Source organism: Equus caballus, chromosome 10 (genome assembly GCF_041296265.1).
Source record: "Equus caballus isolate H_3958 breed thoroughbred chromosome 10, TB-T2T, whole genome shotgun sequence".
NCBI classification, from domain to species: Eukaryota; Metazoa; Chordata; class Mammalia; order Perissodactyla; family Equidae; genus Equus; species Equus caballus.
In genome coordinates, this window is record NC_091693.1 from 27,775,922 (window position 1) to 27,920,100 (window position 144,179).

The 144,179-nt window shown below is 42.7% G+C and overlaps 2 protein-coding genes, 2 long non-coding RNA genes and 1 pseudogene across 9 annotated transcripts; 2 read left to right on the forward strand and 3 right to left on the reverse strand.

Annotated features, from left to right (window-relative positions):
• Positions 1–19,643: 19,643 nt before the first annotated feature.
• LOC100062745 (zinc finger protein 814) lies at positions 19,644–120,399 on the reverse strand. Of its 4 annotated transcripts, none has more exons than XM_023651517.2 (3): positions 120,109–120,392; positions 32,451–32,577; positions 19,644–23,694 (listed from the first exon to the last, which is right to left on the reverse strand). In XM_023651517.2, the coding sequence occupies exons 1-3, from the start codon at positions 120,139–120,141 to the stop codon at positions 20,867–20,869; spliced, it is 2,988 nt and encodes a 995-aa protein (XP_023507285.1). In that variant the 5' UTR covers positions 120,142–120,392; the 3' UTR covers positions 19,644–20,866. The 4 variants fall into 4 exon arrangements, with proteins under 4 accessions (XP_023507285.1, XP_023507284.1, XP_023507286.2 ...); XM_023651516.2 differs by lacking the exon at positions 120,109–120,392 and adding an exon at positions 33,526–33,791; XM_023651518.2 differs by lacking the exons at positions 19,644–23,694; positions 32,451–32,577 and adding exons at positions 103,076–109,570; positions 117,360–117,486 and having other exon boundaries at positions 120,109–120,399.
• LOC100062706 (zinc finger protein 420) lies at positions 61,229–75,984 on the reverse strand. 3 transcript variants are annotated; one of them, XM_070225037.1, is made up of 4 exons: positions 75,658–75,943; positions 72,530–72,656; positions 71,747–71,880; positions 61,229–65,013 (listed from the first exon to the last, which is right to left on the reverse strand). In XM_070225037.1, exons 3-4 carry the CDS (start codon positions 71,877–71,879, stop codon positions 62,735–62,737), a joined length of 2,412 nt encoding a protein of 803 aa, XP_070081138.1. In that variant the 5' UTR covers position 71,880; positions 72,530–72,656; positions 75,658–75,943; the 3' UTR covers positions 61,229–62,734. The 3 variants fall into 3 exon arrangements, with proteins under 3 accessions (XP_070081138.1, XP_070081137.1, XP_014586630.1); XM_070225036.1 differs by lacking the exon at positions 71,747–71,880 and having other exon boundaries at positions 75,658–75,984; XM_014731144.3 differs by lacking the exons at positions 71,747–71,880; positions 75,658–75,943 and adding an exon at positions 74,032–74,230.
• LOC138915971 (uncharacterized) lies at positions 75,959–81,885 on the forward strand. The gene is made up of 2 exons (XR_011422528.1): positions 75,959–76,248; positions 78,472–81,885. It is a non-coding gene; the product is annotated as an uncharacterized lncRNA (long non-coding RNA).
• Positions 120,400–133,551: 13,152 nt separating the features above from the next.
• Positions 133,552–133,762, forward strand: LOC138915970 (phosphatidylinositol N-acetylglucosaminyltransferase subunit Y-like; annotated as a pseudogene).
• Positions 133,763–134,101: 339 nt separating this feature from the next.
• LOC111775467 (uncharacterized) lies at positions 134,102–142,687 on the reverse strand. Its single transcript, XR_011422527.1, has 3 exons — positions 139,021–142,687; positions 137,619–137,821; positions 134,102–134,466 (listed from the first exon to the last, which is right to left on the reverse strand). It is a non-coding gene; the product is annotated as an uncharacterized lncRNA (long non-coding RNA).
• Between the last annotated feature and the right edge of the window lie 1,492 nt (positions 142,688–144,179).

Consider the following 144,179-nt stretch of genomic DNA (forward strand, 5'->3'; position numbering starts at 1 on the left):
ATCAAAGGGACACTTCATCAAGAAGAAATAACGCTTATAAATATCTATTCACCCAAGACAGGAGCACCAAGATTCATAAAGCAACTATTAACAGACCTAAAGGAAGATGTTAAAAACAACACAATAATAGTAGGGGACCTCAACACCCCACTCACATCAATGGACAGATCATCCAGACAGAAAATCAACAAGGAAATAGTGGAGCTGAATGAAAAACTAAAACAATTGGACTTAATAGACATATATAGATCACTCCACCCTGAAGGAGCTGAATACACATTCTTCTCAAGTGCACATGGAACATTCTCTAGGATAGACCATATGTTGGGAAACAAGACAAGCCTCTACAAATTTAAAAAAAATTGAAATAATAACAAGCATCTTCTCAGATCATAGTGCTATAAGGCTAGAAATTAATTATAAGAAAAAAGCTGAGAAAGGCACAAAGATGTGGAGACTAAACAACACACTACTGAACAAGCAATGGATCATTGAAGAAATTAAAGAAGAAATAAAAAAATACCTGGAAACAAATGAAAATGATAGCATGCCATACCAACTCATATGGGATACAGCAAAAGCTGTATTAAGAGGAAAATTCATTGCAATACAGGCACACCTTAACAAACAAGAAAAATCCCAAATAAGCAACCTTAAAGTACACCTAACTGAACTAGAGAAAAAAGAACAAATGAAGCCCAAAGTCAGCAGAAGGAGAGAAATAATAAAAATCAGAGCACAAATAAATACTATTGAAACGAAAAAGGCAGTAGAAAGGATCAATGAGAAAAAAGAGCTGGTTTTTGGAGAAGATAAATAAAATTGACAAACCACTAGCAAGACTTACAAAGAAAAAAAGGGAGAAAGATCAAATAAACAAAATCAGAAATGAGTGAGGAGAAATAACAACAGACTCTGCAGAAATACAACAGATTATAAGAGAATACTACAAAAAACTATATGCCAACAGAATGGATAACCTAGAGGAAATGGATAAATTCTTGGACTCCTACAATCTCCCAAACCTCACTCAAGAAGAGGCAGACAATTTGAACAGACCAATCACAAGGAAAGAGATTGAAACAGCAATCAAAAACATCCCAAAGAATAAAACCCCAGGACCAGATGGCTTTCCTGGGGAATTCTACCAAACTTTCAGAGAGGATTTAATACCTATCCTTTTCAAGCTATTCCAAAAAATTAGGGAAGATGGAACACTTCCTAACACATTCTATGAGGCCAACATCACGCTGACACCAAAACCTGACAAGAACACCACGAAAAAAGAGAACTACAGGCCAATATCACTGATGAACATAGATGCAAAAATTCTAAACAAAATTTTGGCAACCAGAATTCAGCAATTCATCAAAAGAATCATACATCAGGATCAGGTGGGATTCATACCAGGGACACAGGGATGGTTCAACATCCGCAAATCAATCAACGTGATACACCACATCAACAAACTGAGGAATAAAAACCACATGATCATCTCAATAGATGCAGAGAAAGCATTTGACAAGATCCAACAGCCATTTATGATAAAAACTCTGAACAAAATGGGCATAGAAGGAAACTACCTCAACATAATAAAGGCCATATACGACAAACCCATAGCCAACATCATACTCAATGGGCAAAAACTGAACCCCATCCCCCTGAAAACAGGAACGAGACAAGGATGCCCTCTATCACCACTCTTATTTAACATAGTACTGGAGGTCCTGGCCAGAGCAATCAGGCAAGAAAAAGGAATAAAAGGAATCCAAATAGGGAGGGAAGAAGTGAAACTCTCGCTGTTTGCAGACGACATGATCTTATATATAGAAAACCCCAAAGAATCCATTGGAAAACTTTTAGAAGTAATCAACAACTACAGCAAAGTTGCAGGGTATAAAATCAATTTGCATAAATCAGTAGCATTTCTATACTCCAGTAATGAACCAACAGAAAAAGAACTCAAGAATACAATACCATTCACAATCACAACAAAAAGAATAAAACACCTTGGGGTAAATTTAACTAAGGAAGTGAAGGACCTATATAATGAAAATTACAAGGCCTTTCTGAGAGAATTGGATGACGACATAAGGAGATGGAAAGACATTCCATGTACATGGATTGGAAGAATAAACATAGTTAAAATGTCCATTCTACCTAAAGCAATCTACAGATTCAACGCCATCCCAATCAGAATCCCAATGACATTCTTTACAGAATTAGAACAAAGAATCCTAAAATTCATATGGGGCAACAAAAGACCCCGAATTTCTAAAGCAATCCTGAGAAAAAAGAACAAAACGGGAGGCATCACAATCCCTGACTTCAAAACATACTACAAAGCTACAGTAATCAAAACAGCATGGTACTGGTGCAAAAACAGGTGCACAGATCAATGGAACAGAATTGAAAGCCCAGAAATAAAACCACACATCTATGGACAGCTTATCTTTGACAAAGGAGCTGAGGGCATACGATGGAGAAAAGAAAGTCTTTTCAACAAATGGTGCTGGGAAAACTGGAAAGCCACATGTAAAAGAATGAAAATCAACCATTCTTTTTCACCATTCACCACAATAAACTCAAAATGGATTAAAGACCTAAAGGTGAGACCTGAAACCATAAGGCTTCTGGAAGAAAACGTAAGCAGTACACTCTTTGACATCAGTATTAAAAGGATCTTTTCGGACACCATGCCTTCTCAGAGAAGGGAAACAATAGAAAGAATAAACAAATGGGACTTCATCAGATTAAAGAGCTTCTTCAAGGCAAATGAAAACAGGATTGAAACAAAAAAACAACCCACTAACTGGGAAAAAATATTTGCAAGTCATATATCTGACAAAGGCTTAATATCCTTAATATATAAAGAACTCTCGCAAGTCAACCACAAAACATCAAACAACCCAATCAAAAAATGGGCTGGAGACGTGAACAGACATTACTCCAAAGAAGATATACTGATGGCCAATAGGCACATGAAAAGATGCTCATCATCGCTGATCATCAGGGAAATGCAAATCAAAACTACACTAAGATATCACCTTACACCCGTTAGAATGACAAAAATATCTAAAACTAATAGCAACAAATGTTGGAGAGGTTGTGGAGAAAAAGGAACCCTCCTACACTGCTGGTGGGAATGCAAACTGGTGCAGCCACTATGGAAAACAGTATGGAGATTCCTCAAAAAACTAAAAATAGAACTACCATACGATCCAGCCATCCCACTACTGGGTATTTATCCAAAGAGCCTGAAGTCAGCAATCCCAAAAGTCCTGTGCACCCCAATGTTTATTGCAACACTGTTTACAATAGCCAAGACGTGGAAGCAACCTAAGTGCCCATCAACAGACGAATGGATAAAGAAGATGTGGTACATATATACAATGGAATGCTACTCAGCTGCAAAACAGAACAAAATCATTCCATTTGCAATAACATGGATGGACCTTGAGAGAATTATGTTAAGTGAAATAAGCCAGCGAGAGAAAGATAATCTGTGTATGACTCCACTCATATGAGGAATTTAAAATTATGGACCAAGAACAGTTTAGTGGATACCAGGGGAAAGGTGGGGTGGGGGGTGGGCACAAAGGGTGAAGTGGTGCACCTACAACATGACTGACAAACATTAATGTACAATTGAAATTTCACAAGATTGTAACCTATCAATAACTCAATAAAAAATAATAAAAAAAAGAAGTGAAACTCTTGCTGTTTGCAGATGATGTGATTCTATATATAGAAAACCCTCAAGAATCCATTAGAAAACTACTAGAAATAATAAACAACTACAGCAAAGTTGCATGGCACAAAATCAACTTACAAAATCAGTTGCATTTCTATACTCTAATAATGAACTAACAGAAAGAGTGCTCAAGAACACAAACCCAGCTATAATCACAACAAAAAGAATAAAATATCCAGGAATAAATTTAACCAAGTAGGTTAAAGACCTATACACTGAAAAGAATAAGACATTATTGAAAGAAATCAAAGATCACATAAAGAAATGGAAAGATATTCCATGCACATGGATTGGAAGAATAAACATAGTTAACATGTCCATATTACCTAAAGCAATCTACAAATTCAATGCAATCCCAATCAGAATCCCCATGACATTCTTCACAGAAATAAAACAAAGAATACTAAAACTTACATGGAACAAAAGACTCCAAATAGTGAAAGCAATCTCAAGAAAGAAGAACAAAGCCAGAGGCATCACAATCTATGACTTCAAAATATACTACAAAGCTAAAGTAATCAAAACAGCATAGTACTGTACAAAAACAGACACACAGATCAATGGAACAGAACTGAAAGCCCAGAAAGAAAACCACACATCTATGGACAGCTCATCTTCGACAAAGGTGCCAAGAACACACAATGGAGAAAAGACAATCTCTTCAATAAATGGTGTTGGGAAAACTGGTCAGCCACATGCAAAAGAATGAAAGTAGACCATTATCCTATACCATACACAAAAATTATCTCAAAATGGATTAAAGACTTGAAGGTAAGACGTGAAACCATAAAAGTCCTAGAAGAAAATAAGGGCAGTACACCCTTTGACATTGGTCTCAGCAGCGTCTTCTCAAATACTATGTCTACTTAGGCAAGGGAAACAAAAGAAAAAATAAACAAATGGGACTACATCAGACTAAAGAGCTCCTGTAAGGCAAAGGAAACCAGGAACAAAACAAAATGACAACCCAACAACTGGGAGAAATTATCTGCAAGTCATATATCTTACAGGGGGTTAATCTCCAAAATATATAAGGAACTCCTACAACTCAACAACAAAAATCCAAACAGCTCAATCAAAAAATGGGCAGAGGATGTGAACAGACATTTTCCCAAAGAAGATACACAGACAGCCAAGAGGCACAGGAAAAGATGTTCAACATGACCAATCATCAGGGAAATGCAAATCAAAACTACAGTGAGGGGGCGGCCCCATGGCCAAGTGGTTAAGTTCACTCGCTCCTCTTTGGCAGCCCAGGGTTTCGCTGGTTCGGATCCTGGGTGCGGAGATGGCACCACTCATCAGGTCATGCTGAGGCGGCATCCCACATGTCACAACTACAAGGACACACAACTAATAATATACAACTATATATCAGGGGGATTTGGGGAGAAAAAGCAGAAAAAGAGAAAAAAAAGAAGATTGGCAACAGTTATTAGCTCAGGTACCAATCTTTAAAAACAAAACAAAACTACAATGAGATTTCACCTTACACCTGTTAGAACAGCTACCATTACCAATACAAAAAAATAAGAAATGTTGGAGAGGATGTGAAGGAAAGGGAACCTTCATACATTGCTGGTGGGAATGCAAACTGGTGCAGCCCCTGTGGAAAGTAGTAGGGAGATTTCTCAAAAAATTAAGGAGAAATACCATACAACCCACCTATCCCACTACTGGGTGTGTATCCAAAGAATTTGAAATCAAAATTTCAAAGAGACTTATGCACCTCTGTGTTCTTTGTAGCATTATTCACAATAGCCAAGATGTGGAAGCTACCCAAGTGTCTATCAACTGATGAATGGATAATGAAGATGTGGTATGTGTGTGTGTGTGTGTGTGTATATATATATATATACATATATATATATATATATCTACAATGGAATACTACTCAGCCATAAAAAAGACAAAATCATCCCATTTGCAACAACATGGATGGACCTTGAGGGTACTATGTTAAGCAAAATAAGCCAGACAGAGAAAGACAACCACTGCATGATTTCACTCATATGTGGAAGACACACAAATACACGGACAAAGAGAACAGATTAGTGGTTACCAGAGAGGAAGGGGGTAGGAGGTGGGCAAAATGGGTAAAGGGGCACATATATCTGGTGATGGATAAAATTTAGACTATTGGTGGTGAGGACAATGCAGTCTATACAGAAACTGATAAATAATAATGTACACCTGAAATTTCACAATGTTATAAACCATTGTGACATCTATAAAATAATAATAATTTTTAAAAAATCATCGCCAAGACCAATTGCGAGGAGCTTATTCCCTATGTTCTCTTATAGGAGTTTTATGGCTTCCGGTATTATGTTCAAGTCTTTCATCCATTTCGCATGGATTTTTGTTTACAGTGTAAGATAGGGGCCCAGTTTCATTCTTTTGCATGTGGCTGTCCAGTTTTCCCAACACTATTTATTGAAGAGACTATCCTTTCCCCATTGTGTATTCTTGGATTTTTGTCATAAATAAATTGACCAGGGGCTGGCCTGGTGGCCGAGTGGTTAAGTTTGCACCCTCTGCTTCAGCAGCCCAGCGTTTGCTGGTTCGGATTCTGGGTGCGGACCTATGCATTGCTCATCAAACCACGCTGAGGTGGCGTCCCATATACAAAATAGAGGAAGATTGGCACAGATGTTAGCTCAGGGCCAATCTTCCTCACAAAAAAACCCTCATAAATAAAATGACCATACATGTATGGGTTTGTTTCTGGGGTTTCAATTCTGCTCCATTGATCTATGTATCTGTTTCTAGGCCAATGATGACATTTTAAAGCCTGTTTAATTCCATACTCTCATATTATTCTTGGAGTATGATTTCATATTTATTATCTTGCATATACTCTGTAAATGGTTATTGGGCTTAAGTTCATGCAATAGGCTGTGATGAGGCCCTACCCTTCCCATACCTCCATTCACAGATCCTTCACGATCAGGTAAACGGTGGGTTTTCTTAAACCAGAATGACTTGAACGCTTTTCAATTAGCTAAATACGTCACCAACTAACTTTTGCCCCCTGTAGTCCTAAGGTCATTTCTGACCTAGTCATATCTGGAAAATTTTAGGAGAAAACATCAATATAAAATTATACCTTTGGGACTTTGAGGAATTCCAAGATGGCGCCGTGAGTAGTCCTCTTTGTCTCTCGCCCTTCGAGTCTACAATTATTTGGACACTTATCGCTTGACAAAGGATATCCAGACAGCATCCCAGGACGTCTGAGACACCCACGCGACTATACATCGGAAGGCGGACGGACTTTCCTCCAGGAGGATGTGGAAATAGGTGAAAACTCTCCGACCCCGACGGGCAGCCTAGTACCCGCAAGCGGCTTTCTTCCAACGGACGCCCCCAGAGGATCCACACACATCTAGGGCAGGAGCGAGAACACAACAGAGGAGCGACGGTGGAAACAGGTGACCAGAACCCTACTTAAACCCCCCGCAATTACTCCTAAACGCAGAGGGAAACTTTGGAGTTGCACACCTGAGCCCGTGGGGAGAGTCTCTCCCCGCCATTGGCGGGGAGACCCGGCCTGGTGCTCGGGGCGCCCGGAGGGTCCCAGAGAGAGACACGGAGGGCACGGAGGTCTCCCAGCTGCCGTTGCCTGCCCCGTGGGACTAGGGATTGCCGGAGATCTCGGAGAGGACCGGGGCGGGGGAACTTTCAAAGGCGGGTCCGGCGACCCGGTGGGGAAGCGCCGGAGCTCCGCCAGGCAGCAGACAAAACTCTCTGTCTGCCGGTAGCAGAGGGGCCACGCTGAGCACTCAGGGCTCCCGGCAGAGGCCCGGAGAGAAGCCCAGAGGGCGGGGCGACCCCCAGCTGCCGTTGCCCGCCCCGTGGGACTAGGGGTTGCCGGAGATCTCGGAGAGGACCGGGGCGGGGGAACTTTCAAAGGCGGGTCCGGCGACCCGGTGGAGAAGCGCCGGAGCTCCGCCAGGCAGCAGACAAAACTCTCTGTCTGCCGGTAGCAGAGGGGCCACGCCCAGCATTCAGGGCTCCCGGCAGAGGCTCGGACAGAAGCCCAGAGGGCGGGGTGTCCCCCAGCTGCCGTTGCCCGCCCCGTGGGACTAGGGATTGCCGGAGATCTCGGAGAGGACCGGGGCGGGGGAACTTTCAAAGGCGGGTCCGGCGACCCGGAGGGGAAGCGCCGGAGCTCCGCCAGGCAGCAGACAAAACTCTCTGTCTGCCGGTAGCAGAGGGGCCACGCTGAGCACTCAGGGCTCCCGGCAGAGGCCCGGAGAGAAGCCCAGAGGGCGGGGCGACCCCCAGCTGCCGTTGCCCGCCCCGTGGGACTAGGGGTTGCCGGAGATCTCGGAGAGGACCGGGGCGGGGGAACTTTCAAAGGCGGGTCCGGCGACCCGGTGGGGAAGCGCCGGAGCTCCGCCAGGCAGCAGACAAAACTCTCTGTCTGCCGGTAGCAGAGGGGCCACGCTGAGCACTCAGGGCTCCCGGCAGAGGCCCGGAGAGAAGCCCAGAGGGCGGGGCGACCCCCAGCTGCCGTTGCCCGCCCCGTGGGACTAGGGGTTGCCGGAGATCTCGGAGAGGACCGGGGCGGGGGAACTTTCAAAGGCGGGTCCGGCGACCCGGTGGAGAAGCGCCGGAGCTCCGCCAGGCAGCAGACAAAACTCTCTGTCTGCCGGTAGCAGAGGGGCCACGCCCAGCATTCAGGGCTCCCGGCAGAGGCTCGGACAGAAGCCCAGAGGGCGGGGTGTCCCCCAGCTGCCGTTGCCCGCCCCGTGGGACTAGGGATTGCCGGAGATCTCGGAGAGGACCGGGGCGGGGGAACTTTCAAAGGCGGGTCCGGCGACCCGGAGGGGAAGCGCCGGAGCTCCGCCAGGCAGCAGACAAAACTCTCTGTCTGCCGGTAGCAGAGGGGCCACGCCCAGCATTCAGGGCTCCCGGCAGAGGCTCGGACAGAAGCCCAGAGGGCGGGGCGTCCCCCAGCTGCCGTTGCCCGCCCCGTGGGACTAGGGATTGCCGGAGATCTCGGAGAGGACCGGGGCGGGGGAACTTTCAAAGGCGGGTCCGGCGACCCGGAGGGGAAGCGCCGGAGCTCCGCCAGGCAGCAGACAAAACTCTCTGTCTGCCGGTAGCAGAGGGGCCACGCTGAGCATTCAGAGCTCCCGGCAGAGGCCCAGAGAGAAGCCCAGAGGGCGGGGCGACCCCCAGCTGCCGTTGCCCACCCGGTGAGGCTAGGGATTGCCGGAGATCTCGGAGAGGACTGGGGCTGGAGAGAGTTCCAGAGACCCAGCTTAGTAGCCTAGGGGGAAACCCTACAGGCTCACAGAAGCCTTAGGGAAAGCCTCTGCACAGCACCAGTAGAAGGCACCCAGCCACCAGCCACAAGGCTGGAAGACCCCAGGGCAAAAGCAGCATAGCTAGGTGTACTAACCACAGACTGTAGAAGATGCCAATAGCTCTCCTGCGACCCATAGAGGACAAGTGAGATTTGGTGGGTGCCGACAGCAACCGAGCGACAAATAAAAGTGATCCCACCCCTGGCCGCTGGAAAAGCCCATAACACCGTTGCAGACCCCAAGGAGAGAGCGCATCTAGGTGGGCAACAACAGTAGGCACCTGCAGCCTGAAGCCCCCCGTGACGGCCCCCACGGCAGAGGAGGGAATCCAAAGGGCCACTGTGGCTACGAAGAGGGGCCCAGGCCCAGTTAGCAACTACGGACAGGGTTCCTGGTTGGTGAAGTATAAACAGCTGCTCCCCCCACCGCAGCAGCTGAAACAAGTGAAAGGAGCAACTAAACTCTATCTCCATGCGGAGGCACAAATCAACATCATCAAGCAATATGAAAAAATACATTAAATCTCCAGAACAGAAAGAAAGTAACAAATACACAGAAAACAATCCCAAAGAAAATGAGATATATAACCTAAATGATGATGACTTCAAAACAGCCATCATTAAAATACTCACTGAGTTAAGAGAGAATTCTGACCGACAACTCAACGAGTTCAGGAGCTATGTCACAAAAGAGTTTGATACGATAAAGAAGAACCAAACAGAAATACTGGAAATGAAGAACACAATAGAGGAGATTAAGAAAAATCTAGATGCTCTGAACAGTAGGGCCGATAATATGGAGGAAAGAATTAGCAATTTGGAAGATGGCAATATAGAATTGTTGCAGGCAGAGGAGGAGAGAGAAGCAAGACTTAAAAGAAATGAAGAAACTCTCCGAGAATTATCAGACACAATTAGGAGATGCAACGTAAGGATTATAGGTATACCAGAGGGAGAAGAGAAGGAGAAAGGGGCAGAAAACCTATTCCAAGAAATAATGGCTGAGAACTTCCCAAATCTGGTGAGGGAGATGGATCTTCAGGTGACAGAAGCCAATAGATCTCCAAACTTTATCAATGCAAGAAGACCAACTCCACGGCATATAGTAGTGAAGCTAGCAAAAGTCAACGACAAGGAGAAAATATTAAGGACAGCCAGGCAAAAGAAACTAACCTACAAAGGAACCCCCATCAGGCTATCAGCAGATTTCTCAGCAGAAACTTTACAGGCTAGAAGAGAGTGGAATGATATATTCAAAAATCTGAAGGACAAAAACCTACAGCCGAGAATTCTCTACCCAGCGAAAATATCCTTCAAATACGATGGAGAAATAAAAACTTTCCCAGATAAACAAAAATTAAGGGAGTTCATTGCCACAAAACCTCCTCTTCAGGAAATCCTCAGGAAAACCCTCATTCCTGAAAAATCCAAAAAAGGAAAGGGGCTACAAAACCAAGAGCAGAGGAGATAAGTAGAAGGACAACAACAGAGAGTAGCAGCTCTACATCAGAACAGATTAAACCATGGGACGAGAAACAAAGGAAACTGAAGAAAACCGGAAAACAAGACACAAAATGGTAGTGGTAGGCCCCCACGTCTCAATAATCACTCTAAATGTAAACGGATTGAACTCCCCAATCAAAAGACACAGAGTGGCAGGATGGATCAAAGAACAAGATCCAACAATATGCTGCCTCCAGGAAACACACCTCAGCCCCAAAGACAAACACAGACTCAGAGTGAAGGGATGGAGAACAATACTCCAAGCTAATAATGAACAAAAGAAAGCAGGTGTCGCTATACTAATATCAGACAAGGTAGATTTCAAAGCAAAACAGATAAAGAAAGACAAAGAGGGACAGTATATAATGATAAAAGGGACTCTCCACCAAGAAGACATAACACTTATAAATATATACGCACCCAACACAGGAGCACCAAAATTTGTAAAGCAACTCTTAATAGAACTAAAAGAAGACATCAACAACAATACAATAATAGTAGGGGACCTCAACACACCATTAACACCAATGGACAGAACATCCAGACAGAAAATCAACAAGGAAATAATAGAATTAAATGAAAAATTAGACCAGATGGACTTAATAGATATATATAGAACACTTCATCCAAAAACAGCAGGTTACACATTCTTCTCAAGTGCACATGGAACATTCTCAAGGATTGACCATATTTTGGGAACCAAAGCAAACATCAATAAATACAAGAGAGTTGAAATACTATCAAGCATCTTTTCTGATCATAACGCTATTAAACTAGAAATCAACTACAAGAATAAAGCAGAGAAAGGTGCAAAAATGTGGAGACTAAACAACACGCTTCTCAACAAACAATGGATCATTGAAGAAATTAAAGAAGAAATCAAATATTATCTGGAGACAAATGAAAATGAGAACACGACATACCAAATCATTTGGGATGCAGCAAAAGCAGTCCTAAGAGGGAAATTCATCGCAATACAGGCTCACCTCACTAAACAAGAAAAAGCTCACGTAAGCAACCTCAAACGACACCTAACAGAACTAGAAAAAGAAGAACAAACAAGGCCCAGAGTCAGTAGAAGGAGGGAAATAATAAAAATAAGAGCAGAAATAAACGATATTGAAACAAAAAAGACAATAGAAAGGATCAATGAAACAAAGAGTTGGTTCTTCGAAAGAATTAACAAAATTGACAAACCCCTAGCCAGACTCACCAAGAAAAGAAGAGAGAAATCGCAAATTAATAAAATCAGGAATGACAGAGGAGAAATCACAACAGATACCAATGAAATACAAGAGATCATAAGAGAATACTATGAAAAACTATATGCCAACAAATTGAACAACCTGGAAGAAATGGACAAATTCCTAGACTCCTACAATCTCCCCAAACTGAATCAGGAAGAAATGGAGAATCTGAATAGACCAATCACAAGTAAGGAAATAGAAACGGTAATCAAAAACCTCCCCAAAAACAAGAGTCCAGGACCAGACGGCTTCTCTGGAGAATTCTACCAAACATTCAAAGAAGACTTAATACCTATTCTCCTCAAACTGTTCCAGAAAATTGAGAAAGATGGAGAACTCCCTAACACATTCTATGAAGCCAACATCACTCTGATCCCCAAACCTGACAAGGACAACACAAAGAAGGAGAACTACAGGCCGATATCACTGATGAACATAGATGCAAAAATCCTCAACAAAATTTTGGCAAACCGATTACAGCAATACATCAAAAAGATTATACACCATGATCAAGTGGGATTTATACCAGGGACACAGGGATGGTTCAACATCCGCAAGTCAATCAACGTGATACACTACATTAACAAAATGAAAACCAAAAACCACATGATCATCTCAATAGATGCAGAGAAAGCATTCGACAAGATCCAACACCCATTTATGATAAAAACCCTCAGTAAAATGGGTATAGAAGGAAAGTACCTCAACATAATAAAGGCCATATATGATAGACCCACAGCCAACATCATACTCAATGGACAAAAGCTGAAAGCCATCCCTCTGAGGACAGGAACAAGACAAGGGTGCCCACTTTCACCACTCTTATTCAACATAGTTCTGGAGGTGCTGGCCAGAGCAATTCGGCAGGAAAAAGAAATAAAAGGAATCCAAATAGGTAACGAAGAAGTAAAACTCTCGTTGTTTGCAGACGACATGATCTTATACATAGAAAACCCCAAAGAATCCACAGAAAAACTATTAGAAATAATCAACAACTACAGCAAAGTAGCAGGGTATAAAATTAACGTGCATAAATCAGTAGCATTTCTATACACTAACAATAAACTAACAGAAAAAGAACTCAAGAACTCTATCCCATTCACAATCGCAACGAAAAGAATAAAATACCTTGGGATAAACTTAACCAAGGAAGTGAAGGATCTATACAATGAAAACTACAAGACTCTCTTGAAAGAAATAGGCGATGACATAAAGAGATGGAAAGACATCCCTTGCACATGGATTGGAAGAATAAACATAGTTAAAATGTCCATACTACCTAAAGCAATATACAGATTCAATGCTATCCCAATCAGAATCCCAAGAACATTCTTCACAGAAATTGAACAAACAATCCTAAAATTCATATGGGGCAACAAAAGACCGCAAATTGCTAAAGCAATCCTGAGCAAGAAAAACAAAGCCGGCGGAATCACAATCCCCGATTTCAAAACATACTACAAAGCTACAGTGATCAAAACAGCATGGTACTGGTACAAAAACAGGTCCACAGATCAATGGAACAGAATTGAAAGCCCAGAGATAAAACCACACATCTATGGACAGCTAATCTTCGACAAAGGAGCAGAGGGCCTACAATGGAGAAAAGAAAGTCTCTTCAACAAATGGTGCTGGGAAAACTGGACAGCCACATGCAAAAGATTGAAAATTGACCATTCTTTTTCACCACACACCAAAATAAACTCAAAATGGATCAAAGACCTAAAGATTAGGCCTGAGACAATAAGTCTTTTGGAAGAGAATATAGGCAGTACACTCTTTGACATCAGTTTCAAAAGAATCTTTTTGGACACTGTAACTCCTCAGTTGAGGGAAACAATAGAAAGAATAAACAAATGGGACTTCATCAGACTAAAGAGCTTCTTCAAGGCAAGGGAAAACAGGATTGAAACAAAAAAACAGCTCACTAATTGGGAAAAAATATTTACAAGCCACTTATCCGACAAAGGGTTAATCTCCATAATATACAAAGAACTCACACTGCTTAACAACAAAAAAACAAACAACCCGATCAAAAAATGGGCAGAGGACATGAACAGACATTTCTCAAAAGAAGATATGAATATGGCCAATAGACACATGAAAAGATGTTCATCATCGCTAATCATCAGGGAAATGCAAATCAAAACTACACTAAGATATCACCTTACCCCCGTTAGATTGGCAAAAACATCCAAAACCAAGAACGACAAATGTTGGAGAGGTTGTGGAGAAAGAGGAACCCTCATACACTGTTGGTGGGAATGCAAACTGGTACAGCCACTATGGAAAACAGTATGGAGATTTCTCAAAAAGTTAAAAATAGAAATACCCTATGACCCAGCCATCCCATTACTGGGTATCTATCCTAAGAACCTGATATCAGATATCTCAAGAGTCCGTTGCACCCCTATGTTCATTGCAGCATTATTTACAATAGCCAAGACGTGGAACCAGCCTACATGCCCAGAAACTAATGATTGGATAAAGAAGATGTGGTATATATACACAATGGAATACTACTCAGCCATAAAAAAAGACGAAATTGGCCCATTCACAACAATGTGGATGGACCTCGAGGGTATTATGTTAAGCGAAATAAGTCAGTCAGAGAAAGACGAACTCTATATGACTCCACTCATAGGTGGAAATTAGTATATTGAGAAGGAGATCTGATTGGTGGTTACCAGGGAAAAGGGGGGGTGGGGGGAGGGTACGGAGGGGGAAGTGGTGTACCCACAACATGACTAACAAAAATGTACAACTGAAATCTCACAAGGTTGTAATCTATCATAACATTAATAAAAAAAAAAAAAAAAAAATTATACCTTTGGGCCCAGCCCGAGTTGCCTTGTGGTTAAGATCAGCATGCTCTGCTTTGGAGGCCCAGGTTTCGTTCCAGGCACTGACCTACACCACTCATCTGTCAGTGGCCATGCTGTGGTGGCAGCTCACATACAAAGGAGGAAGATTGGCAGCAGATGTTAGCTCATGGGAAACCTTCCTCAGGGAAAAATATATATATATATATATATATATATATATATCTGTGTGATGACAGCTAATGGATGCTGTTAAGCAATGAAGCCATGTAGATAAGGCAGTTTCCTATTTACACTGACCTGACGGGGTCACTCAGTCAGAACCTTCATAAAGAAGTGAGCACTCGCTGACATGCTCTAACTTTGTCTTTCTCAATTATTTCATTTCTCTCCATGTTTGTCCCTCTATTCATGATCTATTGCCCCTGAAACAAATCACTGCAAACTCAGAGGCTTCAAACACTGCAAATGTATCATCACAATTTCCCTAAACAACCTATAGCAGGATCTTGGTTTTTGACTCACTGTGAAAATCTCTTTGAATTGGTCTTTGAATTAGTCTTTTGCCATTCAAAGGGATTATAAATATAGTTGGAATAATACTTACCATGTTTGTTACTAATTTCTACTTTGTTTCAATTTTTGTCTTCCACTCTTTTTCTACTTTTTGCGTTTTTAATTGAGCATTTTATGTGATTCCATTTTCTCTCCTTTCTTAGCATATCAGTTATGCTTCTTTTTTTTTTAGTTGTCAACATTGACAACTAATCTAAGTCCACTTTCAAACAACACTATACCACCTCTTATGTAGTCTGAGTACCTTATAATAACAAAATGACCCCAATTCCTCCCTCCAGTCCCTTCTATCATTGATGTTATTCATTCCACTTACATAAAAGCATAATAAGCATATATCTATACACACATACAAATAAGATAGGCACATGTAATACATTGTTGGTATTAATATTTGGGGGGGGGGGTTGTCGTTTTTTGAGGAAGACTAGCCCTGAGCTAACATCTGGGGCCAATCCTCCTCTTTTTGCTGAGGAAGACTGGCCCTGAGCTAACATCCGTGCCCATCTTCCTCTATTGTATATGTGAGATGCCTGCCACAGCATAGCTTGCCAAGTGATGCCATGTCCGCATCCGGGATCCGAACAGGCGAACCCCAGGCCTCCGAAGCGGAACCGGCGCACTTAACCGCTGCTCCACTGATACTATTTTGAACAAATGGTTCTCTGTCAATCAATTCAGAATAAGAAAAAAAACCCACTTTTTATTTTACCTTAGCTCATTCCTTCTTCGACACTCTTATTTCTTTATCTAGATCCGAGTATCTGACCAAGATCATTCTCCTTGTCTCTAAAGAAGTGCTGTTACATTTCTTGGAAGGCAGGCGCTATGGTCTGAACGTTTGTGTCCCCGCAAATTCATGTTGAAATCCTAACCCCTGAAGATGATAGTGTTGGAGCCGGGCCTTTGGGAGGTGCTCAGGGCACCAGGTTGGGGCCCGCGTGAACGGGACCAGTGCCCTTAGGAAGAGCCTCAGAGACCCCCAGCTCCTCCCCGCACGTGAGGACGCAGCAAGAAGGGCTGACTCCGCACCGGGAAGAGGGTCCTCACCGCAGAACTCGCCCAGGCTGGCGCCTTGACCCGGGCTGCCCAGCTTCCAGCGCTGGGAGAAACCAACGCTGACTCTCACACGCCACCCCGCCTGGGGCATTTCGGCACAGCGCCCCGAACGGACCGAGCTGGCAGGTTTACGGGCCACCAAGGCCCTCACTTTTTGCTTGGCTGACGGAGGCTCCGTCTCCCTGCACCGATGGAGGGTAATTTTGTGGGCACGCAGCTCTAGGAAGGTCAGTTTGCTCTCAACACTGTCCGGGCTTCGTTCCTCTCCTCACTCGCGGCGTCTGAGGAGACGGCGGCGGTCGCTCTCGGTCCCCTAGAGGGGAGGGGTTTCCCCTCGGGCTTCTTTCACGAAGGTCCCCTGACTTCGATCTCCCGTCGTTTGCAAACGACATGCTACCCGGGGGTCTCGGCATCTTCCCTGCTGAGCGGTCTCTGGGCGTCTGCATCTGGGGCTCGCCGGCTGACGGCCGTCTCTCCCTCGACGACAGACCTCGGACGCCGAGTCGCCGAGTCGCCCGCCGACGTCCCCGCGCCGCCAGGGGGCGCCCGAGCGGCGGGACCGGAGGCTCCGCGCGTCCCGGGCCGCGGGGCGGAGGGCGGGGCGCTGCCGGGCGGGCGGGAGCGGGGTCGGCGCCGGGCCGCGGCCTCAGGGGCCTCCCGGGCAGCAGCGCAGGGAGCCGTGGGCGGGCGTCCCCTCGGGTCCCACGCGGCCCGGGTCTCGAAGCGGTGGCGCCGCGGAGGAAAGGCCTGCCCAGGGTCCCGGGGGCGCGGGGGCCGCCGCCCCAGCGGGAAGGCAGGAGTCCTCCCGGAGTCGGGGCGCCGGGAGGAGCGGCCCACAGCGCGGGGAACGCCCAGCAGGGAACCCCGCTGGGAGACCACCAGGCAGTGAGGACGGAGGGAAGGGGGTCAATGGCGAGACGGACAGCGGTCCGAGGGGACCCGCTCACAAGGTCCCGGGTGGGGTCGGAGGCGCCACCGGAACCGCACGTGTCAGCTCTGAGCCCTCGTCGCTAAGGCGAGGCCACTCGGGTCTCCAAGACGCCCGACGTTCGGGGAGGACCCTCGCCGCTGACCCGCGTGTGAGGCCTCTGCAGCCTCCCGCCTTCCCGCAGTCCCGCAGCTGCTGCCCCGCCTGGGGGAGTGTCCCGCAGACGCCAAGGCTGGTTTCCCGCCAAAGCCCGCGGACCCGAGTGGAATCTTCCACTCCTTCTCTGAGCACATCCCGCTTCCACGGTGGGAGCACTGACACTTTGGGAATTGGCAAACACTACGCACCGGGGCTAGATTTCCTGTATTACTGAATGCCGGGACTCAAGCGATGGACGTTAAGGTCACAATGCAGATGAAACTTAGCCATGTAGGGTGTTTCTGGCCATGACATTATGTGTGACACAAATTTTGTGAAAAACAATGAGGAAACATCCTTCCAGTATTTACAAACAATGACTCCATAGGGAAAAATATCACTCAGGCTTTTTAAGAGTAAAGTTCCAACACCTCTTTGTTGTTTCAGTGTCTTATGTGAAAATGAAAATAGCCCTAAATCATATGTAAGAAACTAGGCAAATGGGATGAACAGAAATTGTACAAAAGATAAACAGTTGGCAAATAAAGACATGACAAATGCTCAAAATCACGAATCCTTTGGGCAATGCAATTAAAACCACACTGAGATAGCACTACACACTTATTAAAGAATTTAATTGACATTGAAGAATGACCATATCAAGAATTGGAGGAAATGAACTTTCACACGCTTCTGGTGGGAGAGCAAAAGGGAGCAATCCTGTAGATCATGGTCTGGCAGTTTCTTCAAGAGTTAAACATTCAGGGGCCGGCTCTGTGGCCAAGTGGTTAAGTTCTCACACTCCACTGCGGCGAGCCAGGGTTCGGATCCTGGGTGCGGACATGGCACCACTCGTCAGGCCACATTGAGGCGGCATCCCACATCCCACAACTAGAAGGACCTGCAACTAAGATACACAACCATGTACTGGGGGGTTTGGGGAGATAAAGCAGAAAAAAAAAAAAAAAAAGATTGGCAACAGTTGTTAGCTCAGGTGCCAATCTTTAAAAAAAAAAAAAAAAAAGGAGGCCAGCCTGGTGGCACAGCAGTTAAGTTTGCACGTTCCACTTCTCGGCAGCCTGGGGTTCACCGGTTCAGATCCTGGGTGTGGACATGGTACCACTTGGCAAAAAGCCATGCTGCAGTGGGCATCCCATGTGTAAAGTAGAAAAAGATGGGCATGGATGTTAGCTCAGGGCAAGTCTTCCTCAGCAAAAAAGAGGAAGATTGGAAGTAGTTAGCTCAGGGCTAATGTTCCTCAAAAAAAAAAAAAAAAAATTCATCTACCCTGTGACTCAGACACTGTACTCTACATTACTGACAAAAGATAAACATTCATCATATAAAGAACTGACACAAATGTTTCTAACAGCTTTATTTTCAATAGCCAAAATAAAGAAATAACCTAAATGACCATAAAAAGATGAATGGATGAACAGTGGTATATCCAAAGATAATATTACTCAAAAAACGTGAATTACTAATCTATCATTGAAGAATCTCAAATTATGAAACACTTATGAAAAGCCAATCAGAAAAAAAAATAAAGTTTATGATTCCAGTCATATAAAATTCGAGAAAATGCAAAAGTATCTATTGTAAGGAAAGTAAATGGATGGGTAGCTGGAGAGGTGAGAAGGGCAAGGAGAAATTATGACAGGATGTGAGGGTAATATACCAAGACACATAGGTAATTATCATGACTATGATGATAGTTTCAGAGGTTTACACCTATGTCAAAACTTATGAAACTATACACTTTAAATACATGCAATTTAGTACAAGCAAATTATATCTGACTACTATTTTAAAAACTGGCTCAGGAGGGGCTGGCCCCATGGCATAGTAGTTAAGTCCTGCACACTCCACTTCAGTGGCCCGGGTTCATGGGTTCAGACCCTCGGCACAGACCTATACCACTCCTCAGCTGTGCTGTGGCAGTGACCCACATACAAAATAGAGGAAGACTGGAGCAGATGTTAGCTCAGGGCAAACCTTCCTCAGCACAGGAAAAAAAAAAAATCACTGAAGAGAAAGTCCTTATGTGCATCTTTTTGGAAAAAAGGTTTCACAACATTGTACTGAGTCCAATTGTCTCCTCATGCCCTCTGGGGGTCAGCTTTCCCTCAATGACAAATATGGGGAGCTATGAAGTACATTTCCACCTGAGTCAACAGGAATGCTGCCTCGGTCACAAGAGCCACATCTGTGGACTACAAATCCCCATTTTCTCTGTTTTCCCACCTGTCTAGTAATGACCTTGAGGTGAACATCGCTGAGAAGCTACAAAAATCCAAAAAACTTTTCAACAATTTTTATTACATTCTTGGACAGTGACTTCAGCTACACAAGATAAACTTGCCTGGAGCTTCCAAGATAGGTGTACAAACTGATGCCACATAGTCACCAACACAGAACCACTTCTGGATGCATTTTCAGAAGAGGCACATTCCATCCAGCTGGCTGCAGTCTCCTCCACTCCCTGTTAAGCCAGTGTTTCTCTACCAATTATAGTTTCTCCTGGACCCAATAGTCTTACAACCAGAGACTCTCACCCAACGAACTGTGGACATCAGGCCACACGGCTCTTTGTGGATGGGGAAGATATCCCCTCCACAGTGCTGACGTCTGGTGAGACCTCCTGTGAGGAAGGGAAAAAGTTCATGCTGCCCTCAGACTCACTTGAGGTTCTCACACCAACCCTTTCCTCAGGGTCATCACTGAGCCTCCTGAATCACAGCATTCAGGCCTCATATGAGAACCAGAAAACACTGCAGTCTTTTCTGGGAGCCTGTGGGAGCAATAGAAATTTGGTTAAAACTGACAAGTTATTTTCTGCCATCACATTGTCTCTCCTCAGGCACACTAAGTTTGAGACACCTAAAAAGTTGTTCACCCCTTCATGCTTGTAAAGGCAAAATCTGTTTACAAACTACCCCACAGTAAATAAAACATGTAAGATTAAGGAGGACTTAAACTATAAGGCCTTCGATATTGTACAAGACAAAGCAACATGCAGCAGGCAGTACTTGAGTTTGTGACTTGGAAGCTGGAAAAAAATCATCACAAGGATCATGTGAGACCACACGTCCCTGAAAAAGGTAGTCATTCTCTGCACCAACACTGACTCAGGTCCATGTGGAAGGCAGTCAAGGCAGAGGGAAAGCTGACCCCTGAGGGCTCAGACTATTCCTAACTTCCTCTAACACATGGGAGAACAGAGGTCAGCTTCCTTGAGCACACTGGGGTAGTAACTGACAAGACACACTGTGTGGACCTGCCAGGTGGTAGAAGTGAAATGGTTTCAACCACAGAAACCAGGAGTGACACAAACCTAGAAAGAGCCTTGGACAGGTTAGAAATGGCCATATATTTACACAAACTTCCCACACAACTGAAACTTAGAGGAAATCTCCCCAGTGTGCATGTTCAGATGTATGAGAATCAATTCCAACAGATGGTTCCTCAGAGTTTGCACTGGTGTCATTCCACTGAAAAGGAAACTGCACGTTCTCTGCCCATCTAAGGCCTTTCTCTAGTGTGAACTCTCCGATGTTGAGAAAGGGTAGATTTTCGCATAAAAAATTTCCCACATTCACTGCACTCATACGGCCTTTCTCCAGTGTGACCTCTCCGATGTTGACTGAATTGAGAACTATCCCTAAAGGATTTTCCACATTCACTACACTCGTAAGGTCTTTCTCCTGTGTGAACTCTCTGATGATAGCGGAGTTTGGAGCTAGAGATAAAAGATTTCCCACATTCAGTGCACTCATAAGGCCTATCTCCTGTGTGAACTCGCTGATGATAACGGAGGGTAGAACTAGAAGTAAAAGATTTCCCACACTCACTGCATTCATAAGGCCTTTTTCCTGCATGAACTCTCAGATGATAAGAGAGGGTGGCGCTACTTGTAAAAGATTTCCCACATTCACTGCACACATAAGGCCTTTCTCCTGTGTGAACTCTCTGGTGTCGAATCAGTATTGAGCTGTTAGTAAAAGATTTCCCACATTCACTGCACTCATAAGGCCTTTCTCCCGAGTGAACTCTCTGATGATAAGCAAGACCTGAGATAGAGGTAAAAGATTTCCCACATTCACCGCACTCATAAGATCTTTCTTTATTATGAATTTTCTGGTGTATTGAGAGGGAAGATTTTTGGCTAAAGGATTTCCCACATTCATTACACTCATAAGGCCTTTCTCCAGTGTGAGCTCTCTGGTGTTTATTGAATTGTGACCTGTCCTTAAAGGTTTTCCCACATTCGCTGCACTCATAGGGTCTTTCTCCAGTGTGAACTCTGTGATGATAACGGAGGCCTGAGCTAGAGGTAAAAGATTTCCCACATTCACTGCACTCATATGGCCTATCTCCTGTGTGAACTCTCTGATGATAACGAAGGGTGGAACTAGAAGTAAAAGATTTCCCACATTCACTGCATTTGTAAGGCCTTTTTCCCGCATGAGCTCTCTGATGATAACAGAGAGTAGAGCTACAGGTAAAAGATTTCCCACATTCACTGCACACATAAGGCTTTTCTCCTGTGTGAACTCTCTGGTGTTGCATGAGTGTCCATCTATTGTTAAAAGATTTTCCACAATCACTGCACGTAAAAGGCCTTTCTCCTGTGTGAACTCTCTGGTGTAAAGTGAGGTTATTTCTTCGGATAAAGGATTTCCCACATTCACTACACTCATAAGGCCTTTCTCCAGAATGAACTCTCTGATGATAATGGAGGTCAGACTTAGAGATAAAAGATTTCCCACATTCACTGCACTCATAAGGCCTTTCTCCTGTGTGGGCTCTCTGATGATAATGGAGGGCAGAGCTGGTGGTAAAAGATTTCCCACATTCAGTGCACCCATAAGGCCTTTCTCCAAGGTGACCACGCTGATGATACTGGAGGGTGGAGCTACAGGTAAAAGATTTCCCACACTGAGTGCACACATAAGGTTTTTCCCCAGTGTGAATTCTCCGGTGTCGAATGAGTGTCCACCTATCATTAAAAGATTTCCCACATTCACTGCACTCATAAGGTCTTTCTCCTGTGTGAACTCTGTGATGATAACGAAGGCTGGAGCTAAAGGTAAAAGATTTCCCACATTCAGTGCATTCATAAGGCCTTTCTCCTGAGTGAACTCTTAGGTGTATAATGAGGTTATTTCTTCGGGTAAAGGACTTCCCACATTCACTACACTCAAAAGGCCTTTCTCCAGTGTGAACTCTGTGATGATAACGGAGAGCAGTACGAGTAATAAAAGATTTCCCACATTCACTGCACTCGTGAGGCCTTTCTCCAGAATGAACTCTCTGATGATAACGGAGGTCAGACCTAGAGATAAAAGATTTCCCACATTCACTGCACTTATAAGGCCTTTCTCCTGTGTGAGATCTCTGATGATAACTGAGGGCAGAACTAGAGGTAAAAGATTTCGCACAGTCACTACATTTATAAGGCCTCTCTCCAATTCGAACTCCCGTGTGTTGAATGAACACCGAGCTATGGGTAAAAGATTTTGCGCACTCACTGCACATGTAACTGTTTTCTCCATTTTGACATCTTTGGGGATGAACAAGGACAGATTGGTGGCTTAAGGATTTCCCACATTTGCTACACTTGCATGGTCTTACCCCAGTATGAATTCTTTGATGTTGACTGAGGGTTGAGCTTCGCCTAAAAGATTTGCCACATTCTCCACACACATGAAGCCTTTCCCCAGTGTGGACTCTCTGGTGCACAACAAATGAGGATTTGTACCTGAATGTTTTCCCACATTCATGGCACTCAAAACACTGTCTTCCCATTTGGACACCTTGATCCTGAACAAACGTGTGTTTGGGGTTGAAGTCTTTCCTGCATTCTCCCCAGATGTAACGCCTTCTTCTGTTTGGTAAAGTGGCCACACACTGGGTGAGTTTCTTTGGCTTCTCCCTGGTGTGAGTGACCTCTTGTTGGAGATATCCCAAGATGGCCAGGAAGTCCTTCCCAACCTCCCCCCAGGGAAAGGGATTCCTTGACACATGGAATCTGCTGCTCTTCACAATTGAGGCCATGTCCACACTGCATCTGAATGGTTTCTCTCCCATATGCTGTGCCTGGTCATGTTGAAACTTTGCACTGATGTAAAACTGTTTCACACAAGCTCCACAATTCAATGGTTTCAGGTTGTGTTGTGTTCCCTGCTCCTCAGCCACGTGGAAAATGTCTCTCAAGACTGGACCACACATCTCACAGGGGTGGGTCTTCTGAGAAGATGGAGCTGCCTCGGGAGTCCTGGCAAGTGGAACTTCTACAGAAATGCTCTGTTCAAAGGGAGCCTCCAGACCCTCTGCTCCACAGCAGCAACCTGAAGGCAAAGAAACCCTGGTGAAGTACATGATGACCACAGGGAGGGGCAACCCCAGCACAAACGAGCATCTGTCTCATCTCACGGTGAATCTATGGGATGCTTTTCAAGACAAGGGAGTTGGAATCCAGATGAAGGGACAGCTGGTTGCTGTGCCTCACCAGGCCTCTAAGATCACAAAGTGATGGAGATCTCAGCAGGGGAAGGATACAAAGTTAGGGTATGACGTAAGAAAGAGAAGCAGCATCTACACCTTGTTCTCTGCCCAGTTTCCTGCAGGACCTTTTCTGCTGCTGACGTGAGGCTCAGCAGAAGGTGCAGCCAAGCCAATGAAAATCCAATCACAAGAGATTTGCAGCTACTCAAGGTCAATTTAAGGATATCTTCACACCTCACAGCTCAACACGTGAGGGCCACTGGTAGAGAGCACTGCAGAAGGAGAGTTGAGAGAAACGGGTCTGATGTGAAGTTCAGAGAGGTGAAGATTATCCCTGGGCTGGAAATCACCCAGGAAATGACATCTAGTAGACCTGACAAGTCAACAAAGTGTCAATATAGGGAAGGAAAGGTGGAAATGGGGTGTGGCCACTGGCAATGGCACCAAATCTGGATGAACAGGCTCCTGCTATGATGTGAAAATGGACCTGATGTCACATCCTCCTCAGTTGCCACTCACCAGGGCCAGGCCCCCTCTAAGCATACTCTGCCAAGCTGGACTCACATCCATCCTGTGATGCACAAAGAAGTCTTCTCCCCAAACCTTAGTTGGGCAACTACATGGGACATAGAGGATACAAGTTCTAAGCAAGTGACAGGAGAGGTGAACGGTCTGCACTGTTTAAGAGCAACTAAGCCTACAACAGACCACAGAAAAGAGATCTAAGTGAGTGATCTCAGTGAGCTGGAGGAGGAAACCAGCCTTTGCCATGAACAAGAAACAACTAGACAGCTATGTGTGGTTGAAACTGGCCCTTGGGGGCTCAAAAGCCCAATTAAGATACCACAGCAACACAGTGGAACCTAAAAAGGAGAATAACCATACAAAAAAGATCACTGGAGACAGTGACTTACTGAAGACACCTAGAAACGACCAGGAAATAAGAAGGGTAGGGGCTGTGTGTATCAGTCAAAAGACCGATAACATCATGATCCCCAATAGCCTGCTCTGCAGAGGACCCCAGCAGCCTCTGCTGCAGAGAACCTCAACAGTCCCCGCTACAGCTGTGACCACCACAGAGTGCAGAGCAGAGGCGGCCAAGTGTTTACAGATGTGGACCCCAGCTGCCTGCTCTGCAGAGGACACTGGCAGCTTTCACACTAAGGTAACCAATAGCTATCGCCATGGGAGACTTGCCAGAGAATAATTTGCTGAGTTGTCCCCTTGTGAAAGGAGGAGCTATTGCTTCATTCCAGGACCAAGACTGCCACCCCTCTCAACAGTGCACATATCCCAGACACCACAGAGCCACAAGTGCTCCATGGTTGCCCAGACTCCATAAACTGACTCCATGGTTGTCACCCGAGTGCTGCACCTCAGGCATCAGGGCCATGGCTGCTGTGCGCGAGCCAGCTTCTCAGACCCCAGAGACACTGTTTCTCTGTGTTCACCAGCTCCCTCACTGCTCAGTGTGTGACTGTATCTTACACAGTGACGTCATTGCCACTCAGGGCTATTCAGCATCTGGGACCCTAGAACTGCTATTGTTCCATGTCTGTTCACATCCTAGAACCCAGATTCATATCTGCACCACAGGTGCCTGCACATCAGAGACCAATGCCACCACCACCATGAAGGCATCCAAGAGCCAGACGTGGCATCAACAGGGAACTCCTCAGTCAAATTATTTTCTATGGGAGAAAGAGATCAGGAGGTCCCCAGCAGCATTCGCCACTGCTGTGGACACCCAGAGCCTTAGCTGTTGAGGACCCTGCAATCTTTGCTGATGCTGACCTCAGGTGACCTCAGCTGTGCAGACACTAAGCTGCTGGGCCATCTTGTAGTAGGAACTACCACACCCCCGCAAGATGGCACACATGTGAAGAGCTTCCCCACCAAAACCTTTCCGTAAAGTCTGGAAGAAGGGACTGCCCCATGAAATGTACAGACATCAAAATGAGGCTACAAGAAATACAGAAATCCAGAAAACATGACACCCCAAAGGTACACAATAATTTATCACTCACTTAAAAATGCAAAAATGCTTAAAAATGCTTAAAACTTAAAAACCCACTTAAAAAATGCAGATTTATGAACTGTCAAAGAGTTCAAAATAATTTTAAGGAAGCTCAGTGAGCTACAAGAAAACAGAAATATATAACTCAACGATATAAAGAAAACAACATGCAAACAAAATAAGATTTTCAATAGAAAATGTATAAAAGAACCAAACAGAAATGATGGTGCTGAAGACTATAATGAATGAAAAAATGCAATAGAAGGGCCAGCCCTATGGCCAAGTGGTTAAGTTGGTGCACTCCACTTCAGTGGCCCAGGGTTTCACCAGTTTGGATCCTGGGCACAGACATGGCACCGTTCATCAAGCCACGCTGAGGCCGCATCCTACAGAGCACAACCAGAAGGACCTGCAACTAGAATATACAGCTACGTACTGGGGGGCTTTAGGGGAAAGAAAAGGGTGGAAAAAAAGATTGGCAACAGATGTTAGCTCAGGTGCCAATCTTTAAAAAATTAAAAAACATGCAAGAGAGAGCAGCAACAGTCAACTTGATCAATCAAAAGCATGAATCTGAAACTGAAGACAGGTCTTGTGAAATTTCCAGTGATTTCAAGAAGAAAAAAGATCAAAGAACTAAAGAGGGAAGAAACCCTACATGAATTACGGGACATCATAAAACAAAACAGTATTTGCATTATGGGAGCCTGAGAAGAAGAGAGGGAGGAAGCAAATCTGGGGTGAGAAATGGACATTCAGGCATATGATGCTCTGAAGTGCCCCCAAAAATTCAATCCAAAGATGACTTCACCAAGTGAAGTACACTTTTGAAAAGTCTAAGAGAAAAGAAACTCATCTTATACAAGGAAATCCTCAGAAGGATATGAAGGGTTTTCTTAGTTGAAATACTGCATACTGGGAGAGAGTGGGATGATGTTCTAAATGCTGAAAGAAAAAAACTGCAAACTAAGAACACTTTACCAGCAAAGCTGCCCTTCAGAAATGAAGGAGAGAAAAAGACTTTCCCAAACCAAGAGAAGCCAAGCAAATCCATCACCACCTGATCTACCCTCCAAGACATGCTAAACGGAGTTCTTCAAGGTGAAATGAAAGTACAGTAATTAGTAACATGAAAATACAAAATACAGTGGTAAAAGTAAGTATATAGTCACATTCAGAATATTCTAATGGTCTAACAGTGTGTTAATCACTCAACTCTAATATTGAGGATACAAGACAAAGAGTATGAAAAACAACTATACTCACAGTAATTTGTTAATCGTTCCACAATATAAAAAGATGTAAATTATGACATGAAAAACATAAAATTTGTCTGGAGGGGAGTTAAAGAGTAGAGTTTTTGCATGTGATCAAAGTTAAGTTTTTATCAGTTTAAGATACAACGCTATGAGATGTATTATATAAGCCTCACAGTAACCACAAAGCAAAAACCTCTATCACACACACAAAAGACAAAGAGAAATGAACAAAAGCATACGACCATGGGAATCACAAAGGAAAACAGCAGGAGTGGAAGAAAGGAACTACAAAACAGCCAGACAATATTTAACAAAATGGCAATAGTAGGTCCTAATAAAATTCTCCAATCCAAAAACATACAGTGGCTCAACAGAAAAACAAAAAACCAAGATCCAACTATATCCTGCCTAAGATAGAGTAATCTGAACTTTCAGGACACACACAGGCTGAAAGTGAAGGGACTGAAAGAGATACTCCACAAAAATGGAAACCAGAGAGCAGGGGTAGCTATACTTACAAGATAAAACACTTTATGTCAGAAAATGTCACAAGAGACAAAGAAGGTCATCACATAATGATAAAGGAGTCAAATTATCAAGAGGATGTAACAATTGTATGTACATATGCACCACACATCAGAGCATCTAAATTAAGCATGAAACAAATACAACCAGATCTGAAGGCAGAAAAGATAGCAATGGTATATTAAGAGGGAATTTCAATATCCTGCGTTCAACAATGGGTGGATATCCAGATAGAAAATCAATAAGGATATATTTGAATTGAAAAACACTTTACTCCAAATGGATCTAACAGACATCCAGAGAACATTCCATCCTACTACAGCAGAATACACGCTTTTCTCAAGTCCACACAGAATATTCTCCAGGACAGATGATATATGTCAAACAAGTCTTAACAAATTTCAAAGACTGAAATCATATCAAATATCTTTTCCTAACACAATAGATAAAACTAGAAATCAGTAACAGATGAAAGCTGAAAAATTCAAAAATATGTGGACATTAAACAACACACTCCTGACCAATCAACTGGTCAAAGGAAAAATCACAAGGAAAATAAAAAATGCCTTTAGACAAACGAAAATTAAAACAAAATATACAAAATCAGCAAAATCAGTTCTAAGAGCAATTTAAAGTGATAAATGATGGCGTTAAGAAAAAAGAAAGATCTGAAATAAATAACCTCATTTTACACTTTGAGGAAGTAGCAAAAGAACAAACTAAGACCAAAGTTAGCAGAACAAAGAACAAAACAAAGATCAGAGCAGAAATAAATAAAAAGAAACAATAAAAACAATGGAGGGGCTGGTGCCGTGGCCAAGTGGTTAAGTTTGTGCGCTCCACTTTGGGTGGCCCAGAGTTTCATCAGTTCGGATCCTGGGCGCGGATGTGGCACCACCCATCAGGCCATGCTGAGGTGGCATCCCACATGCAAGAACTAGAAGGACCCACAACTAAAATATGCAACTATGTTCTGGGAGATTTGGGGAGAAAGAGCAGAGGAAACAAAAAAAAGAAGATTGGCAACAGTTGTTAGCTCAGGTGCCAATCTTTAAAAAAAAATAAAGATGAACAATACTAAGAGCCAGTTTTTCTTTTCTTTCTTTTTTTTTTGAGGAAGATTAGCCTGAGCTAACATCTGCCACCACTCCTTCTCTTTTTGCTGAGGAAGACTGGCCTTGGGGTAACATCCGTGCCGATCTTCCTCTACTTTATATATGGGATGTCTACCACAGCATGGCTTGCCAAGTGGTGCCATGCCTGCACCAGGGATCCAAACCGGTGAACCCTGGGCCGCCAAAGCAGAACGTGCGAACTTAACCGCTACACCACTGGGCTGGCCCAATAAGAGCCAGTTTTTTGAAAAGATAAGCAAAATTGAGAAACCTCTAGCTAGACTAACTCAGAACAGAGAGAAAACTCAAATAAATTAACTCAGAAATAAAGGAGCAATTATAACTGACAGCACAAAAACAGAAAGGATCATAAGAATACTGTCAACTGTTATAAGCCAACAAACTAGATAACCCAGAAAAAACAGAGAACACATAAGCTATCAACTCAATCATGAAGAAATAGAAAATCTGAATAGACCAATAATATGGAAGGAAATTGAATCAGTAATCAAAAATTTCCCAACAAAGAAAAGGCCACCAACAATAGATTCACAGATGAATTCTATCAACATTAACATTAATTTTTCTCAGACTCTCGCAAAAATTTGAAGATGAAGGAACATTTCCAAACTCATTTTAGGAGCCCAGCACTAACCTGATACCAAAGCCAGACAAGGAAACTACAAGAAAAGAAAATTAGAAGCCAACATCCTTGATGAACATAGATGTAGAAAAACTCAACAAAATACTAGGAAACCCGATTCAACAGGATATGAAAAGAATGATAAACTGTGACCAAGTGGGATTTATCCTTGGGATGCAAAAGGATGTTCATCACAAGCAAATCATAAATGTGCTATATGACATTAACAGAATGCGGCAAAACATTCGATCACATCAATAAATGCAGAAAAAGCATTTGACAAAATTCAGAATCCTTCCATGATAAAACTTCTCAAAATATTAGGAGTAGAAGGAATGTACCTCAATATCAAAAAGGCCATATGTAATAAGACAACAGGTACCAACATATTCAACAGTGAAAAGGTAAAAGCTTTTCCTCTAAGATTAGGAACAAGACAAGGATACTCGCCTTCACCACTGCTATTTAAACTAGTGCTGGAAGTCCTAGCCAGACCAACACGGCAAGAAAAACAAATGAAAGGTATCCAAATCAGAAAAAAGAAAGCAAATCTGTTTTTGCAGATCATATGATTTTATATAAAGAAAACCATAAAAACTCCACTAAAAAACTGTCAGAATGAATAAATGAACTCAGTAAATTTGCAGATCATAAAATCAATATACAAAAATCAGTTGTGTCTATACACTAACAATAAAATATCAATAAGAAATTAAGAAATCAATCCCACTTACAACAGCATTACAAACAATACAATACTTGGGAATAAATATAACCAAGAGGTAAAAGATCTGTACACTGAAAACTATAACACACTGATGAAAGAAACTAAAAACACAAATAAATAGAAGGATATTCTATGTTCTTGGATTGGAAGAATTATCATCGTTAAAATATCTCTGCTACCCAAAGCAACCTAGAAAGTCAATGCAATCTCTACCAAAATTCCAATGGCATTTTTATCAGAAATAGAAAAAGAATCCTAAAATTCTACCACAAGTGACCTCGAATAGCCAAAGCAATCTTGATCAAGAAGATCAAAGTTAAAGGAATCACACTTCAAGATTTTAAACTATATTACAAAAGAACAGTAATCAAAACAGTCTGGCACTGAAATAAAAACAGACACAGATCTATGAAATAGAACACAGAGCCCAGAAATAAACCCATGCATACATGATCAACTACTCTTTGACAAGGGTGCCAAGAATACACAATGGGGAAAGGAAAGTCTCTCCAATAAATGCTGTTGAGAAAACTGGATATGCACACGCACAAAACCTGAAACCAGGGCCCTACCTTACACCACTCACAAAAGTTAACTCAGAATGGATTGAAGACTTAAATGTAAAACATGAAAACATAAAACTCCTTGAAACAAACACAGAAAAAGATGCTTAATACTGATTTTGGCAACAAGTTTTTGGATATGACATCAAAAGCACAGGCAGCAAAGGCAAAGATAAAGAAGTCCAGTTACATCAAACTAAAAGGCTTCTGCATAGCAAAGGAAGCAATCAACACAATAAAAAGGGAGAAAACATTTGTAAACATATCTCATAAGGGGTTACTATCTAAAATATAAAAAGTACTCACAGAGCTCAACAGCAAAAGAACAATCTGATTAAAAAATGTGCAAAGGACCTGAATAGACACTGAATGAAAGAAGACCTACGAATGGCCAGCAGGTATATGAAAAAATGCTCTTCCTCACTAATCACCAGGAAAATACAAATCAAAACCACAATGAGATGTTACCCCACACCTGATAAAACGGATACTATCAAAAAGAGCAGAGATAACAAGTGTTATTGAGGATGAGAGGTAAGTAAAGGAACCCTTGTTCACTGTGGACGGAATGTAAAAAAAAATCAAAATCACAGAAACACAGAGTAGAAGGCCAAGAGCCAGGGCATGGGGGAAATGGGGAAGATGGTGGTCAAAAAGTACAAACATTCAGTTATAAGATGAACAAGTTCTGAGGCTGTAACGCACAGCATTGTGACTACAGTTAATAATACTGTATTGTACGCTTGAAATTTACTGAGAGTAAATCTTAAGCATTCTTAGCAAAAATACAATAATAATAATAAGGTAACTTTATGAGGTGATGGATGTTTAATTAACTTCATTGTAGCAATTATTTCACATTGCACACACATATCAAACCATCATTTTGTACATTTTAATATACAGGTCCCCTCCATACCTACAGGTTCTGCATCCATGGTTTCAACCAAAGACGGGTCAAAAAATTTGAAAAAAGAAAATTCCAGAAAGTTCCAAAAAGCAAACTTTGCATTTGCCATGCACCAAGCACTATGCTAAACAGACATGAATAAAGTGATGTGTAGGCAACTACTGACATAGCATTTACATTGTATTAGGCATTACAAGTAATCTAGAAATGATTTAAACTATACAGGAGGATGTACGTAGGTTATATGCAAAGAGTATGCCATTTCATATAAGGGACTTGAGCATGCTCACATATTGCTATCAACGGGGGCTCCTGGAATCAATCAATCCTCCCGAGAATGCCAAGGAATGAAGGTATACAATTTTACATCTACAAGGCTGAAAAAACAAAACAAAACAGATCTAAACACTACAAACCATGCAGGAGGACACTGAAAAGCATCCCATGGTTCAGATAAGTAGTGACCATGACAATGCCTACATGCCTGGCACAAGCAGCCATGAGGAAATGAAAGGGAAAAGAAGGAACAAAGCCTGGGATACAGAAGTGATATGGATCTGGGAACAATGACCCAGAGAGGGCAAGCTCGGTGGAATCCGTGAAGCTCACTGCAATACTCCCAGCCTGGATGCCTTTCCTAAGAGGGCTCCGTACAGCAGGTACTGGGGCTGCAGGAGAGAGAAGAAGGCGGTGCACACACCCAGCCCTAGCAACACGGCACCACCCAGAAAGCTGGGGAAGCAAGCGGTGTCCACGGTCCATGAGAAAAATGACTGAGAAGGGCTGTGGGGAGGGAATACAGCCTAGTGCAGCTCACTGGCGAGGCTGTGAGAGTCTTACCCAGAGAGGATAAAAGCGCAAAGTTCTCCAGCATCACATCCAGGTACAGGCGTCTCTGAGCCTCATCCAGGAGCCTCCATTCCCCCCGGGAGAAGTACACAGCAACATCGTGAAAGGTCACACTGTCCTGTAATGACGGGGACAGATGAAACCATCAACACTCTCTCTGAGATCCCACAATCCATCTCACCACACACTTACCACACACTCACCACACACTCATCCTCCCCCACGGCTCCCCACCTCAGAGGAATTCCAGGCCAGGTGCCACTGAGGCCCACCCTATCCTCAGGGTCCCTTTATTCACTGTGTTCAGCCCTCAGAAACATCAGGCAGCGGGGCACAGAGACCTCATCCAAGCTCTGGTCCTGGCCTGTAGGGTCTCATCCACCCTGTCAGTCAATTCCCCTGGAGACTCTAGACTTGGACTCCAAGACGCAGCCAAACGTGGGCTCGTGCTTCGCCCTTCAGTCTCCAATACCAGGGCCCGAGGGCCATCGGCTCACGCTTCCTGTCAATGTGCATGTCATTCCGTAGATTGTACCTCTCACGTCTTCAGTGCCCACAGTTGCACTCCCAGCTCTGCATTTAGGGAAATCCCCAAGTGCTGCTCTGAAGGCCTCCTCTACACCTCTGATCCTTCTCAACATCAGCCCCTCAGGAGCACCAGCTCTGCGCCCTCGGACCAGGACTCCGCTCCCTGCGCCTCCCCGGCCTCCTCACCCCTTCCCGTCCGTTCTCTCCGAGCAGCGCCTGGAGAACTTTTGAAACCCCAACACGCACCGCGTCCCTCTCTGGTCACAGCCCTCCCGGCTCCGGGGCCCTCGGACTGAAGGAGCAGCCCCTCCCCTGCCAGTCCAGGGGGGACCCCTCCTCACACTGTTCCCTGCGGACCCCGGGACCCTCGGCCCGGGACCCTCGCCCGCAGCCCGGCCCCCGCCCACAGCCACAGGCCCCACGAGGGCCTCCCCGGCCCGACCCCGGGGCCTGGGCTGCAGGCCCGGGAGCAGCGCCCGCCCTCGGGCTGGAGCTCGGGCTGCGCTGCGGACGGGGCGGGCCGGAGCCGAGCGCTCACCTGAGCCGGCTCCCTCCGCGCGTCCGCCGCCATCGGCCTTGGGGGCGGCCGGGATCGGGAGCGGCAGGAGACGAGGCGCCGGGCGCGGCGCTCCGTGGCCCGGGGCCCCAGGCGGCGTCACCGAGCCTCAGAGCCGCCTGGGCCACGGGGACTGCGCCTCCTCGTCCGCCCCGTCAGCCCCGACTCTCGCTCCAGACCCTCAGTTCAGGTGAATAGGCCCAAGAGCAACCAAAATGGCCGCCACGACGAGGAGGCCGGAAGTCCCTCCCTCACTCGTCGAATTGGCACGGAAATGCTTTCACCCTCATCTTTCATTGGCTCAACTCTGCGCAAGTTCCTTCGGGTAATGTAGTTCGCAGAGCTCTAGTGCCGCAGGGAAGAGTGTTTTCCATCCTGAGCAACCAGAGAGCATTGGCTGTGCAGCCCTCAGAGGGATGCTTAAAAGTGGTGTTCCTACCTGGAAGAAGAGACTTTGCTCCTTAAGTGCAGCGAAAAGACATAATTTCATTTTTCGTGAAACTCAGCCTGCTCCCAGAGCATAAAATTATTTGAGATGCTCTCAAATCTACTGGTCTGTATGGCCATATCATTCCGTAGAGTCACTCAGACATAAAATGAGTCCATGCATAGCTGGAGGCATTATGTTATTCCTCTTCAGATGCATATAGCCTGAGACATTAACCAGTTTGTGAGTTTCACTATGATTGACTAGGAACAAAAGAAGAGACTCTGAGTCCGTTGAAAGGGGAAGAAGAGGGATGTTAAGCTGCCCTGAAAAAGGTGGACAAGCAGGAGCTCTGCCCCTGGTTCTCACAGAAAACGTCTGCCTTGCCTGATAGTGATTGTGTTCTACTTATTGAGGAACTCTGTTGTACCCGTGTAATATTTCTTACTCCATATCCTAAGACATACTCAATTCCATTTAGCAAATTGACTTTTCTCAAATGGAGACCATCTTAACTCTCTTTTGGTTTGGGTCAGTGGTTGCAACTTTTGCTATCTCAGCACGTCCTCAAAAGGAACATCGGAACCCCATGATCTCTTTTCCTTGCTGATAAGTGGTTATCATTTTCCAGTGATTGCAGGTATAGTTCTGCGTGGGGAATTGAGATTATTTCAGAAAAACTGTTTTGAAATGCAAATTTCAGAAAACTAGTAGTAATGTTTATGCAGTTTGTTACTCCAAAAAATTGGGGTTCTCTGGCCCGATGTGCATAAACAGCCAATTAATTACAGCATCAGCTTTTGGGGAAGAAATCAACTTTATTTTGTGAGATTCATCCTTAGAGAGACCAAGCTGTGCCCTCAGGTCTGTCTCCCCAGTCAGGATTTGGGGCAAAATTTAAGAGGTTAGGAAAAACAGGCGGGCACGCAGAAATGCTGGCAGGACAGATTTTGATTGGTGGGCTCCAAACATTTATGGTAAGGCTTTAAACATTTACAACAGGGTTCTAAACATTTATGATGAGGTTCTAAACATTTATGATGACATGGGGAAGGAATTTTAACACCAGATCTTCCTGAATGAGGGACCCCTCACTTCTGATAAGAGTCCAGCTTTCAAGTTCTGGTCATGTCCTGGTCCTTGGGCTCCATGTGGAGGGGGATCTTTGGTTCCTTGGTCATTTCAGGTCATGATTTCTTCTGCAGATGCTCTGGCTATGTGACTCTGCCCGTTTTCTGAAAGACAATTCTTAATCACTCTGTTGATAAGAGATGGGGTCCATTGAACTAGTTCTGGAGGGCCTGCAGTTACAAGTTGTTCAAGGATAGATCAGAAATAGCTCTGGGGGAAATATCAGGGGATGCTGAGGAAAGTGAAAACATTAGATATTTTTACCAGGGCTATGATTTTTGAAAGCATTAAGCAAGGCCAGCTTGGAGGGAAGAGTTGAAGTGGACATTTATAGTAGCCAGATTAGTAAAAATGAACAAGAAACTGAGTGTGCTGTTTATTCACAGCTCTACAAATGTTCATTGAGCAAATACTCAGTTGCGGGCACTTTTTTAGGTGGGTGGAAATGAGCCAGGGAAAAGGCAGAACAAAAACTGTCTCTTGAGCAGCAGTAAGATGCAGCTGTCACCCACCATCTGGGATTAACCATTGACCCAAGACTCACAAGTTACAAGAACTCCATGCTCTGAGAACACCTCCCTCCCCTTGCCTGAAAATCCCTCTCCCTTTTCTTAAAAATCTCCCTCCCCTTGCCTAGCCAATCATTGGTCTGGTCACCAGCTTGCCACCTGGCCTGCAGAAGATGGCTGCCTAGCCTGGAGCTTGACCAGTCCCCAGCTGCCAATCCAACTCCCTGCTTCAAACTGACCATTCCCCACTTCAACAACTATAAATCAGCACCTCAGGCCCCCACTTAGGGCTGGCCAGTCAGTTTCCACTGGGTCAGCCTATAACTGCACAAAGGGCATGATCTGCTCACCAGGAGAAAAAGCCAGGTGTCAAGAGGCAAGATGGGGGTCCAGCCCCATGGCCAAGTGGTTAAGTTCATGCGCTCTGCTTCAGTGGCCCAGGGTTTCGCCAGTTCAGATCCTGGGCGCGGACATGGCACCACTCATCAAGCCATGCTGAGGTGGCATCCCACATGCCACAACTAGTAGGACCCACAACTAAAAATACAGAACTATGTACTGGGGGGCTTTGGGAAGAAAAAGGAAAAATAAAATCTTAAAAAAAAAAAAAGAAGCAAGATGGTGGCAGAGAGAGGGCATTTTATTACAGCTTGCTAGCAAGAGGGAAGATGGCTGACTAACGTCCAAAAGAAACATCTGAAGGGAGGCACAGATTCTTGAAGCAGTTATATAGGCCAGTGGGTTATAGGGGAGGGGGTTATCAATGTTGACCCAGGAGTCACCACACCAGATCCTTCAGTTTTCATTGATGATGGCTATCAGCATAGACTCTCTGTTCAGGGGTCATCACATTCCTAAGGAACTCAAAAGAATGAAGTTATTGTCTTATCACATCTGGGAGGTATAAGCACAAGCAGGGGTCATAAAATTTACAGAGTAGGTGAATCTCCTAGAGGATGCATATCCAGCTGGTTTAGTTAGTCAGAGGTCATTCAAAGTTACAATATGGGTTTTTTCCTACAATATGGCTTCCCATATGCCAACCTTGTGTTGAGCCAGAAACAATTCCCCCTTTTTGTTTTTCACTTCTAAAAGAAGAGAGACATCCTGTTGATGAGGGGCATAGGTTGTTCTCTTCCACTGAACCAGTCTCTTAGTAAGATGGTAATGCAGATGGGCTCCCAAATTTAGGTATATAGTGTGTAAGCAATTAACCAGGTATTTAATAAGAAGCATTTCTAGAGAGACAAAAAGAAAAACAAGATTAATGGTGGGAGTAAATTATAAACCAGTTCCTGAGCCCAGGGGGCAGCTGGTCAAGAAGATTTCTAGATGTCTGAGTTAAAGCATCTTTTTCACTTTGAAATGTCTCTGATGATGTCATTGCATATTCAGGTATCTTACACAGTAACAGACATGAATCTCTCTTATGTTTATATCAAGTCCTCCAGCTTCAGTATGCAAGGCTTCAGAAAAAAGGGCAAATTCAGTTCTCGGTGATTCCAAGTGAAAATGATGGGAAAAAGTTGAAAACGTTAGTTTGGAAATTTGTAGCCAGATATTTCAAGAGACTAGGAGAATTCAGGATCCAGTCTTGTTAATAGACATAAAACAAAAACCTTACAGACAATTAACAGAACTAGAATCTAATATCCATGAATGTGTACCATAGTTTCTACTGAAACATAATTTTTCTCTCTAAAATCACCCTCATTTTTACCAAAGATAGCCAATTAAGACTCATTGGTTTGCAAAATAACTCTGGTTTCAATAAAACTCAATTCAGTTAGTTACATAAGTTCAGCAAGAATAGCCATTCATCATATAGGCTCTTTAAAATCTGCTTTGCTGTAACTTTTAATAAAGACTCTCAGACTGAACTTAAAGGCCTCTTGAGGCCAGAGAAGCCAAGCCAAGGATTTGTCATCAGGCTTCACCTGCAAAACCTTAGATTTGGGTGAATAACTCTCTTCTCTTGAGGTTCCCCAAAATATTTCAAGGTTCCAGGCACCTGCCAGAGAAGTGACCTTCCTTACTTACCCAGTTGCTGGGAACGCTGTAAACAAGGTACCAGACCAGTATTTCCAAGTGGCTTTATCCCAGAAAGTCAATCTTTATTCCTCAAAAGCTGTCTTGTCGTACCTCAGTCTGTATGTTCCTCTCAAATATGACATTCCAGTCAAAGCCTTGGTAATATAACCAATGTTTCCAATTCTGTCCTGTTATAAGGAGAACAGATTCTTATTGAACTTATGCAAATAACTGTATTGCCATGAAAACAATATTCACTAAGTTTCCAAATTCTGGAAGGATCAGGTAGGGAGAAAAAGATAAATGTTTCAATCCTGCTTACAAAGGTATAATTTACCAAATTGCTATGAGTCATAGTTAGCTTGGGAGAAAAGAGAAAAAAATTTCCTTAAATCTGAAAAAAACACAAACATTTTAAAAATCAATATTTCAAACAAAAGCCATAAAAATTATAATCATTGTCATCAGTTCATTCAGTCATGTGTAATTGATTCTTGATCTTAATATTCCGTCAGCAGTTTCATGAAGTCATCAGTTTCTCTGAGTTCTATAATTTCTTACACAGTTCAGTTTTATGATCTGAAAGTTTATCAGAAACATGTATTCTAGTATCAGAATCCTTCCCATGAATTTCTGTGAAGATGAAATACATTTTGCAAAAACATCAGAGTAAAAGAGCAACTATCTGCAAATGACAGAATACTCAAAAGGGCAATTGACAAAGGAACTTGGCTATTTCTGTGACTTACAACACTTCAAGATAATAACCAGAATTATGCTGACAAGCAGAACAGGCAAGAATTTTAGGAATGTTATATAATTTTTAAAACATTTATATCATTTACCAACATTATACTACCTAAGATGGCTTATCGTCACTTGTTTCACAATGCTTCCCATGTAATTTAACATATCAAGTAAGTCTAATAAGTTTAGTAGCTTCCTCCTTGTAGGAGGAGAGCGAAAACAAATTTCTTTGAGAAGTCCCAGGGACCCTCCTAAAATTCTCAAAGAGAAAAAAAATTTTTCCTTCTTCCAGGTCAAAAGAAAGACTTCATTCAGGATTTGAATATATATATATATTTCAAATATATATATATTTCAAAACAAGAAAATCTCTATTCTTTGTATGTTCTCTATTGAAAACATCTATCTTACTTTCCTCGAACACAAAGATGTTTTCCTCACTAATTTTTAGTAGCTTTAATTTCATATATTAATTAGAATTTTTAACCCTTACAGACCCTAGTAAAAACTAAAAAGCAATTATGAACTGTCCTTTATACTAATATTCTGCAGCTTGGCAAGTTCATAAACACTTTTAAATAATTCTTAGAAACATGCTACTTCATAGAACAACCTTTAATAAAATATAAGACATGTTTACTAATAGACCCAAACATTATTAGTTTCTCTGTAATAAGAAGCCAAAAGTAGATAAACCAGACTTAATAATTAATGTCTAGTAGTCTATCTTATTTGGAAATGATCTAGATACTCAACGAATTTTTATCATTCAGTTTAACCTAACAAAATTTCAGTGTTTCAAGTTACCAAAGAGATTGTGGAAGCTATTTTAACTACTTATGTCATAAACTATAGTTATTGCTAAAAGTTTATCTGCAGGGAGTGACGTCAGCATCATGGTGGAGTCAGGTCTCGCAGAAATCTTCCCCCTCCAATAATCCGTACTCCAAGAGAGGACGTCCAAACTCAACACACAAAACGTCAGAGAGATCCATGCAGCCATACGACAGAGGGTGGAGAGGCTGGAGCTCCCCTCGGAGGTGGAGCAGGGTAAGAAAAATCTTCACTCTGTCCCTTAAAGACTGTGATTGGGACTGCAAGAGGCCTCCTAGAGGGAAGGCGTGGGGGGGCATTCATTCATGGGAACATCAAGGACTCCCTAGGGCCCACCTTGCAGCCTAGAGGGATGCCCTCTACCAGGGTAAAAGCTTTTGTGGGAGTTGGGGGGTGACCTCATCAAGCCAACACATCAGGAGAGCAGATAGCGAGAGCAGAAGGAGAAAACCCTGAGAGCATGCAGAATAAAGCACCCCTCCCCCGACTCCCTCAGCACAGCTCCAACCCCTAGGATTTTGGCTGAAGGAAGAGGGATCAGAATATGGGGCTCTTGAGCCCCACCCAATGGCAATAGGTGGTAACTGAAATATAATAACACCAGGATGCAAAAAAAACAGAGCCTCTTGCAATATCAAACACTATATTAGATCTCCAGACCAGAAAGAAAATGACAAGTACCCAGAAATCAGTCCTGAGGGTGCAGAAATATGTGATCTAAGTGACAAAGAATTCAAAACAGCTGTCATCAAAAAACTCAACAAGGTAAGACAGAATGTAGTGAAACAATTTAATGAGTTCAGGAGCTACTTCACAAAAGAGATTGAAACTATAAAGAAGAATCAATCAGAAATACTAGAGATGAAAGAGACAATGGAAGACATAAAACAAAATATGGATTCCCTGAATGCTCGAGCAGACACCATAAAGGAGTGTATCGGCATAATTGAAGATAGACATATTGAAATGCTCTATATAGAGGAGGAGAGAGAATTAGGACTGAAAAGAAATGAAGAAAGTCTCCGAGAAAAATCTGACTCAATTAGGAAATGCAACATAAGACTTATAGGTATTCAAGAAGGAGAAGAGAAGGAGAGTGGGGTAGAAAGCTTGTTCAAAGAAATAATGGCAGAGAACTTCCAAAACCTGGGGAAGGAAATCCATGTGGAAGAGGCTGCCAGACCTCCTAAATATGTCAATGTAAAAAGACCTACTGCAAGGCATATAGTAGTGAAACTGGCAAAACTGAATGACAAAGAAAGAATACTAAGGGCAGCAAGGGAGAAGAAAATAACCTACAAAGGAACCATCATCAGGCTTTCAGCGGATTTCTCTGCAGAAACCTTACAGGCTAGGAGAGACTGGAATGACATATTCAAATCATTGAAGGACAACAACTTTCAGCCAAGAATGCTCTATCCAGCGAAAATATCCTTCAGATATAATGGGGAAATAAAAACTTCCCCAGACAAACATAAATTAAGGGAGTTCATAGCCACAAGACTCCCCCCTACAAGAAATCCTCAAGAAGGCACTCATACAAAAGGGAAGAAAAAGGTTACAAAGATTGGAGTAAGGAGTTAAACAGGTAGACAGAATCAGAGCAGGATAGCAAATACTCAAATATAGCATTAAGGACAAAGGGAAGGAAAACTCTAAAAACAAAAATAATCTTGTCATTTTAACCACAAACTCATAACATAAGATGGAATAAGATGTGAGAAAACAACTTAGGAGGGGAAGAGGAAAGGGATTGAATCCGTTTAGTCTAAGGAAATTAGAGACCATCAGAAAAGGGACTATCTTGTCTACATGATCTTAAATACAAACCTCAGGGTAACCACTAAACAAAAAAGCAAAACAGAGGCACAAATAATAAATAATAAGAAAACAAAGAAACACAACATAAAAAACTACGTTACTTGATTGGTAGGCCAAAATACACAGGACAAGAAACAAAGGAAATGCAAGAGAACTGGAAAATGAGTGACAAAATGGCAGCATTAAGACCTCATATGTTGATAATCACCCTAAATATAAACGAATTGAATTCTCCAAAAAAAAAAAAAAGACACAGAGTGGTGCAATGGATTAAAGAACAAGACCTAACAATATGCTGCCTCCAGGAAACACATCTCAGCCCCAATGACAAACACAGGCTCAGAGTGAAGGGATGGAAGATGATACTCCAAGGTAATGGCAAAAAAAGAAAGCAAATGTTGCAATACTTATATCAGACAAAGTAGACTTCAAGATAAGACAGGTAAAGAGAGACAAAGAGGGGCAGTATATAATGATCAAAGGGACATTCCATCAAGAAGAAATAACACTTATAAATATCTATGCACCCAACACATGAGCACCAAAATACATAAAGCAACTATTGACAAACTTAAAAGAAGATTTAATAATAACACAAAAATAGTAGGGGACCTCAAAACTTCACTCACATCAATGGACAGATCATCCAGACAGAAAATCAACAAGGATGCAGTGGAATTAAATGAAAAGCTAGACCAGATGGACTTACACATATATAGAACACTCCATTCAAAAACAGCAGAATACACATTCTTCTCAAGTGTGCATGGAACATTCTCAAGAATAGACCACTTGCTGGGAAACAAGGCAAGCCTAATAAATTTAAGAAGATTGAAATAATAATAAGCATCTTTTCCAATCACAATGCTATAAAGCTAAAAATTAATTACAAGAAAATAGCTGAGAAAAGGACAAAGATGTGGAGACTAAACAACATGCTATTGAATGAGCAATGGATTGTTGAATAAATTAAAGGAGAAATAAAAAATATCTGGAGACAAATGAAAATGAAAACACACCACTCCAACTCGTATGGGATGCAGCAAAAGCCATATTAAGAGGGAAATTCATTGAAATACAGGCTCACCTTAACAAACAAGAAAAAACCCAAATAAGCAATCTCAAACTACACCTAAGTGAATTAGAAAAAGAAGAACAAACAAAGCCCAAAGTCAGTAGAAGGAGAGAAATAATAAAAATCAGAGTAGAAATTAATGCTATAGAAACAAAAAAGGCAATAGAAAGGATCAATGAAATAAAGAGCTGGTTCTTTGAGAAGATAAATAAAATCAACAAACATCTACCCAGTCTTACAAAGAAAGAGAGAGAGAAAGCTCAGATAAATAAAATTAGAAATGAAAGAGAGAAATAACAATGGATACCACAATGGATTATAAGAGAATACTATGAAAAACTATATGCCAACAAAATGGACAATCTAGAGAAAATGGATGAATTCTTAGACTCATACAATCTCCCAAAGCTGAATCAAGAAGAAATACAGAATCTGAATGACAAATCACAAGTAAAGAGATTGAAACAGTAATAAAAACCATCCCAAAGAATAAAAGCCCAGGACCAGATGGCTTCCCTGGGGAATTCTACCAAACTTCAGAGAGGATTTAACACCTATCCTTCTCAAGCTACTCCAAAAATTAGGGAAGATGGTACACATCCTAACACATTCTATGAGGCCAACATCACTCTGATATCAAAGCCTGACAAGGACAACATAAAACTGAAAACTACAGGCCAATATTGCTGATGAACATAGATGCAAAAATCCTCAACAAAATGATGGCAACCCAAATATACATCAATACGTCAAAATATACATTGGCAATACATCAAAAAGATCATACATCATGATCAAGTGGGATTTATTCCAGGGACACAGGGCTGGTTCAACGTGCACAAATCAATCGATGTGATACACCACATTAACAAAATGAGGAATAAAAACCATGTGATCACCTCAATAGATGCAAAGAAAGCATTTGACAAGATCCAGTAGCCACTCACGATAAAAACTCTTAACAAAATGGAGATGGAAGGAAATTATCTCAACACAATAAAGACCATATATGAGAAACCCACAGCCAACATCAGACTCAATGGGGAAAAACTGAACAACATCCCTCTGAGAACAGGAACAAGACAAGGATGCCCACCATCACCACTCTTATTCAACATAGTACTGGAGGTTTGGGCCGGAAAAATTAGGCAAGAGAAAGGAATAAAAGGAATCAAAATAGGGAGTGAAGAAGTGAAACTCTCATTGTTTGCAGAAGACGTGATCTTATATACAGAAAGCCCTAAAGAATCCATCAGAAAACTATTAGAAATAATTAACAACTACAATAAAGTTGTGGGGTACAAAATCGACTTACAAAAATAAGTTGCATTTCTGCACTCTAATAACGAACTTACAGAAAGAGAATTCAAGAATACAATTCCATTTACAGTTGCAAAAAAAGAATAAAGTACCTAGGAATAAATTTAACGAAGGAGGCGAAGGACTTAGACAATGAAAACTATAAGACATTATTCAAAGAAATAGATAATGATATAAAGAGATGGAAAGAGATTCCATGCACATGGATTTGAAGAATAAACATAGCTAAAATGTCCATACTACCCAAAGCAATCTACAGATTCAATGCAATCTCAATCAGAATCCCAATGACATTCTTCATGGAAATAGAGCAAAGAATCCTAAAATTCATATGGGGCAACCAAAGATCCCAAATTGCTAAAAGAATGCTGAGAAAAGAGAATAAAGCCGGAGGCATCACAATGCCTGACTTCAAAATGTACTACAAAGCCATAGTGATCAAAACAGCAGGGTAATGGCACAAAAACAGGCACACAGATCAATGGAACAGAACTGAAAGCCCAGAAATAAAACCACACATCTACAGACAGCTAATCTTCAGCAAAGGTGCCAAGAACACACAATGGAGAAAAGACAATCTCTTCAATAAATGGTGTTAGGAAAACTGGACAGCCACATGCAAAAGAATGAAAGTAGACCATTATCTCATGCCATACACAAAAATAAACTCAAAATGGATCAAAGACTTGAAGATAAGTCCTGAAATTATAAAACTCCTGGAAGATAACATAGGTAGTACACTCTTTGACATCAAACTTAAAAGGATCTTTACAAATACCACGTCTTCTCAGACAAAGGAAAGAAAAGAAAAAATAAACAAGTGGGAGTTCAACAGACTAATGAGCATCTGCAAGACAAGAGAAAGTAGGATCAAAACCGAAAGACAACCCACTAATTGGGACAAAATTTTTGCAAATTATATATCCAATAAGGGGTTAATCTCCATAATATACAAGGAACTCAACTGAACAACAAAAACACGAACAGCCTGATCAAAAAATGGGCAGAGGATCTGAACAGACATTTTTCCAAAGAAGATATGCAGATGGCCAATAAACACATGAAAAGATGTTCAACATCACTGATCATCAGCGAAATGCAACTCAAAACTACCCTAAGGTACCACCTTACACCTGTTAAAATGGCTATAATCACTAAGACTAAAAATAACAGATGTTGGAGAGGGTGTGGAGAAAAGGGAACTCTTATATACTGCTGGTGGGAATGCAAACTGGTGCAGCCACTATGGAAAACAGTATGAAGATTCCTCAAAAAACTGAAAATAGAACTACCATATGACCCAGCTATCCCACTACTGGGTATCTACCCAAACAACTTGAAATCAACAATCCAAAATAAAATATGCACCCCTATGTTCATTGCAGCACTGTTCACAATAGACAAGACATGGAAACAATCCAAGTGCCCATCGACTGATGATTGGATAAAGAAGATGTGGTATATACATACAATGGAATACTACTCAGCCAGAAAAAAAGACAAATTCATCCCATTTGCAACAACATGGAAAGACCTGGAGGGAATTATGCTAAGCAAAATAAGCCAGACTGAGAAAGACAAACACCAGATGATTTCACTCATATGTGGAATATAAACAAGCACATGGACAAAGAAAACAGTTCAGTGGTTACTAGTGGAAGGGGTGTGGGGGGTGGGCACAGGGGTTGAAGGGGAGCACCTATGTGGTGACAGAAAAGAAATAATGTACAATGGAAATTTCACAATGATGTAAACTATTATGAACTCAAATAAAAAAGAATTTTTTAAAAAGTTTGTCTATAAACTCTTATCTCACTTACATCTAGACAATTTATTTGTAACAATCATATTTAGGTTACTGACAAAAACTTCATGAGACACTAAAGCAGTTAGCCATAGTCTTAAGTTGTTTTAAGTACATACATCATAATGCATAATCATTGTTAAAAAGTTCCCCCCAAAATTTACCTTTTTTACATTTATTCAGTTTACTTGCTTCCAGCAATTACTTAGACTGCCTACACAACTTCATGAGACATTAGACAAATTAGCCATCATTTTAAGTTATTGTGTTTGCTAACCAGTTTTCAGTAGAGATAACCTCAGCTTATTTGACCAATAAAGGCTGCACGTCTGCATAATATCCAGTGCTGATGACTCTGAAAACATGTCCATTTTAATCAAACCAACAAACTAAAATAAGCTTTCCGTTACCAAAGATTAATTTATATCATGTAATTTAAAAGACATTTGGGTTAACTTCTCTTCCATTTAGAAATAATTTAGGTATGTGCTTAACTTAAGCCAATTAAACAGAGCTCTTAAATTTTGCCCATACCATCCAGAGGTAAAAATATCACGTACATGTGACATACACATATAGACACACATACACAGAGACTAAACAGCTGTTGTTTTAAAATTACTGCCATGAATTGGGTAAAATGCTCCCTAGTTATGAATCCAAATTTTGTTTTAAGACTTCTTTTCTAATATTTGTGGGGAGACACTCAAGATGCTAGATTATTGGCAAGGGCACTCTTCTGGCTGTTTTTCTTGTTTTTTCCTTTTTTTTCCCCTTCAGTCTTAGAAATTAATGGGCTAGATATTCCCTAGAGGATTTGCAAGCTCTTTCAGATAAGGGAAATGGGTTGAACTTGAACTGCCTCTAGAGCTGCATTTCCAGTCTTGCAAGGATATTTTTTAAGCATAATTGCTCTTAATTTCTCAGAAATTGGGTTGTAACTTAAATGACATTAGAATTTGATCTACCTGTCCAATACGTCACAACGGCACAGGGAAACCACTCAAGTTTGCTGCAAGATGGAGATTCTGGGTCATATTTGCCTTATCAGTTTTTTTTAAAAGATTTTATTTTTCCTTTTTCTCCCAAAGCCCCCCCGGTACATAGTTGTATATTTTTAGTTGTGGGTCCTTCTAGTTGTGGCATGTTGATGCCGCCTCAGCATGGCTTGATGAGTGGTGCCATGTCCACACCCAGGATCCAAACCGGCAAAACCCTGGGCTGCCGAAGCAGAGCATGTGAACTTAACCACTCAGCCATGGGGCCGGCCAGCCTTATCAGTTTTTAACGTTCCAATGTCTACAAGCATTTATGGCTTAACAATGGATGCAAGAGGCATCCCCACAAGACAGTGCAAAAGGAATAGCCCTCGCCAGATCCAGAGCATTCACTCCCAAAAACAGTCCAAGAAAGCAAAGGCTTCTGCTGCACAGGTGGTAGTGCACTGACAAGCAACAAAGGTTGAGAAGACAAAGGCCCCTGATGGACCAGTGTTAATGAACCAGGTTCATTTGTGCCCACCACCCAGAAAGCCAAACACCAAGATGACGAGATTGCAGCAGAGAGAGGGTTTAGTCACAAGGCAGCCATGCGAAGAAGTGAGAGCATGAGTCTCAATCTGCATCCCTGAAAACAGGGACTCAGGGATATTTATGGGATAGGGGAAAGGTGGTCTGAATTGCGGAGAGACGTGATTGGAGGTGAGGAGAAGTGAGGTAATTGATGATCTGCACAAGCATAGTCAGACTTCATACCTCTTCATAGGACCCATTTTCACAAAGTGGCGGCATTAGCAGGACCTGAGGGTGGAGTTTTTAGCCTCTTGACATCAAAAGGTCACTTATTGGACATCTCCTCGGGCCCAGTTGATGAGTTGGTGGTCTCAACCGGCCTGAAGTGGACAAGGAGTTCTAATTCCTGAAGAACAGCTCCCACACCCATTATCATAGTGACCCAGGCTCCAGGGAGGTGTTATCTATAGGAGGCTAGTGGGAGTCAGATAGCATATTGCCTAAACAGCACAATTAACAATGGGTGGGTTAAACAGCTAAAAGCTACAATCAGTAACTGCAAAAAGGAAAAAACACTTTAGTTCCTAGTTACTTAATCATCAATGGCTAACTTTCTGCAGGTTTCACTGGGACCCCTCAAGACCAGAGAGGTCACAAAGCCAAGCTCTCAAGACATAGCACCAGACCAAAAAAAAAAAAAAACAAAAAACAAAGCCTCATCTTATATACACATCAACAGTTTTAGCTACGCTTTGGGTCTCTCGGAGCCAGACTAATACCTAGGAAGGAGGTGCCACAGGGTTGGGGATTGCGTATGTTTTACAGAATACCTCATCATTGCACGGACATTTTCTTGAAGTTGGTGGGGGGACCTGTGTCATATACCCTGTTCTGTGACGAACTCATTCTTTCACAGGAGACTTCTTCAGGTGGCAAGTGCCCTAATGGCTCTTAACTGCTCAACCCACACCCACCAATATTGCAGTCCTTTGGCTTCCAAGACGCCCTTAGCAACAGCTTCCCCCTTCTGTGCATATTCCATAGGCAGGCCCTACAGCAAAGCCCACTGAGGCCCACCCAGACAACAGGCTGATGGAGTGTCTCATCTTGCTCTATGGTTTTCCCTTTTTATGACAGACAAAAAAGAGACACAAAACAAAAAAGAGACACACACAAAAAAGAGACAAGAAAAAATAACGACTGTCTCTGGGAGTAGAAGTGTCAATACAATGAGTACTCTGTAGCTCATACTACTTACTTATAGCTAAAAGTCATCCAATTCAGGAGAATGTAGCCTAACGGGCTACAGGTGGGCATGGAATGAGCGTTTCCCATTATTTCAGAATTTATACATCACTGGTCAAAAGTATATTTATGCTGCAGCTAGAATCAGATCGTGAAAATTTCAAGCATCCCTGAAATCAAGAGCCTTCCAATGAAGGCCCAACCAAGGCTTTCTTCTAATGGCCAATGTAATTCCCCTGAGGCTGACAGCAGTTTGGTAGGACTCAGCCACCAACAGGAGTGCCACCTACATTTCTGTCCAACTCTCTCTTACTGCAAAATGGGGTGCAACCATATTTTTGTCTGACCATTTTTGGGACCCCCCCCCCAACCTGAAAATTATCAAACCAAGCCCTCAGGACACAAAACAAGCTTGGTAAGATTCTGTGATTCTCTGTAAACATTTACAGCTTCTGGAAACTTTGAGTTGGAAGGTGGAGCCCTTGACTCTTTAAAGATTAAAGATTTTTGCTTGTTCCTTGGTTTGGAGGCTCAAAAAAGAGCCCAAAATGACCACTGTAATTTTAAATTACCCCAGGTTATCTTGCCAGCTGTTTACAGTTATCCTTGTTTCAAGGAGCTTCTCCCAAGGTGGCCACAACAAACAAGGTAATTTCTAAAGAGAGTTTATTATGGTCACTGAGAAATTCAGCCCCAAACAGCCAATTTTAAGAAATAGAACCATCAGGCATAGACAAGCATGAACAGACACTAAAATCCAATACATCTGGGACTCTAACCCAGAGCTCAGGACTCTAACCTGATTCTTTTGAGTGCCCCAGTGGCTATAACCCCTTTATACCATCTTCCACAATCCTAGCCTTGGAACTTTAACCCAGCAGCCAAATCTCACCAGTGGGGCCTCTAACCCACAATCCTGATGAGATGTTAGACAATTTTAGGCACAGGTGCATTTCAACAAGGTCACTTACCCAAAAGACGTCTGATCCTGGAGCTCTTTACAGACATAGACACAAGCACAGACATAGAAAACTCAGACACCAGTGAATCAGTTCCTAGGTTGTTATACCTCTTCTCACTCTGGTAGGGCACCCTATTAACAAGATGGTCCCTCCTTCTCACAGAGGGGACCCCAGATGGAGGGGGGAGAAAGTTCTCAGTGGTGCACTCACAAGGTGATTTACCATACTCCCGATGTGAGCCCATCAATCCACCAGAAGCAGCCATTTCTCTTTCCACATAGGGAGCGTTAGGAGGCAGCCAGCTTCGGCAAAGGAGAGCAGGAAGGGCAGATCCCAGAGATAAACAGAGCCTCAGCAGCCACCAGGGACTTACCTGAGAGGTCACCCATCCAAGGTCAATTGGCCACCAGCAAGACTTATAGTCCCTTCGTGGTCGCCAGATTTCTATTGCTGCACAAAGGGCACAATCTGCTCATCAGGAGACAAAAGCCAATTGTCAAGAGGCAAGATGGTGGCAGAGAAAGGGCATTTTATTATAGCTTGCTAGCAAGAGGGAAGATGGATGACTGATGTCCAAAGAACTATCATAAGGGGGCACAGAATCTTGAAGCGTTTATATAGGCCAGTGGGTTATAGGGGAGGAGGCTAAGAATGTTGACCCAGGAGTCACCATACCAGATCTTTCAGTTTTCATTGATGATGGCGATCAGCATAGACTCTCTGTTCTGGGGCCATCATATTCCTAAGGAACTCAAAAGAACGAAGTTATAGTCTTGTTGCAGCTGGGAAGTACGTGTACAAGCAGGGCTCATAAAATCTGCAGAGCAGGTGGATCTCCTGGAGGGTGGGTATCCAGCAGAGTTAGTTAGTCAGAAGTCATTCAAAGTTATAATATGGTTTTTTTCCTACAATATGGCTTCCCATATGTCAACCTTGTGTTGAGCCACTATCAAGCCCAGGCTGCTTTCCTTCCTCATTTTCTTTCTAACCAGCCTGGATTTGCCTCTCAGTAAACTTGCATAATCTCTCCTGACCTGCTCTTGAATTCTTTCCTGCATGAGGTTAAGAACCCACACTATGGGCCAGGTCTCACCCAGGACCCCGGTCCCACCTGGTCCGGGACCAGAAATATTAGGAAACTGGAGAGACAAAGACTCCAGTACTCATGCAGCTTAAATTCTTCAAAGAACACAGGCAGATAATAGGAAAGAAAATTACTAAATTATATAGGAAGTTAGAATGTGATAGTAAAATTCTGCACCCAATTCCAAGGAGTGGGGTTTTTTTCCTCCACACCAGCATTCTCTGACACCAGCTAGGCGTCCTCAACCTGGAGATAACGGCAGATCCCACAGGTTAAGGTTTCAGTCCCACAAGACTGCCCCCTAGTTCAGATGCCAACTGCAAGTCCAGGTTGTTACCTGTTCTTCTGTAACCACAGGACGAAGAACAGAATTTGCTACCCCAAAATATGCCTCTTTGGCATTAGGGCTATTTTGAGCTGATGATTATTAAAACAACAGCTGACATAAGAAAAGCTCTGAATACCTAGTAGAAGTTACCCATTTGTAAGGGAAATTTACATTTATAAGAGATATCTCCATTTGTAAGGGTGCCTCCTTCTCTGTGCCAGGAAGGTGAGGATGATGCTAAATCTCTAGAAACTCTTGTGACTTAAATTTACATACCAGCTTTACCCTGTCACCTGCTTTCCCTGCTAACCTCCCATAACTGACTGCATCTTAATAGCAGGATGTTAAAGCTATTTTTCAGGGGCCATGATCCAGTCAGGAGCATGCACAGACGAGAAAATTTTGATCTGCCAATTGAAACTCATCCTGCCAGTGCTTCTACACACCAGCCTATCTTCCCTGGTCCCTTAAACCTTACCGCAAACCTTGGATCAGGGAGACAGAGCTGAGAGCCTGTCCTTCTGTCTCCTTACCAATCGACTGCACAATAAACTGCTTCTTTTCTCAAAGATCCGTCTGCCATGGTTATGGGCTTCTGTATGCATCAGGTGGCGAGCCCTTGCTCAGTAACACTTCTGACCAACAGGCTATGATTCAGAGGTTCCCACAATCCCCTCCTTGGGCTGGATTAATTTGGTAGAACAGCTCACAGAACTCACAGAAACATTTTACTTGCTACAGTACCAGTTGATTAGTAAAGGCTATAACTCAAGAACATCCAGATGGAAGAGATGTATAGGGCAAGGCCTGTGGGAAAGGGCATAGAGCTTCCATGTTCTCTCTGAGCTCACCCTTCTCCCAGCATCTCCACCTGTTCACCAACTTGGAAGCTCTCCAAACCCCGTTCTTTTGGACTTTTATGGAGGCTTCATTACATGGGCGTGCTTGACCAGATCATTGGCCATTAGTAATTGATTCAACCTCCAGCCACCTGGAGGTCAGAGGGGTGGGACTGAAGGTTCCAACCTCCAATCATTTTGTTAGTTCCCCTGCAACCAGCACCTATTCTTAGGTGCTTTCCAAAATTCACCTTATTAACATAAACTCAGGTGTGGTTGAAATGGGTTTGTTATGAATATCAAGACACCTTTGTCACTCTTATCACTTAGGAAATTCTAAAGGTTTTACGAGCTCCATGCCAGAAATGGGGACAAGAACCGTACATATATATATACACATATATTTCTTATTATAAATCACAATATCACAGGTAGAAACCATGAAATGGAAGGAAGACAAGTGTGCCCAGAAGTGAGGAGGTAAAATATAGTATTGCACATCGTAGTAAAGCAGTCCTGCTTGATAAGCAGGCAGTTGAGCCATGGAGGTATATTTGGAATAAGTTTGGGGCAGAAGAAGCAGGTGACTAGCTGGCTTTGATAGGTGGAGTCCCTTAGGGTTCATGAGCATTGAGGGGCTTGGGACACAAGCATAGCTGGCCATTGAACTGCTCTTCTCACTGCAGAGATGCTCAGGGGATGTGGGTGAGAAAACCGGGATCTACTCCTTGCAGCCTGCAAATCTCCACCTTGGTGGACTTGGGCCTGGAACCAGGCAGCCAGGACATCACAGAACTGTGGTTTTCGTAGTCTGATCCTTGGACCTTTCACCATCAGTGTCACCTGGGGAATTCATTGGAAATGCTCATTCTCAGTCCTGAACTCAGACCTACTGAATCAGGCACTTGAGGTCAGGCCCTAGAATCTGTGTCTTGAAAGCCTTCAGGTGATTTTGATACATGTTCAAGAACATTCCATCTTTCTGTTGTGATTCCTGTGTACAGGGTACCTGCGTTTCTTGTGATTAAGTGATGTAAAAATTAATAAACAGGGGCTGGCCCCGTTGCCAAGTGGTTAAGTTCGCATACTCTGCTTCGGCAGCCCAGAGTTTTGCTGGTTCAGATCCTAGATGAGGACATGGCACCACTCATTAGGCCATGCTGAGGTGGTGTCCCACTAGCACAACCAGAAGGACCTACAACTAGAATATACAACTACATACTGGTAGGGTTTGGGGAGGAGAAGAAGAAGAAAAAGAAGATTGGCAACAGCTGTTAGCTCAGGTGCCAATCTTTTAAAAAAAATTCATAAACAGAAATCTTGTTTAAAATGCAGTTGGGAAACCAGAAGAGAGAGCTCTCACGCTCTGTGTCCATAGCAAAACCCAACGGGAAGAAGCAAGACTTCCTCTTCTTGCCCAACAACAGTTCAGCCAAAAGAGACTGTCACAACGAAAAGCCACCACCTTTCGAAATCTCAATTCCTCTGGTGGACTCTGTTTACAATAGCCATCCCGACTTCCTCTTTGCCTCTATAATAGAGTTTGTTTTTGTGTTTTTTTTTTTTAAGGAAGATTAGCCCTGAGCTAACTACTGCCCATCTTCCTCTTTTTGCTGAGGAAGACTGGCCCTGAGCTAACATCCATGCCATCTTCCTCTATTTTATACGTGGGACGCCTACCACAGCATGGCTTTTGCCAAGTGGTGCCATGTCCGCACCCGAGATCTGAACTGGCGAACCCCGGGCTGCCAAGAAGCGGAACGTGCGAACATAACCGCTGCGCGACCAGGCCGGGCCCTCGAGTTTGTTTTTATAGAGCCCTTGTTGCTGGGGACTTACACATGGCTTTCTGTGGTTGCAGATCTCAAACTGGAATTCTTCGTTGATCTCGAATAAACCCATTTTTGCTGGAGAAGTAACTGGCTATTTGTTTTTTTCTTGCTTTTTCTCCCTAAATCCCACCCAGTACATAGTTGTATATGTTTTCGTTGTGGGTTCTTCTAGTTGTGGCATGTGGGACGCTGCCTCAATGTGGCCTAATGAGCAGTGCTGTGTCCATGCCCAGGATCTGAACCAGCAAATCCCTGGGCCGTGGAATTGGAGCGTGAATTTAACCACTCGGCCATGGGGCTGGCCCCCTGTCTATTTGTTTAAGGTCAACATTTTGGTGGCCCATACAGGGATCCAGAGAAGACCCCCCCGATGACCCTGAGGCTGGTGAGCAAACAGGTGCGGTGCCCACAAGAGCCCATTCAGCTGACTGCTTTCCTCGCCAAACCTGCAGTTGGAGGGTAAGTCCTTTTGGATCCGAGCTGCCACTCTCTTTGCATTTTGAAGCTCTCCAGTCTCTGTTTGGCTTCTATTTTAAGGCTTCATCATCTCCTGGTTAAGGCCTTGATTCATCTGTGAGTGCTCAGGCTGCTCTTCAGCCTGACTCTTCCAAAGCAGGCCATTCCATTGGAACTGGTCCTGTTCCTCTGGAATCAAACTGTTTCATTGGAATTGATTTATGCAGTGCATTCTTTAGTATTCCAGTTGATAAAGCTAGCCAATGCCTTCTTGCCTTCATTTGGGAAGGAAAACAATTCACCTGGACAGTAATGCCTCTGGGTTTTACTAAGAGTTGTTCTTATTTCTCACAAGTCCTGAAGGCTGATCTGGACGATATAAAGCTCCCTAGGGGTTCTACTTTGTTGCAAAATGTGGACAATTTGCTTCTTTGCTCTCCCTCCCAAGTCTCCTCACAGGGAGACAGCATTCACTTGCTAGAGCTTTTAGCCTTAAAGGAATGTAAGGTCACCAAGGAGAAACTGCAGTTTGCCCAACCCCAGGTTCAATATTTAGGGCATCTGATATCAGAACAAGGGCTATACCTCGATCCAGATAGGCTGCATGGTGTCCTATTGTTCCCAAAACCCAAAAGGAAGTGCCAGCTGTGAGGTTTTCTCAGGCTAGTTGGTTATTGACAAAACTAGATTCCTCTTATGGCCAAACCTCTGTATGTTTTACTAAAGAACAACAACTCTGACCCAATTTTATGGGAAGAACCGGGTGACACAGAATTTAAGGCCTTAAAGGAGAGTTTGATGAAACTGCCTGCCCTTGGACATCCCAATTATCAGATTCTCTTCTTCTTTGCTGTATTTGAAAAGGAAGGAATGCCCTTGGGGTAGTCATTAAAAAACGCAGGGACCACCATCGGCCCATAGGGTATTATTGCCAGCAACTAGACCCTGTGGCACAGGGAGAACCCCCCCTTGTCTTAGAGCCATAACTACCACTTCCCTTTCGGTTAAGGCCACTGGGAAAATTATGAGATCCCCTTTAACTATCTTTGTTCCTCATGCAGTAGAAGCCCTCCTGAATTTTCACCACACTCAACTTATTTCAGTCAGACACCTGACCTTCTACAAAATCCTTTTATTAACTGCTCCTCACATAACTCTTTTATGTTGTAATGACCTTAACCCTGCTACTCTTCTCCCCTTTGTTACCAACGAGGTCACTCTGAACTGCTTAATGCTGACAGAACACCTCTTGATTTCTTGTGATGACCAGCAAGAAACTCCTTTGGGTAATGCTGACTTTTCACGGTTCCCTGAAGGTTCTGATTCAAAAGGTGACAACGGCAAACACTGTGCTGGGCGTGCTATTGCAACTCCTTTTGACATGGTTGAGGCAGCACCTTTACCTATGACTATTTTGGCCCAACAGGTTGAATTACATGCTCTTACATGGGCTGGTATTTCACCCAGGGGCAAAACTGCCAATATTTATACTTTCAGAGTAGCTCATGATTTTGGAATGTTGTGGAAGCAATGTAGCTTCCTTACTTCCAGCAGAAATAAAATTAAAAATGTCCCCTATGTTTGGGAATTATTAGATGCTATACATTTACATGATGCTTTAGCTATTGTATTAAGAGGACGGAAATTGTATCTGACTGGGGGATGCATCCCCTTCCTAGTACTGTAAACAGAAGGCAGGCAAATCAGCCCTTCAGGAATGTTAATTAGACATGCTAGATGGGATCCAGTAAGATTGCCAGAGCCCACACAGCGTGGAATAGAAGCGGGAGTGCTGGGAGAAAGAAATTCTCTGTGACATAGATCTGTGGAGCATATAGTGGGGTTTATGGCAAAAGCCTGTGAGTGCCTCCCAGTGAAGTCTACTGAGACTTTGGACTAGAGAACTGAAACACTCTAATCGGGATGGCAGTGCCCAGTAGAGTCTCGTCATAAAATGGAAATGGTTTATATAGGATCATGCTGCCTGGGAGATGCAAGGAGGAGATATGAGCAAGGAGCCTTGTCTCCTCTAGGATGGAACTGTGTGAGGACCTACTGGATTCACTATCACTTAGGCAGTGCTCTACAAAGAGCTGCTTGGTTTGTGGATGGCAGTTCCAAGATGAGTGGACAACATCCCATTTGGAAGGACACCAGTGTGACTGAAGAAGGTAAAAACAAATCAGCTTGGTGGGCTGACATGCATACTTTTCCCCCAGTAGTGACGGAAGAATTGAACAGTGGTAAAAGTCCCTACTTTTCAGTTGCTACTGACTCATAGGTGATGACCAATGGCCTGGCCATTTAGTCAGGCAAGAGGAAAATGGAGACCTGGCCTACTAAAGGAAAGTCCATATGGGGCACAGCCCTATGGAAATCACTATGGGAATTTGAGGATGCATTAAAGTAGGACATACCCACGCCCATCAGGAGAACTCCCTTCTGGGTTTGGAAGATGATTGGAATCAACAAGCAGATATCCCTGTGTGCCCCCTTGAGGTGCCCACCTGGGTTCATGACATGAGAGGACATGGGGGCACTGCAGCAATGCAGAGATGGGCTGAATCTAGACAGAGTCCTCTTGCACACTCCGAGGCACAAAATGCCAATAAGAGCTGCTGTGTCTGACAGCAAGAGAGACAGAGCCTGCAGATGGCTATGTGGCAGATTCCCTGGTGGGAAGGCCCTGATCACAGTTGCCAAAGTCAGACTGATGCCAGCAGCCCTGGGGTGGGGTGGCTACAAATGGGTCTTGACAGGAATGGACACTGACTCTGGACTGGGATTTGCTTACCCCATGGCAGATGCAAATGCTCAGAGTGCAATAAAAGGACTGGAACAGAAAATTTTTCACCATTACAGATGGCTGACCATCATCTCTTCAAACGAACACACTTAATAGCCCATAATGTCCAACAATGGGCAGAGAGAGATCCTCCTCAGAGTACTAGTTGGATAGAGAATTGAAAGAGGCAATTACAATATTGGTTGTCTAAAATGGGGGAAATAGAGGCATGAAGGGCTGGCTTACAGGCCTTCACGAGAGTGTGCTCACCTCACCATGAACAAGAGTGGGGCTAAAGGTGTCACCCCACGGGATAGATTTATTTTTCTGGTGAATCTGGGGAAGAGGGGTGGGGAAGGTGCTGGTATGACTCTTCAATTCTGGCCAAGGAAGGACACTGGTGTAAATGGCTATGCTCCTTTTCTTTCTCTTTCTTTCCTACATCACCTTAACTTCCCCCGCCACCCCCCCCCCCCCCCCGCCCTACTTGATGCAGTGGTCACAGGACCAGGGATGCAACTCTAAAGGCTGGAAACAGAGATGATTCCTAAGCTAGAAACTAATTGTGCTTTTAACCTTAATTTCAGAATTCCTAAGGGCCTGATGGGGCAGGATGTGCCTTCACTTCTCTGGCAAAATTGAGGCTAACAGTAAATGCAGCTCTATTGCCTGGTGGTACAGACAGCCTGCTAGTTCTGTACCTGTGTGATTTTAAAACAAATGAATAAATGAACTACATAATGAGGGAAGTCCAAGATTTCATTAACACCTTGAAAGAGGCTCAGAGCAAGAGATGAAGCACAGGTTGGTGAGAAGCACAAGGGACAACCTGCACTTGCAACTCGTGTCTAAAGTGGAGAGAAGGCAGTCTTGTAACACTGAGCCCTTAACCTGTGGGGTCTGATGCTATCTTCAGGTAGACAGTGTCAGAATCGAATTAAATTGTAGGACACACAGCTGGCATTGGAGAATTGCTTGGTGGTGTGTGGAAAACCCACCCCAACATTGGAACTCGGTTCAGTACCTTTAGGAGGTAAGCAGAGAACATTGTGTTCTAAGGTGTAAAAGAGTTAAGCTAAGCCCATAGCTAAGCTGGAAACTTGGCTAATGAGAAACTCTGGGTTCTACAAAGTGTAGATTTTTTTTTCACTCATGAGAACGCTGAGGAAAATTAAACTTAGAGAGAAAGAAACAATCAAGTGAGAGTAGAAAGAGGTGGAAGAGTGGAAGGAAGCTACAGCCTTGTGCTGTTTCATTGCTTCAAAAACATTAAACATCTCATCTGGTTCAGAGGCTCATCTAGATATGTGTTACACATCAGTGAAGAAAGAAATGTGTCCTCATGTAGCCTTTGTTCACAGCCTTTAGTGAGGGGAGTAGCCAATAAGTAACAAAATATAATATGGAATATAAAAGGTATTCTATGTGATAGTTAATTAGAAGGTGACAGGTGCTGTGGAGACATAAAGGAAGAGCAGCTCTGAGTTACGGCGGCGTGTGGAGTCAGGAGGATTTCACTAGGACACAGAGGGGTCATGGTTCTTGTAGAGAGATGATACCAGAGCACAATTAAAGGAGAGCAAGGAGAGATCTGGATACTAGGGAAAGATGCTCTAAGAGAAGAAACAGCCAGTACAACGTCCCAGCACCAGGAGTTTGCCTGGAGTGCCAGAAAATTGATGTCATCATTGTTTGACATGGATGTCATCATCATGGTTGGTGATATATTACAGTAAACTGCAACAAGCCAGACAGAAATCTTCCTACTGTGTGCACATTGCCACATCCACATGCCTTTACTTCAGACCTCCTTGTCAACCATCTTCTTGACTTTTCCTTCCTCACCAGGCTGTTATCCTGGAATCCATGTATATTGTCACCTTTGGATAATGATTTTCCCACACAAAATGGATGGCCCAATATAGCATAACCCGTTGGAAAAATGTTGCTTCTCCATTATCTTTCAGGGATACCCTGAACGTGACTGTGACGCAGCCTACACTCACTTCACCTTCACTCATAAACCAAAGTGACCCAAGCAGAACCCAAGCTCAGGCTTTCTCCTCCCCTTAGCTGGCTGTGCAGATCACCCAGGACACCCACTGCAGTGAGCTGTTCCTACCGTGCTGGGGTCTCCCCTACCTACTCATGCAGCCTGCTTGTGTTCTCTGGAGCTGATCTGGCTCGATCCTGCCTGTACATCTCTCCCTTACAATGGAATTCAGCAGTGCCCGTCTGACCTTATGACTTGGATGGTCCAAGAGAACTCTCCTCACAGTGGATCATTCTGGATGCATGGAGACTTGATGCCCCATATTCCAGTCTTCTGTTCTTATGTGGGCACAATGACACAACACGAGTTTCACTGTGATTTATAAATCTGTACTGCAAGTGGCATGGACTTCCTCCAGAGCCTCAGCAGCCTGCACTGTGATTCCCTGGATGGGACTTGCTAACACCCTACACTGCATATTTCCCAGCAGGTGGCCTGCTGAATCATAAGGCCCTGGTGGCAGGACTGCCTGCACCACAGCCCAGACTGGCTACAGAGCCCTTTTCCTGCTGCAGGACCCCCTCCATGACCTCCATGTCCTCTGGTATACAAGGAAGATCCTAGTTGAGGAAACGTTGCTTCTTAAAGACAAGACCACCAGACACTGTGCTCCATCTTTTTGCAAGGAACAAAATATTAAAATGGCTAAAATTAAAAAGATTGATGACACCAAGTATTGGCGAGCATCTAAAGAAATGCAAATTCTCATACACTCCTGGCAGAAAGGTGAAACTGATAACCACCACAGAAAACAGATTGGCAGTTTCTTTTCTTTTTCTTATACATTGATTTTAATTCTTATTCTGAATGTTCTGATTTTGTTTTAACTGGTACAAGATTCGGGAACTGAAGCAAACCAGTGACCTTCTTGCTACTCGACTGTTACATCCAAGCAGCATTATTTCACAACCATGAGGAACACGACCTCTCGGAACAGCTCCTGGAAGGTACTTTAGTGAACATTAACTTTGCAAAGTTTACTTCATTCTACCCCATTTAGACATACACCCCCTGCTGGGCAACTGAGAATTGCTCCTGGCTCTGAAGACCTCTCCTGGGTGTGTGGAAGCCACCAGCCTCACTGCCTCCTCCTCACATATCCTCAGTGCCCTACCTTAGTTCACATCTTCAGCTCTTTACTGCCATGCAGCGCTCCAGCCTCTCCTTACATTGATCATCCTCGAAACTATGTGCAGCAGAAGCATGCAGATACACTTCACGTCAAATCTCTAAGAATACCAATCTTGTCTCAGATTCCTCAAAAACATTCAATGGCTCCGTAGTGCTTATCGAATTGGTCCAAATTCTTTAGCCAGGCATCCAAGATCCTTCATAAACTAGCCCTGAACCATCTTTCTGAACTTACCCCTCACTGTTCCTCTGCCTCCCAAGCAGTTTCCACTCATTGCTTTTTTTTTTATTTCAAAATTTTATTTTTCCTTCTCCCCAAAACCCCCAGTACATAGTTGTATATTTTAGTTGTGGGTCCTTCTAGTTGTGGCATGTGGGATGCTGCCTCAGCGTGGCATGATGAGGAGTGCTAGATCTGTGCCCAGGATCTGAACTGCCGAAACCCTGAGCCACCAAAGCGAAGCCCAAGAACTTAACCACTCGGCCACAGGGCTGGCCCCTCCACTCATTCTTTAATATGCAGTTCGAGCTGCTTGTCCAGGAAGCTCACCCAGCTGGCCCAGATCACAACTGCTGGAGCATGTATTGTCCATGCCACTTCTCTGGCACTGAGTCTAGGCTGTCTTTTTCATTGCCGCATATGCCTTGTCCTTACAAGAAACAGCTTGTGAACTCCTTGAGGGCAGGCACTAGGTCTTAAAACAAAAGTTATAGCAACAATGATAACTAATACTGGTTTGACACTTTTGCAACTATTAACTTCCCTTTCTCATAATGCCCATGTGAGGTAAGCAGGGAACAGGTTATAATCTCCACCAGGGAGATGAGGAAACAAAGCTCAGAGGGGCTAAGTAACTCACTCGCAGTCACACAGCAAGCAAGTGGCAGAAAGGGAATGGGCCCGGGTCTTCTGACTCTTGACTCTGTCCTTGTTCCATTACCCCCTACAGTCTCCCATGTGAGTATTCCAATTTCCCAAACCTTATCTATGGCGATTGACAGCCAATATTTGTCGATTCTATAATCTCCAACATCACCCCTTGGATTTTGTCCTGCTGCCATAGTGACCTGGGGTCTCCCTAATGCATCCTCCAACTCTATCTCTGCTTTTCCCATAGGAGGCAGCACCAACTGCTGGAAAGAGCCAGGTGGCAAGTCACACATGCGCCTGGTCCCAATGAAGCCTCTGCTCCTCCATGCTGTGGATCCCTGCATGGAGAGGGGAGCCCTTACCCAGTGAGACCAGGAGCCCACAGGTCTACAGCATCACCTGCATATACAGAATACCTGAGCTCTGTGCTCAGCTTAAAGGGGAGGACAACGTAGCCTCTGGGCTTAACATAATTGTGGCTGAGAGAAAAGCCTCCTAAGGGTGAAGTGGCTGGAGAAACACAATCAACAGTGCTCCCTTGAGAACCTGGGGGTGGAGGTAAGTGCTCTGGGACATCACAGGAACAGGGGAAGATGATCATGACAACAATTCCAACAACAAAAACAGCAAAAACAGCTGCTGCACCTCCCTCGTCCTCACTGTGGGTCTGCCCTGGGCTGGGAGATCACATGCTGAGGTAAAGAGATTAAACCACCCAGCTCTGGAGATAAGACTCAGGGGTACAAACCCAGCCTTTTGAATCTGACACTTGTCCATGTGTGAACCTGGAGAACCCACTTCACATTTCTGACCCTAGATTTACCCAGCAATATGACACTTCCCACTTCCCCATTTTGTTGTGAGAATTAAAAGTAAAATACTCAAAATGTAAGAACTCAGCACGTTTGTTACTTTTATTGATCCGCAGGGAGACCAAGGTCAATGCAGTCACCACCTGCATCTCACAGTCACTGAACTGAGCCTCTAGGAGCTCCAGCAAGGTACTCAGACATTCCCTGGTGGGGAATCCACACTGAGACCTCAGTACCCCACAGCTCCCTCCCGCCTGAGGGGATAAAGGAGTGCCTTGCCCCGTGACTGTAAACTGCAAACAGGTAGAGAAGACAGGTGCAGCTGCTGCGCAGTGAATGGGAACCTTGGCTTTCACCTCTTCTGATAGCCCAGGGGCAGGGTCACCTCTACTCTCCATTTTATACAGGAGGAAACTGAGGCTTAGAAAGGGTTGACTGTAAGCTCCAGTGATAAATGGGGATCTGAGAGTCAAACTCTGGCACCTTGGGGTGTCTGACCACTGCCCTCTCATTTCCCTCCTCACAGGGCTTTGAACACCCAATCTATCCTGATGCTATCTGGGCCCCCATCTGCTCCAACCCACCAATGATAGACGAGGAAAATGCGCAAACACAACAAAACAAGACTTTATAGTATTATTGAAATCTGAATTTAAGAAACAGATCAAGGCGCTGGCCTGGTGGCATAGTAGGTAAATCTTCACGTTCCACTTCAGCCACCAGGGCTCACCAGTTCATACCTGGCGGGCAGACCTACGCACTGCTTGTGAAGCCATGCTGTAGCAGGCATGCCACCTATAAAGTAGTGGAAGATGGGCACAGATGTTAGCTCAGGGCCAGTCTTCCACAGCAAAAAAGAGGAGGAGTGGCAGCACATGTTAGCTCAAGGCTAATCTTCCTCAAAGCAAGAAAAAAAAGAGAAACAGATGGATAATATGTAACAATGCAGATTAATGTTAAGAATACAATGTATGTCTTCATTACATTGTTCATAACACAAAAATATTTTTAAGGGTTAAAATATATTCTTCTGCTATTGAAAACAATTATCACATTAAAAAAAGAAGTCATGCATGTATTTGAGAATGAGTGAAATTCCAACACATAGTTGTTGCTTCAGTGTGTCATTTGTTAAAGAAAGGGAAAATAACCAAAGTTCACAAAAGAATAAGCAAAAGATATTAGCATTTTACCAAAGACACACAAAGAGCAAATAAACATCTGAAAAGCTGCTCATCAGTAATCCTTAGGGAAATGCAACTAAAACAACAATGAAACAGCATGACAAAGTTGTTAAAAGGGCTAAATTAAAAGTGACTTACCACATTTGGTACAGCATAAAGACTTTGTGTATTGTGAATTCTGTGTTTAATGAGACTGGAATTTTTGGAAAGCATTTTCCACGTTCACTGCACTTAGTGCAGTGTGAACTATTGATATGAAAGGTACAGAGTACATCAGCTAAAGAATTTCCCAGATTTACTTCACTCATAAGGCCATGATCCAGTGTGCAACCTCTCATGTTGTGAGAGAGAAGAGAGTTGGGTAAAAGACTTCCCACATTCACTACACTCATAAGGCCTTTACCCGGTGTGGGCTCTCTGGTGTTTACTGAATTGGGAACTATACCTAAATGATTTCCCACATTCACTGCACTCAAAAGGCCCTTCTCCCGTGTGAACTCTCTGGTGTCGATTATAATGTGAACTACTCATGAAGGATTTCCCACATTCACTGCACTTATATGGCCTTTCTCCTGTGTGGATTCTCTGGTGTCGATTATAATGTGAACTACTCATGAAGGATTTCCCACATTCACTGCACTTATATGGCCTTTCTCCTGTGTGGATTCTCTGGTGTTGAGTAAGTGTTGAGCTATTAGTATAAGATTTCCCACATTCACTACACTCAAAAGGCCTTTCCCCAGTGTGAATTCTTTGGTGTTTTTTGAGTTGGGAAACATCCCTAAAAGATTTCCCACATTCAGTGCACTCATAATCCCTTTCTCCAGTGTGAACTCTCTGGTGTTCATTGAAATGTGAACTGCGACTGAAAGATTTCCCACACTCACTGCACTTATAAGGCCTTTCTCCTGTGTGAACTGTCCGGTGTCGGACAAGCGTTGAGCTATTGGCATACGATTTCCCACAGTCGATACACCCATAAGGCCTTGACCCAGTGTGAATACTCTGATGAAAACGAAGACTTGAAGAAGACGAGAAAGATTTCCCACATTCATTACACCTATAAGGCTTTTCTCCAGTGTGAAATCTCCAGTGTTGAATGAGATGAGAATTTACTCTAAATGATTTCCCACATTTGCTGCACTCATAAGGCCTTTCTCCAGTGTGAACTCTCTGATGATCACGAAGGGTGCTCCTAATGCTAAAAGATTTCCCACATTCATTGCATTCATATGGCCTCTCTCCCGTGTGAATTCTCTGGTGTACAAGAAGATTGAATCTTATGATGAAGGATTTCCCACATTCACTGCACTCATAAGGCCTTTCTCCACTGTGAACTCTCTGATGATCACAAAGGGTGCTCCTAAGGGTGAAAGATTTCCCACATTCATGGCACTCATAAGGCCTCTCTCCTGTGTGAATTCGCTGGTGACTAACAAGGTGGCATCGTCGGATAAAGGATTTCCCACACTCACTGCACTCATAAGGCCTTTCTCCTGTGTGAACTTGCTGGTGTCTAACAAGGTGACATCTTCGGATAAAGGATTTCCTACATTCACTGCACTCATAAGGCCGTTCTCCTGTGTGCACTCTTTGATGATTACTGAGGTTGGAACCAGATGAAAAAGATTTTCCACATTCACTGCAGCGATGAGGCCTTTCTCCAGTGTGAACTCTCTGATGAGAATGGAGTTGGGAGCTAGAGGTAAAACACTTACCACATTCACTGCACTTGTAAGGCCTTTTTCCAGCGTGAACTCTCTGATGATAATGAAGGCCAGGACAAGAGATAAAAGATTTCCCACATTCACAACACTCATAAGACCTTTTTTTACTATGAACACTCCGGTGTTGAGTGAGGTAAGATGGATGGCTAAAAGATTTCCAACATTCACTGCACTCATAAGGCCTTTTCCCTGTGTGAACTCTCTGGTGTAGAATGAGTCTTGAGCTGTTGGTAAAAGATTTCCCACATTTAATGCACTGAAAAGGCCTTTCTCTTGTATGCATTCTCTGGTGGAGAAGGAGTACCAATCTCTTGGTAAAAGACTTCCCACAATCATGGCATTCATAAGGCCTTTCTCCAGTGTGAACTCTCCAGTGTAAAATGAGGTAAAATATTCTTCTAAAAGATTTTCCACACTGAGTACACTCATAATGCCTTTCTCCAGTGTGAACTGTTCGTTGCTGAATAAGGATGGATCTACAGTGATAAGAGTGTGCACATTCACTGCACAAATAATTTTCCCCAGGGTGACTTCTCCAAGGATAAATGAGGACAGATTTTTGGTGAAAGGAGTGTCCACATTTGCTGCACTTGCACTGCCTTGCTCCAGAATGAATTCTTTGATGCTGCTTGAGCATTGAGCTTCTCCTAAAAGATTTGCCACATTCTCCACACACACGAAGCTTTCTTCCAGTGTGGACTCTCCGGTGAACAATAAACGAGGATTTGTACCTGAATGCTTTCCCACATTCATGGCACACAAAACACTGTCTCCCAACGTGGAATCCCTGGTACTGAACAAGTGTGTGCTTTGGGCTGGAGGCTTTCTTGCATTCTCCCCAGGTGTAATGACTTTTTCTCAGACCTGCCTTGGGAGTCGTGGCCTGTGACACATCTACAGAAACACAGTGTTCAAAGGGAGCCTCCGCATCCTCTGCTGCCCTCCAGCAACCTGAAGACAAAGAAACCCCGGTGAAGCACGTGTTGACTTTAAAGGGAAGGGGAAACTCCATCACAAATGTGTGTCCGTCACATATAGGAAGACGTATATGGAATGCTTTCCAGAAAGGGAGCTGAAATCTGGCTGGGGAAGTGGCTACTGGGCATTACTGGGCCCCTAAAGCAAAATAATAGTGGAGATCTCACCAAGGTTGAACACAAGGATAGGATGTGACACAAAAAAGAGAGGCATATTCTAAAACTTCTTCCTCTGCAAAAGGATTCCTGCAGGACCTTTTGATGGTGACACAAGGCTGTGTAAAAGCATGTGTCCAAATCTAGGAAAACACAACTGTAACAGACTAACTGCTCTTCAAGGCCAACGTAAGATATGCACACACCTCACAGAACATGTGGACCAATGTTTCAGAGCAACAGAGAAAGAGCTATGAGAGAAATGGGTGAGATATGAAGTAGGCAGAGGTCAAGAGTCTCCCTGGGTTAAAAGTCAGAGTAGAAAAGAGAAGTAGTAGAACTGATTAGAAGACAAAATATCAACCATGGGGAAGGAAAAGTAGAAATGATGTGTGGCACTGCAATGACAACAAAACACTGGTTAAATGGAAAACATTCCTGATACAATCTGAAAACAGTCCTGACGTCACACCCTCCACAGACTCACGAGGCCCAGGTACCTTGAGTTCCCCTTGCAGCCTTGGCTATTTTGAACCCCTAAAATCTTTGTCACCCCTGACCTCAGCTGATGGAGCTGCACAGTGATTACATGGCTGGTCCCTCTCTAGAGCCAAAATTGCCACATCCCACACAACTGCAACCTCACAACCAACCCAAGGTGACGGTCTTTCCCCACCAAAACCAGCCCCACACGTTTAGAAGAGGTAACTGATCCATCAAACGTCAAGATATCAAAAGGCTGTAAGGAACATGAAAAATTAAGGAAACATGACAACACCAATGAAGCACAATAGGTTTCCAGCAAGTGGCACCAAAGAAACGCAGATCTACAAACTGCTGGACAAAGAATTCAAAATGATTGTTTTAAGGAAAGTCAGCCAGATCCAAGAAAACACAGAGACATGTCAGTGAAATCAGGAAAACATATATGAAAAAATCAAGGAGTTCAGAGAGAGAGAAAATAAAAAGAAACAGAAATTCTGGAGATAAATACAATGAATGAAACGAAAAATAAATAGGGAGCATCAACAGCAAGCTTGATCAAACAGGCAAAACATGTGTGACCTCAATTCAGGTCATTTCAAGTCATCCAGTAAGAGGAGAAAAAAGACAGAAGAAAGACTGTGTAAATTATGGGATTTCACCAAGGGAAATAAAATTTGCATTACGGGAGTGCCACAAGGACAAGTGAGGGACAAAGGGGTAGAAAGCTTATTTAAAGAAATAATGGCTGAAAACTTTCCAAACCAGGAGAGGGATGTATGTGCACATTCAGGTACATGATGCTCATGGGTCCTTATACAGATTCAATCCAAAGGGATCTTCACCAAGACACATTAAAATAAAACTTTCAAAAGTAAAAGACAAAGAGAATTTTGAAAGCAGGAAGAGAAAAGAAATTTAATGCATACATGGGAACCGCCATAAGGCCATAAATGGATTTAACAGCAGAAATTGGGCTGACCAGGAGAGAGTGGAATAACAAATTCAAAATGCTGAAAGAAAAAATCTGCCAAATAAGAATGCTTCATCCACCAAAGCTGTCCTTCAAAAATGAAGGAAAGATAAAGTCTTTCCTAGACAAAGAAAAGCTGAGTGAGTCTATCACCACTCAACCTGCCTTACCAGAAAGGCCAAAGTCAGTTCTTCAAGCTGAAATGAAGACACTAATTAGAAATCTGAAAACATACAAAAATTCAAAGCACAGTTGTAAAGACAAGTATCTATTCAAACTCACAACACACCAATACTGTAATATGGTGGTGTGTAAATCACCTACCTCTGGTATAAAGAACATTAAAAATAACCATAGTCACAATAATTCATGATTAAACAATATAAAAAGATACAAACTGTGACATCATAAAATGGAGGGAGGATGGGCTACTAAAAGGGTAATTTTTATGAGATTTACATTAAGTTACAATCAGCTTAAAACAGACTGTTGTAAGATGTTCCATGTAAATCTCATGGTAACCATAAAGCAAAAACCCACAACAGATAAAGAGAAAGGAATCAGAGCATAGAATTATGGAAAATCATCAAATCACAAAGGAAGATAGGAGGAAAGGAAAAAAGGGACTACAAAAAAGCCAGAACAATTAACAAGATGGCAACTGACAAGTCCTTACAAAATTCTCCAATCAAAAGACACACAGTCACTGAACGGATAAACAAAACAAGACTCAATTACATGTTCCCTACAGAGATACACGTTAGTTCCAAGGACACAAGCTGAAAGTGAAGCAATCCAAAAAATTTTTCCATGCAAATGCAAATCAAAAAAGAGCAGCTTAAACTTACAGGACTTTAACTCAAAACCTGTCACAGAAGACAAAGAAAAGTCATTATATAATGATAAAGGAGTCGATTCATCTAGAAAATATAACAATTATAAGCATACATGCACCCAACATCAGAGCAGCTAAATATATTAAGCAAGTATTAACACATTGGAAGGTAGAAAAGACAACTACAAAATACTAATAGTTGACTTCAATATCCATCTTTCAAGAATGGGTAGATCATCCAGATAAATAATCAGAAAATATTTGACTTGAACTCAACTTCAGATCAAATGGATCTAACAAATACAGAACATTCTATGCAACTACAGCAGAATACACATTCTTCTCAAGTGGACACAGAACATTCTCTAGGACAGAGCACATCTTAGGTCGCAAAACAAGTCTAAACAGATATAGTAAGACTGAAATATCAAGAAGCTTATCCGACTACAAAGAGGTGAAACTAGAAATCAGTAACAGGATGAAAGCAGGAAAGTTTACAAACGTGTGCACATTAAAAAAAACAATCCTGGGGGCCGGCCCCATGGCCGAGTGGTTAAGTTTGCATGCTCTGCTTCTGCAGCCCAGGGTTTTGTCAGTTTGGATCCTGGGCGCAGACATGGCACCGCTCGTCAGGCTATGCTGAGGTGGCATCCCACATGCCACAGCTAGAAGGACCCACAACTAAAATATACAATTATATGCTGGAGGGATTCAGGGAGAAAAAAAGCAGGGGGGAAAAACACTCCTGAACAATCAGTGGGATAAAGAAAAAAATTAAAATGAAAAATAATCTTGAGACAAATGAAAATGGAAAAAGACCAGGCTAAAACTTATGAAAAGCAGCAAAAGAAGTTCTAAGAGTAAAGTTTATAGCAATCAATGCCTAAATTAAGGAAAAAGATCTCAAATAAACAACCTAACCTTATACCATAGGGAACTAGGAAAATAATAACAAACTAGGCCAAAATTTGGGGGAACAAAGAAAAATAACACAGATCAGAGCAGAAATAAATGAAATATAGACTAGATAAACAATAAAAAAGAGCAATAAAGCTAAGAGTTGGTTTTTGAAAAGAAACAAAGTCAACAAATCTTTAGCTAGACTAACTTAGAAAAGAGAGAAGATTCAAGTCAGAACTGAAACAGGAGACATTAAAACTCATACTGCAGGGGGCTGGCCCACTATTTAAAGAAATAATGGCTGAAAACTTTCCAAAGTTTTCAGTGGCCGAGCGGTTAAGTTCGCGAACTCCGCTGTGGTGGCCGAGGGTTTCGCTGATTCAGATCCTGGGCACAAACACGGCACCACTCATCAGGCCATGCTGAGGTGGCGTCCCACATGCCACAACTAGAAGGACCCACAACTAAAATATACAACTATGTTCTGGGGGGATTTGAGGATAAAAAGCAAAAAAAAAAACCAAAAAAGACTGGCAACTGCTGTTAGCTCAGGTGCCAATCTTAAAAAAAAAAAAAAAAAGACTGCAGAAACACAAACATCTTAAGAGACTACTATGAACTCAACTAACTAGAAGAAATGGATAAATTCCTATAAATATACACCCTGTCAAGACTGAATCATAAAGAATAGAAAATCTGAACAGACCAATAATGAGTAAGGAAATAGAGTCATTCACTGAAAATCTCCCAACAAAGAAAAGCCCAGGACTAGATAGATTCGCTGGTCAATTCTACCAGAGTTTAAGGAGAATTAAAATCAATCCTTCCTCAACTCTTCCAAAACACTGAAGAGAAAGGAAAATGTCCAAACTCAAATTTCAAGGCCAGCATTACCCTGATACCAAAGCAAGATAAGGAAATTACAAGAAAATTAAATTATAGGTCAATATCATTGAGAAACATAGAAGGAAAAAGTCCACAACAAAATAACTAGCAAACCAAATTCAGCATATTCAAAGAATCTGACAGTATAATCAAGTGGGACTTATCCCTGGGATGCAAGGATGGCCCGCCACAGGTAAATCAATAAATGGATACACCGTATTAACAGAATAAAGGATAAAAATCATATGATCATTTAATAGATGCAGAAAAAGTGCTTAATAAAACTGAGCATACTTTCATGTTAAAAACGCTAAAGAAATTAGACATAGAAAGACTGTACCTCAATATAATAAAGGCTATATACAATACACTCACAATAATATCACACTTAACAGTTAAAACCTAAAAGCTTTTCCTCTAAAAGCAGGAACAAGACAAGATGCCCACTCCCCTCACTTCTACTCAACAGAGTTCTGGAAAGTCTAGCAAGAGCACTTAGGCAAGAAAAAGAATCAAAAGGATTCAAAATCATAAAAGAGAACGTAAAACTCCGTGTTTGCACAAGACATAATCATATAGATAGAAAACCCTGAACTCCACCAAAAAACTCTTACAACTACAAAACAAATTTAGGAAAGTTGCAGGATACAGAAGCAACATACAAACATCAGTTGTGTTTCTAAACACTCACAGTGAAATATCTGAACAAGAAATAAAGAGAGCAATATACTTACATCATCATCAAAAACAATTAAATATATACAAATAAATTTAACTTAGAAGATGAAAGATCTGGACTCTGAAAACTATAAGACACTGATCAAAGAAAGAGAAGACACAAATAAAGAGAAAGATATCCCATGTCTTGGAGTGGAGGAATTAATATGGTTACAATGCCCATGGGGATGGCCCCATGACCAAGTGGTTATGTTCTCACACTCAGCTTCCAGCGGCCCAGGGTTTGCCAGTTTGGACCCTGGGCACAGACCTAGCAGTGCTCATCAGGACATGCTGAGGCAGCATCCCACATAAAAGAACTAGAAGGACCTACAACTAAACTAAAATATGGGCAAAGGAGCTGACATACAAATGGCAAACAGGAATATGAAAAATAGCTCTTCCTCAATACTCATCAGGAAAATGTAAATCCAAACTACAACGAGATATCACCTCATACCTTAGGATGGCTATCATCAAAAACAGGAGAGAGAAATGTTGGCAAGGGTGTGGAGAGAAGGGAGCCCTTACACACTGTTATAGAATGGAAATTGGTAGCACCATTATGAAAAAGAGTGTGGAACTGCCCTGAAAAATTCAAAATATGAATACGACATGATCCAGCAATCCCATTTCTTGGTACGTACCTGAAGGAAATGAAATCAGAATGTGGGAGAGATAACCTGCCCTCTCACGTTTGCTGCAGCATTATTCACAACGCACAAGATACAGAAACAATCTGACTGACCATAAATGAATAAATGGATTAAAAAAAGGGTGATGGGGGCCGGCCTGGTGGCGCAGCGGTTAAGTGTGCACATTGCACTTCAGCAGCCTGGGGTTCACCGGTTCAGATCCTGGGTGCGGACATGGCACTGCTTGGCAAGCCATGCTGTGGTAGGCATCCCACATATAAAGTTGAGGAAGATGGGCATAGATGTTAGCTCAGGGCCAGTCTTCCTCAGCAAAAAGAGGAGGATTGGCAGCAGTTAGCTCAGGGCTAATCTTCCTTTAAAAAAAAAGGGTGATGTACACATACACACCTGGAATATTACTCAGCCTTAAAAAAAAGAAATCTTCTGGGGCTGGCCCCGTGGCCGAGTGGTTAAGTTCGCGCGCTCCGCTGCAGGCGGCCCAGTGTTTCGTTGGTTCGAATCCTGGGCGCGGACATGGCACTGCTCGTCATACCACGCTGAGGCAGCGTCCCACATGCCACAACTAGAAGGACCCACAACGAAGAATATACAACCATGTACGGGGGGGCTTTGGGGAGAAAAAGGAAATAAAATAAAAAAATCTTTAAAAAAAAAAAAAAAAAGAAATCTTCTTATATGTGACAATATGGATGAATCTGGAGGGCAGTGTGCTGAGTGAAATAAGCCAGTCTGAGAAAGACAACTACGGTATGATATCACTTATATGTGGAATCTAAAACAAACAAACAAACAAAATATAGAACTCATACACAGTAGAATGCCAGGGCCTGGGGAGTGGGCAAGGTGGGGAACTGTTGTTCAAAAGGTACAAACCTTCAGTAAAGACGAATAACTTGAGAGGATCTAAATTACAACATGGTGATTACAGTTAATAATATTGCATTTTACACTTGAAATTTACCAGGAGAGTATACATTAAGTGTCCTTATAAAAAAAAAAGTAACCATATGAGGCGACAGAAATATTTACTAATTGGATTATGGAATTACTTCATAATGTATACATATATGAAATCATGACACTGTACACTTTAAATACACACCATTTAATAGTATGACAACAATAGGGGCTGGCCTGGTGGCACAGCGGTTAAGTGCGCATGTTCTGCTTCTCCGCAGCCTGGGGTTCACCGGTTCGGATCCTGGGTGCGGACATGGTGCCGCTTGGCACGCCATGCTGTGGTAGGTGTCCCACATATAAAGAGTAGAGGAAGATGGTTACAGATGTTAGCTCAGGGCCAGTCTTCCTCAGCAAAAAGAGGAGGACTGGCAGCAGTTGGCTCAGGGCTAATCTTCCTCAAAAAAAAAGAAAAAGAAAGAAAGAAAGAAAGAATGACAACAACAGAAGGAAAAAAAGAGAGATCTAAACTAAACAATAGAAACCCTGCAAGAGGGTCTTGAAAACTGGCCATAATCCAGGTAAGCAGTGACCATGACAACACCTGCAACTCCACACACAGACAGGCACGAGGAAACGTCAGCTAAAAGAAGCCATCAAACCCTGGGATACAGAAGTGCCATGGAGTTGGACATGTTCACCCACCCACGGAGAGGGCAAGCAAGGCGCCATCCACTAGCCTCACTGCAAGACTACTGACCTGGAATCCTTCCCTGTGAGGGCTCAGTACAGAGGGTACTGGGACTGCACGGGCGAGAAGAGAGCGGTGCACACACCCAGCCCTAACATCACAGCACCACCCAGAAAGCTGGGGAAGAAAGCAGCGCCCACACTACTCTGTCAGAAGAACAAAGCAGCCCCTGGAGAAAGGGGGGGTGAGACAGGATACAAAGCCTAGTCCAGGTCACGGGGAAGGAGAGGGCCTTACCCAGTGAGGATATGAGTGTAAAGTTCTCCAGCATCACATCGTGGTACAAGTCCCTCTGAGCTTCATCAAGGAGCCTCCACTCCTCCCAAGAGAAGTACACGGCAACGTCTCCAAAGGTCAAACTCTCCTGTCAAGATGGGGACAGATGAAACCATGAACTTTCTCCCTCTCAGAACCCACAGGCCCTCACCTTACACAACTACTCCACATTCCTCCCTCCAGAGCTCAGCTCCCCACTTCACAGGGGATACCAGGCCGTTGCCACTGACACCTGTTCTCTCCTCAGGGTCCCAATCATCACTGTGTTCAGCCCTCAGAAATAACAGGCAGGGGGACACAGATGCCACCCAAGCCCTGGGCCAGGCTGGCAGGGCCCCATCCCTCCTGCCAAGCAATTTCCCTGCATCTTCCAGAGTGTAGCTACAAGACACAGCTAAACGTGGGCTCATGCTTCACCCCTAAGTCCCCACTACACGGGCCTTGGGGCCCTCAGCTCACAATACCTATGTAAATGCAAACCATGATGGAGACACCACATTCTCATGTCTTCAGTCCCCACAGCTCTGCCACCTCCCTGCCCTACAACACGGGCATCTCCCTGCACTCACCCATGGACGAGACACATGGCACCCAGAGAGCGCTTCACAAACTCAAACACAATCCAGTACCTTCCCAGTCCTCGGATGGATCCCACAGCCAGGGAAAGCCCCAGATGCTGCTTTGAAGGCCTCCCCACCTGCCTCTGATCCTTGCTTCAAGATCAGCCACCCAGAACCACATGTGAATTTCAGATACCCATGACCCTTTTCCACTTCTGTCATGCACTTTCTGTCCCCTCAGCAGCCACAATCTGCCTCTCCCCACTCAATCTTCCTTAAAACCCCAGCCCATACGGTCTCCCTGCCAGGCACAGTGACTCTCACAACTGACTACATTCACCCCAGATCTTACCCACCAGCAAGACTCGAACACCCCAGATCCCATCAGGGCTCAACACACAATTCTGGTGAATGTGAACAGTAGAGAATTCGCAGGAGCCCCAGTCTCACTGTCAACTTGTCTCATTTACTCCTCTGCCTCTGAAGGCATCTCCCACCAACTCATCCCATGGAAGCCTTGGCCACCTGCCAGATCATGATCTCTCCCACACCCTTCCATGGCCATGGCCCTCCCTCATCTGTGTTTCTCATACTCAGGAACCTCAACCAGGTGCTAAGCAACAAAACCATTCCTCAGCATGCACCCTCATCTTTCTGATTTGCTAAAGCATTACCACTATATCCTGGATTCTCCTTCCTAAATGTGATCCAGAGCTCCACCCTGGTCCTCACAAGAGCCACAACAGCCATTTGAAAGTCTCCATCCTGAACCCCTCCCCAGATTTCCAGACCTGTGTCTCCAGATGCCCACTTGACGCCTCCACTCACTGTTCTCTGAAACATGTGAGACTCTTAACAGGGCCCGAATAAAACTTCTGACATTCCCAAGGAAAATAAACCTACCGACAAATTCCAGATCCCACTTGATGGAGCTTCCATCCCTTCAGCGGCTACAACCCAAAACCCTGGAGTCATCCCTAACCTCTCCTTCAATTTTGTAGCTGTTAGTGCCATCAGGTCAATTCAGCCTCCTGGTGATGCTGTGTACAGCAGAGCGGAACCCTGTCCAGTGTTGTTTGCGCCATCTTCTCATCTCCCAGTGCTCCCAACACCAGATGTTGTTCTGCTGTTATTCATAGGGTTTTCACGGCCAATTTTTTGGAAATGGGTGGCCAAGTCCTTCTTAGTCTTTCTTAATTTGGAAGCTCCACAGAAACCTGTCCACCTTGGGTAACTCCGCTGGTATTTGAAGTACTGGTGGCACAGCTTTCAGCATCACAACAAGCAGCTGCCACAGTATGACATGTGACAAAAACAGGCTGTGGCTCACTGTCAAGGAAACAAACCCAGGCTGCAGCAGTGAGAACATCAAATCTTAACCACTGAACTTGGCCCTTCTTCAATAACAGAGCTAGAATCCAGACTTTTCTCCCACCTCCATGGCCACAACTCGGTTCATCAACACAGGGAACACAGCAGTAGCCTCCTCCTGAGTTCTTGCCTCCTCCCTTAACCCACAGTCTGTGGTCTTCTCTGCAGGAGATGGAGCCTCCTAAGACCTGGGTAAGACCACCTACCTCCTCTTATCCAGACCTCTCACTATGTCCATAATAGACACCTAACTTCTCAGGCGGCCACATTACAGGACTGATTCCTGACTCCCTACTCTTTGTTTCTCACGGAAAGAATGGAGACCTGCTGTCCCCTGTCTCCAGCTCAGTCACACCTCCAAGCATTTGCACACGCTGGTATCCGTTCCCGGGATAACCTTCTACACCTGTTTATACTGGTTGTCAGAAATGGGAACACTTCCATGTTACCCTCGGCCTGCATTCAGGACACAGGGCTTGGGGGTATCCTCAGGGTCCCCGCACCCGAGAGCTGTGAATGCAGCAAGTCTCAGGACGCCACAATCACGGACACCACACGGCTGGTGTTAGTACCACTGAGGGGTTGGGACACCCTCTCCTTCCCTATGCAGGTTCCATAAGTGCTTTTTCCTGTCCCAGAACCTGTGGGGAGAGGCAGGCCACCACGGCTGGACCCCGCCCCGCCCTGCGACCCGGTGACCTCGGCTTCACTCACTGACCTCCGGGCCTCAGTCCTCAGAGCTGCCTCGGACCAGCTCTGCGCCCTCGGACCAGGACTCCGCTCCCCGCGCCTCCCCGGCCTCCTCACCCCTTCCCGTCTGTTCTCTCCGAGCAGCTCCTGGAGAACTTTTGAAACCCCAACACGCACCGCGTCCCTCTCTGGTCACAGCCCTCCCGGCTCCGGGCCCTCAGACTGAAGGAGCAGCCCCTCCCCTGCCGGTCCAGGGGGGAACCCTCCTCACGCCGTTCCCTGCGGACCCCGGGACCCTCTGCCCGGGACCCTCGCCCGCAGCCCGGCCCCCGCCCGCAGCCACAGGCCCCACGAGCGCCTCCCCGGCCCGGTCCCGGGGCCTGGGCTGCAGGCCCGGGAGCAGCGCCCGCCCGAGGGCTGGAGCTCGGGCTGCGCTGCGGGCGGGGCGGGCCGGAGCCGAGCGCTCACCTGAGCCGGCTCCCTCCGCGGGGAAGCCGCCATCGGCCTCGGGGGCGGAGCGGAGCCGGGAGCGGCGGGAGACGAGGCGCCGGGCGCGGCGCTCCCTGGCCCGCACCTGGCACGGGGCCCCGGGCGGCGTCGCCGAGCCTCAGGGCCGCCTGGGCCGCGGGGACGGCGCCTCCTCTCGCGCCTCCCCGTCCGTCCCCTCAGCTCCGACCAGGCGCTCCTGAGCTTGTGTTCGGGTGAAGGATCTCTGACCCAGCACTCCGGAGCAAGAAGAAACCTACAGCCGCCAAGATGGCTGCCGCTAGGAAAACACCGGAAGCCCCGCCTCAAATGTTGAATCGCATGGAACTGCTTCCACCCTGACGTTTCATTGGCTCAACTCGGCGCATGTCCTTCCGGCAAATATAGTTCCTCTGGGAGGAACTCAAGTGCTCAAGAGGCTACAGGGAAGGATGTTCTCCATGCTGACCGCCGAGAGAGTTGGCTACTCTGAATCCTGAGAAATGCTGCAAATCGGTGCTCCTACCCAGAGATGGGCTTTGCTCCTTGGTAAAGGTAGCGAATACATGTAATTTCAGACTTCAGCAGATGAAGGTCAGCCTGCTTGCTCCTATACAATAAAACTATTATTTGAGATGCTTGAAATCAACTGATCTAAATGGCCGTGTCATTCCATGGAGTCAGTATGACATAAAATTAGTCCACGCGTAGTTGGATACATTATGTTATTGCTCTTCAAATGAGTGTGGCCTGAGGCAATAGTCAGTTTTGTGAGTTCTATTAAGATTAGCTAGGTACAAGAGAGGACACTCCGTACAGGGCCATGACTGGCGAGAAAGAAGAGGGCTATTGTGAATTAGGTGAAGAAGCAGGAGTTGGACTTCTGGTTCCCATAGAAAACCTCTCTCATGCCTGTAGAGTCAGCAATTGTGTCCTACACATTGAGGAATATTTTTGTCTATATAACATTTCTGACTCCATATTCTAAGATATGCTCAATTCGTTTTAGTGAACAGAGATCCACCTCAAATGAAGAGCTCCTTAACTAACTGTGTTTTGGTAGGGGTCATTGGTAGCAACTCTCATAGTCACAGCACATTTGTAAATGGAGTATCTGAACGCCAAGATGAAGGGAGCATCTTAAGCCCATGATCTGATGTCCTTCCTGCTAAGTGATTATCATTTTCCTGTAATTGCAGGTACAGTTCTTCATGGGGAATTGAGATTATCTCAGAAAAATAGTTTCAAAATGCAAGTTTCAGAAAGTTATTCATAATGTTTATGTAGTTATTCAAAGATAGTGGCAGAAGTGGTTGTGGGGAAATATCAGAGGAGGTTGAAGAAAATTAACACTTCAGAGAAAATTTGGTAGGGCTTTAATGCTTGAAAACATTAAGCAATACCAGCTTGGAGAAAGAATTGAAATAGACAATGAGAGTAGCCAAATCAGTAAAAATGAATGAGGATTTGAGGTGTCAATGTTTATTCATGGCTTTAAGAAATGTCCATTGAGCAAATACTCAGAATCAGACACTGTTGTTGTAGGTGCATGAGAGACCTCACAAAGACTTCTGCACTCATGCAGCTTACATTTGATAAAAATAAGAAGAAGGAGCCAGCCCTGTGGCTGAGTGGTTAAGTTAGCACACTCCACTGTGGCGGCCCAGGGTTTCACTGGTCTGAATCCTGGGCCTGGACATGGCACTGTTCATCAGGCCATGCTGAGGTGGCCTGGTGCCACAACTAGAATAACCCACAACTTAGAATATACAACTATGTACCCGGGGGCTTTGGGGAGAAAAAGGAAAAAAATAAAATCTTTAAAAAAATAAAATAGTAATAAGAAGTTTTCACATATTGAGATATATGGGGAAGCCATTCTGGTTTAAATCTGATTTGGCCTAAAAGTTGTTTTTCAACCAAGACATGGAAGCAACCCAAGTGCCCATCAATAGATGAATAGATAAAGAGGATGTGTTATATATCTACAATGGAATACTACTTGGCCATAAAAAAGGCAATATTGTGCCATTTGCAACAATATGGGTGAAGTTTGAGGGTATTATTCCAAACAAAATAAGCCAGACAGAGAAAGACAAACACCATATGATTTCACTCGTATGATTTCACTCATGTGTAGGAGATAAACAAACACATGGATAAGGAGAACAGATTAGTGGTTACCAGAGGGGTGGGGGGTGGGAGGGAGGGTGAAAGGTGACATACCTATGGTGACAGATAAAAACTAGACTATTGGTAGTGAACACGATGCAGTCTATACAGAAACTGATATATAATAATGTACACCTGAAATTGCACAACATTGTAAGTCAATATGACCTCAATAAAATAAATCAAAGAAAGAAGTTAGCCAAAAGTCAAGTTGTAAAGATTATTTGAAATTTGAATGTATGAATTTTTCTTACCTTATATTTTATTTAGATGTGGAATCTAACAAAGCTAAACCCACAGAAGTAGAGTAGAATGGTGGGTGCCAGGGCTGGGGGGTAGGAGTAAGGGAGAGATGTTGGACAAGGGGTACAAACTTTCCATTAGAAGATAAAATAAATTTTGGGGACCCAATCTACAGCACGGTCACTATAGTTAACGATACTGTACAATATGGCTGAACGTTGCTAAGAGAGAAGATATGAAATGTTCTCACCACAAAAAAAACAAAAAGGTAAATATGTGAATGATGGAGATGTTAACTAACCTTATTGTGGTTATCATTTCACAATATATTCATGTATGAAAATATCACTTTGTAATCCTTAAACTTACACAATGTTCTATATCAATTATATCTCAATAAAGCTCAGGGAGAACCTAACTGAATTAGAGAAAGAAGAACAAACAAAGCTCAAAGTCTGCAGAAGGAGAGAAGTAATAAAAATCAGAGCAGAAATAAATGCTATTGAAACAAAAAAGACAGTAGAAAGGATCAATGAAACAAAGAGCTGGTTCTTTAAGAAGATAAATAAAATTGACAAACCACTAGCAAGACTTACAAAGAAAAAAAGGGAGAAAGCTCAAATAAACAAAATCAGAAATGAGTGAGGAGAAATAACAACAGACTCCACAGAAATACAGTGGATTATAAGAGAATACTACGAAAAACTATATGCCAACAAAATGGATAACCTAGAGGAAATGGATAAATTCTTGGACTCCTACAATCTGCCAAACCTCACTCAAGAAGAAGCAGACAATTTAAACAGAGCAATCACAAGGAAAGAGATTGAAACAGCCATCGAAAGCATCCCAAAGAATAAAACCCCAGGACCAGATGGCTTTCCTGGGGAATTCTACCAAACTTTCAGAGAGGATTTAATACTTATCCTTTTCAAGCTATTCCAAAAAATTAGGGAGGATGGAACACTTCCTAACACATTCTATGAGGCCAACATCACTCTGATACCAAAGCCTGACAAGGACAGCACGAAAAAAGAGAACTACAGGCCAATATTGCTGATGAACATAGATGCAAAAATTCTAAACAAAATTTTGGCAACCAGAATTTAGCAATTCATCAAAAGGATCATACATCATGATCAAGTGGGATTCATACAAGGGACACAGGGATGGTTCAACAACCGCAAATAAATCAACATGATACACCACATCAACAAACTGAGGAATAAAAACCACATGATCAGCTCAATAGATGCAGAGAAAGCATTTGACAAGATCCAACAGTCATTTATGATAAAAACTCTGAACAAAATGGGGATAGAAGGGAACTACCTCAACATAATAAAGGCCATATATGACAAACCCACAGCCAACATCATACTCAATGGGCAAAACCTGAGTGCCATCCTCCTGAGAACAGGAATGAGACAAGGATGCCCTCTATCACCACTCTTATTTAACATAGTACTAGAGGTCCTGGCCAGAGAAATTAGGCAAGAAAAAGGAATAAAAGGAATCCAAATAGGGAGGGAAGAAGTTAAACTCTCGCTGTTTGCAGACGACATGATCTTATATATAGAAAACCCCAAAGAATCCATTGGAAAACTTTTAGAAGTAATCAACAACTACAGCAAAGTTGCAGGGTATAAAATAAATTTGCATAAATCAGTAGCATTTCTATACTCTAATAACGAACTAACAGAAAAAGAAGTCAAGAACACAATACCATTCACAATTGCTACAAAAAGAATAAACTACCTCAGGGTGAATTTACCTAAGGAAGTGAAAGACCTATACAATGAAAATTACAAGGCTTTTCTAAAAGAAATAGATGACAACATAAAGAGATGGAAAGACATTCCATGTACATGGATTGGAAGAATAAACATAGTTAAAACGTCCGTTCTACCTAAAGCAACCTACAGATTCAACGCCATCCCAATCAGAATCCCAATGACATTCTTTACAGAATTAGAACAAAGAATCCTAAAATTCATATGGGGCAACAAAAGACCCCGAATTGCTAAAGCAATCCTGAGAAAAAAAGAACACAGCTGGAGGCATCACAATCCCTGACTTCAAAACATACTACAAAGCTACAGTAATCAAAACAGCATGGTACTGGTGCAAAAACAGGTGCACAGATCAATGGAACAGAATTGAAAGCCCAGAAATAAAACCACACATCTATGGACAGCTCATCTTCGACAAAGGAGCTGAGGGCCTACAATGGAGAAAAGAAAGTCTTTTCAACAAATGGTGCTCGGAAAACTGGAAAGCCATATGTAAAAGAATGAAAATTGACCATTCTTTCTCACCATTCACCAAAATAAACTCAAAATGGATCAAAGACCTAAAGCTGAGACCTGAAACCATAAGGCTTCTAGAAGAAAATATAGGAAGTACACTCTTTGACATCAGTATTAAAAGGATCTTTTCGGACACCATGTCTTCTCAGACAAGAGAAACAATAGAAGGAATAAACAAATGGGACTTCATCAGATTAAAGAGCTTCTTCAAGGCAAGGGAAAACAGGATTGAAACAAAAAAACAACCCACTAACTGCAAAAAAATATTTGCAAGTCATATATCTGACAAAGGCTTAATATGCATAATATATAAAGAACTCACACAACTCAACAACAAACAATCAAACAACCCGATCAAAAAATGGGCTGGAGACATGAACAGACATTACTCCAAAGAAGATATACGGATGGCCAATAGGCACATGAAAAGATGTTCATCAGCGCTGATCATCAGGGAAATGCAAATCAAAACTACACTAAGATATCACCTTACACCCATTAGAATGACAAAAATAACTAAAACAAATAGTAACAAAGGTTGGAGAGGTTGTGGAGAAAAAGGAACCCTCATACACTGCTGGTGGGAATGCAAACTGGTGCAGCCACTATGGAAAACAGTATGGAGATTCCTCAAAAAATTAAAAATAGAACTACCATATGATCCAGCTATTCCACTACTGGGTATCTATCCAGAGAGCTTGAAGTCAGCAATTCCAAAAGTCCTCTGCACCCCAATGTTTATTGCAGCATTATTTACAATCGCCAAGATGTAGAAGCAACCTAAGTGCCCATCAACAGATGATTGGATAAAGAAGATGTGGTGTATATATACAATGGAATACTACTCAGCCGTAAAAAAAAAGAACAAAATCATCCCATTTGCAACAACATGGATGGACCTTGAGGGAATTATGTTAAGTGAAATAAGCCAGATAGAGAAGGACAATCTCTGTATGACTCCACTCATATGAGGACTTTAAACCTGTGGACAAAGAGAACAGATTAGTGGCTACCAGGGGAAAGGGGGGGTGAGGGGTGGGCACAAAGGGTGAAGGGTTGCACCTACAACACGACTGACAGACAACAATATACAACTGAAATTTCACAAGATTGTAACTTATTAACTCAATAAAAATTATAAATAAATAAATAAAATAAAGCTCGGGGAGAAAATTTCAAGATGGAAAAAAAAGAAGTTGTTTTTCCCCGAGCAGCCTGACTTATGGCCCACCAAACATGCATTGTACACCTGCTTCAAACATTTTATAAAAGCAAAGAATGCAGTGTTTAAAAATAGGGATGAATGTCTCCCTTTCTCTGACACCAACGACAGAATTTCTTTGAAGATGAGTCTTTCTTCCCAGAGAACCAAGGTTCAGTTTTCCTGTGTATGTGCTAAACTGCAGCAAAACATCTTCTTGTGACTTTGGGGGAAAAAATTGTATTTCTGTCATGCTTGATGTACGTTCTCTGTTCTGAAACATTATATACCAGGTTGTAAACCACACTTCCCCAGCGTTCTTTTGTTACTGAACACAAATACAGGTTTGTTTACTTGGTGCACAGGAAGGCCAATAACCAAAATGTCAGGCTTGTGGCAAGGAAGAAGGTTTATTATTGAGAGGCAGCCTGACAAGGCGATGGGAGGTAAAACTCAAATCCACCTCCTTGAAGGAAAAAAGGTAGCAGTTTTTATTTGGGTTTTAGGTAGGGGAGAGGGAGCATGTGCTGGCGTTTTAGGTAGGGGAGGGAGAGCATGTGGTTTTGCTGCTGGCATCTCCAGCCTGTGTTTGGTCTTTAAGATTGAATCTCTTTTTTCCTTGACCATCTGGGCTTTTCTGGTTAGTTTTCATCCTTGGCCTGCGTTTGGGCTTGTGAGGCTAAACTTTTTTCTTGATCTCTGGACCTTGACTTCCTGGAAAAGACAGCTCACTCATATACTAAGGAGGGACAGAAAGACCTGGTTAGTTTTAAACAACAGTTGATTGTGCTGAGTGTGCACAGCAGCAGTTAGCAAAGCCCATCTCAAATTTTTGCTCTAGGGAAGATTTTAACTCTGTCATTCATGGTTTCACTTTCTTCCCTGGAGAAGATAACAAACACTTCTGGGCTAGTCCTCGGCATGGCTCAATAGATATCCACAAATATCACTGTGTCTTTTTTATCTATAGATTGGTTATTGATTATTTGCATTGACATTTCTTGTAGTAATCAGCAGGATTTTAGAGAAACTCACCTCAGACCACCTGGAATTTTCTTTGAACCAGTGCTTGGTATCAGCACAGGCCCAATGAGACCTTCAAAAGCTTTACTGGATTCTTCAGGTGCCTCAATGAGTTCTCCTGAAACCCTCCCCTCCTTGCTTAAGTTGATGGTCCTGATATTTATTTGAGCTGTTTCAGGTCTTAAGACCTAGTGTCTTAAGGGAATACTGGTGCATTTTCCTAGGTAAGAGGAACCTAGAGGGAAATTTCCTAGACAAGTGTGCCTAGGGAGAACTTTAGAGTGAACTGAGTTGGCTGTCCTTTTAATCTGGCTTTAATCTGGCTTTTAATTTTAAAAGGAATTGTGCTTATAAAGGCTGAGCAAACTGCTTGATAGTAAAATGAGAGACTGAACTCATTCAGCTCTGTAGAGAAGGGACACCAGCTCCTTCCAGCCATAAGGCACACTCAGGTGACTGAGAACCTAATGGAAGTGTCTGAGGTTGATCCTCGTGATGTACGGCAATCCCATAGGGAATTCTATTATGGCCATTCACTTTAAATAATTAAAGGCTCCTCTGGGGACGTGCACATAAGGACTGACCATCCAGCATTCTGAGCCCCCACAGTAGTTTTGGACAGCCAGTGGGAGAATCTGAGACACGTAAGAGAGTCTCCATGGCCTTTTAGGAAGTGGCACTCACAAGAAGCATGCTTGCGACCCACTACACTGTCCTTAGAAATTGTTCAGACTTTATAGTACAATCAAACTAAAAGAAAATGGGAAATCATGCTTCTAAAGCCAGCCAGCTCCCAGACAGACAGCCACCCACTGGAATTCTGGCTGGCTTCATGTATAGTATGTATGGAGCCAATACTTGCAAGCATTTAACAAAATGGGAAAGTTTAACTAAAGATAACTTGAGTCTTAAGCGGTCAAAATAGGAAACATTTGACCTATCAAAATTAGTTTATTTGCATGCACGATTAGAAAAAGCCAGCTATAAAATTAAACAAATAGAATGAGAGGCATATTATAATTGATATTTAGAAGCTTCAAAGCTTGGTAATGACAAAATGACGTCTTTACAGGAAACTAACTGAAAATTGGTAGACTGTGACTAAATTAGAGAAAGAGAAAAATTCAGAGGCTGTCTCACCTCCACCGACTCCACCACTACTTTTGGCACCTCAGATCTCATAACCTCCTCCCCTACCTTTTTCTTCTCCTTTGGCACCTCCTTCAGTAACTTTATATCCTCTCCTTTCTGAACTTCTGTGTCCTGATTTGTCTACTTTACCTCCTCCTCCTCCTCTACTCCTAGAGGAAACAATAAGTAAATCCCAGGGAACTGAAATACTGAAAAGTAAATCTCAGGAAAAAAATACTGGAAGTCCTAAGGTCATTGTGGCTCCCTTTAAATAGAAACCTAGTGGCAGAGGTGACTCTTCATTTGTGTATACCCCCTGGACTAGAATTGAACTTAGCAATTTAAGGATTTTCAAGACCCTTTATAAGATCCTTTAGGGTTTGCTCAGGACTTTGGCCTAACTGTTAAAACATATGATCCAGGATACGCAGATTTATATCTGCTTGTGCATTTGCTGGTATCTGAAAGTGAAGCTAAGGATTGGCTAAAGGAGATGAATTGGAAAGCACCAATGGAAGATTTTCATAAACATGAGTTTCCTGGCCTTCAGAAGTGCAGGGAAACTGCTCTTAACTTGTTCCAAAGCATTCCCAGGATTTTTCCTAAGAAAATAGATCGGACCAAGGTCCAGCAATGTAAACAGAGACTTGGAGAAACTATCTTTTATTATTTTGAAAGATTTGGAAATACCTTCAAACAATACTCTGAGAGGGCTCCTGAGATGGTGGGCATCATCAAATGATCCAATTTTAAATTCGATCTTTTTGGAAGGATTAGATGAGGAATTAGCAAGGCTAATCAAAAGACATGAATTGAATTGAGCTGCACTGCATACTAGTGAACTTGTCACTATTGCAGATAAGATCTCTCAAACTTTACAAAAGAAAGAAAAAGAAAAGAGATAGCCACTAAGGTTATGAATGTGCCACTCCAACAGTTTAATGGGCCAATTAAGACATCTTTTTCAAACCCTGACCACTCCTGTTTCAATTGCAAAAAGCCTGGTCATTTCAAACATGATTGCTGCAAGCTTAAATGGGATCTAGGACATGGTAAAGTTAAAAAGGAATAGGGATGCTCCAAGGATTATGAAAGGGTATTTCCCCTCCTCCTCACTAACACATTAGGGGAAACTGAAATAACAATTGGAGAGGAAACTTATCCTTTTCTTGTTCCTTGCCCTCTCCCTTGCAGTAAACAATTAATTCAAATGGTAGGGGTTTCTAATTTACCAATGCAAGTCTTTAAATCATTGCTGATGAATGTTGCAAATTACATATGAGCAAGCACAGCTTCATTAAACATTGGAGAGTTCACACTGGAGAAAGACCAAACTAGTGCAGTGAATGTGGGAAATTATTTGGTCAATCCTCCACATTCATTGAGCACCTGAAAGTTCATTTTGGATAAAGGCCTTACAAATGCACCAAATGTGGGAAATTCTTTTCTAAAACATTTCGTATACTTCAACATCACAGAGTTCACACTGGGGTAAGGCTTTCTAAGTGTATTGAATGTGGGAAATCCTTTACCTTCAACTCCAATCTAACATATCACAGTGTTCAAATGAGTGAAGGCCTTAACCACAGTTACTGCTGTGTCATGAACTGAATTATTCCCCCCACCTCATTTTTGTGGAAGCCCTACACCCCATTTGTCTGTATAAAGGAGGTAGTTAATGTTAAATATAGGCTGATCTAACAGGACTGCTGGTTTTATAAGAATAGGTAGAGACAGCAGAAGGCTCTCTCTTCTCATGCACACACACAGTGTGAAAAACATAGAAATGAAAAATTAAAGCCATCAGTAAAATAGTATTTAGTAAGAGTTCATTGTGAACAAAGAAACAGTTCGGGAACTTGGAGTCTTCAAATCCAAAACTGATATAAAGCTGAGAGGCATGATGTTATAGGATGGCTTGTAAAGTGAAAAGGAGGACATTGTGTAACGTTTACGACTGGTTATTACAATGAGGGTTTCCAAATGGCCTGGGATTGGTTAACAGTGATTATCTTACACCATTTTACAAAAATGACAAATTTCTTTTATGATTGTCAGAGGCATTTATAAGAAATAAGTTAAGTTTTGATTATGTTCATGAAATAAGCTAGATTTAGTTTTGCTTACATGGTTTAAATGGTTTTGTCAGCTTGGGGAATTTTCTAGCTTGGTCTCTACTTTGTTTATTTTAACAACAAGCAAAGCCGTCTACAAGCCAAGAAGAAAGTTCTCACTAGAAACCATTAATCCTGATGGCACCTTGATCTTAAACTTCTAGACTCCAGAACTTTGAGAAAATGAGTTTCTGTTCTTTAAGCCATTCAGTCTATGGTACTTTGTAATGATACCCTGAGCCAACTAATGCACATTATGGTAGCAGGAGTTTGGTGCTGCTGTAACAAATGCCTAAAAATGTGGAAGTGACTTTGGAACTGCGTAATCGATAGAGCCCGGAAAAGTTTTGAGGTTCATGCTATATAAAGAAGAGATTGCCTTCAAGGGACTGTTGGTAGAAATATTAACATTAATGGTGATTCTGCTGAGGTATCAGATGGAAACAGAAGAAATGTGACTAGAAACAGGAGCAAAGCCAATCCTAGTTATAAAGTGATAAAGAACACGGCCAAATTGTGTTAGAGAGTTTGGGCAAGTACAATTGGTTTGTGATACACGTGCATAGTTAGCAAAGGATACTTCTAAAGTTCAGTGTGGAAAGTGCAGCTTGGGTTTTCTTTACCGCTTATTGCAAAATGAAAGAGGTAGAAGATGAACCGAAGAAAGACTTTTTAATCATAGAGGAACCAGAACTTGAAGATTTGGAGAGTTTCCCACCATCCATATTGCAAAAAAATAAGAAGGCATGTTCTAGACAGAACACCAAGCTGTGGCTGGAAAATTATTTGATAAAGAGATTATGGATGTGAATCACAACTTTAATCAACCATCTCAGGAGGACCCAGGAATAGAGATGGCATTTTACCAGCAGAAACACTGCCAGCTGAGACTAGAAGGGACAGAAAAAAACAGGACAGGAAGAAGAAAGGCTGTCAGACTTGCGAGATTCCACAGAAAGTGACAGTAGAGCTATCTGACTCCAAACATGCGGTATCCTTCCAGAAAAGGGAAGAATGACCCAAAAGGCAATTAAGAGATCATCAGGGCTGCCACTCCCAACACAGACCAGGGGACAGGGGCTGTTTCCTCCTCTTGGGTTTCAATGAGCCAGGAAACCACTGTATAGACCTCAGGGGCAAAACTGCCCTGCAGAGCTGAGGGAGTGGGGTTGCCCTTGAAAAACTGAGGTGTTGTGGCCACCATGTGGGTCTGTGGGTGTGTTGCTTCGACTTCAGTGGCCCCAGAGGGCAGAGCATCCAGACAAAGAGAATTAATCTGCAGCCCAAGATTTAATGGGATTTGTCTTGCTAGATTTTGAAAGTGCTTGGGACCTGTCACTCCTTTTCTTTTTTTTTTCTGATTTCGCCCTTTTGGACTATGGATGTCTAGCCTATGCCTGTCCCACCATTGTATTTCAGAAGCACATAATTTGTCTGTTTTCACAGGGTTACATTTGGAGAGGATTTTTGCCTCAGGATTAACCGGACCTTGAATCTCACCCATATCTGATTTATACGTTTAGGTGAGACTTTGGACTTGGAATGGATGTTGGAATGGTCTGTGATTCTTGATGCCGTTGTGATTGGGTGAATGTGTTTTGCATGCAAGAATATATGACTTCAGGGCAACCAGAGAGCAGAATGTAATGGACATGAAGTTTATCATCAATGTCCATTGATTTAATTAATCATGCCTAGGTAATGAAGCCTTCATAAAAAATTAGAAGGATAGAGTTTGGAAAGTATCCATGTTAGTGAACATGTGGAGTTACTGAGAGACTGGCACACTCAGAGAGAGCATGGAAGGTCCACACCTCTGCCCACATTCCTTGACCTGTGCATCCCTTCCATCTGGCGGTTCCCAAGTTGTATCCCTTTATAAGAAACAAGTAATCTAGTAAGCAAACTTTTCCTCAGTTCAGGGAGTCATTCTAGCAAATTGTGATACCTGAGGAGGGGTCATCAGCACCTCCAATTTTTAGCCCCTTGGTCAGAAGCATGGTTGATAACCTGGACTTATGACTGACATCTGAAATGGGGACCGTCTTGTGGGACTGAGCCCTTAACCTGTGGGGTCTGTGCCAACTCCTGGTAGGTAATAGTCAGAATTCAGTTGAATTGTAGGACACTCAGCTGGCATCAATGGCGAGCTGGAGAATTGCTTGGTGTGGGAAGAAAATCACACATCTGGGGTCAGAAGTGAAGTACTGAGTGTTGGTGTGAGTACAGAGAAGGAAAAACAGTTTATTTTCCTTTTGAGGCAGTCTGTATTAGTCTTCCTGGGCTGCCACAACAAAATACCACAGATTGGGTGGCTTAAACAACAGAAATTTATTTTCTTACAGTTCTGGAAGTTGGAAGTCCAAGGTCAAGGTGCCAGCAAGGTTAATTTCTTCCAAAGCCTCTCTCCTTGGCTTGCAGATGGCCAACTTCTTGCTGTGTCCTCACATGGCCTTTTCTCTGTGTGCGTGTATCTCCCTGGTATCTTCCTTTTCTTACAGAAACAGCAGTAATATTGTAATAAGGCCACACCCTTATGAATTCATTTCACCATAATTATGTCTTTAGGCCCTGTCTCCAATTATAGTCACACTGGGGGTTAAGGCTTTCACATGTGAATTTGCGTGGGACACAATTTAGTCCATAACAATTGTTTTTGAGTACTGGAAAATATTTCCTGAATGTTTTGTGCTATTCATAATGTAACAGTCATAGACACTATACACTTTTTAGTATAATCTGCTTACTTAACACAGTGTTCATCACTTTCTAAAGTCTTGACATTCAGTAAAACAAGCCAGCCCTGGTTTGTAGTGATTGTCAGTCTCCCTGGTGTACATACTCCCTCCATGGCCAATTTCAAGCTTCCAAGGTGACGTCAGTGAAAGTGGAGTTGGGAAGAGATGTGCAGTAGCACAACACTGCATTCTGTTCCCACATACAGATTCAGCAGTCATAAATAACCTCAAGAACATACGCAATAGTAAAGCATGGTGAAATAATTAGGCAGTGACAAATGCTGAGATCGCCTTTGCTTTTTTAACAGCTTTATTGAAGTAAAATCAATTTTAATTGTTCATGGTAGTTATATTCTCTGAAGCCACTCTTATTCACAGTAGTTATGTTCTCTACATACAAGTTGGACTTCCTGAGAGCCTCTGGTTACAACATTTTCATCAACTCGTCAATTCTTAACACTGTTTCATGCTTTTTTCTGTTTAAAGGCACCTTATTTGTTATGTATTGTTGACTTATTAACAGTGAACTCATGGCTAACAGCACTGTAACTCATGTCTGAACAAAGCTTATCTAACACGCATGTGTTCTCTCTAAGGCACATCGAAGCCTTGCACTTAGGAATACTAGAGGCCATTTTAAACAGTGGAATCACCAAGAAAAAGCACACGTGGGGCAAGAAATAGACCATATAAGGACACTTTGTAGTATTAGAGCTGAAAGGAGAAAGCAGAGCACCGTCTTGTAGATCTTGTAGTTTCCTTGTAGGGAACATGCACGTGCGTGACTCAAATTTTTCACAGCTCTACGCAAGTTCAAGAATGAATGTAAAATTGTTTTTTTTGTTTTTTGTTTTTGTTTTTTAAGATTTTATTTTTTTCCTTTTCCTCCCCAAAGGCCCCCAGTGCATAGTTGTATATTCTTCGTTGTGGGTCCTTCTAGTTGTGGCATGTGGGACGCTGCCTCAGCGTGGTTTAGATGAGCAGTGCCATGTCCTCGCCCAGGATTCGAACCAACGAAACACTGGGCCCCCTGCAGCGGAGCGTGCGAACTTAACCACTCGGCCACGGGGCCAGCCCCTAAAATTGTTGTTAGTATATATTTTGGGGTTACAAAAAAATTTTAGCAAGTAGGTGCATTCTAAAAAGTAGGAATTTCGAAACATAGAGTTCACAAAAAACGGAGTATCCACAGAATAGTTGTCTTATGATAAATTGTATGTATTCAAAGTTTATAATTTGTCTTTTGATACATGCTTAAGCCTCTAGGACCAAAAGTTCCCTCCTGCCCTTTTCATCCACTCCTCTTCACATATAAAGTATTGATACCAGGACACATTCTACCTTCTGTCCTGGATATTTTCAAGTAGAGACACACATGGAAAGGACTGTGTTATGGGGGCTGGCCCCGTGGCCGAGTGGTTGAGTTCGCGCGCTCCGCTGCAGGCGGCCCAGTGTTTCGTCGGTTCGAATCCTGGGCGCGGACATGGCACTGCTCGTCAGACCATGCTGAGGCAGCGTCCCGCATGCCACAACTAGAGGAACCCACAACGAAGAATACACAACTATGTACCGGGGGGCTTTGGGGAAAAAAGGAAAAAATAAAATCTTTTAAAAAAAAAAAAAAGAAAGGACTGTGTTATGAAGCCCCATGAACCCTTTCCCAATTTTCCATCATTATTTATTATGTGATGGTAATTCTTTCTTCATCAACTCTTAAGCACAGTACTGGGCTATTTGCTAACAATCCTGACACCTGGTCTTTTAACACATAATCTCTTCAGAGGCATTTCGAAAGTCTAAGGGCTCTTTCATAACTCTAACAATGTAGTCAAATAAAAATACACAAAGTACAATAAAATATGTTATTAGTGCCCAATTTTCTCCATTGTCTCAAAAACATGTTTGTGGTTTAAAGCAGCTTCGTTGCAACCAGGTTCCAAAATATATACCTATGACTTATTTCTCATAAGTCTCCTTTTACCTATAGGTCTCACTTTTTTCTTTATTTTTATTTATTTAATTATTTTATTGGTATAATATTTGCTTATAACATGGTGTAAACTTAAGGTGTACATTATTATATTTTGATTTCTGTATAGACTGCATTGTGTTCACCACCAATTGTCTAGTTTTTATCCGACACTTACATATGTGCCTCTTTACATCTTTCACCATCCCCCTAGCACTTTCCCTTCTGGTAAGCACTAATCTGTCCTTTTACTCATGTGTTTATCTTTGACATATGAGTGATATCATACGGTGTTTATCTTTCTCCGTCTGGCTTATTTTGCTTGGCATAATACCCTCAAGGTCGATCCATGTTGTTGCAAATGGTATAATTTTGTCTTCTTTATGGCTGAGTAGTATTCCATTGTGTGTGTATGTATATATATATATACACACATCTTCTTTATCCATTCATCCGTTGATGAGCACTTGGGTTGCTTCCATGTCTTGGCTATTGTGAATAACACTACAATGAATACAGGAATGCATAAATCTCTTTGAATTGTTGATTTCATGTTCTTTGGATAAATACCCAGTAGTGTGATAGCTAGATCATATGCTATTTCTATTTTTAATCTTTTGAGAAATCTCCATATGTTTTCCATAGTGGCTGGACCAGTTTGCATTCTCACCAGCAGTGTATGAGGGTTCTCTCTTCTCCACATCCTCTCCAACATTTGTTATTTTTTGTCTTGTTAATTATAGCCATTCTGATGGATGTAAGGTGATATCTCATTGTAGTTTTGATTTGCATTTCCCTAATAATTAGAGATGTTGAATATCTTTTCATGTGCCTGTTGGCCATCCCTATGTCATCTTTGGAAAAACATCTGTTCAGATCCTCTGCCCATATTTTGATTGGGTTGTTCGTCTTTTGTTGTTGAGTTGTGTGAGTTCTTTATATATTTTGGAAATTAATCTCTTGTCAGATATATGATTTTCAAATATTTTCTCCCAGCTGGTGAGCTGTCTTTTCATTTTTTTCATTGTTTCCTTTGCCTTGCAGAAACTTTTTAGTCAGATGTAATCCCATTTATTTTTCCTTTTGTTTCCCTTGCCTGAGGAGACATGGCATTCGAAAAGATACTGCTAAGATTGATGTCAAAGAGTGTACTGCTTATGTTTTCTTCTAGGAGTTTTATGGTTTCAGGTCTTACATTCAAGTCTTTAATCCATTTTGCATTAATTTTTGTGTTTGGCATAAGATAATGGTCTACTTTCATTCTTTTGCATGTGGTTGTTCAGCTTTCCCAACACCATTTATTGAAGAGAATTTCCTTTCTCCGTTGTATATTCTTGGCTACTTTTTCAAAGATTATCTGTCAATAATGGCCAATAGGCACATGAAAAGATGCTCATCATCACTGATCATCAGGGAAATGCAAATCAAAACTACACTAAGGGGCTGGCTCCGTGGCTGAGTGGTTAAGTTTAGCGCACTCCGCTTTCATCAGTTCAGATCCTGGGCGCAGACATGGCACCACTCATCAAGCCATGCTGAGGCGGCATCCCACATGCCACAACTAGAAGGACCCACAACTAAAAACACACAACTATGTACTGGGGGACTTTGGGAAGAAAAAGGAAAAATAAAATCCTAAAAAAAAAAAACTACACTATCACCTTACACCTGTTAGAATGACAAAAATAACCAAAACAAAAAGTAACAAATATTGGAGAGGTGGTGGAGAAAAAGGAACCCTTTTACACTGCTGGAAGGAATGCAAACTGGTGTAGCCACTATGGAAAACAGTATAGAGATTTCTCAAAAAATTAAAAATAGAAATACTATACGATCCAGCCATCCCACTACTGGGTGTCTATCCAAAGAACTTGAAATCAGCAATTCCAAAAGTCCCATGCACCCCTATATTCATTGTAGCATTATTTACAATAGCCAAGATGTGGAAGCAACCTAAGTGCCCATCAATGGATGATTGGATAAAGAAGATGTGGCATATATATACTATGGAATACTACTCAGCCATAAAAAAGGATAAAATCATCCCATTGACAACAATATGGATGGACCTTGAGGGTATTATGTTAAGTGAAATAAGCCAGATAGAGAAAGACAATCTCTGTATGACTCCACTCATAGGTGGAAGTTAAACATGTAGACCAAGAGAACAGATTAGTGGTTACCAGGGGAAAGGGGGGGAGGGTGAGGGGGTGGGCACAAAGGGTGAAGTGGTGCACCTACCACACGAGTGACAAACAATAATGTACAACTGAAATTTCACAAGGTTGTAAACTATCATAATGTCAACAAAAAGTTAAAAAAAAAAGATTATCTGTCCATAGATGAGTGATTTTATTTCTGGACTTTCAATTCTGTTCTATTGATCTGTGTGTCTGCTTGTCTGCTATCACCATGCTCTTTTGATTACTATAGCTTTGTAGTATGTTTTGAAGCCGGGGGAGTTTGACAGCTCCAGCTTTGTTCTTTTTTCTCAGGATTGCTTTGGCGATTTGGGGTCTTTTGTTGTTCCATATAAATTTTAGGGTTCTTTGTTCTATATCTACGAAGAATATCATTGAGATTCTGATTGGGATTGCATTGAATCTGTAGATTGCTTTTGGTAATATAGACATTTAACTATATTCATTGTTCCAATCCATGAGCATGGAATATCTTTCCATATCTTTATGTCTTCTTCAATTTCTTTCAATCACGTCTTATACTTTTCAGTGTATAGGGCTTTCACTTCCTTGGTTAAATTTATTCCTAGATATTTTTTTCTTTTTGTTGCGATTGTAAATAGGGTTGTATTCTTGACTTCTCTTTCTGGTAGTTCATTTTTAGTGTATAAAAATACAACAGATTTTTTTATGTTGATTTTGTACCCTGTGACTTTGCTATGGTTGTTGATTATTTCTAGTAGTTTTCTAATGGATTCTTTGGGGTTTTCTATATATAGAATCATGTCATTTGCAAACAGAGCAAGTTTTACTTCTTCCTTTTCAATCTGGATACTTTTTATTTCTTTCGCTTGCCTAATTGTTCTTGCTAAAACTTCCAGCACTATGTTGAGTAAGAGTGGTGAGAGTGGGCATCCTTGTTTTATTCCTGTTCTCAGAGGGATGGCTTTCAGTTTTTTCTTGTTGAGTATGATGTTGGCTGTGGGTTTGTTGTATATAGCCTTTATTATGTTGAGGTACTTTCCTTCTATACCTATTTTATTGAGAGTTTTTACCATAAATGGATGTTGGATCTTGTCAAATGATTTATCTGCATCTATTGAGATGATCATGTGATTTTTATTCTTCATTTTGTTAATGTGGTGTATCACATTGACAGATTTGTGGATGTTGAACCATCCCTGCATTCTTGGAATAAATCCCAGTTGATTGTAGCATATGACCCTTTTAATGTATTGCTGAATTTGATTTGCTAATATTTTATTGAGGATTTTTGCATCTATATTCATCAGAGATATTGTCCTGAAATTTTCCTTTTTTGTGTTGTCCTTGTCTGGTTTTGGTATCAGGGTAATTGGTGGCCTCATAACCGAGTTAGGAAGCATTCTGCCTTCTTCAAATTTTTGAAATAGTTGAGAAGGATAGGTAGTAAGTCTTTGAATGTTTGGTAGAATTCTCCAGAGAAGCCATCTGGTCCTGGACTTTTGTTTTGTGGGATGTTTTTGGTTACTGTTTCAATTTCTTTACTTATGATTGGTCTATTCAGATTCTCTATTTCTTCTTGATTCAGTTTTGGGAGGTTGTATGAGTCTAAGAATTTATCCATTTCTTCTACATTATCCAATTTGTTGGCATATAGTTTTTCATAGTCTTCTCTTATAATGCCTTGTATTTCTGTCATATCCACTGTAATTTCTCATCTTTCATTTCTAATTTTATTTATCTGAGCCTTCTCTCTTTTTTTTCCTAGTGAGTCTGGCTAAGGGTTTGTCAATTTTGTTTACCTTCTCAAAGGACAATCTCTTAGTTTCATTGATCATTTCTATTGTTTTTTTTTTTCTCAGTCTCTATTTCATTTACTTCTGCTTTAATTTTTATTATTTCCCCCCTTCTGTGGACTTTGGCTTTATTTGTTATTTTTCTTCTAGTTCTTTTAGGTATTGTTTAAGATGACTTACTTGAGATTTTTCTTGTTTGCTGAGTTAGGCCCATATTGCTATAAATTTGCCTCTCAGGACCACTTTTGCTGCATCCCATAAGAGTTGGTATGTTGTGTTTTCATTTTCATTTGTCTTCAGGTATTTTTTTAATTTCTCCCCTGATTTCATCATTGATCGAATGGTTGTGCAGTAGCATACTGTGCAGTCTCCACCTATCTGTGACTTTCCCAGCGTTTTTCTTCTGGTTGATTTCTAGTTTTATAGTGTTGTGGTTGGATAAGGTGCTTTATCTGATTTCAATCTTCTTAAATTGATTGAGACTTGCCTTGTTTCCCAACATATGGTCTAATTTTGAGAATGTTCCATGTGTACTTGAGAAGAATATGTATTCTAATGTTTTGGGATGAAAAGTTCTGTATGTATCTACTAAGTGCTTCTGGTCTAGTATTTCATTTAAGATCACTGTTTTCTTGCTGACTTTCTGTCTGCATGATCTATCCATTGATGTATGTGGAGTGTTGAGGTCCCCTACTATTATTGTGTTTCTGTCAATTTCTCCCTTTACGTCTTTTAATCATTGTTTTATATACTTTGGAGCTCCTGTGTTAGGTGCATATATATTCATAAGTGTTACAGCCTCTTGGTGGAATGTCCTTTTTGTCATTATATACTGCCCCTCTTTGTCTTTCATTGTCTTTTTTATCTTGAAGTCTGCTTTGTCTGATATAAGTATGGTTACACCTGCTTTCTTTTGCTTGCCATTTGCTTAGAGTATCATCTTCCATCCCTTCACTCTGAGCCTATGTTTGTCTTTACAGCTGAGACTTGTTTCATGGAGGCAGCATATTGTTATGTCGTTTTTTAATCCATCCAGCTACTCTGTCTTTTGATTGGTGAATTCAGTCCATTTACATTTACAGTTATTATTGATATATAAGAGCTTAATGCTGCCATTTTACCTCGTTTTCTTGTTGTTCTTTATTTTCATTGTTTCTTTTTCCTTGTATTTCTTGGTGCCATTTCAGTTTGGTGGTTTTCTGTGATGGTTTTCTCAGTTTTCTCTGTATTTATGATTTGTGACTTTGACTTTGCTCTAATTTTTTTGTTTAGTGGTTACCATGAGGCTTGCATAAAAGATCTCACAGACGAACTGGTCCATTTTCTGATAGCCACCTATCTCCATTAGCCTAAGTAGGTTCCATCCCTTTCCTCTTCCCCTTCTGTGTTATTGTTATCATAAATTATTCTTTTTTGTGTTGAGTTTGTGACTAAATTGAAGTGTTTACAGTTATTTTTGATGCTCTCTTTCCCTTTATCTTTTATGTTATAATTGTTTACTAACCTATTCCGATAGCTGCAATTTTCTGATTTTGTCTTGTCTATTTATCACCTTCTCAAAGCTTTGTAAACCTTTGCCTTTTTGTTTCAGGTAGGAGGGTTCACATCATCATTTCTTGTAAGGCAGGTCTGGTGGCAATGAACACCCTCAGGTTTATTTGTTTGGGAAAGCTTTTATTTCTCCTCTATATTTGAAGGATAATTTCACTGGATAGAGTATTCTTGGCTGATAGTTTTTGTCTTTCAGTATTTTGAATAGATCATCCCATTCTCTCCAGCCTGTAAGGTTTCTGCTGAGAAATCCGTTGAAAGCCTGATAGTGTTTCCTTTGTAGGTTAATTTCTTCTGCCTTGCTGCCCTTAATATTATTCTTTGTCATTGACTTTGACAGTTTTAATAGTATATGCCTTGGAGAAGGTCTTTTTGCATTGATGTAATTAGGAGTCCTATTGGTTTTATGTACTTGTAATTCCAGTCCTTCCCCAGGTTTGGGAAGTTCTCAGCTATTATTTCTTTGAACAGACTCCCTGTTCCTTTCTTCCTCCCTTCTCCCTCTAGGATGCCTATAATCCTTATGCTACTTTACCTAATTGAGTCAGATATTTCTCATAGAATTTCTTCATTTTTAAAAAATCTTACTTCTCTCTTCCTATCCCTGAAGGATTTCTAGATAACTATATTCCAGGTCACTAATTATCTCCTCCATATGTTCTCTATTTGTTATGCTTTCTACATTATTTTTTATCTCATTGTGTTCTTCATAACCAGAATTTCAGCATTTTTTTTTAAGGGCTTCAATCTCTTGGTGAAGTATTCCTTCTGTTAATTAATTTTATTCCTGAGCTCATTGAACTTTCTGTGTTTCCCTGTAACTCCTTCAGTTTCTTTATGATAGCAATTTTGAATTCTCTGTAATTTAGCTTGTAATCTTCTGTGACTCATGTTGGTTTCTCGAGAGTTGTCATTTTCCTTCTGTTCTGCAGTGTTACTCTAGTTCTTCATGGTTTTGAGGAATTTATTCTCTGCCTGCACAATTATGGTAGTAATCACCTACTCTTATTTGGGTGAAGCTTTGGTTACTTTGTTTCTGGCCACCTGGGTCTCATGCTCCTACACTGGGTCTCCATGGGCTCAGATGTTTCTGTCTTGTGCACCATGTGCACTGCTATTCCTGGGTTGTCTCAGGGTGCTGGTTGCACCAATTTCAAGGGTGCTGGGTTCACAGATGTCACTGTAATTGATGGGCACATGGGGGCCCAAGGACTTGTATACCACCCCTGCTGTTGATGTAGCTGGTGCTGGGGTTGCCACCCCTTGGGGCTGGGCCACAGTTTCTACTGTGGTTTCTGTTGTTTCTGGTCCCAGATTCCATCTGCCACCATGGGGGGGACAGTGGCTGTTTTCTGTTCCTGCCCCATCTACTCATAGTGGTTCCAGTCTGGCCACTCTGCATTCATGGGAGCTGGCCACAGTTGCTTGGCAGGTCATGCTCACATGGCCAGTGCTGCTATACTCAGTGGGGAGTGTTGGCACAGTCGGGGCCACTGCAGTAGATGGGTGCATGCATGGGCCGGGCTACCACTTTGAAAGCATTTGTGTGTGCATGGGCTGCCCCTGCATCCACTCACAGTTGTGCTGGCCACTGGGTAATAATCAGCAACCTGGATCCCTGCCACCAGGGCAGGAGAGGGGTCTGCTCCCTCAGTTCTGCTGCTTCCTGGAGGACCAGTCCACCCACTTCAGATGTATATCTGCATGGATCTCTCAGGTGTCCTGTTGTGTAGGGAATCCTCTGTTGGTTAATGGATGTCTGTTTAGTTGTAACTTAGAGGGAAGAGTCAAAGGGAACAACTCACTGCCACGATACTGACATCACTGTTACTTTTCTCTTTCTAATTCTTTTTAAAAATGTCTTGAAGTTTCTCAGTTGTTTGTCCACTAGTACTCATCAGAACAAATTTCTATGTTTTACATTATTTCTGAGCTGTTTAAGGTACTCACAGTTCCCCCAAATATCCTGTAAACTAGATAGTAATGAGATGGGAGATTGAATCATCTCATTGGAGTGTGGACTGTGGTCCCAGATGAGTGTGTGATGGTGACACACCTAGAAACACATACAGTGTGATTGTGTTTTCCTGGCATATCATGGCATAGTGGGAAACACAGACATTTCAGAATCTGTAGGTCCAAGGTGTGTAACAATAGTCCTGGTTAAACTGCAGCACAGCCTAAAGACACACACAAATCTCTGTGACTGTGTGTAGTACTGACAAACCTCAGTCCAATTTGCAGGTGCTCTCTATCCTGAGGATGCTTTGTGATAGGTGTAGGACGCTGACACTCTCAACACAGCCTGGACCCACATACACATGTACCACACTGATCACAGGACACACGTGTGACAGACACAAGACACACAATCTGCACATGCAAAACACCAGAGACCTGTGGGATAGGATGTAGATGCTGACACATCACAGCAGGAGTGGCCACAGGAACACATACATACTGCACAGAGACTGATTTTTTTTTTTCCTTTTTCTCCCCAAAGCCCCCCAGTACATAGTTGTATATTCTTCATTGTGGGTCCTTCTAGTTGTGGCATGTGGGATGCTGCCTCAGCATGGTTTGATGAGCAGTGCCATGTCCATGTCCAGGATTCAAACCAATGAACCACTGGGCCGCTTGCAGCGGAGCGCACGAACGTAACCACTCGGCCACAGGGCCAGCCCTGCACAGAGACTTATAAGACAGGCACGTGATAGGAACACCCCAAAGCAGATGTGTGGGACACACACACATAAACATGCACATACAATCGCACAGTATCTGTGGATTAAATGTCACAAGGCACAGCCTGACATAGGGAACAACCCTCTCCTTCAACCCTGCAGGTTTGATGATGCCCTGATGGGAGTGAGAACAGGGAGCCAGGTGCACACCTTGGCCCAACCTGGAGACTCACATATTTGATGCATGAATGTTGGTGCATGAGGACACTTGGTGGGAGATAATCAGTCCAATCCCAGGAGGCAGATACCTTTACTCAGAACACCTTGAAACAGTGGTCTCAGTGGGCAGGAGTATGGGGTGGGATGGGGTGGGCTTTACAAGAGCAATCAGATCACTTCCAGTTAGCTTCAGGAATGGGCGGACTCTGGCCCTCTCTGTCCCTCACCCCTCTTTCAGCCCCTCTGTCCCTCAGGCCACCTCCTGTCCCTAAGTTCCCCACTGCCCCCAGCACTCTCTAGCTTCCAGCCCCTTCTGTTTCCCAGGGGCAAGGAGAGAACCACGGGGCTTCTCAGAACCTCTAACCCTGAGACGTCCTCATGGCCCATGATGCACTAGGGAGCTGCAGAGCCTGGAGACTTGAGTATAGGCTTCAACTGTGCCCATTCCCAGGACTGTGACCTTGACCAAGTCCCTCCCTGCTGTTTGGCCTCCATTTCCTTGTGTCCAAAATTGGAAAACTCAAAATTCCTCCCCTGCAGTGGGGGACATGGAGAGGTCACATTTGTGATGCATGTCCCTTAATTCCACCAGCTGGCCTCCTCGGTGAGTAGAGAAGACATGCCTCTTCTGGGACCTCCTCAAATATTCCCAAGAATATGGAGGTGCACCATGAGCATGTACAGAAATTCTCAGTACATCCAGTGCTGTGTCCCTCATGGCCCAGGTCCCTGGCTGTATGAGCAGTCTAAAGATTTTGTAGAAGCCTGTAGCTTTACCTGAATGGCATCGCTGCATAGGCAAGAAAAAAAGAATTGGCCAATTTTTCCTTCCACTTATACAAGGATGACAGTCCCAAGACATGGAGAGATAATAGGTGAGTATAGGAATTTCAAATCTTCCGGGTCTCCAAGAGCAGTGGAATTCCAAGAGAATTTTATGTAGAACCAATTCTCCAAATCTTCATTACTGTACAATTAGCATATAAAAAACTACATGTTTAACTTGTACAAATTATGTGTACTCATATAAGTGTGTATGTATTTATTTATAATCACACTCACACACACATACACACAGGTGAGTTCATCATCATGAACACAATACTGACCATAACTCTCTCTCCCAACATTACCTCCTGCCCCTAGAGAATCTCTCTCCCCCTGCCTTCCATGGTCTTCCTTCCCTAGACAACATTTGTCAACTGTATTTCTGTAGAGATTCATTTTCCTTTTCTCTAATTTTAAATAAATCAAATTTTCATAACATTTCTGTGATTTCCTTCCTACTGCATAACTACTTGAGTTTTATCATTGTTCTGTGTATGACTAGTTTATTCTCTTTATTGCTGAATAATGTTCTACTGTATGAATAGAACACAAAGTGTTTATCCATTCACCTCTTACTGGAAATCTGGATTGTTTCCAGGTTTTGGCTATTACAGATAAAATTTCCACAGATGTTTATATCACCTCTTTATATGGAAATATGTTTGGCTTTTTTTAGCTAGGAGTATATTGCTGGGGTCAGATGGTAAACATTTTTGTTGCTTAAGAAACTGCAAAACTGTGGTCTGAAGTAGTTCTTATAGAAGAAATGTCTGGATTCCCAAAAATTCATGTATTAAAACACTATCACACTCCCCAAGATTATGGCATCAAGAGGTGGTAGCGATGGAGAATAATAATTAGGACTGGATGAGGCCATAAGGGTGGAGCCCTCAGAAATGGGATTAGTAAACTTGCATGTGTCTTGAGAAACACAGCTTGCTTCCTCACTTTTTTCAGACATGTATATCCAACAATTGCTATAAAAATATTAAATATCCACACAAAAATTGCAAATAAAATACACTGTCTCCTTGCTCTTCATGTTACGTGGAGTGAAGCTCTTAGAATGGATGTTGTGAGGTTTAGTGTGTTTGCTCAACAAGAATAATCCAGACAGGTTGTAAGAAGAAACATAGTGGACATACTACGCAGTCTGAAGGCAAGCACATGAGATGACCCAGAGGGACAATGCCTCTGGGTCCTTTACAATATGGCCCTTCCACTTCTATGTCACTATTTGTGGCCTCAGAAAGTACAACTCTTTTTCTATGTAACATTTCTTACTGAATTTTCTGAGACATGGTGTATTCCTTCATAAGAACATAAGATTTATCTGGTAACAGTGGTTACTTCCCAAACTTACATCTGCTGCCAGGACAGTGGCTGCAGTGATGCATCTGTGCAAGCGTGGAAGTGGGCACCTGAACCTGACATGAAGGTTTGGGACACAAGCAGCTCATCTCCTTGCTGGGAAGTGATTATCATTTCACCAGGAAGTACGGCGGCAGTGTCTGCAAAGGGAGTGGAGAGTTTCTCTGGAAAACAAGGGAGGAGTGAGCAAATTACAGAGGGTTACTCAAACAGATTAATGGGGATGTCCATTGAGAAAGACTCAAGAGCTAGAGGAGAAAAGGATCCATGAATCCTGGGAACAGATGTGTTGACTAGGAGACACTGAGTTCTAAGATGTGAGAAAATTTAAGTAGAGCCCATGGCTATGCTGGAAACTTGGCTACCATGAAATTCTTGTTTCTTCAAAGTGGGAATCCTTTTCATTCATCACAACTCTGAGGAAAAACAAACCTGGAGGGAAAGGAATGGCAAGGTGAGAGTAGAACGATGTGGAAGAATGTGGAAGGAAAGCTTCAACAAACATTCACCGAGTATCTCATCTGACTCAGGTTCATCCAGACAGGTGTCATACATCAGGGAACAAAGAAATGTGTCCCCATACAGCCTTCATTCAAACTGAGGGGAGTAGCCAATAGTTACAAAGAAAACATATAATACAGTAAATTATAAGGTGACACGTGTGCAAATATAAAACAGAGCAGCAATGAAAATGACAAGCATGTGGAGTCAGGAGGATTTCAAGGAAATAGAGGGCTCAGCGTTGTTCTCATTGTGGAGACGGTATTGCAGCACACAACTAGAGGGCGGGAGAGAGTGACTTGTGAGGATATATGGGGAAGATGTTCCTTGGAGAAGAAATAGACGGTATAAGGTCCCAAGGGCAAGAGCGGGGCTGGAGTTCCAGACTATTCATGTGGCGATGGTGCCCATTCCAGGGTGGCTGGTAATGTTTTGGAGGGTGTTTTAATAAACCATACAGAACACTTCCCATATGTTCACATTCCCGTAAGTGCATCCACAGGCCTGTACACCAGACTTTCTCATCAACTACCTTCTCGACTCTTCCTTCTTTGCCAGGGCAGATCGGCTGCTGCCCTGGGATCTATATATGTTGCCACCTCGGGATACTTATTATTCCACACAAAATGGATGACCAGCTCACAGCTCCACCCATTGGGAAAGTTTGTCTTCTCCACTGTCTTTCCAGGACATCCTGATTGTAGCTGTGACGCAGCCTCCACTAATTTCTACTTCCCTCACAAATCAAAGCGACCCAAGCAGAACCCAAGCTCAGGCTTTCTCCTCCCCTTAGCTGGCTGTGCAGATCACCCAGGATACCCAGGATACTGCAGTGAGCTGTTCCTACCGTGCTGGGGTCTCCCCTACCTGCTCATGCAGCCTGCTTGTGTTCTCTGGAGTTGATCTGGCTCGATCCTGCCTGTACATCTCTCCTGTACAATGGAATTCAGCAGTGCCCGTCTGACTATGACTTAGATGGTCCAAGAGAACTCTCCTCACAGTGGGTCGTTCTGGATGCATGGAGATGATGCCCCGTATTTCAGTCTTCTGTTATTATGTGGGCACAATGACACAAGTTGTTTCATAGTGATTTATAAATCTGTACTGCAAGTGGCATGGACTTCCTCCAGAGCCTCAGCAGCCTGCACTACGATTCCCTGGATGGGACTTGTTAACACCCTACACTGCATCCTTCTCCACCACAGACACCATCCACACCAAGGAGTCTGCGGAATCATATTGCTGCAGTGGCAGGACTGCTTGTGCCACAGCCCAGACATGTGCCGACTTCTTCCTGCTCTAGGAAGCCATCAAGCTGGCCCATCTTCCATGCCCCCTGATGGATACATAGTATTCCTGTTGTGGAAATGTTGCCTCTTGATGTCAAAGCAGCCTACCAGACACTGTGCTTCATTTTATACCTTCATTTATTTATTTAGCAAGAAGAATCAAGTAACACACATTAGAATGGCTAGTATTAGAAAGACTGATTACAGAAAGTGTTGGTGAGGATCTTGAATACTCAAATTCTTACACACTACTGGTGGAAATGTGAAATTCTATGACCACTTTGGAATGGTTAGGCAGTCTCTTAGAGACAAAAATATTAACCTGCCATCTGACCCAGGCATTATACTCCTAGATATTAACTCAAAAGACTAAAACATATTTTTATATAAAGCCTTGATATAAATGTCTATGGTAGATTTATCCGTAATACCTCAAAACTGAAAACATAAAATTAATAAAATAGATTACTGGATAAAACATTGTATTCTATCCATACAACAGATTACTCAGTGATAAAAGAATAAACTAATCATACACACAACAATAAAACTCAAGATAATTATGCAGTAGGAAAGAAACCACAAAAAATGGAATAAAGATTTGCTTTATTCAACCTCACATCTACAGACAGCTAATATTTGACAAAGGTGCCAAGAAAATACAACTGAGAAAAGACAGTCTGTTCAATAAATGGTGTTGGGAAAACTGGACAGCCACATGCAAAAGAATGAAAGTAGCCCATTATCTCACACCGTACACAAAAATACACTCAAAATGGATCAAAGACTTGAAGCTAAGTCCTGAAATCATAAAACTCCTGGAAGATAACATAGGTAGTACACTCTTTGACATCAAGCTAAAAAGAATCTTTTCAAATATCACGTCTTCTCAGACAAGGGAAACAAAATAAAAAATAAACAAGTGGGAGTTCATCAGATTAAAGAGCTTTGGCAAGGCAAAAGAAACTAGAAATAAAACAGAGACAACCCACCAATGGGGAGAAAATATTTGCAAATCATATATCTGACAAGGGGTTAATCTTCCCAATATATAAGGAACTCACACAACTGAACAATAAAAAAACAAACAACCTGATCAAAAAGTGGGCAGAGGATACAAACAGACATTTTTCCAAAGAAGATATACAGATGGCCAATAAACACATGAAAAGATGTTCAACATCACTAATCATTAGGGAAATGTAAGTCAAAACTACACTAAGATACCGTCTTACTCCTCTTAAATAGCAAATGTTGGAGAGGGGGTGGAGAAAAGGGAACCCTCATACACTGCTGGTGGGAATGCAAACTGGTGGAGCCACTATGGAAAACAGTATATGGAGATTCCTCAAAAAACTAAAAACAGAACTACCGTACAGCCCAGCTATCCCACTTCTGGGTTTCTACCCAAGCAACTTGAAATCAACAATCCAAAGTAACACATGCACCCCTGTTTGTTGCAGCACTCTTCACAATACCCAAGACTTGGAAACAATCCAAGTGCTCATCCACTTATGATTGGATAAAGATGTGGTATATACATAAAATGGACTACTCCTCAGCCATAAAAAAGGACAATTTCATCCCATTTGCAACAACATGGAAGGACCCAGAGGGAATTATGCTGAGTGAAATAAGCCAGACTGAGAAAGACAAACACCAGATGATTCCACTCATTTGTGGAATATGAACAAACACATGGACAAAGAAAACAGTTCCATGGTTACCAGGGGAAGGGAAGTAGGGGGTGGGCACAGGCAGTGAGGGGAGCACTTATGTGGTGACAGTCAAGAAACAATGGAGAACTGAAATGTCATATTGACGTAAACTATTATGAACTCAACAAAAAAAAAATCACAGGAAAGGGGCTGGCCCTGTGGCCCAATGGTGAAGTTCACGCACTCTGCTTCAGTGGCCCAGGGATTAGCCAGTTCAAATCCTGGGTGTGGACATGGCATTGCTCATCAGGCCATGCTGAGGTGGCATCCCACATGCCACAACTAGAAAGACCCACAACTAAAAATACACAACTATGTACCATGGGTCTTTGGAAGAAAAATGAAAAATAAAATCATTTTTAAAAAAATCACACAAAAAAAGATTTGCTTTATTTAAAATTCTAGAAAAGGAAAGAATCTATATAGAAATAAAGTCAAACAAATGGTTGTCTAGGGAACAAAGACCACGGAAGGCAGGGAGGAGGAGATTCGCTGGGGGCAGGATGTAATGTGCGGAAAGACTGTTATGTTCATTTTATTCATGATGCTGGGTTTACCAGTGTGTGTTTGCATGTGCACTTGGATCTGTTTTTGTGGGCTGGGTGGGATGAGAATGTCCTATCCACATACACATACATAGTTTTTTACAAATATATTTCAAAGTTTATGGATTAAATATGTGCTATTTAATGTGTAAATCATACCTCATTAAGGTGTTGGAGAATTGTTTCTACATAAAATTCTGCATTTCCCACTTTGCTTGAAAGCCCAGGAGATTTGAAATCACTGTACAGTTTTCTTAAAGCTAAATTTATTCAATACCATAATGATTCCCACTTCTCCAAGTTATTGTGAGAATTAAAAAGAAAATACTCAAAAAGTAAGAACTCAGTGTGTTTTCTTACTTTTATTGATCCTCAGAGGCCAAGGGAAATGCTATCATGACCTGCACATCACAGTCGGTAAACTGAGCCTCGAGTAGCTCCAGCATGCCACCGAGACATTCCCTAGTGGGGAACCCAGTGAGACCTCAGTACGCTACAGCCACTCCTGCCTACAGGGACAAAGAGGTGCCTTGCCCCTGACTGTCACTGCACACAGGTGGAGAAGACAGGTGCAGCTGCTGCAGAGTGAATGGGCACCTCGGCTCTTCGCCTCTTCCAATGGCCCAGGCAAAAGGTCACCTCTAGTTCCCATTTTATACAGGAGGAAACGGTCATTTTCTGTAAGCTCCAGCAATGGATGGGGATCTGAGATTGAAACTCTGGCACCCTGGGGTGTTTGATCACTGCCCTCCTCTTCCCCTCCCCATGGGGCTTTGAGCATCCAATCCATCCTGATGCCACCAAGTCCCCCATCTGCTCCAACCTACCAATGACAGATGAGGAAAATGGGCAAACACCACAAGGCAAGACTTTATTGTATTACTGAATGTCTGGACTTAAGAAACAGATGGGGAATGTATTAACACAAATTAGTATTTAAAAAGTATGATGTATGTGTCCATTACATTGTGCAAAGCATAAAAAATTTTGAAGAAAATTAGGATATATTCTTCCAGTACTGAAAGTTATTCCATTATAAAAGGAAGTCACTCGTGTATTTGAGAATGAGTAAAATTCCAACACACATCTTTGTTGCTTCAGTCCTATTTGTCAAAGAAAAGGGAAACAGCCAAAGTTCATAGAGGAATAAGAAAAAGATATCAGCAGACATTTTATCACAAACATATAGGCAGCAAACGAACATCTGAAAAACTGCTCATCAGGAATCCTTAGGGAAATGCAATTAAAACAACAGTGAAATAGCACAAAAAGGTGGTAAAAAGGCCAAATTAGAAATGATTCACCGGGGCTGGCTCCGTGGCCCAGTGGTTAAGTTCACATGCTCTGCTTCAGCAGCCCAGGGTTTTGCCAGTTTGGATCCTGGGTGCAGACAAGGCACCGCTCATCAAGTCATGCTGAGGTGGCGTCCTGCATGCCACAACTAGAAGGACCCACAACTAAAAATACACAACTATGTAACGGGGAGTTTTGGGAGAAAAAAGGAAAAAAATAAAAATGATTCACCACATTTGGTACAGCATAAGGACTTTCTACATTGTGAATTCTCCAGTGGTAAATGAGAGCCGAGTTTTAGGAAATCATTTTTGACATTCCCTGCACTCATTAGGCTTGATGCAGCATCAACAATCGATGTGGAGTAAACATAGCTAAAGAATTTTCCACATTTGCTTGGCTCCTAAGAACTTGATCCAGTGTCAAGTCTCTCATGTTGACAGAGTGCAGAGCTTTGGGTTAAAGATTTCCCACATTGGGTGCGCTCACAAACCCTTACTCTAGTATGAACTCTCTGGTGTTGAGTCTCAAGCTAAAGGCAAAACATTTTCCACATTCACTATACTCATAAGGCCTTTACCCAGTGTGGACTCTCTGGTGTTTACTAAATTGGGAACTATCCCTAAATGACTTCCCACATTCAGTGCACTCATAAGGCCTTTCTCCAGTGTGAACTCTCTGGTGTTTATTGCAATGTGAACTACTCATGAAAGATTTCCCACATTCACTGCACTTATAAGGCCTTTCTCCAGTGTGAATTCTCCGGTGTTGAGTAAGTGTCGAGCTATTGGTATATGATTTCCCACATTCACTACACTCAAAAGGTCTTTCTCCAGTGTGAACTCTCCAATGCTTTTTGAGTTGGGAAGGATCCCTAAACAATTTCCCACATTCAGTGCACTCGTAATCCCTTTCTCCAGAGTGAACTCTCAGGTGGTCATTGAAATGTGAACTATTCCTGAAGGATTTCCCACAGTCACTGCACTTATAAGGCCTTTCTCCTGTGTGAATTCTCCAGTGTCGAATAAGTGTTGAGCTATTAGTATAAGATTTGCCACATTCACTACATCTATAAGGCTTTTCTCCAGTATGAACTCTCCAGTGTTGAATAAGATGAGAATATCCTCTAAAGGATTTTCCACATTCACTGCACTCATAAGGCCTTTCTCCAGTGTGAACTCTCTGATGATCACGAAGGGTGCTCCTAATGCTAAAAGATTTCCCACATTCACTGCACTCATATGGCCTCTCTCCTGTGTGAACTCGCTGGTGTACAACAAGACTGGATTTTTGGATAAAAGATTTTCCACAGTCACTGCACTCATAAGGCCTTTCTCCTTTGTGAACTCTCTGATGATTACTGAGGTTGGTATGAGATGGAAAAGATTTCCTAAATTCGCTGCACTCATAAGGCCTTTCTCCTGTGTGAACTTTCTTATGATGATAACTGAGGGTCCTCATGGTGGTGAAAGATTTCCCACATTCACTGCACTCATAAGGCCTCTCTCTTGTGTGAACTCGCTGGTGTCTAACAAGATGACATCTTTGGATAAAAGATTTCCCACATTGACTGCATTCATAAGGCCTTTCTCCTGTGTGAACTCTCTGATGATCACTGAGGTTGGAACCAGATGAAAAAGATTTCCCACATTCACTGCACCGATGAGGCCTTTCTCCAGTATGAACTCTCTGATGAGAATGGAGTTGGGAGACAGAGATAAAGCACTTCCCGCATTCATTGCACTCATAAGGCCTTTGTTTAGTGTGAATTCTCTGATGACAACGGAGGCCAGGAGGAGAGAGAAAAGACTTCCCACACTGACTACATTCATAAGACCTTTGTTCACTATGTACTCTCTGGTGTTGAGTGAGGTAAGATGGATGGCTAAAAGATTTCCAACATTCACTGCACTCATAAGGCCTTTTCCCTGTGTGTACTCTCTGGTGTAGAATCAGTATCGAGCTGTTGTTAAAAGATTTCCCACATTTACCACACTGAAAAGGCCTTTCCCCCATGTGTACTCTCTGATGGAGAATGAGTACCGAGCTGTTGGTAAAAGATTTCCCACAATCGCTGCATTCATAAGCGTTTTTTCCAGTGTGAACTCTCCAGTGTACAATGAGATAAAATTTCCGTTGAAAAGATTTCCCACACTGAGTGCACTCATAATGCCTTTTTCCTGTGTGAACTGTTCGTTGTCGAATAAGGATAGATCTATGGCAAAAAGACTGTGCACATTCACTGCACAAGTAATTTTCTCCAGAGTAGCTTCTCCAGGGATAAATGAGGACAGATTTTCGGTTAAAGGATTGTCCACATTTGCTGCACTTGCACTGCCTCGCTCCAGAATGAATTTTTTTATGCTGACTGAAGGTTGAGGTTCGCCTAAAAGATTTGCCACATTCTCCACACACATAAAGCCTTCTTCCAGTGTGGACTCTCTGGTGAACAACAAATGAGGATTTGTACCTGAATGCTTTCCCACATTCACGGCACACAAAACACTGTCTTCCACTGTGGACACCCTGGACCTGAACAAGTGTGTGTTTGGGACCAAAAGATTTCTTGCACTCTCCCCAGGTGAAATGACCTTTCCTGCTTTGTAAAGTGGCCCTACACTGGGTGATTTTGGTTGGCTTCTCAGTGTTGTGAGTGGCATATTGGTGGAGATATCCAGAGGTGGCCACAAAGTCCTTCTCAACTTCCTCGTGGGTAAAGGGATTCTCTGACAAATGGAATCTGCAGCTCTTCACAAGCAAGGCCATGTCCATACTGCTTCTGAAGGGCTTCTCTCTGATGTGCTGCTTCTGGTATTTTTGGAGGTTTGCACTGAAATAAAATAGTTTTGTACACACCTCACACGCAAACGTATTCTGACTGTGTTGTGTTCCCTGGTGGTCAGCCAATTGAAAAATATCTCTGAAGACCAGACTACATGACTCACAGGTGTGGGTATTCTGTGAAATCAGACCTGTCTTGGGAGTCGTGGCCTGTGACACACCTACAGAAATGCTGTGTTCAAAGGGAGCCTTCGCATCCTCTGTTGCACTCCAGCAATCTGAAAACAAAGAAACCCTGGTGAAGCACATGTTGACTTTAAAGGGAGGGAGAAATCCATCACAAATGTGCATCTGTCACATCTAGGAAGGGGTCTACGGAATGCTTTTCCATACAAGGGAGCTGGAATCCAATTGGGGAAGTGGCTACAGGGCATCACCGGGTCCCTAAGGCAAAAGAATGATGAAGACCTCACCAGGGAAGAAGATAAGGATAAGCTGTGACACAAACAAAAAGGTATATTTTAAAACTTGTTCCTTTGAAAAGGATTCCTGCAGGACCTTTACTGCTGGTGATATGAGGCTGTATAAAAGCATATGTCCTGGGGCTGGCCTGGTGGTGCAGCAGTTAAGTGTGCACACTCCGCCTCGGCAGCCCAGGGTTCGCCTGTTTGGATCCCAGATGCAGACATGGCACCGCCTGGCAAGCCATGCTGTGGTGGGTGTCCCACATATATAAAGTAGAGGAAGATAGGCATGGATGTTAGCTCAGGGCCAGTCTTCCTCAGCAAAAAGAGGAGGGGATTGGCAGCAGATATTAGCTCAGGGCTAATCTTCCTCAGAAAACAAAAATAAAAAAGCATGTGTCCAAACCCAGGGAAAAGCAATTGCAATAGAATAGCTGCTTTTCAAGACAATGTAAAAATGTGGCACATGTGACCCAATGTTGCAAAGCAATAGATGAAAAGTTATGAGAGAAATGGGTGAGGTATGAAGTACACAGAGGTCAAGATTCTCCCTGGGTTAAAAATCAGAGTGGAAAAGACAAGTAGGAGAACTGACTAGAAGACAAAGCACCAACCACGGGGAAGGAAAAAGTAGAAATGATGTGTGGCACTGCAATGACAACAAAACACTAGTTAAATGATCTGAACACAGTCCTGGGTCACACCCTCCCAAACCACAACAGGTCGAGGTACCTATGAATCCACCCTGGAACCTTGGCTATTGAGAATCCCTACAGTTTCTGTCACCATTGATCTCAGCTGATGGAGCTGCAGTGATTACATGGCTTATCCCTCCCCAGAGCCAAAATTGCCACACTGCACACAGTCACCTCACAACCAACACAAGGCGAAGGCCTTTCCCCACCAAAACCAACTGCTAAAGGTTGGAAGAGGTGACTGATTCATCAAATGGGGAAACATTAACAAAAGGCTATAAGGAACATGTAAATCAAGGAAACACGACATGACCAAAGGAGCACAAGAAGTTTCAAGCAACTGAACCCAAAGAAATGCTGATCTACAAACTGCTGGACAAAGAATTCAAAATAATTGTTTTAAGGAAGCTCAGCAAGAGCCAAGAAAACACACAGACAACTCAGTGAAATCAGGAAAACGTATATGAACAAATCAAAAAGGTGAGATTTAGAAATTATTAAAAAAAAAGATCAAACAAATTCTGAAGTAGTAAAATACAATGAACAAAATGAAAAATGCAATAAGGAGCATCAACAACCAATTCAATCAGGCAGGTAAAAAATGTGTGATCTTCATTCAGGTCATTTCAACTCATCCACTCAGAGGAGAAAAACGACTGAAGAGACTACATAAATTATGGGATGCCATCAAGGGAAATAATATGCGCATCATGGGAGTGCCACAGGGACACATGAGGGAGAAAAGGGCAGAAAGCTTATTTAAAGAAACAGTGGCTGAAAACTTCACAAATCAGAAGATGGATGTGGACATCCATGCACATGATGCTCAAAGGTCCCCATACAGAGCTCATTATCTAGACACATTATAACAAAACTTGCAAAAATCAAAGACAAAGAGAATTTCAAAAGCAGAAAGAGAAAAGAAACCCATCGTATACATGGAAACTCCCATAAGGATACAAGCAGATTTCTCAGCAGAAACTGGGCTGACTAGGAGATGGTGAAATGAGAAATTCAAAATGCTGAAGGAAAAAAAATGAGAAAAGAGAATGCTTTATCCATCAAAGCTGTCCTTGAAAATGAAGGAGAGATAAAGACTTCCCTAGGCAAACAAAAGCTGAGAGAATTCATCACCACTCTATCGGCCTTACCAGAAATGCTAAAGGGAGTTCTTGAAGCTAAAATGAAAAGACGCTAATTACTAATAGGAAAATACAAACCACACTGTTAACGGCAAGTATATAGTCAAATTCAGAACACACCAATACTGTAACATGGTGGTATGTAAATCACCTAACTCTAGTATAAAGGATAAAGACAAAAATATTAAAAACGACTGTAGTCAAAATAATTCTTTTTTTTCCCTTTTTGAGGAAGATTAGCCCTGAGCTAACACCGGTGCTCGTCTTCCTCTACTTTATATGTGGGAGGCCTCCCACAGCACAGCTTGACAAGCAGTGCATAGGTCTGCACCCAGGATCTGAACCAGCAAAACCCGGGCCACCGAAGCAGAACATGAGAACTTAACCTCTGCGCCACTGGGCCAACTCCCACAATAATTTCTTAATGGTTACACAATATAAAAACAAATAAACTGTGACATCAAGAAGATAAAATGCATGGGGGTGGGAAACTAAAAAGGTACTTTTTTGTGATTAAGTTGCTATCAGCTTAAAACAGACTGTTTTAAGAAAAGTGCCTGGTACCCACAAAGCAAAAACCTACAAAAGATAAAGAGAAAGGAATCAGAGCATACCACTATGGAAAATCATCAAACCACAAAGGAAGACAGGAAAAAAGAGACTATAAAAGAACCAGAAAACAATTAAAGAGATGGCAATTGACAAGTCCTTACAAAATTCTCCAAAGACACACAGTGGCTGACCAGATAAACAAAAAAAGATCCAAACACATGTTGCCTACAAAAGACACACTTTAGCTCTAAGGACACAAAGAAACTGAAACTGAAGCAATCCAAAACATTATTCCATGCAAATGGAAATGAAAAGAAAGTAGCTTATACTTATAGGTGGCTATATTTATAACAGACAAAATAGACTTGACCTCAAAACCTGTCATAGGAGACAAAGAAAGTCATTAGATAGTGATAAGTCAATTCACCAAGAGGATGTAACAATTATAAGTATACATGCACATAACATGAGAGCAGCTAAATATATTAAGCCAGTATTGACATATTGAAAGGTAAAAAACAGCAACAAAATACTAATAGCCGACTTCAATACCCATCTTTCAAGAACACGTGGATCATCCAGATAGAAAATCAATAGGGAAATATTTGATCTGAACTGCACTTTACACCAAATGGACTTAACAAACATATACAGAAAATTCCATCCAACTACAGCAGAATACACATTCATCTCAAGTAGACACAGAAGATGGTTTAGGACAAATTATATGTTAGGCCACAAAACAAGCCTTACCAGATATAATGAGACTGAAACTATATCAAGAATCTTACTCGGGGCCAGCCCCATGGCGGAGTGGTTAGGTTCGCGCACTCCACTTCGGCGGCCCAGGGTTTTGCTGGTTCAAATCCTGGGCGCAGACATGGCGCCGCTCATCAAGCCATGCTGAGGCAGCATCCCACATGCCACAACTGGAAAGACCCACAACTAAAAATATACAACTATGTACTGGAGCACTTTGGGGAGAAAAAGAAAAATTTTAAAAAATTTAAAAAAGAATCTTACTCGCCTACAAAGGTGTGAAACTCGAAATCAGTAACAAAATGAAAGCTAGATAGTTCATGAATATGTGGACATTAAAACACACTCCTGAACAATCAGTGGGTTAAAGAAAAAAATTGAAATGAAAAATAAAACTATCTTAAGAGAAACGAATTTATCAAAAGCAGTTCTGAGAGTCAAGTTTATAGCAATCAATGCCCACATTAAGGAAAAAGAAAAAATCTCAAATAAGGAGCCTAACTTTACCCCACAAGGAATCAGAAGAACAACAAACTAAGCCCACATTTAGGAGAAGGAAGGAAAAGAACAAAGATCAAAGCAGAAATAAATGAAATACAGACTGGAAAAACAATAGAAAACCAACAAAGCTCAGAGTTGGCTTTTGAAAAGAAATAAAATTCGACAAACCTTTACCTAGACGAACTTAGAAAAGACTCAAATAAATAAAATCAGAACTGAAACAAGAGACATTAAAGCTGATACTGCAGAAACACAAAGAACTTAGACTAGTGTGAACTGGATTGACTAGAAATGGATAAGTTCCTAGAAACATACAATCTATCAAGGCTGAATCATAAGAAACAGAAAATCTGAATAGACCAATAACAAGTAAGGACACCGAATCAATAAACAATATCCCAACAAAGAAAAGCCCAGGACCAGATAGATTCACTGGTCAATTTTACCAAAGATTTTAAGGAGAATTAACATCAATCCTTCCTCAACTCTTCCAAAACACTGAAGAGGACGAAAGATGTCCAAACTCAATTTACCAGGCCAGCATTACCCTCATATCAAAGTAAGATAAGGAAACTACAAGAAAATTAAATTACAGGCCAATATCTTTGATGAACATAGAAGGAAAAATTCTCAACAAAATATTACCAAGGCAAATTCAACAGCATATTCCAAGACTTTGACACTATGATCAAGTGGGATTTATCCCTGGGATGCAAGGATGGTCCATCATATCCAAATCAATAAAAGAGATACACCGTATTAACAGAATGAAGGATAAAAATCACACAACCATTCAGTAGATGCAGAAAAAGCACTTAACAAAAATTGAGCATACTTTCATGTTAAAAACTCAACCAATCAGGTATAGAAGGAACATATCTCAATATAATAAAGGCCATATACAATAAGCCCACACGACCATCATACTGAATGGTTAAAAGCTAAAAGCTTTTCCTCTAAAAGCAACAACAAGACAAAGATGCCCACTCTCCTCACTTCTACTTAACAAGTTCTGAAGACCTACCCAGAGCACTTAGGCAAGAAAAAGAAACAAAAGGCATCAAAATTACAAAACAGGAAGTAAAACTGTCTGTTTGCACAAGACACAATCTTATAGATAGGAAACCCTAGACTCCACCAAAAAAAAACTCTTAGAACTAAGAAACGAATTCAGAAAAATTGCAGGACACAAAATCAACATACAAAAATCAGTTGCGTTTCTACACACTCATGGTGAAATATCTGAATAAGAAATTAAGAGAGCAATCACATTAACAATATCATCAAAAACAATTAAATACGGGGCCGGCCCTGTGGCTGAGTGGTTAAGTTCACACGCTCCACTTAAGCAGTCCAGGGTTTTGCCAGATCAGATCCTGGGCGTGGACATGGCACCGCTCGTCAAGCCATGCTGAGGCGGCATCCCACAGGCCACAACTAGAAGGACCCACAGCTAAAAATATACAACTATGTACCAGTGGGCTTTGGGGAAAAAAAGGAAAACAATGAAATCTTAAAAAAAAAAAATTAAGTACAAATAAATTTAACCAAGGAAGTGAAAGATCTAGCATTGGAAACTGTGAGACACTGATGAAAGAAAGTGAAGACACAAATAAATAGAAAGATATCCCATGTTCTTGGATTGGAAGAATTAATACTGTGAAAATGCTCATATTCCCCAATGTGACATACAAAAATCAATGGAATTTCTATCAAAATTCCAATGGAACTTTTCACAGAAATAGAACAAGAATCTGAAAATGCATATGGAACCACAAACAATCTCAACTAGCCAAAGCCATTTTAAGCAAGAAGATCAAAGCTGGAGCTATCAACTTCCTGATTTCAAGCTACATTAGGAAGCCATAGTAATCAAAACAGCATGGTACTGTTTTGTGTTTGTGTGGTACTGTTTAAAAACACACACAGAGGAATGGAACAGAACAAAGAACCCAGAAAAAGTCCCAGGCATATATGGTGAACTAATCTTTGAGAGAGGTGCCAAGACCACACAATGGGGAAAGGATAGTCTCTTCAATAAATGGTGCTGTGAAAAATGTATATTTACATGCAAAAATATGAAATTGGACCCCTATCATCTACCACTAATAACAATGAACTCGAAATGGAATAAAGAGTTAAATGTGAAACATGAGAATATAAAATCTCTTGGGAAAACATATAGAATAGGCCACTGGACAGTGGTATTGGCAATGATTTTTTTGCATATGACACCGAAAGTCCAGAGGAAAAACATCAAAACTAAACAAGTGGAACTATATCAAACTAAAAAGCTTCTACACAGCAAAGAAACAACCAACAAAATGAAAAGCAACCTTCAGAACAGGAGGAAATATTTGCAAGCCATGGATCTCATAAGGGGAAACTATTTTGAAAGTATAAGGTACTCATACAACTCAACAGCAAAACAATAATCTGATTAAAATACGGGCAAAGGATCCGATTAGACATTTTTCCAAATTTGGTATACAAATGACTAACAGGTATATGAAAAATTGCTCTTCCTCACTACTCATCAGGAAAATGTAAATCAAAACCACAACAAGGTATTACCTCACACCTTAGGATGTCTATTATCACAAAAAGAAGAGACAAGTGATGGCAAGAACGTGGAGAGAGGGAGCCCTTGCATCCTGTTGGTGGGAATGGAAATTGCTAGAGCCATTATAAAAAAGAATATGGAAGTTCCTCGAAAATTTCAAAACAGAACTACCATGATTCAGCAATCCCATTTCTTGGTATATATCCAAAGGAAATGAAATCAGAATGTGGGAGAGATAATCTGTCCTCTCATTTTCACTGCAGCATTATTCACAATACACAAGATATGGAAACAACCTCAATGTCCATAAATGAATAAACAGAGACAAAAGGTGGTATATGCATATGCTAGGATGCACATGCAAATACACATGTACATGTACACACACACACACAAACCCCTCAGGTATTACAAAGCCTTAAAAAAGAAGGAAATCCTGCCATGTGTGACAATACAGATGAATCTGTAGGGCATTATGCTAAGTGAAATAAGCCAGTCAGAGAAAGACAAATACTGTATGATAGTACATGAGGAATCTAAAACAAACAAACAAAACAGGGTGAATTTATAGCAGGTACAATGCAAGGGGCTGAACAGCGAGACAAAGGGGAATTGTTGGTCAAGACGTATGCACCTTGAGTTATAAAATGAATAAGTTCTGAAGACCTAATGTACAACATGGTGATTATAGGTTATAGTACTGTATTTTAGACTTGAAATTTATTGGGAGAGAGTATCGTAAGTTTTCTTACCAAAAAAAGCCAGTAACCATATGAGGTGACAGAAATGTTACTTAACTTGATTATGGATGTGTCATTATTTCATATGGATATTCAATTATTTCATAATGTACACATATATGAAATCATCATATTGTACACCTTGAACACATACCATTTAATAGAACGACAACGCTGGAACAAAAAAAAGAGATCCAAACAATACAAACCCTGTAAGAGGGTCTTAAAAGTAGCCCACGATCCAGGTAAGTAGTGACCATGACAACACCTGCAATTCCACACACAGGCAGGCACGAGGACATGTCAGCTAAAAGAAGCCATCAAACCCTGGGATACAGAAGTGTCATGGATCTGGACACATTTACCCAGCCACAGAGAGGGCAAGCAAGGTGCCATCCACTAGCCTCACTGCAAGACTATTGACCTGGAATCCTTCCCTGTGAGGGCTCAGTACAGAGGGTACTGGGGCTGCAGGGGAGAGAAGAGGGCGGTGCACACACCCAGCCCTAGCAACACAGCACCACCCAGAAAGAAAGAGAAGGATGTAATTCCCACAGTTCACATGTGAGAAGGAAAGAGCACCTCCTAGGGAAAAGGAGTGGGAGGAAATACAGAGCCTAGTCCAGGTCACGGGGAGGGAGAGGGCCTTACCCAGTGAGGATATGAGCGCAAAGTTCTCCAGCATCACATCGTGGTACAAGTCCCTCTGAGCTTCACCAAGGAGCCTCCACTCCTCCCAGGAGAAGTACACAGCAACGTCTCCAAAAGTGACACTGTCCTGTCAGGATGGGGACAGAGGAAACCATGAACTTTCTCCCTCTCAGAACCCACAGGCCCTCACCTCGCACATCTACTCCGCACTCTTCCTCCTCCAGAGCTCCCCACCTCAGAGGGGTTACCAGGCCCTGCTGCCACTGACACCCGCTCTCTCCTCAGGGTCCCAATCATCACTGTGTTCAGCCCTCAGAAATAACAGGCAAGGGGACACACAGATGCCACCCAAGCTCTGGGCCTGGCCGGCAGCGCCCCATCCCTCCTGTCAAGCAATTCCCCTGCATCTTCCAGAGTGTAGCTACAAGACACAGCTAAACGTGGGCTCATGCTTCACCCCTAAGTCCCCACTACACGGGCCTTGGGGCCCTCAGCTCACAATACCTATGTAAATGCAAACCATGATGGAGACACCACATTCTCATGTCTTCAGTCCCCACAGCTCTGCCACCTCCCTGCCCTACAACACGGGCATCTCCCTGCACTCACCCATGGACGAGACACATGGCACCCAGAGAGCGCTTCACAAACTCAAACACAATCCAGTACCTTCCCAGTCCTCGGATGGATCCCACAGCCAGGGAAAGCCCCAGATGCTGCTTTGAAGGCCTCCCCACCTGCCTCTGATCCTTGCTTCAAGATCAGCCACCCAGAACCACATGTGAATTTCAGATACCCATGACCCTCCTCCACTTCTGTGATGCACTTTCTGTCCTCTCAGCAGCCACAATCTGCCTCTCCCCACTTAATCTCCCTTAAAACCCCACCCGTTACAATCTCCCTGCCAGGCACAGTGACTTTCACAACTGACTACATTCACCCCAGATCTTACCCAACAGCAAGACTCGAACACCCCAGACCCCTCACGGCTCAACACACAATTCTGGTGAATGTGAACAGTAGAGAATTCGCAGGAGCCCCAGTCTGTCAACTTGTCTCATTTACTCCTCTGCCTCTGAAGGCATCTTCCACCGACTCATCCCATGGAAGCCTTGGCCACCTGCCAGATCGTGCTCTCTCCCACACCTTTCCATGGGGACAGCCCTCCCTCACCTGTGTTTCTCATACTCAGGTACCTCAACCAGGTGCTAAGCAACAGAACCATTCCTCAGCATGCACCCCAGTCTTTCTGACTCGCTAACAGCATTATCACTATATCCCGAATTCCACTTCTCAAATGTGATCCACAGCTCCACCCGGGTCCACACAAGAGCCACAGTAGCCATTTGAAAGTCTCCATCCTGAACCCCTCCCCAGATTTCCAGACCTGCCCACTTGATGCCTCCGCTCACTGTTCTGAAACATGTCAGACTCTTTAACAGGGCCCGAATAAAACTTCTGACATTCCCAAGGAAAATAAACGTACCGACAACTTCCACATCCCACTTGATGGAGCTTCCATCCCTTCAGCGGCTACAACCCAAAACCCTGGAGTCACTCCAAACTTCTTCAACTTTGTAGCTGTTGGCACCATCAAGTCAATTCAGACTCCTGGAGATCCTGTGTACATCAGAGTAGAGCCCTGCCCAGTCTTTTTTGCTCCATCTTCTCAACTTCCTGAGCCATGACAGACAATACTCCACTGCTAATCATAGAGTTTTCATGCCCAATTATTTGGAAACGGGTGGCCAGGTCCTTCTTCCTATTCTGCCTTAACCTGGAAGCTCTGCTAAAATCTGTCCACCATGGGTGACCCTACTGGTATCTGCAGTGTTGGTGGCATAGCTTTCAGCATCACAATCATAAGCAGCCACCATATTATGACATGTGACAGAAACGTCATGTGGTTCCCTGACAGAAACAAACTCAGGCTGCGGCAGTGAGAGTGCAGAATCTCAATCACTGGACCACCATATGCTGGTTATCTATTCCTGGGATAACCTTCCACACCTGTTTATCCTGGTGGCCAGAAATCGGAACACCTCTACGACCCTGGGCCTGCACTCAGAACACAGGGTTTGGGGGTATCCTCAGGGTCCCCGCACCCGAGAGCTGTGAATGCAGCAAGTGAAGAGTCTCAAGACGCCACAATCACGGACATCACACGGCTGGTGTTAGTACCACTGAGGGGTTGGGACACCCTCTCCTTCCCTGTGCAAGTTCTGTAAATGCTTTTTCTGTCCCAAAACCTGTGGGGAGAGGCAGGCCACTACGGCTGGACCCCGCCCCGCCCTGCGACCCGGTGACCTCGGCTTCACTCACTGACCTCCGGGCCTCAGTCCTCAGAGCCGCCTCGGACCAGCTCTGCGCCCTCGGACCAGGACTCCGCTCCCTGCGCCTCCCCGGCCTCCTCACCCCTTCCCGTCCGTTCTCTCCGAGCAGCTCCTGGACAACTTTTTAAACCCCAACACGCACCGCGTCCCTCTCTGGTCACAGCCCTCCCTGCACCGGGGCCCTCGGACTGAAGGAGCAGCCCCTCCCCTGCCGGTGCAGGGGGCACCCCTCCTCACACCGTCCCCTCCGGCCCCTCGGCCCGGGAACCCCGCCCGCAGCCACATGTCCACATGTCCCACGAGCGCCTCCCCGGCCCGGCCCCGGGGCCTGGGCTGCAGGCCCGGGAGCAGCGCCCGCCCGAGGGCTGGAGCTCGGGCTGCGCTGCGGGCGGGGCGGGCCGGAGCCGAGCGCTCACCTGAGCCGGCTCCCTCCGCGCGGCCGCCGCCATCGGCCTCGGGGGCGGAGCGGGGCCGGGAGCGGCGGGAGACGAGGCGCCGGGTGCGGCGCTCCCTGGCCCGGGCCTGGCGCGGGGCTCCGGGCGGCGTCGCCGAGCCTCAGAGTCAAGCGGACGGCGCCGCCTCTCGCGCCTTCTTGGTCTCGTCACCTCGATATGTGACACAGCGGTGCGGAACCAGAACAAAGCCAGAACGGCCAAAATAGTCGCCTCCTCGAGGACACCGGAAGTGCCGCCCCGAGGAGGTCAATTCGCACGGAAATGCCTTCACCCTGATCTTTGATTGGCTCATCTGAGCACCGGTCCTTCCGGGTAATGTAGTTCCCAGCGTTCTCGAGACCGTAGGGAAGGGTGTTCTGCATCCGGACCCGCGAACAGTGAGGAATGCTGAGAATTGCTGCCCTCACTCAGAAAGAGGGGCTTTCCTCCTTGTTAGAGGGAGTGAACACACGTAATTTCAGACTCGCTGAAACTCACCCTGCTCCCACAGGATAAAACGATTATCTGAGATGCTCCCAAATCTACTGATCCACATTGTCATGTCATTCCAGAGTCGGTCTGACATAAAATGAGTCCCCGCGTAGCTGGGCACATTATGTTATTGCTTTTCAAATGCATGCAGCCTGAGGTAATAGTCAGTTTTGTAATTTCTATTAAATTAGCTAGGTTCGAGAGAAGAGACTCCGTACAGGGCCATGACTGGGAGGAAAGAAGAGGGCTATTGTGAATTAGGTGGACAAGCGGGAGTTCTACCTCTGGTTCCCACAGAAAAGCTCTCTCTTGCCTGTAGGGTCAGTGATTGTGTCCTAACCACTGAGGAACAATTTTCTCTATATAACACTTCCTACTCCATATCCTAAGATATGCTCAATTCCTTTTAGTGAAGAGACATCTATCTCAAACGGAGAGCTCCTTACCTAATACTGTTTTGGTATGGGTCATTGGTTGCAGCTCTCATAGTCACAGCACGCACGTGTGGCAAGAGATTATCACAACACCAATATAAACGGGGCATCTTAAGCGCGTGATCTAATGTCCTTGATGCTAATTATCATTTACCAGTGATTGCAGGTACAATTCTTCCTGAGGAACTGATATTATTCAGAAAATCAGCTATGAAATGCAAGTTTCAGAAAGTTACTCAGAATGTTTATGTAGTTATTCAAAGATAGTAGCAGAAGTGGCTCTGGGGACATATCAGAGGAGATTGAAGAAAATTAACACTTCAGAGAAGTTTTGGTAGGGCTTTTATTCTTGAAAACATTAAGCAATACCAGCTGGGAGAAAGAACTGAAATGGACATTAAGAGCAGCCAAATTAATAAAAATGAACAAGAATTTGAGGTGTCAATGTTTATTCACGGCTCTAACAAATGTCCATTGGGCAAATACTCAAAATCAGACAATGTTGTTGCAGATGAGAGACCTCACAAAGACCTCTGCGCTCATGCAGCTTACATTCTTCTATGAACACAGACAGGAAAACGGAAAGAAAAAGTATGCTAATATAAAGTGGGTTATTGTGATAGAAAAAAAGTTAAAAGACTTACCTAAATATCGTCTAAGTCAGATCTGAGTGAGACTCAAAGTACAATTCATCCTGAGGCAAAATTCCTCTCTAGCTATGAACCTGAGAACCCAAAAGCCAGGTGTTTTCAGAATACAACGGTGACACAGGCATGGGATACACATTTCCATTTGAAAAGGGAAAAAGAGGGAAAAAAGGAGTGTGGGGTCCCAGGTAGGTCGAAAACCTACCAAGGCAAAGTTCCTGAGATAGTGAGATCTTATGGCTTAGGAATAATCCTCTTTGGCTGGATGCTCGAACTTCTAGAGGCACTGGGGCAGTAGGCCTGTCCCTGCCGCTGTGCTGGATGAGATTCTTGCCCCAGGGATCTGCCTCATGGGAATCCCACTCCCAGGGTTCTGGTTGCTTCTTCCACCACTGAGACATTGGGGTGGGGGAGGAGGTAAGAGAATTATATTGGTTTTGTATCCATTTTGAAACAGGGCAGCCCAGATTTTCTGATTGTGATGGTGAGAGAGAGAAAGGTAGGAGTCAGGGATGACTCCAAGATTTTTGGTGTTAGCACCTCTGAGGATAGAAGTTCCATCAACTGAGATGGGTGTTCCATAGTGGGGGTAATTTTCAATGGGGTATCTGCAGTTTTCTTTTTAGTTAAATTGCGGGTATGAGATATTTCAGAGCACAAAGGAGTGGAGTTATTTAGCTGGCAGCTGCACACACAGGTCTGCAACTATGAGAAGGGCTTCTAGACAGACACATCTACAAAAGGTGGTGAACGGTGTGTGCACCAGGGGGAGCTTCTAGTGACATTTGTAGAAATCCGAGACATGATGGTAATGCTAAGAGCAAATCAGGAAGGGGAGGGTGGGTGCCACAAGTGCATGTCTAGCCTGGATACCTGGGTGGGGGTGGGGACATCACAAGCACAGGTGTGGCACAGAGGATGATCTGGCAGGGGACCACAGCTTCTGAGGAATGAGTGCACATGAACAGGCGTGGAGGCACAGGTGTAATTGAGGTAAGATGACACCGAGGCCTGCTGTTTATTCCCTGCTCTGCACAGTCACCAGGATTTTGTTGTGAACTCTGGTGGGGTCTGAGGTGCTTCACTAAGGCTGGCAGATTAGCTTAGGGGCACAGTGGCACTCTAGTAGAACAACTGGGCCTGAGGCGGAAGGACGGGGTCCAGGCTTCAAATGAGAGTTAGGTGGAAGAGAAAGGCTGTGACTGGTTTTTGGACAGAAAGTACAACACAAGGGGAAGAGAGCTGTGTGTATTTGAGACTGGAGGTTGTTCACAGTGCCTGAGGATGAAGCAAGGAACAGACTCAGGAGGGAGGCCTTCATAGGCCTTCCTCTGGGTGACGTTTCCTGAGGGCTGCCTCTGCTAAAACTGCGGATGTTGTCACAGATCACTATGTACATGAAACAGGTGCTGTTCTTATAAGAACCTCTTTTGCGAGTTTCACGGTATTATATTGTTTTTCTCATTTCCTGTTGTGTGTTGAGTTGCTCTGAGCCACAAACCAGTCCTTTCATCAGCTGGCATCTTTTGTCCCTCCAGCTTTATGACAGAGGAATGTCTTTTTCAAGAACCTGCGAGCTATTTCTTTAAACTGGAAACATCCTGAGAGCCATTTTTGAAACACAAACATCATCAGAGAGACCTGTCCAATCTCCCAGTTCCAGTGAAGGAAAGGAGCCACCCTCAGTGCTCCCCTTGCTGCAATTTGGAAAACAACCTCCTGTTTTCCAAAGATTTGACATGTCTTTTTTCCCAAAAAGACATGTTTGGCTTTCCTCTGAATGAAGCCAAAAACCTACCACAGAAAGTCATGTCAATTACCAGGTAAAGTTAGGAGCAACTCTGAGTGACAAATGGTGCTGTCAAGTCCTCTTACTTGAGGACTCCTTACTTTATATCTTGAATATATGTGTGTAATGGGTTCTATCTTCTTGTGTATATACAGGGGTGAGATTTCTTTCTGTCTGCAATCTCATAGCAGATTGTGATGGGCATCAAACTCTGATTTCATGTTTATTTAATAATAAACCTGTTTTGTCTCTACTATCATTGTGGAGAGGGTTTCTAGATTGGGAAAAGATTTTGTTCTTATTTCCCCAAAGTCTTCATCACCCACCTGTCTGATGAGGTTAAACCTCCTCACCCATTTCATCAATATCTAGTGAACAGGATTATGGAGGAGGGTGATCAGTTAAACCATATTGGATTCAAGAAGCCACATCTAGATGTGACAAATTCTAATGAACAAATCACTCAGCAACTTCAACAGATAAATAAAAAGAATAAAAAAGGTAAGTGATACTATAGGTTAAGAGATTTATGGGACACAGCTCCCGAAAGCCGTCAGGATACACTTAGGATCCTGACTAAAATTCATCTGACTTAAGAAGCAAACTTGGGGGCCTGCCCAGTGGCACAGTGGTTAAGTTTGCACGTTCCGCGGCGGCCCGGGGTTTGCTGGTTCAGATCCCAAGTGTGGACATGGCACCTCTTGGCAAGCCATGCTGTTGTAGGCGTCCCACATAGAAAGTAGAGGAAGATGGACACGGATGTTAGCTCAGGCCCAGTCTTCCTCAGCAAAAAGAGGAGGATTGGCAGCAGGTGTTAGCTCAGGGCTAATCTTCCTCAAAAAAAAAATAAAAGAAGCAAACTTATCTGTGAGACAAAAGAGAAAATGGAGCATGGATAAGATAATTGCCATATTTTAAAATATTTTTGTTTCGTGTAATAGTTATTGGGTGTATGAAGACACCTCTCATTTCAAACATGCATTCTGGAAAGATTATGCATTAAATGATACAATGTTTGGAATTATAAGTAATATATTCCACTCCTGTACATGGTGAGAGATGAAACAAGAACAGCTATGAAATGATAGATAATGACAGAAGATTGGGGAAGGGTACATGTGGCTTCATGCTGCTCTTTTTCATTTTTCTGTATATTGAAAATAGTCACAACAAAACATAGAATATATCATTGCATCTGTATTTTTACATGTTGTGAAGGATGCATTTAAAAAGGTTGGAGGGACGACATGATCTTATATATAGAAAACCCCAAAGAATCCATTGGAAAACTCTTAGAAGTAATCAACAACTACAGCAAAGTTGCAGGGTATAAAATCAATTTGCATAAATCAGTAGCATTTCTATATTCTAATAATGAGCTAACAGAAAAAAAACTCAAGAACACGATACCATTCACAATTGCTACAAAAAGAATAAAATACCTCGGGGTGGATTTAACTAAGGAAGTGAAAGACCTATACAATGAACATTACAAGGCCTTTCTGAGAGAATTGGATGACGACATAAGGAGATGGAAAGACATTCCATGTACATGGATTGGAAGAATAAACATAGTTAAAATGTCCATTCTACCTAAAGCAATCTACAGATTCAATGCTATCCCAATCAGAATCCCAAGGACATTCTTTACAGAAATAGAACAAAGAATCCTAAAATTCATATGGGGCAACAAAAGACCCCGAATTGCTAAAGCAATCCTGAGAAAAAAGAACAAAGCTGGAGGCATCACAATCCCTGACTTCAAAACATACTACAAAGCTGCAGTAATCAAAACAGCATGGTACTGGTGCAAAAACAGGTGCACAGATCAATGGAACAGAATTGAAAGCCCAGAAATAAAACCACACATCTATGGACAGCTCATCTTCGACAAAGGAGCTGAGGACATACAATGGAGAAAAGAAAGTCTTTTCAACAAATGATGCTGGGAAAACTGGACAGCCATATGTAAAAGAGTGAAAATTGACCATTCTTTTTCACCATTCACCAAAATAAACACAAAATGGATCAAAGACCTAAAGGTAAGACCTGAAACCATAAGGCTTCTAGAAGAAAACGTAGGCAGTACGCTCTTTGACATCAGCATCAAAAGGATCTTTTCAGACACCATGTCTTCTCAGACGAGGGAAACAATAGAAAGAATAAACAAATGGGACTTCTTCAGACTAAAGAGCTTCTTCAAGGCAAGAGAAAACAGGATTGAAACAAAAAAACTACCCATCAATTGGGAAAAAATATTTGCAAGTCATATATCCAACAAAGGGTTAACCTCTGTACTATATAAAGAACTCACACAACTCAACAACAAAAAATTAAACAAACCGATCAAAAAATGGTCAGGGGACATGAACAGGCATTTCTCCAAAGAAGATATACAGATGGCCAATAGGCACATGAAAAGATGCTCATCATCATTAATCATCAGGGAAATGCAAATCAAAACTACACTAAGATATCACCTTACACCAATTAGAATGGCAAAAATAACCAAAACAAAAAGTGACAAATGTTAGAGAGGTTGTGGAAAAAAAGGAACCCTCATACACTGCTGGTGGGAATGCAAACTGGTGCAGTCACTATGGAAAACAGTATAGAGATTTCTCAAAAAATTAAAAATAAAAATACCACATGACCCAACATCCCACTACTGGGTATCTATCCAAAGAACTTGAAATCAGCAATTCCAAAAGTCCCATGCACCCGTATGTTCATTGCAGCATTATTTACAATAGCCAAGATGTGGAAGCAACCTAAGTGCCCATCAATGGATGATTGGATAAAGAAGATATGGTGTATATATATACAATGGAATACTACTCAGCCATAAAAAGGATAAAATTGTCCCATTCACAACAACATGGATGGACCTTGAGGGTATTATGTTAAGTGAAATAAGCCAGATAGAGAAAGACAATCTCTGTATGACTCCACTCATAGGTGGAAGTTAAACATGTAGACCAAGAGAACAGATTAGTGGTTACCAGGGGAAAGGGGGGTGAGGGGGTGGGCACAAAGGGTGAAGTGGTGCACCTACCACACGAGTGACAAACAATAATGTACGATAAAATTTCACAAGGTCATAAACTATCATAATCTTAATAAAAAGTAAGAAAAAAAAGATTTAAAAAGAAGACATACAAGTGGCAAATAAACAAGTGAAAAAATGTTCAACATCAGGGAAATTCAACTAAAACCACAGTGTTTTAACTGGTTACACATTGTCTAAAAGGCTCAAAATTTTTTAAAAGCAAACATATCCACTACTTGCAAAGAGATGGAAGAACTGGAAGTCTCATTCACTGCTGGCAGGAAGACAAAAGGGGACAACCATGTTAGGTCACAGTGTGGCATTTCTTAAAAAGGTATCTACTCACCTACCCTGTGACTCAGGCATTGCACCCCAAGAAATTAACACAAGATCAATGAAACATACGGATATGAGGAACTGTTTTCAAGTATCTTAGAGGTTTTATCTGCAACAGTCAAAAACTGGAAACAGCTCAAATATGCACACGCAGACAAAAGAATAAAGAGAGAGTGCTACATGCACAAAACATCATACTTCCCAGCAATATAAAAAGAATGGACTATTCTCATGAGCGCCATTGATGATTCGCAAAATGAAGAAGCCAAACAAGGCTACTTGGTGAAAAAAGAGAGTAAACACTTTATGAGAAGAATCCTATAAAATTCTATAAAATGCAAACTAATCTTTTCTAAAAGAAAATAAATCAGTAGTTACCTGGAGGGCAGAGAGAGGAGAGAGAGACAGACTTTAAAGGACTTGGGGTAAAGAAGACGATAATGAAGAGCTTCATTCATCACCACGGTGATAGGGGTTTTATGCATTTTACATGAGTGTCAAAACTTACCGCATTGTACAGTTTAAATATAAGCAGCTTATTGAATGTCATTTATACCTTATTAGAGCTCTAAAAATATGGTTAAAATAAAAATATGGATTTCCTACAACTTTGGAATGTCAGTCTGGCAAACCTACATTGACTCCACCGTCTCCTTCCCCATGCCCTGGGAGGGACGCCCTGCCTCAGTGGAGCAAATACTGGAGAGCTATGAGGCCGGTTCCATCGGATTCAACAGCAGTGCAGTCTGAGGCACAAAGGCCACAGAGCTGGCCTCTCTCGTCTCAATTTCCGCCACAGCAACAGCCTTGAGGTGAACAGGCCAGAGAGACTATAGGAATGCACAAAGCATTTACATGCTTTCCTCTCACCATGACCTCAGCTACACAAGATATTCACTTCTAGAAGCCATGAGAATTTTTGAGCCTGCTCATCCTTCACAGTCATGGTGACTGGAACCTTCTGGATGCCCCTTTAAAAGTGGCACATCCTAACTAGTTTGGGGCAGTCTCTTCCCCTCCCTATAAATCCAGTGTTTCTGTAACAAGTACAATTCCCCTGCCCACACAATCCCATAACCCATGACGCCACTCTGGGGAATTCGTGACATCAGAGCACATGGCTCCGCTGCAGGACCTGGGAACAGACTGCCCTCAGCAGCGCTGAGCACAATGCAACATCCGCTGTGAACAGAACAATTTCATGTTGCTCTCACAAGCACCAAAGGTTATCTCAGCTGACCCTCCACAGACTGACCTCTGAACCACAAAATACCACGGCATCTAGGCTACAATTAGGTCCACAAATCCCTGCACTCTTTCCTTGGAGGTCTTGGGCAGCAAGGCAAACTCGGGCAAAACTGGAGAGAAAGGCATATCTGCCATCATACTGTCCCCTCTGAGACACACACAGATTGGGATCCCAACCAAACCTGTTCACCCCTTCCTGTTAGCAGAACCCAGCTGTTTTCAAAGCACTACATACAGTGAATAGAACCCCCAAGAAAAAGGTTGCTTAAACAATAAGGCCTTCATTTTCACACAAAGCAAAGCAATGGGAGGCAGGCTACTCCTGGACTGGAGACTTGAAGCCACAGGAAAATCTATCACAAGAGTCACGAGAGACCAACAATATCCACGCAAAAGGTGAACCGTGTTTTCAAGTCACCAGCAGAGTCTTCTGGGCCAAAAATTGGTCAGGTCAGTGATGTAGCTCATCAGATAAATTAATTGGAAAGGAATGAGTGCTCAGCCTCTATACAAATCCCTCCTGAAAATGAGAGAATGTCAAAGTTTGCTCTCCTGGAAACATGAGAGTGTGTCAATGATGTGCACTGTGAGCACCTGTGAAATGATAGAGGTGAAACGGCTCTTGCTATGGAATTGGCAGTGACATAAGTCTGGCAAGGGTCCTGGGCAAATTAAAAAGTACAGTGCAGCTCCCATATTCCTGGAATTCACGTGATTTATCAGGGGTATGAAGTTCAATACAGGCAAGCGGCACCCTCAAGAGGGATCTCCCCAGCGTTGTTATACCGAAGAAGAAATGACACATTCCCTGCACATCTGTTGTTTTTCTGATGTGAACTTTGTAGTATCCAATGAGAAAAGCCTGAAGGCCTTCTCACATTCACTGCACTTATAAGACCTTTCCCCAGAGAATTCTCCAGTGTGTAATGAGGCTAGTTTGGGCTAAAGGTTTTCCTGATTTCACACTCATAAGGCCATTATACAACGTGAGCATTCTAGTGTTTGGGGAAACTAGACTTGTAGGTAAAAGATTGTCCACATTTGCTACACCATAATGACTTCTTGCAGTGTGAATGCTCCTGTGTTTCATTACACTGAAGCTTTTAGCGAAGCGTTTCCTATGCTCACTCTACTCCTAAGGCCTTGATGTAGTGTGAACTATTGATGTTGAAGGAACGCAGAGCTTTAGCTAAAGAATTTTCCACATTTGCTTCACTTATAAAGCCTTTATCCAGTGTAAACCCTCTGATGTTGACAGAGTATAGAACTTTGAACAAATCCTTTTCCACATTTGTGGAAAATGATTTCCACAAATCACTTTTTCCAGTGTGAACTCTCTTGTATTTAATAAAGTTGGAGTAATCAACAAAGGATTTTCTGCATTCACTGCACTCATAAGGCCTTGAAACAGTGTGAACTCTCTGCCATTGAATGAGGTTGGACCTTTGGCTAAAAGATTTCTCACATTCACTGCACTCAAAAGGCCTTGATCCACTGTGAAGTCTTTGATGTCAACAGAACACAGGGCTTTGGCTAAATGATTTCCCACATTTGTTGCATTCATATGGCCTTTGTCTGGTGTGAACTCTGCTGTTGAACGAGGTCAGGCTTTTGCTTAAAAGATTTCCCAAATATGCCAGAATCATAAGGTTATTCTGTACTGTTAATGCTCCAAAGTTGAATGAGGTTGTGCTTTTGCCCAAAGGATTTGTCACAATACCCACACTCATAAGGCTTTTCTCCAGGGTGAACTCTCTGATGTGGAAGGTGTGAAGAACTTTGTCAAAATGCTTTGCCACATTTGCTGCATTCATAGGGCCTTTCCCCAGTATGAACTCTCCAGTGTGTAATGCGTCTGCAGCTTTCAGTAAAGGATTTCCCGCATTCAACCCAGTCATAAAGTCTTTTTTCAATGTAAGCTACCAAATTATAACTGAAAGCAGATCTAGAGGTAAAAGATTTAGCACAGTCACTACATTTATAAGGCATTTCTTCAGTTTGAACTCTCCAGTGGTGAATGAGAATTGAGCTATGGCTAAAAGATTTCATACATTCACTGTACGTGTAAGAATTTTCTTCAGTTTGACTTCTCCAGACATGAATGAGGACAGATTTGTGGCTTAGGGATTGGCCACATTTGCTGCACTTGTACTGCCTTGCCCCAGTATGAAGTTTTCAATATTGACTGAAGGTTAAGTTTCCCCTAAAGAAATCTGCCACATTCGCCACACACATGAAGCCTTTCTCCAGTGTGGGCATTCTGGTGCATAACAGATGAGGATTTGGACCCGAGTGTCTTCCCACATTCATGGCATGTAAAACACCATCTTTCAGTGTGGACACCTTGGTCCTGAACAAGTGTGCGTTTGGGGCTGAAGGCTTTCTTCCCAGGTGTAACGACTTTTTCTGTTTCGCAGAGTTGCTTTGCACTGGGTGATATTATGGGGCTTCTCCCTGGTGTGAGTGGCCTTCCAAACCTCCCCCCAGGGAAAGGGTTTCCCTGACACATGGAATCCGCAACTCTTAAGGCCCTATCCACACTGCTTCTCCCGTATGTGCTGCTCCTGGTGGTGGTTAAACAGTGCAGTGAGATAGAACAATTTCACACAGGAACCACACCTCAACAGTTTCTGGCTGTGTTGTATTCCCTTGTGCTTAGCCAAATGCAAAATGTCTTTCAACACCAGACCACATATCTCACAGGGATGAGTCTTCTGGCAAAGTGGAGCTATCCTGGACTGTGAAATCCCTACAGAAACGCTCTGTTCAAAGGGAGTCTCCACATCCTCTGCTCCACAACAACAACCTGAACACAAAGGAACCCTGGTGAAGTACACACTGACTACAGGGAGGGGCAACCCCATCACAAATGTAAATCTAACAAAGAATCCAGCAGATGCTTTTCAAGACAACGGAGCTGGAATCCAGTTGAAGCTTCTGTGTATTACAGGGCCCCTATTTTGAAGAATGGTGGAGAACTCAGCAAGAGAAAGATACAAAAATAAGGTGAGATACGAGAGAGAGGCAGGGTCTACACCTTGTTCTCTGCCCACAGCTTCCTGCAGGACCTTTGCTGCTGCTGATGTGAGGCTTAGTGGAAGGTGCGGCCAAGTCCATGACAATCCAATCAAAACAGATTAGCTGTTAATCAAGGTCAATCTAAGGACATGGTCACACCTCACCACATGACATGTGTGAGCCAAGGGGCGAGCACCCAGAAAGACTAGTGAGAGAAACGAGTCAGATGCGGAGTCCAGAGAGGTGGATTATCCCTGGGATGAAGTCACACAGGAAATGACAAGCAGTAGAACTGAGAAGTCGGCAAAGTGTCAATGTGGGAAAGGAAAGGTAGAAATGGGGTGTGGCCACTGGCAATGGCACCAAAACTCTGGTTGAACAGGACAGGCTCCTGCTATGATCTGAACACAAGCCTGACGTGACACCCTCCCCAGCTGTCACTCACTCACCAGGACCAGATCCCCTCTGAGCCCACCCTGACAAGGCTGGAGTCATGTCCATCCTGCGACACACAGAGAAGTCTTCCTCCTAAACCTCAGCTGGGCAACTACATGGGACGTGAGGATACAAATCCTAAGAGAATGACAGGAGAGGTGAATGGCTCACACTGTCCCAGAGCAACTCAGCCCACAGCAGACCACAGAAAAGAGATCCAGGTGAGACCTCAGCAGGATGGTGGAATAGAAGACACCACTCTTCACCACCAACACAGAAAAAAACAGTTGACCACAAATGAAATCAGCCTTGAAGGGATCAAGAGTCCAGTGAAGAACCAACTACAACACAGTGGAGCATAAGAAGAGAATGAGTGCACAGGAAGGATCGGGGCAGAGACTGTCTTAGCAGAGACACCTGGACAGGTAGGAAATAAAAAGTGCAGGGGCTCCCTCTACCAGCCACAGGCTGGGTGCCATTGCAGTCCCCGGTGGCCTGCTTGGCAGAAGACCCCAGCTGCCTGCCCCACAGAGGACACTGGTGCCTTTCGCCAATGAGTTAACCAACATCCATCACCATGGCTGACGCCTCTTATGAAGGTACTGCAACCCCGAGAAGGAGCCACTGTTGTGCCGCTCCAGGACGAGGGCTGCCACCCACCCCCAACCCTGTGCACATCCTGGACCCCAGAGCTGTGCCTGCACCATGTGTGTCCACATTCCAGACCCTGACTCCACAGCTGCACCATGTACACCTGCATCTCAGGCACAGGAGACACCCTTGCTGTAGACTATCCAGCTCTCCAGAGCCACTGTGTTTCCATGGACACAGCCTCCAGGGTTGCTTAGTGTGTAGCTCCCATCTTACAAACCAAAGCCAAAACTGCTGATGTCTGTCCAAAGTCCCAGATCCCAGAACCGCTGAAATTTCTCAAGTGCCAACACACCAGACCCCAGCTTTGTATCTGCTCCACTGGTGCCCATTCATCAGACACCAGTGCTGCCACCACCAACACGGTGCCTGAGAGGTGGACTCGGCACCAAGAGGGATCTACTTGGCCACTATGTCCTCCATGGGAGAAAACAAGATCCTGAGATCCTCAGCAGCCTTCTCCACTGCTGTAGACGCCCACAGCCTTGTGTAAGGAGGATGCCTGCTGTCTTCATGGACACCATTCTCAGGTCATGGAACTGCATGGAGACTATACTGGTGGCGACCACACCATCAAATGAGCAGACATCAACATAAGGCAACTAGAAACATAAAAACATCAGGGAAACATGACACTAAGGAACACGATCAATTATCAGAAACAACCTCAAAGAAATGGAGTTCTACAAACAGCCAGACAAAGAATTCAAAATCACTCTTTTAACCAAGCCAGTGAGCTACAAGAAAACAGGCAATTCAACAAACTAGGTAAACAATACAAAAACAAAGCAAGCTTTTCAACAAAAACAGAAACCATAAAGAGGAACAGAACAGCAGCAGGTCAAGGGCATGGTGAGGTGCAGTCACTGGTGCCAGGCCAGGCTGAGTGGAGCAAGCAGGGGGCTTGCCACCAGCTGCAGGTGGAAGGCGCACCTTCATCTGCCCTCACCCATACAGCCTGCACCCATTGAGGTCATGGACACAGAGGAGCAACAAGGAAGAATAATCACCCCCACACCTTCAATAGGTGCTACTGCAGTTCTTGGTATGGGCACTCTCCAAGAAGGTGCTCAGATATGAAGAACTGACAAGTGAATTGATTAGTGAATAGTTGGGAATAGCCTATCCATTACTGACGGCATTCCTAATTCTAATTTGATACCACAGGGAACTAGGAAGACATGTCAAAAGCAGAAGAAGAAATGGAACAGTACTAGATCATTACACACACACACACACACACACACACACTCACAACAAATAAATCCTCTTAATACTATCTACCTTTTAAGAAGTCGTGTGGCAGGTAACATGTGGGCGAGAAGAATGTTTCTGTCTCTTTCTAAATTGACTGTCCTTGCACTGGTCTTTTGAGCAGGACAGTTCTACTCATTGTGTGTGTGAGAAAACTTCCCACAGGGCTGCACTAACTCAGCTAGCTTGTGCTTTTACAGTCAGCTCTTGTCAATTACCAGATCAGTTTACCTGTCCTTCCACCTTCGGGCTTGTATGGGTAAAACTCTTCAGGCATAACTAAAGCAACCAGGGCAAGATGGCATATATACGATTATACGTCCTTAGGTTTCTATCTCTGAATCTCAACTAGATGGAAATATTGGAGACCCATTTAGTTTGCAGGAAAAATGCCTTGCATTGCTTTGGTCAAAGCATTAGGACTATGGGATGCTTAAGGGGCAAAGTTTATTTTCTTTTACTCATGTTCTGCCCTTATTTTTTGATGGTTCAAACTTATAACTGTTGTATCAGAAGGAACATTTCCACAAAGTGTCTGTTGGAAATTAACAGTCTCAATCATCTGATGACTTTATTTTTTAACGCATTTATCTAAAAGTGAGTCATATGAAATTTCGTTTGTTTGTTTAGATTCCAGGTCCTTGGTAAACACATGTTAGGTATGATGGAAATCATTCCAAAGGAGCAATGTGGAAATACCTGTAGAGAAATGCATTTGAACTACTGTGATATAAAACTGTACTCTACAATGGAAATTTCATGTACACACAAAAATTCTTTTCTTTTTTTCTGCTTTATTTCCCCAAATCCCCCCGGCACATAGTTGTATATCTTAGTTGCAGGTCCTTCTAGTTGTGGCATGTGGGACACCGCCTCAATGTGGGCTGACGAGTGGTGCCATGTCCGTGCCCAGGATCCGAACTGGCGAAACCCTGGCCCGCCGCAGCGGAGCCCATGAACTTAATCACTTGGACACGGGGCCGGCTCCTGTACACACAAAAATTCTGTTTGTAATTTACCTTCATTTCTCTGGCATTAAATGCTTATATGAATAATAATATGCCAACGTTCTACCATTTAAAAAAAGAATGATACAGAAATTCTGTGGCTAAATAATACAATGAATGAAATGAAAAACGTAATGGAGAGCCTCAGCATCCAACTTGATCAAGCAAAAGAAAGAAGCTGTAACTGGAAGACAGGTCTTTAAATTTTCCAATGAGGGGAGAAAAAAGAAAAAAAAAAGAAAAACAGAGAAGAAAGCCTACATGGATTATGGAACAGGAAGCAAAACATTATTCAAATTATGGGAGCCCTAGATAAAGAGAGAAATAAAGGATAAAAAGCTTATTTAAAGAAGTAATGGTGAAAACTTCCCAAAGCTATGGAGAGAAGTGGACATCCAGCTACATGATGCTCATAGGTGCCATACAGATTCAATCCAAAGAGAACGTCACTGAGACACTTTCTAATAAACCTGTTGAAAAGCATTTACAAAGAGAACATTTTGACAACAGCTAGCGAAAACAAACTCATGTTATACAAGCGAATCCTGCAAGGATATCAGTTTATTTCTCAGCAGAAAACTTACAAGCCAGGAGAGAGTGGGAAGATAGATGCAAACTACAGTCATGTGCCGCATAATGACATTTCAGTAAACGACCCACCACATATAGGATAGTGGTCACATATAAGACTTATATAGGAACTGAAAAATTCCTATTGCCTAGCAACACTGTAACCATTGTAATGTTGTAGCGTAATGAATTACTCACGTTTGGGGTAATCAGGGTGTAAACAAACCTTCTGAGCTGCCAGTTGCATAAAAGCATAGCACATATAACTATGTATGGTGAATAATAATTGATAATGACAATAAACAACTATGTTACTGGTTTATGTGTTTATTCACAGTCATGCTTTGCCTGGAGAAGGGGATACATTCTGAGAAATGCAACGTAAGGTAATTTCATCGTTGTGCAAACATCACAGTGTCCTTAAGCAAACCTAGAGGGTATGGCCTACTACACATCTAGGCTATATGGTACTAATCTTATGGGACCACTGTCATATACGTGGTCCGTCCTTGACCGAAACATCATTATGGGGTGTATGACTGTACTATATCGTACTTTTTTTTTTTGCAGGGGAAGATTTGCCCTAAGCTAACATCTGTTGCCAATCCTCATCCTTCTTCCTTCTTCCCCACCTCCAAAGCCCCAGCACATAGCTGTGTATAGTTGTCAGTTCTTCTGGTTCTTCTATGTGAGCCACCACCACAGCATGGCTCCTGACAGATGAGTGGTATCGTTCTGCACCCAGGAACCAAACCTTGGCAGCCAGAGCAGAGCATACCCAAAGTTAAAACTGCTAGGCCATCAGGGCTGGTTCTACTATACTGTACTTTTTATTGTTATTTTAGAGGATACTCTTTCCACTTACAAAAAAAAAAATTTAACTGTAAAACATTATGCCAGGTTTTGCCAACAGTGGCCTCATACATCTCATGTTTACTGAGTCTCTTAATTGCATCCTTTTCTCTTGCATTTAATCTCATGTCAATTTGTTCATCATGGCCCCTAAGCAAACAAAATTCAATGCTAATGCTGCCAGTAAGAGGCCACATCAGATGACTGACCTGGAAACCAAATTAAAACTGATTAAGGACCACAAGGGTGGGAAATCAATGATGGTTATTGCTCACTAGTCAGACATCTCCCATTCCACTATAGCTACAATCTTGAAGAACAAGACCAAAGTGATAGAATGTGTTAAGGGATCTGCTTCATTGAAGGCGATAAGACTAACAAAAATTCAAGAAGGACCTACATGAGACATGGAGAAACTTCTAATGACCTGGATTGAAGATCAGACATAGAAGCATCTCTCTCTTAGCACCATGACGATCACGGCCAAAGCAGTAAGTTTTTTGCGATGTTGAAAGAAAAGGCTCGACTCGACTATAATGTTGACTTTACTGCTACCTCTGGGTGGTTTAAATGATTCCAGAATTGTTATTCATTACATAATGTGAAAGTGCGCAGTGAGTCTGTGAGTGCTGATGTGAAGGCAGCTGAAGAACTTTTGGAAACCCCAGATAAGCTGATTGTGGAGGAAAATTACTTGCCAGAGCAAATATTCAACATGGATGAAACCTCTCTATTCTGGGAATGGATGCCTGAAAGGAATTTAACGCATAAGAAGGCCGAGTCAATGCCAGGTTTCAAGACTTTTAAGGACAGGATAACAGTCACACCTTGGGGGCAATGTTGCAGGGTACAGATTGAAACCCTTTGTACAGTGAGAACCCCAGGGCCTTCAAGCCTGTCAATAAGTACACACTGCCAGTGAATGACAGGAGCCATGAGAAGTCATGGATGACCCAGCTCCTCTTCCATGATGCCCTCCTCAGTTGTTATGCCAGCGAAATTGAGAAGTACTGTTTTGAGAATGACAGACCTTTCAATATTTTGTGTGTTGTGGATTATGGTCCCAGACATCCTCCTTTTACTGGTGATCTTCATCCCAATACCAAAGTGGTGTTTCCCCCTCCAAACACCACCTCTTTGGTCCAACTAATGGATCAAGGAGTTACAGCTTCCTTTAAGGCCTACTACCCAAGGAAGACCCTTAGCCCAGGCTATTGCTGCAACTGAGGAAGACACTGAGGCAATTCTGGAAGGATTACAACATCTATGACTACATCAAGAACCTTAGTAACATTCTAACTGTGCTGAGAAAAAGAGCTTGCTTCCTTCCTATTTTTCAGACATTTATATCCAACAATAGCTATAAAGACATTAAATGTCCACACAAAAATTGCAAATAAAATACACTGTCTTCTTGCTCTTCATGCTACATGGAGTGAAGCTCATGGAATGGATGTTGTGAGGTTTAGTATGTTTGCTCAACAAGAAGAATAATCCAGACAGGTTATAAGAGGAAACACAGAGGACATACTAGGCAGTTCAAGGCAAGCACATGAGATGAGACAATGCCTCTGGGTCCTTTACAATATGGCCCTTCCAATTCTATGTCACTATTTGTGACCTCAGAAAGTATAACTCTTTTTCTATGTAACATTTCTTACTGAATTTTCTGAGACGTGATGTATTCCTTCATAAGAACATAACATTTACCTGGTAACAGTGGTTACTTCCCAACTCTACACCTGCTGCCAGGACAGTGGCTGCAGTGATGCATCTGTGCAAGCGTGGAAAGTGGGCACCTGAACCTGACATGAAGGTTTGGGACACAACAAGCTCATCTCCTTGCTGGGAAGTGATTATCATTTCACTGGGAAGTACGGCGGCAGTGTCTGCAGAGGGAGTGGAGAGTTTCTCTGGAAAACAAGTGAGGAGAGCAAATTACAGAGGGTTACTCAAACAGATTAATGGGGATGTCCATTGAGAAGGACTCAATAGCTAGAGGAGAAAGGGATCCGTGAATCCTGAGAACAGATGTGTTGACTAGGAGACACTGAGTTCTAATATGTGAGAAAATTAAGTAGAGACCATGGCTATGCTAGAAACTTGACTAGCATGAAACTCTTGTATCTTCAAGGTGGGAATCCTTTTCAATCATCACAACTCTGAGGAAAAACAAACCTGGAGGGAAAGGAATGGCAAGGTGAGAGTAGAACGACGTGGAAGAATGTGGAAGGAAAGCTTCAACAAACATTGACTGAACATCTCATCTGACTCAGAGGCTCATCCAGACCAATATCATACATCAGGGAACAAAAGAATGTGTCCTCATACAGCCTTCATTCAAACTGAAGGGAGTAGCCAATAGTCACAAAGAAAACATGTAATATAGTAAATTATAAGGTGACACGTGTGCAAATATAAAACAGCAGCACTGAAAATGACAAGCGTGGGGGGTCAGGAGGATTTCAAGGAAATAGAGGGCTCAGCGTTGTTCTCATTGTAGAGATGGTATTGCAGCACACAACTAGAGGGCGGGAGAGAGTGACTTGTGAGGATATATGGGGAAGATGTTCCTTGGAGAAGAAACAGACGGTATAAGGTCCCAGGGGCAAGAGCAGGGCTGGAGTTCCAGAGCACTCATGTGGCGATGGTACCCGTTCCAGGGTGGCTGGTAATGTTTTGGGGGGTGTTTTAATAAACCATACAGAACACTTCCCATATGTTCACATTCCCATAAGTGCATCCACATGCCTGTACACCAGACCTCCTCATCAACTACCTTCTCGACTCTTCCTTCTTTGCCAGGGCAGATCATCGGCTGCTGCCCTGGGATCTATATATGTTGCCACCTCGGGATACTTATTATTCCACACAAAATGGATGACCAGCTCACAGCTCCACCCATTGGGAAAGTTTGTCTTCTCCACTGTCTTTCCAGGACATCCTGATTGTAGCTGTGACGCAGCCTCCACTAATTTCTACTTCCCTCACAAATCAAAGCGACCCAAGCAGAACCCAAGCTCAGGCTTTCTCCTCCCCTTAGCTGGCTGTGCAGATCACCCAGGATACCCACTGCAGTGAGCTGTTCCTACCGTGCTGGGGTCTCCCCTACCTGCTCATGCAGCCTGCTTGTGTTCTCTGGAGTTGATCTGGCTCGATCCTGCCTGTACATCTCTCCCGTACAATGGAACTCAGCAGTGCCCGTCTGACCTTATGACTTGGATGGTCCAAGAGAACTCTCCTCACAGTGGGTCGTTCTGGATGCATGGAGATGATGCCCCGTATTTCAGTCTTCTGTTATTATGTGGGCACAATGACACAACACAAGTTGTTTCACAGTGATTTATAAATCTGTACTGCAGATGGCATGGACTTCCTCTAGAGCCTCAGCAGCCTGCACTGTGATTCCCCAGATGGGACTTGCTAACACCCTACACTGCATCCTTCTCCACCACAGACACCATCCACACCAAGGAGTCTGCTGAACCATATGGCCCCAGTGGCAGGACTGCTTGTGCCACAGCCCAGATCTGTGCCAACTTCTTCCTGCTCTAGGAACCCCTCAAGCTGGCCTGTCTTCCACAAACACTAGTGGACGTATAGTATTCCTGTTGCAGAAAAGGTGCCTCTTGAAGTCAAAGGAGCCTACCAGGCACTGTGCTTCCTTCTATTTATTTATTTTCAAGGACATTCAAAAAAACACACATTAGAATTATAAAGACTGATTACACAAAGTGTTGGTGAGGATCTTGAAAACCCAAATTCTTATACACTACTGTTTGGAACATAACATTGTATAACCACTTTGGAACCATGTGGCAGTTTCTTTTCTTTTCTTTTTTTGAGGAAGATTAGCCCTGAGCTAACATCTGCTGCTAACTCTCCTCTTTTTGCTGAGGAAGACTGGCCCTGAGCTAACATCCACGCCCATATTACTCTACTCTATATATGAGACGCCCATCACAGCATGGCTTGCCAAGCGGTGCCATGTCTGTACCTGGGATCCGAACTGGTGAACCCCCGGCTGCCGAAGTGGAACATGCGCACTTAACCGCTGCACCAGTGGGCTGGCCCCCATTTGGCAGTTTCTTAAAGACAAACATGTTAACTTACCATCTGACCTAGGATTACACTCTAGATATTAACTCAAAAAATGAAACATGTTTTCATATAAAGGCTTGACATAAGTATCTTTGGTAGCTTTATCTCTAATAGCCAAACCTGGAAACAACATACATTTAAAGAAAGAGATAAATGGATAAAACATTGTGTCCTATCCATACATAGATTATTCAGCAATAAAAAGAATAAGTTATACACACAACAAAGATAAAACTCAAAATAATTATGCAGTAAGAAAGAAACCACAAAAATGGAATAAAGATTTGATTTATTTAAAATTCTAAGAGCCAGCCCTGTGGCCAAGTGTTTAAAGTTCAGCATGCTCTGCTTCAGCAGACAGGGTTCGTGGGTTCTAATCCCGGTTGCAGACCTACTCTGCTCATCAGCCATGCTGTGGAAGCATCCCACGTACAAACAATAGAGGAAGATAGGCACAGATGTTAGCTCAGGTCTAATCTTCCTCAAGTGAAAAAAAAGGAGGATTGGCAACAGATGTTAGCTTGGGGCCTATCTTCCTCACAAAAAATAAATAAATAAAATTCTAGAAAAGGAAAATTAATATATACTGAAATAAAGTAGATAAATGATTGTCTAAGGAAGGAAGATCATGGAAGGCAGGGAGAGAGGGATTCTCTAGGGGCAGGAGGTAATGTTGGGAAACATTGTTACACTCATTATCTTGTTCTTGATGATGAATTTACCAGTGTATGTGTGCGTGTGCACGTGTGTCTGTTTCTGTGGGATGGGTGGGAAGAGAATGCGCTACAAACACATATACATATTTGCCATGAATATTTCAAACTTTATGGATTAAATATGTGCTATTTATTACATGTAAATTGTACCTCACTAAAGTGTTGGAGAATTGTTTCTACATAAAATTCTGCATTTCCCACTTGGCTTGAGAACCTCAGAGATTTGAAATTGCTGTATATTTTTTCTTTTTTCTTTTTTGTTTTAAACATTGGCACCTGAGCTAACAACTGTTGCCAATATTCTTTTTCCGTTTTTTTTTCTTTCTGCTTTTTCTCCCCAAATCCCCCCAGTACATAGTTGTATATTTTAGTTGTGGGTCCTTCTAGATGTGGCATGTGGGACACCGCCTCAACGTGGCCTGATGAGCAGTGTCATGTCCACGCCCAGGATCCAAACCAGTGAAACCCTGGGCCGCCATAGCAGAGCACACAAATTTAAGCACTCGGCCATGGGGCTGGCCCTGTATTTTTTTTCTTAAAGCTAAATTCATTCAGTTTGAAAGAGTATCCTTTATAACAAGATTTCTAATTTCTCACTTTCTTAGTATCAATTTTCTCTCAAAGGTAAATATCTATTGCATGAGAAAACCTCTAAGACCTATTTTTAAGTGTAAAAAACAAAAAGTTATAGAGCAAAACACGATTAGATTCTATTTCTGTAAAACAAAACAAAACCCTGCATAGAAAAAGGCATGGAAGGATATCCACCTATCTGTTAGCAGTGCCTGGGAGGAGAGTGGAATTGAGGAGGGCGCTATGTAAAGGATTCATATTTTTTCATTCTATATAATTATTTCTTTTTTCACAAGAAATGTATATTTTTAAAGTTTTTAAAATAACTTTTTTAATGCTTTTTAAAAAATAATGGTGTTGATAGGCAGTAGTAAGCTTTCTAAATATCCTTACATGGAAAAATAAAAACCCCCAAATTTAAATTAATTGGTCCACGAAATCCAAAATTCTGGGAACCAGTACTCTAAGAATCAGTATTAATTAGCTTCTTAATCACTAGTCATAGTTCTTTAGCTCTTTTTATCCTCAAACCGTTAGAGCAGCGTTTCTCAAACTGTGGGCTGTAAGCCAATAGTGACCTTGAAATCACTTGGTGGATCATAACAAGGATATTTTAAAATAGAACAAAAAATATCAAGTGTTGCAAATAATAAGCATTAAGAATCATCTTGTGAAAATGTTTCACTTGTGTGTGTATGTACACACACTGAGTTATGATGTAAAATGTTTTTTTAATGAGTTGTGATAAAAAAAAGTTTTAAAAATATTGCTTTGGAGAGGCCTGACACTGAAAAATGGGTTAGTAGGGATGGGAGGAAGTCCAGTCTCTGACCAGCCTATAGGCTATGGTTACCACTAAAGCACTGCGAGGTGACATTAAGATGAGGGCTGAATACAGCTCTCCAGGGGGCAGAGGATTCTCCAGCCCTGCCACTAAAGCGATGGAGCAATTATGAAAGTGGGAAGGCAAAGTAGACAGAGGCGGTCCATGCAGTGGTAAGGGCTTTGGAGTCGGCAATCCTGAGTTTTAGTCTCTGCTTTTCCAGTTGATCCCCTGGGATCTTAAGCTCCTCACTCCCTTTGCCTTTCTGAGCCTCAGCTTCCTTCTCTACAAGGATCTTGCTGGCAGGGATACGTGAAAGCAGCAAAGAGCAGAATTCGATTTCAATTTCAAAGTTCTGGGTACATTTAAGAAATTTGTTTCTCTTAGGGCTTCTCAGCATCTGTGAGGATGAATTATTTTTACAAATTTATGTGGTACTTCATATGCATTGTTTCATAGGAAAAAAGGATAGGCCATCATAACCCTACACTTTAAAACAGAACACAAATGACACAAGAGGAAAAAAAACCTACAAATGATAAGCTAATCAAGTTTTCTTTAGCTGACATACATATATCATACTCCTAAGAAACAACAGGAAAAATTACCAGATTCTTCCACTTACTCCCTCACATTTTTGTCTATTTCAAAGCATGTGATCCAAGGGGCAGAAGAACACTAAGCCTCAAGGTTACTGCTCTACAACACGAAAACATGGGAGTTAGAATGGACCGAATTCTCACGGGCAGACACCTCACTCCAGGCCTGGGAAAACAGTTGGGAATTGGGGAAGTGTGAAGATAGGAAACAGTCACAGACACATCAGGTTGCAAAGCCGTTGTCACTAACCCCCACAGAGGGTAAGTCAAGCCAGAGCCCAGACACGATCAGCAAACTTTCTAGCTACTAAGCAACCTTGGATTGTCAGAGATTAGTAACTACTGGGTTAGAAAAGACTACCTCCCACGCCAAGGTGTCACCTCAAGAACATGTCCTATCTTCCCTGTCCCATCTCTGTGCCTTAATCTTTAATTTCAACATGTTTATAAGTGTATCACGCTTTTTATGCAATAACTAGACTCTCAAGAGATCAGGGGTACACAAATGAAATAATATGTATAAGAGTCATTTGATTTCTTCCCTATTCTGGTGGTGATTTTTTTGCTAACAGTTGACTGTGGGAAAATCATCCATTCAAAGGCAAAAAATAAACCACAGCCAGTCAAGTTGGTGTCATGATTACCTTCAAACCTGAGGCAAAAAAAAGGAGGAGGTTATTTCTCCCTTCAACCTTTTCAGTTCAGAAGGGAAGAAATCAGATTTAACCTCTTAGAAGTGGAGCTCCACGAGAATGGTTCATCAAATGGCCACTAACTAGGGAGGACTGAGGCTTGACCATGGCATTAGCCCATTGGGAAGAGCAAGGAGGAGGATGAAGAGGCAAGTTCTTTAATATGGGCGGCTCTCCCAGCAGCACAGGAAAATATAAATAGGAAAGGTTTCTTAGCCTGCCAATCCCGTCTAGAGCCAGACTCCCTTCCTCAGGCCCCCTTCCACTTGTAGCTTTGAGTTCCTGTGCCAACTACATACAAAGCCTCCAGAAGTCTGTCACTTATCAATAGAGACAGTTCCAGATACATAGCCCCTGCAGTCTAGCCTACTCCCAAACCCCATAAGGTTACTTTGCTACATAAGAGGCAGACTAGAGGTCTTCTAATCCAGTTTCTCTGTATTTTACAGTGAGGAAACTGAGGCAAATAAAGTCAATCGACTTGCCAGGTTACCTTGGCAACTATACCTCTGAAGTAAGCAGGAGATTCTGAACTGAACTCCAAAGAGGGCACCAGGCCAGGAACAAGAGCTTAGGCTGGATAGAGTTCTGCCTCTATTCAGTTTAAGTAAGTACTTCTTTTGGGACTAAAAACAAGTTAGGAAGACCCAGGCCTTCCCTGGGAACTGGGATCCAATCCCATGGCCTTCTGACAGAAGGACTCACTCATTACTATGCCTCTCTAGAAGTTCTTGACCAAACCGGGCCAAGCTGGTTGCAATAGAAGC

Excerpts from the sequence above, each read along its gene's own strand:
- LOC100062706 (XM_014731144.3), bottom strand. The coding sequence starts at position 74,142 with ATGGCACTAACAGCTACAAAATTGAAGGAGAGGTTAGGGATGACTCCA. Across the intron at positions 72,657-74,031 it reads GTGGGATCTGGAATTTGTCG|GAGAGTTTGACCTTTGGAGA; the intron begins GTAGGTTTATTT and ends CCATCTTGACAG. Across the intron at positions 65,014-72,529 it reads TACACTCATATCCTCACTGG|GTTGCTGGAGGGCAGCAGAG; the intron begins GTAAGGCCCTCT and ends CTTTGTCTTCAG.
- LOC100062745 (XM_023651517.2), bottom strand. The coding sequence starts at position 120,141 with ATGGCGGCGGCCGCGCGGAGGGAGCCGGCTCAG. Across the intron at positions 32,578-120,108 it reads CGCGGAGGGAGCCGGCTCAG|GACAGTGTGACCTTTCACGA; the intron begins GTGAGCGCTCGG and ends CCGTCATTACAG. Across the intron at positions 23,695-32,450 it reads TGCGCTTTTATCCTCTCTGG|GTTGCTGCTGTGGAGCAGAG; the intron begins GTAAGACTCTCA and ends CTTTGCCTTCAG.